Source organism: Artibeus jamaicensis, unplaced genomic scaffold, assembly GCF_021234435.1.
Source record: "Artibeus jamaicensis isolate MK-2021 breed Jamaican fruit bat unplaced genomic scaffold, CSHL_Jam_final contig_233, whole genome shotgun sequence".
NCBI classification, from domain to species: Eukaryota; Metazoa; Chordata; class Mammalia; order Chiroptera; family Phyllostomidae; genus Artibeus; species Artibeus jamaicensis.
Genome location: NW_026521486.1, coordinates 46,119,768 through 46,262,774, shown reverse-complemented (window position 1 = coordinate 46,262,774; position 143,007 = coordinate 46,119,768). Strand labels below are relative to the sequence as shown.

At 39.9% G+C, this 143,007-nt stretch overlaps 1 protein-coding gene and 1 long non-coding RNA gene across 4 annotated transcripts; both read left to right on the top strand.

Annotated features, from left to right (window-relative positions):
* The first annotated feature begins 76,536 nt into the window (after nt 1-76,536).
* Nucleotides 76,537-142,690, top strand: SCAF11 (SR-related CTD associated factor 11). 3 transcript variants are annotated; one of them, XM_037162311.2, is made up of 16 exons: nt 76,537-76,779; nt 98,940-98,993; nt 107,078-107,159; nt 109,421-109,578; nt 121,589-121,666; nt 124,606-124,706; nt 126,646-126,704; nt 132,215-132,270; nt 132,435-132,544; nt 133,468-133,569; nt 135,212-135,318; nt 135,947-138,874; nt 139,610-139,956; nt 140,973-141,143; nt 141,543-141,662; nt 141,909-142,690. In XM_037162311.2, exons 3-16 carry the CDS (start codon nt 107,099-107,101, stop codon nt 142,053-142,055), a joined length of 4,545 nt encoding a protein of 1,514 aa, XP_037018206.2. In that variant the 5' UTR covers nt 76,537-76,779; nt 98,940-98,993; nt 107,078-107,098; the 3' UTR covers nt 142,056-142,690. The 3 variants fall into 3 exon arrangements, with proteins under 3 accessions (XP_037018206.2, XP_037018205.2, XP_037018208.2); XM_037162310.2 differs by having other exon boundaries at nt 140,973-141,191; XM_037162313.2 differs by lacking the exon at nt 140,973-141,143.
* LOC119061687 (uncharacterized) lies at nt 109,585-119,187 on the top strand. The gene is made up of 3 exons (XR_005084835.2): nt 109,585-113,584; nt 115,459-115,605; nt 117,099-119,187. It is a non-coding gene; the product is annotated as an uncharacterized LOC119061687 (long non-coding RNA).
* Nucleotides 142,691-143,007: the final 317 nt, after the last annotated feature.

Below are 143,007 nucleotides of genomic sequence, written 5' to 3'. Positions count from 1 at the left end.
CTTTTCATTTCTCTTGCTAACCAGTTTTGTCTCTTAGGAAGCTCAGAAACTTGGACCAGCAAGGGACAGAATATATGCTACTAATATGGGCATAATTCACGAGCAACTGCTTTTAAAAAATTGGGCAAAAGTTATATTAAAACTTTAAGGATTGTCTGTCAAGACTTTATATAAATATATGTATATATTACAGCATCATTTATGTGATAATTCTACCAAAAATGCATTACCTGAATCTAATTACTAGGAAACATCAGACAAACCCCAACTGAGAAGTGTCCTACAAAACAACAGGCCTATAGACTTTACAAGTGTCAAGGTCAAGTGAATCAAGGGAAGATGAAGAATACTGTTCCAGATTGAAGGACACACCAAAATGTCACATGTGATCTTGAATTAGATCCTATAGCTATAAAGAACATTGTTGGGACATTGGGTGAATTTGAACAGAACAGTTTCTGTTCACATAAGGTAGTGGTAATGTATCAGTGCTAATTTCTTGATTTTCATGGATGTATTGTTGTTATGCAGGAGAATGTTTGTAGAAATCACACTCTGAAGTATGTGTAATGGGGCACCGTGTTAGCAACTTAAGCCCAAAGGGTGGTGGTGAGTTGTCTGTATTACTCTTGCCCACTTGGGCTTCTGCCTGGGGAACAATTTCCACTAGACAATCACATGCCTAAACTCACAGAATTGCTGCAGACCTTTCACAAAAAACACTTGGCTTTTATCTAATTTAAGTAAATATGTGGTGATTTTTTTTTCATGTAAGCATCCACAGGTATTCAGGGTGCCATATATAGAGATTCAGGCATTATTTCATATAGGAAATCTTATAGGAAAAAAAAGAAGTTTTCATCTATTGGGAAGTGATTTTTGAAAATAAAAATACGTTAAGTACTTACTTTTCTTGCTTTACGACTTTCACACCAAGGAGGCCAAACTGAAAAGGGAACAAACAATGACAAAACGTTACCTAATGTAAAAGCAGTAAAAAATAAAGTAAAGTAAAAGCAGTGCTGTTGGCAAGTATATATTGTGTGGCTTTCAGAGTCTGCTTCCTTGTTTGAATTTGAATAGCGTTGCCATTTTAATCACCTTAGAAATAGTTTTGTCTTGATTTTTGCACTGTTTTTTTTTTGACAGGTTTTTATATCTTCATAAATGCAGCACCGTGTCTAGCAAAGATAAGGACATTCTCTGGACATTTGGTTTTTCAAACACTACAAAAGATAATGCACATTTTTATGTTACTATCTACCATAAGTAAGCATTCAAGTACATACCACTATCTTTTTGCTAAGTACATTGCTGAGTAATCACTATTGGTTAAAATAATCCCAAACTGAAAAAAAATGGTAGTTTTTAAATACTAATAGAAATTGTATCCATGTTGCATAGTTGTTTTAACAGTTCAATTTGCAAATAAAAGAACAACATAATAATCTACCTCTTAACAATCAAAACAGATTTATAGAACGTTTTCCTTCATGAAAACAGCATCGCCATCTGGACCTTCTACAGTTTGTGCAACGAAAGAATCCAATTGCAAGGTTTCATTTTGTGTTGTGTTTGCTGGTAGAGAAGCCATTTGTCTCTTCCTCAGAGGTTTTACAGGTAAAAATAATGCAGAAACAGCATTTTCAAAGTCAAGTTAAAAATAGTGTATTCCTCCCTCCTCCTACCACTAGGGATTCAAGTAGTTTGTGTCCTCACAAAATCATCTAATTGTAATGGTATCAGGCTGCCACGAGATTTCTTTTACAGCTATTACAAAATTAACATTTTTAACAAGGATCAATTTTATATGCCCTTCTGACTATGCATTTTCTCCACAGCAAAAAAAATACTTTTTCCTTTAACCTGATATTAAATAAGTTTGATGTTTCAATTTCCTACTTTTTCTTTTTTTTTTTTGAGAGTTAGACATTAATCAGGACACATGACGGAAAAAAAAGGAACCAGTCCTCAAAAATTGAAAAGTTTGTTAAAAATTATGATCACTATACAAGTATACAAAATTATTCTTGTCATTATCATATAAATTCAAGGAACTGTTAATTGCATGGCATATATAAATATATATTATATGTTCACTATACTTGATCAATATATGTAGATCAAGTATAGCTCTATATAATAGTTTTACTCAATGGTATACAAAATTATGCAAACTTAAAGGTCTTAAAAATGGAAAACACTAAACAATGCTTGTTAAAATCTCTGCTACTCTCATGAATAGAACAAAGCAATTTATTCAAGAGTCAAAAACCATGTCTCACACACTAAACTCTCTTTTCTTTTCTTGTATTAGGATGTCTGAATGAATGATTTTATTGCCATTGTCTTTTCATAAATCAGCTGTAAAACCCAACAGTCCAGTGTCCCATTCAGCTGCTGGAATTGGCCTCATCCTGCATTGAGCCATGTGCTTCCTCTGGAGCTGGGCCAAGGACAATCATGTTTCCTGAGGAAACAAAGGCAGGGATTCTGCAGCTCTGTCGGATGAACACTATGGACGAACGTGGGTTTTCTATCTATTCCTAACGGCCGTTTTGTGTTTCAGTTCTCTAGTCTGTGAATCTGTTACCAATCAGCTCATCTGGTACTCTTTCCTCCTTCACCACCATCAGTCCATTGAGAATTAACTTGGTGGCTAACAGTTACCAGGCGCTTGCCTTGTGCCAACCGTGCTCTGAGTGTTTTACATGCACTCCTTTACCCATATGAAGTAGGCACTGTTACTTCCCCTCTTTGTAAAGGTGAGGAAGCTGAGGTCCACTGAAGTTAATTAAGTTTGCCCAAAGTGACACAACCAAGAAGAGGCACCCCACGGATTCCAGCGCCTTAATTTTAAACACTGCAATGCCTCTTCTCCACCAGGGAGAAGCTGTGCAGCAGCAGGGGCGTCAGTGGTCTTTGACTCTGGCCTCCACTTTCCATTTTATTAATTCAATCCAAGCTAATCTTACTTTGGAGTAAACATCAAGTCAATTTGTAAGCCTTTTTCCTTATTTATTAGCATTTGTTTTTGTCTACATAGGTTTAATTTGCTTACTCCAGAAGTCATTCAGTATTCAATAACTATTTATTGAATCTCAACTATGTAGTTTATAAAATATTATCTAACTTAAAAAAAATCTATGATTCTGCCATGCTAACAGAGGAGTAGCATTAAAGGAAGAAGGTAAAGGGAAATTTTCACTTCGTACCCTATTTACTGCTGGGTTTGTTTTTTTTTTGTTTTTTTTACATTGTAAAGCCTTGTATTACTTTTGTACTTAGGAGAAAAAAAGATAGTTTTAGTTAGTGTTGTAGGTATTAAACATGGTTGCCTCTTCCCATTCAAAATTGCATGGGCAATAAAACATGAAAACCCACTCAAAAGAATATCCTTACATAATAATGTGCATGATGATACCTTCGTAATTAGCAATTTTACAAAACATGTTCACATCCATTATCTTATTTAATTCATGGCATAGCTTTGTGAAGTAGGTGGTATTTTACCCATTTAAGAACCGAGAAATTAAATGCACAATAAATGCACACCATAGTTGTCTTTGAAAAGAAACTATGGTTCAATTTGGCATTGCCTATCAGAATTTATGACGCACCTACATTTTGAACTAGCAATTCCAGTGCTATAATTTTATCTTTCATATATATTCTCCCACATGTTCTTAAAGACTCACGTACAAGGATGTTCTTTTGGAAACGATCTAAATGTGCACTCAATCCTAGGGAACTGGTTAAATATTGTGGAATTGGTATGGAAAAACTGCCGCTGAAACCGCACAGGGCAGAGAAACGGGCTCAAAAAAGGCAGGAGGAAAGGGAGGAGCAGCAGCAGAGCAAGCGAACCAGGCAGTCAGAGGGCAGCGCTGTTCCCGGGGAAGGACGAGCCGCTGAGGAGACCACGGACGAGAAAGTCGCGTGCGTTCCAATGGAGACAGAGGAGACTCGCCTTGAAGGAACAACGGAAAGTCAACAGAACACTGAGGAAGGCGCTGTTCTGGCCTGCTCCTGAGGACACGGAGAGTGGACAGGAGGGGTGGACAGCGTGGCAGAGCAGGACCAGTGGCAGCAACATGGGCTCGGAGAGCAACCGTGCAGCAATGAAGAGGCCGCCAACAGATCCCGCAGCAGAAGATGAGAAGAAAGAATAAACGCTGTGTGGATTTATGTATTCTAAATGCTCTTTTAAGTGACAAAGGTGTCTTTGAGTTTAAAAAAATAGAAAAAAATGAAGACAAAATTTCTATGTATGTGAAGCACACTGTATACACATATACATTATATGTTGTATATAATAAGTTTAAAAAATTCTAGTAACTGCCTTTGGAAGGAGATTGTAGGAGCGACGTATTTCAGTGTTTACTCTGGCGTTACAGAAATGCTTACTATATTTACACGTTTTTTCAATTAAAACAGAAACTAATGACAGAGAAAAGAAAAATCTGTGCTTCTATGAGCAAGCACTGCATTTGGAGCGGATATACTTAATCCCCTGTCCCTGCAGCCAAGGAGATGGTGTTAGTTCTGGAAGAGGAGCCGTGTGCAGGACTGGGAGCGCGCACGTTTCCAATAAAAGCAGAAAAGCCTCGCCGCCTGGCGCAGGGACGTTGCAGCGGTGGGACAGAATGCAGTGCCACAGGTCCACCTGGAGGTGTTCTGCTGAGGCAGGTAGGGCTTAGGGGCGTGGAGTCTAGACCTGGGTTCCCTGCATCCCAACCTGGCTCCAGGGTAATTCGCCACGTGACCTTGGGCAAGTTCCCTCATGTCTCTGTCCTGGTTTCTTCATTAGTAAATGGGGATTAATATCATTTGTACCTCTTTCCTCATGTAGTGGCCAGGTTTAATGAGTTCATATACATAACACAGGTAGAACAGTGCATGGCATGCAAATTAAGTATTTAAATAATATTTAAATGTTATTTTATAAATATTTGCTATTATAGTTTAATTGAACAGAAAAGATACAGATTTTTTTAAATTTTATTTTTAGAGAGGGGAAGGGAGGGAGAAAGAGGGAGAGAAACATCACTGTGTGGTTGCCTCTCACGCATCCCCTACTGGGGACCTGGCTCCTAACCCAGGCATGTGCCCTGACTGGGAATTGAACCTGCGACCCTCTGTGTCACAGGCCCATGGTCTATCTACTGCACCACACCAGCCAGGTGCCACTTTTTTCTTTATAAATTTCTACATTGTATGCATTTAAAAAATATTAGGTATTACTTTTATAGCAATTAAAAATGATGTTTTTTCATTGAGGAAGTCAAAACAGAAGTAAACCTTGCAAAGTGAGTATGATACACCCCTTTCCTATGGCCATGTAGGTCTATCAGCAACGTTTGTATGTGTCTGATGGTCAGAAGAGGGAATGCAAACTAGGGAGAAAACTCACTTTCATTACAAATGTAAATACTTGATACAAGTGCTTACCCTCTCAAGGCTAATTTAAATATAACTATCCTAGGGATTTTTTTCCATTAAGGTTCAGCAGAAGAGCATTTATAATTTCCTTAATCATCAGATTTTTTTTAAAGGTTGCTGACTAGAAAAATGATATTTTTGAACAGTACCATAAATAGGCTCATGAACTACACCAGACAAGTTAAGTGTCTCCTTCAAAGACAGCCTCTCCACTCAAGAAACTTGAGTAAGCCCTACTGAGTCAGAGGTTGCTAAGTGGGGAACCCTAGTCCCTACCCTAAGAAGGTTTACTTTGTAGCAAAGGGCAGACAGAGAAGTAAACCTAAAACATAATTAACTCTGATAGTTGCTAAGCAACAGTAACAAACTGGGGTACAAAGAAAGTCCACATAGGCAGCAGTGAAAAAGACTTCATGATGGGGACACTCTTGAGCCTCATATGAAAATATTTTTCTTCTTCAGTGAGGAGGGGAAATGATGGCAGAACATCAGCATTCCAAGGCATAGTGGAAGACGAAAACTACAACCCTATTGGAGTGTTCAAAGACGAGGGTTTTATGAACCTTACAAAGTAGTATGACCTTGTAACAAATTAAACAATAGAAAACACCTAATTAAAAAGTCTGAAGCATTCATTACCTTCCCAGATACTCATTCCTCTATTCTTACTTCCCAAGGTAATAGAGTTAACAGCTGGTGGACAGGGATTCTGTCTACACTTTCTCCATCAACTACATAAACACACCTACAAAGGTTCTATTTGCTTTCTTTTGGGTTGCTTTACTTTGGTAAATATGGGGTCATGCTTCCCACATTATCCTTCAGTTTTCTTTTGAAAATTTATTTAACAAACCACCCAAGTATAGAGCTCTCTTGGTCAATGAGCATTGATCCGTTAAGTTTTTTAAGAAACTGCCTCACCTTGCAGACTGCAATCTTCAATCATTTCCCGATTGTTAGACATTCAGCTTGTTTTCATTTTGTTCTTTTTCCTTCCTTCCAGATACAAATGATGCTTTAATGACCACCCTTTGGTGTGCATCCTAAATTCCTTCTGTATTTATGTGTACGGGATGGGCTTCTGAGTATGGATTTGCTGAGTGAAAGGCGATGTGGACTTCAAATCTTAACAGAGACACGGACTTTCTTTCAGAGAGCTTCTAGTGATTTACATGTCAGCAACGCAGGCTGCAGTTTCAGCCAGCTTTTTCTGTTAGCTAGATCGGCCTCTCCTTAGATGATAAACTCCTTGAGAGCTTCTCTGCCACTAAATGCTATTACATTTTTGAAAAAGAATGCAGATATTATTTATTAATGTATCATGTTTGCTCTTAGGAATCCTTAAACAATGAAAAGTATATAGCAAAGTTCAGCACATCACGGTCATAAGATGTTTAAGAGTTCCAACTGGGAGAATTGAAGTTATTCAATGGAGTAAAGAAAACACATTACACTATAATTAGCTCTTGGATTTGCATCTGTTGATTTAGTTTACAAAATATCTGCTTATCTCTCTCTCTCTCCAAGTTGACTCTGCATTTAGTAAAGGCAGAAATTTTGTCTTGTTCACTTTTGTATAACTAACACCCAGTGCAATGCCTGACATATAAAAAAATTAGATAATTATTTTTTCCTAGAACATTTGCTTAGGCTTATTTATTTTTTAAGTTTTAGGTTTTGCCAGTCTGGTGAATGGAAAATGATACAATTTATTTAAATATCCCTGGTTATTTGGGAAACTGAAAAACTTCATATGTCTATTGGACATAAAGAGTTCCTATTCTGTGCATTTTCTGTTCATGTTCTTTATTTTCCTACTAGTTCTTTTTTTTTATTTGTCTTAAAATTTTGTAGAAGTCCTTTGGATCTTACATACAATGCAAATATTTTTTTCCACTCTATAATCTTTCTTTGGATTTTAATTCATTTCATGTAGTTAAATATGTCTGGGTTTTTTTTTCTTTAGGACACTTGAGTTTCTCTTGAATTTTTAAATTGTTAATGCTTTTCGATTTGAGGTTTTCAATTCATCTAGAATTTTTATATGATGAGGAACAGATCTGAATTTGAGTTAGTCTAAAGGCCTAGAACCTTATGCTGGCACCATTTATTAGCTACCCCACCCTTTCTCACTAAACTGGAATGTCACCTTTACCATGAACCTATTTCAGGACTTCCTGTTCTATTCCAGTGGCCTGTTTATCTATTCTATGTCAATATTAGCCTTTTTACTGGATAGCTTTAATGACTGTCTTCACGATCTTGAACAGGATAAAATTGTGCATAAGCATGTGGGTTCTTGAAACCAAATGTCTGGATTTTGATCAGAGTCCACCAACTTTGTCATCTTCAGCACATTGCCTCAATACCTGCACCTATAAAAGGGAGATAATAATAATACCTGACTCACAGGGCTGTTGTAAGGACTAGACAACATGCAGTGTTCACAACCATGCCTGGCACGGGGCAGTGGGCAGGAAGTACGAGCTACAGTTATGACAACTGATGGGGCGTGGCACTGGTGGGGTTCAGGACACACTACCCCAGAATACGGCACCATGGCATATTGGATATTTTAAGCTGTAGGATTCCAAGAAAACAGCAGAGGCAAGAAGGTCACTTTGACCTTCCCTCAGTCCTCCCCTGAAATAAGTCATAACACCCTCCTGTGAGAGGCGCCCTCCCTATATCACAGAAGAAAGGAGCGTCCTTATCTCGAAGACAGACGGATGCAGAGAAGAGTCCTGGAGTCTATATATATATATATATATATATATATAGACTCCATATAGACTCCAGAGTCTATATATATATATATATATATATATATATATATAGAGAGAGAGAGAGAGAGAGAGAGAGAGAGAGAGAGAGGTTATATATATATATATAATGTGTGTGCGTGTACATATACACACATATAGATATATATAGAGAGAGTGAGTTTACATCTGGAAGCGATTACAACAGACCCCTAACCAGTTTCCCCTGTGAAAGGGACTAAGTTGGGAATTCACACAACTGAATTTTTAACATGTGCATACATAATTAAAAAAATAAAAAGTTCTTCTGAGGTTTTCTTTTTTTATAAAACCTTAGCATTCTAACTTGAATTGCGCTCATATTCATTCTAGACTGGTTCTGCATCTGTAAATAAGAACCTGGGTGCTGTTGAGCACTTGAAAGGTGGTTAGTGTGGCTGAGCTCTGGAGAGTTCCGTGAGAAAGGAACGTGGTCTAGACCGTCAAAGATGAATGGGCGTCTTACTGACTGAGAAGAGTGGTGAGGACGTGCCAGAGTTTGGGAATGGCCTTGCAAAACGACCTGCAGGTATGAACAAGCAAAGGAGCAGCAGAGCCCCAGGTGCTGGGAATGGGGGCAGAAGGGAGAAGTATGGACCATGAGCAGAAGCCAGGGCCGAGCCTGTACCTGTAGGACAGAATGTGATGAGATGCAAAATGGGCTTCTTTTCGTCCCCCAGGGAATTTCAGAATGGGGTGGAGGGAGAGGCAGAGCCCAGAGAGCCAAGACAAGGCTGCACCGTCATCTCCGTGAACACCAGGGCCACGCCCACCTGCCCAGCGTTCTCCCCCAGTTCCTAGGACAGTGCACACAGGAGCTCTAAGAAATAGTTGCTGAGTGAATGGGCAAAAAGCACATGCAAAACAACAGTAAATATTCTGAGTAAGAAAAAGTAAACGGTGATGTTGAGTGTATGAAAAAGTAATTAACGATAGCATGACAAATAGAAAAAACATTAAGGAGCAATCTGTTGCAATATTAATTAATGATAAATATGTGATGACTACCTACTGAATCAGTGAATATATTTACTGTGTTTCTGAGATCATTGGGAAAAGTATTTATCTGAAGAAGGCCTTCCCCCTACCAAGTTCCTACTTGAAAGCTAATACTTGAAAATGAGTTGTTAAAATGATGTAGCCACAATAACTCACATGGGAGGGAAAAGCAAAACTGAGGGAAATGGTCAAAGATGCAAAGTGGCTAGAGGGAGACCCACAGAGCAGCTGCTTTGTGGTGCACTGTCACCGCTGCCAGGACAGAAACGACAGGAAGCCAGCGACACACGGGGGCTGCTCAGTTGGATGGAAGCCGTTCCAGTGTGGAGCAGGGGCTCCTGGGCTCCAGGCCCAGCTCCCGTGCTCACTCAGCAGCCCCTGTCCCAGTGCCTCAATCTGTAAATGGTCTCTAAGTTCCCAGCCAGCTCTGATACTCTGTGATTTTCAACCATGAAGACAAAGGAGCGAAGTTCCACAGGTTGGCAATGTATGGCTACCTCACCCATTGCCCATTACAGGCACTTTGGGAAAGAAGCATCCATTTAGTCAATGCTGATCTGTCTCACAAGGCAGCATGCTCTGTCCAATGACAGAAAGTTAATGCAGCATGACTCCCACGCTGGAGGAGCTTACAATTAAGTAGAAGAATATAAACATGTAGGAATGAGTAAAACTCAAGGCAGAGTGTGTGAAGCAGCACAAAAGAGATGTAAACAAAAGGTCACTGAGCATCCAAGGGCTGCCGGTGAGGCTCCCCGCTGACCTGGGGCAGAGTGTGGAGATGAGCGTGCTGGAGAAGGGGCTGAGGGGCTCGCCCTGTCGCCCTTCCTGTGGCTGGACCCACTCAGTGTGCACCCAGCACCGACCTGTGAAGCGGAGCTTATTCCCAGGGCTACAAGTGCCTTCAACAGAAACGGTGCCCATCAACACACAGGTGAACTCCAGAACATCATTCATTAGGTAGGTGTTGGGCACTCAGCACCGACGCAAGATTCCCCACCGATGATGAGGTCCCCAGACCAGCCAATACAAGCCAATTCAAGCCATAAGATAACTCATGTGCAGTACTAACAAGGCTGTTTTGGCATTGTTTAACCCCATGCATTCAACATTGTACAAAATGCAGTTCTGAACTTCAAAAACAAGAATGCGTCATTTCAGAGCACAACAGGCTTCCTAAACAGTGCCTCCAAGGGGGACTGTTCCGCTTACCTACTCTACAGCTGGGTAAGAAACTATCCCAAAATGCAGTGGCTCAGAACAATGGTCATTTTGTTCTATCATGATTTTATGGGTGTGAGGAGATTTGGAGAGAAAAACTTTCATTTATACAGTTCCTACTGGAAAACTTTTCATTAAAAATGAGGTTTTTAAAAATGAGCCATAATAACTGAAATAGCATAGAGAAACAGTATTTTTAAGAGACTTGGGGTGATTTGTCTGTTTCTTGTGGTGCTGCTGAAGTCCCTCAGTGGCCAGCTGGCAGGGGGTAGGTTTGGAGAATCTAAGATGCATTCACAGGTCAGGGGCAGGGACGTCAGGAAGGCTGGACTCAGCGGGGCTGTCCACCAGAGCACCCGCATGTCACCTCGCCAGCATGGCGGTCACAGGAAGTGAGACTTTTCCTGTGGCCTCCAGGAGGCAGTCCCACGGCACCATTTACACCCTACTCTGTTGGTTGGGGAGTCACAAATCTTCCCTGATTCAGGGAGGGGGACACAGGTGCCACCTCAAAGTGGGGCACGGATATGAGGCCGTGTTTGAAAACTGCCCGAGGGATGGAATCCATTGGAGGAGAGAGGTGCATGTGCCAATGCACAGAGTTTGCTCATTGCACGTGTCCCTTTTTTATTTTAAAAGAAATGTATATACTTAAATATACAGTAGCATGTTTATTTAAGCACCCCTGAAAATTTGAAAACACTCATACCTAATTTTCAATGAGGAGTGATTAAGTAATAATACAACAATTAATAGTTCACAATTCATGTCTTCTTTTTGTTTGATAAAACACAAGCTTGGGTGTGTGTATATCTATGCTTTCTTTCCTCTTGGTGCCCCTTTATTACCCTGAAAAATGTAAATATATATTATATAATTGTGGAGAAAATGTTTTTAAATTTGGAACCTTAGCTCTTTCTGTTTTGCTCCCACTGGTTTGTTAAATGATTTGTTTCTGACATTTGTTGGGAACCACTCTGCCCGGTCTCAGGACTTGTAACTGCCCTCATGGCTAAGGCTGAGTGAGCGCCCTATGCGAGCCACAAGGAGACAAAGCTTGTCTCTGCTTCCTCCCCTGCCCTGCCCTCAATGTATGGTCAGTTAGTCAGAGATGGGTATGGCCCCTCAGAGGGGGGCAACCTAAGTCAGATATGATCACTTGGGAGGCCATCATGGAAGGACTCGGGGGTGGGGGGGCTGCAACAAAGAGGGAGTGATGGACCCTCACCCCCAGCTATTCTGACATAGCCTGAGTCCCCACATCCTCTGGGAGAAGCACTTCCTGGCTCTAATCCACTTAAGCCTGAAAACCTATGATGGGGAAGGCGTGCAGCCCATTGCCAGCTAGGCTAGAGCAGGGGTCCGGAGTGATTAGGACTAAGAAAGAATATGTAAAATCCTGTGAACCCTGCTTTGTTTAGAATGCTCTCATTTAAATAAGGGTCCAAGCAAGAAGTTTGTTCCTCAAAGTTTTATGGCTCATTAGCTATCTGAACCTGACTGAGAATAAGGCCTCATGGTTCTTTGAATGCTATCTGTTTGATCCTCACCTGTATTCTTGTGCAAAACAAACCCAACAAAAGCCCCTTGAAGAAGGGGCTCTTGGCCCTTCTCCTTTGAGGGATCAGCTACCTTTCCTCCCCAAGCAGATCATGTCTTGGTAGTTTCACTTTCATCTGTGGCAGACGGGGGTACTTTGGGGACAAAGTTGCCCCCACAGACATTTATCACTGGAGTGAATTCCAGCACTCTTCCTGGACGTGGGGATCGTTTTGTGATCGACAATGTCGGATGGTGGCCAAGTGAAGCATCATTCAAGAGAGAAGCGCCTCCTGTGACTCACTGCTGAGGAGCTCTGGGCTTGCCTCGGAGGCCGGCTGAGGGTGGCCCTCTGTGGGAATGGTGCTGGCACCGGCGTCCTTGCTGTCTACAGACAGGAACGAGGAGCCTGTCAGAACCAGATGTGCTGGCCTTCTCTGACTAGGGTTCTAGTATGGGAGAGAACTGAAACAACAGAGCAACTAGTCTAGGCAGATGTGAAATAGGACTGGGAAAAGAAAGTAATAAAAACAAGGATTTGACTCAGGATTAAGAGTTCTTCCCAGAATCCTTCTATAGGATTCATTAATATTCAAGCCAAATCTTGACTGTGCTAAGCCCCCACTAGTTAGTTCATAAAGGAGCTTCCTTGTGAGGTCCTTTAAGAGCCTATGGGAGTTTCCAAGAAGGGGCTTGTGCCCACTTAAGAATCAGTCTGAGCCCTGGCTGGTGTGGCTCAGTGGATTGAACACCGGCCTGTGAACCAAAGGGTCCCTGGTTCGATTCCCAATCAGGGCATATGCCTGGGTTGCGGGCCAGATCCCCAGTAGGAAGCATGTGAGATGCAACCATACATTGATGTTTCTTTCCCTCTCTTTCTTCCACCCTTCCCCTCTGTCTAAAAAGAAAAAAGAAAAAGAAAAATCAATCTGGGCCACTATTTGCCACTGGTCTCTGTGACCATTTCATGCAGTACGTTTGAGGGATTTCAGCCAGTGTTCAAAGGTGCAAACTAGATACACTGCTGCTTCTGCTGGCTTCCAGCAATCCAAGCCATTCGAGAGCACTGGCCTCGGTCACTCCAAGTTCTGCAGGGTCCCTCCGGAGATGCAGGTCACTACTGCTCACTGCCTTTGCTGCTGATGCTAGACATCTTCATCGTGCTCTGGCTTCTCTGCAGTCTCTTGCAAAGTGAAGAGTATGCACTTTATTCTCTGTCGTTGATTATTTAGAGGGTCCCACCGCAGAGGGTGGCTTGAATTTCAGAACAAGAAGAATTTTAATTCATATAGAGATCTAGGGATTCTGGGAAAGATTAGATGAGTTCAGAGCCCACTGCCACATATGAAACAACAGCTTCCCTCCATCTATCAGTTAGCCCTTTGTTAAATTTGGCTCATCATACCGGAGTCCCCCTTCTTTCAAGATGGCTTCTATCGTGTCCCCTGACACACTTCAAATGTAATACACACACACACACCCAAATATCTCATTATGTCTACATTCAATTTTAAATACACTCCCAAGTTTTTTTCCACTCTTTTGTGAGGATAGATTCTTAAGGAAAGAAGTGTTGGCTTGTTTCATACTTCAAATATAATCAAGACTCAATATCAACCCAACTAGGATTTCTACTCTGCCCTGCTATTACCCTTGCAATTCAGCATCGTAAGTACTTCTTTACTCGTCTGTCTCCACATCTCGACTGTGAGATGCAATCAGGGAAGAGACTAAGGCAAGCCTCTTGGTGCACCAGTTCCAGCATACATTCCTGGTTCCTGGCACAGTCCTTGGAACATAGTGGGTGTCCATAAAATGTATACTGTATGACTGAGCAAAGAAGAATTCAAAATGATGCCACAGGTCTATAAAATAGCAAGAGTTTCAGTCATTTAAACAACTGTCAACAATCTTTCTTTAATAACAATTTCCATTTAAAAAATTCTTCACAAAATGACAGTGTATCTCATTTAATAAGCATAAAATAACAGAAAACAAATCAGCTGGAACTCCAAACATGACCTCACCAAAATGTGAGACTTCGATACTCTATCCATCTTTGACATCTGTGAAATGTCAATATTTTACTCATGTAATCAGAACCCTTCCCACAAATGATTTTTTCTTTGAAGTGAAGACAGAGAGTCTAAGGAGGATTAAGTTGAAAAGAAATGGCATCCAAGATGTCCAGGGGCAGGGGAGGAACGTGAGGCTGTGAAGAGGAATCTACGCAGACTTCAGGCAAGATGGGCACGCTACACCTCCTCACGCAACCACAAATACAACTCACCTCAAAACAAATAATGCCCAGAACTGCCAGAAGATCAAAATGTGTGGAAGTCTGACGACCAAGGATCTAAAGAGGCCATATTCATCCAGACAGGAAGGAGGGGCAGAGATGCAGAGTTGGGGTAGGAGATGTGATGTGGCAGAGAAGCAGTGGTGGGGGTGGAAGAGGTGATCCCACATTCACATGTGGTGGATAAAAATTGGGAGGGATAGCTTGGGAGCAAGTGATCCCAGCCCCAGGCCAGACCACACAGTCCAGGGTTCCAGCACCAGAAAGATAAACCCCTATTACTCCTGGCTGTAAAAACTGGTGGGGATTGGGGCACTGGAAGAAACTGATGGTTTCTCAAGAGGGTCTGTTTAAAGGGCCTGCATCGACTTAAAACATAAGCAAACCCACCACTAGAACACCAGTCACATACAGGAAGTAGGTGAAGTGACTGGAAACCAGGAGAGTGCCAGGGAAACTCCCAGAAGCCAGGGAGCAGCACTGTCCCATCTCTGAGCCCTCTGCCCCCACAGAGTCACAAAGCAGTGAAGTAAGTTGCCCCCCGCTCCATCCCATACAACTTAACAAGTGCGCTAAGACAGGGAGTCAAAGCAGCTCTACCTAATACACAGAAACAAACACAGGGAGGCTGCCAAATTGAGGAGACAATGGCCCAAAAGGAAGAACAAAACAAAACTCCAGACAAAGAACTAAACTAAACAGAGATAGGCAACTTATCACATGCAGAGTTTAAAACACTGGTGATCGGGATGCTCAGAGAGCTCACTGAGTACAGCAAAAGTGTAAGGGAAGCAGTGAAGGCTGCACTAAGTGAAATAAAGAAAAACCCAGAAGGAACTAACAGTGAAGGGAAGGAAACCAGGATTCAAATCAATGATTTAGAACATAAGGAAGAAATAAACATTCAACCAGAACAGAAAAAGAAACAAAAATTCAAACAAACAAACAAATAAAACAAGGAGAGCAAAAGACAACCCTGGGCCATCTCCAAAAGTGCCAGCTCTGAATCATAGGGGTGCCAGAAGGAGAAGAGGAAAAGCAAGAAATTAAAAACTTATTTGAAAAAAAAATAATGAAAGAAAACTTCTCTAATTTGATGATGGAACTAGACATACATGTCCAGGAAGCACAGAGAGTCCCAAACAAGTTGGACCCAAAGAGGACCACACCAAGACAAATCATAATTAAAATGCCAAAGGTTAAAGATAAAGACAGAATCTTAAAAGCAGCAAGAAAAGCAGAGAGTTTACCTACAAGGGAGTTTTCATACAGCTGCCAGCTGATTTCTCAAAAAAAAAAAAAATAAAACCAACAGCTTTGCAGGTGAAAAGACACTAGTAAGAAATATTCAAAGTGATGAAAAACAAGGGCCTACATCCAAGTTTACTCTATCCAGCAAAGCTATAATTTAGATGGAAGAGCAGATAAAGTGCTTCCCAGATAAGGTCGGGTTAAAGAAGCTCATTATCACCAAGACATTACATAAAATGTTAAAGGGACTTCTTTAAGAAAAAGAAGATCAAAACTATGAACATTAGGGTGGGTAGGACAGGGAAGAGTTATGGGAGGAAATGGGTACAACTGTATCTAAACAACAATAAAAAATAAACTATGAACATTAAAATGGCAACTCAGAACTGGATCTAAAACAAACTGAATCTAAAACAAACAAACTAAGCAAACGACCAAAACTGGAACAGAATCGTAGATGTGGATATCATGTAGAGGGTTTATCAGTTGGGAAGAGAAAGAGAAAGAATGAGGGGAAAGATGCAGGGATTAAGAATCTTAATTGGTAGGTATAAAATATACAAGGGGATGTTAAGAACAGTATAGGAAATGGAGAAGCCGAAGAACTTATATGCATGACCCGTGGACATGAACTAAGGAGGGGGACTGCTGGAACAATGGGGGATACTGGGTGGAGGAGGGACAAAGGGGGAAAAATTGAGACAAGTGTAGTAGCATAATTAATAAAATATACTTTTAAAAAAGAGGAATCTATGATTTTTAACTATAAATGAACATGTAAATTTAATGCAAGTTATATGCAAACCAAAGTCTATATTTCCGATACACATCCTATAAAAAACATCCTATATTTCCTATAAACATCCTTCCTATGATAGGACTGTTGTAGCAAAACAACAATAATCTTGATAATAATCTCTGCCAAAATTGTAATCAACACAATTAATTTTTTCAATGGGACTTGAGGAATGAGACACTCTCTAAAACAAAGCCAAACGAACAAAAGGCAAACTGCATTGATTTTCCTAAGTACTGTGTGGGCTTGAGTTTGTGAACAGGGCGAGCGGTTCACTCCAGAGCTGAGGGGCCCTGGTACTGTTCATCTGGGGGCCACATGCCCAGGACAAGGAGCCTCCTTACAATGGGGCACAGAGGTGGAGCCTAGTGACTGCCCTGTCCCTGGCCTTCTGCTGGGCCTGCCAACAATGGTGCCACTTGGTACCAGCTCTGCAGCCCTGCAGTGCAGAGAAGGGACCACCTCATTTCCCGTGGATGACTGTGCAGATGTCCCTGGTCAAATCGCAGCAGCCTAGGCTGGATTTTGACAAAACGTAGAGGTCTCTAGAGTCAGCCTTTCAGAGACCACGCTGCTTAGATAACAGCCATCCTTCAAAGAGCATGTCTGTTAAAGAAGTCCAATATAAAGATTTTCCCATTTGCAATTTTGCCTGATTTGACCTTAAGGAAAAGGCAGGAGACACACAAAAGCCTGAGGTTATTTTGCACCCCCCAAAGAAAATACAATGCTCAGTACAGGGATGACACATTGCATTTGTGATTTAAACAAAAAAAATTGGATTGTATATTCTTTTAAACATTTCCATGTGAAAGTAGAAATGTAGACAAAACTCGATTAGGTGTGGATGTGGCAGAGAAAGAGGCTGCTCCATGGCAGCCCCGACAGAATGGATGTCCACTCTTTCAAGCAGCTAGCCGAATCAGCTGAACGATACGTCGTTCCGATGAATGCTTGCTCTCACGTTCTCTTTTTCAATGAATTAACGGGTAGCTTGATGGAAACACTCTGGGGGGGGGGGGTTGATATTTTAACAATGGTAGACATAAATCAAAAGTCTTTGACAACTTTTAAAAATGAGAAAGAGAAATCACAACTGCCTAATACATACCTCAGGTGCCTCTGTAGGGAAAATACACCAGCACAGCCACCACCACCTCCCATAAAAATGTGGGGTTGACTCTGATTTTTAGCCACTGCAAAGAAAACTGCCATGAACATCCATGTGCAGGTGTTTGAGGGGACACGTTGTCATTTCAGGGGGTAAATGCCCAAGAGTGCAACTGCTGGGTTGAACAGTAATTGCACATTTAGTTTTTTAAAAACCACTAGCTGCTTTCCACAGCGACGGTCTCATTCCCCTTCCCACCAGCAATGCGTGTGTGACCCACGAGTTTCCTGTTAGATGTCCTTTCAGTCCTTGTTTAGCCAAGACGTGCTAACAGAAGGAGGATGGCTCTCTAGTGACCAGGTCAAACTCCAAAATCAGGAGGGTGAACGAAAGGAAACTGCTACTCTTCCTGGTGACAATAGCCGACATTGATTGAGTGCTTACTCTATGGCAGGCACAGTGCTTAAAGGCTTCCTATGTACAAATGCATGAATACTTACAAGAGCTCTCAGGGTAGGTTCTATTATCACCCCCAATCTGGGGCTTGGAAATCACATGCCTTGTTCAAGGTCACACACCAGTTCAGAGGAAGAGCTGGGACCTGAACGGAGCTCTAACCACCACATTACACTGCCCCCCTGCATGATAATGAAAGAAACGTTTCTGTGATTCCAGGTGCAGCTGTGCCGTTTACATCGTAATGAGGACAACATTCTTCTTCTTAAACATAAATGTTGATTGTACCATCTCTGGGCACTGAAGTACAACACTGCTGTGTGTGTGTGTGAGCTTCAGTAGGAACACACTGATTTTCCCTCACAGCTGCACTCAGGCCCAGCCGGCGTCTATTACCATCCCCTCCCTCACTGCATACACCTCTGGCAACTGCAAGTTCATAGATGTAGCGTCTTGGTCCTCATCTGCAGCTGTGAGGGAACAACACAGCCTATGTGGTATGGGCAGGAGATCAAGAAGAATTTACTCATAAATATCAAAGTAAGTAGAAAGTCTTGGCATAAGCAAGAGGGAAATAAATGATATGGTGGTTGTGCAAATATACTACGGCAATAAATAAATAAATAAATAAATAAATAAATAAATAAATAAATGGCAAGAACAAGCACATAAAAGACAGATGAAGGACCCAGTCTAAAAGAATATGATTCAAAAATTAGAAATAATTTTCTGCCAGTGTTTTACATTGTAGAAACACTTAATAGAATCTCAAAGACAAAATAATAAACAACAGGTGAAAAGGGGAACTGTGTGAAGGCTACAACCTGGGACGAAAACGTCACTGAGAGAACCAACGACTGAGGAAGATCCAAGACCAAACAGGCTGCGAGCAGAACTGCGGTGCCGCCAGTGATAGAACGGAGAGGGCCGCCGCTGCCACGGCACATGCAGAACAAAGGAGAAAGGGCCCGACAGCGGGGGAGGAAGTATTCGGTACATAAGACAGAGCCGTGATCCTGCACTAGGGTAACTGGCGTCTCGGAAGCGGAGAACCAGAAAAGTAAAACGAGAGTATTTTAAAAGGAAAATTTCCCTAAAATTAACAAAGAAGTAATTTTACATGTAAAACAGGCAGTTTGTGTTCTAGGAAAAACTGATATAGAATACTTAAAACTGAATCATAGCCTGGCTGGGTTAATTATCTCTGGAGACTAACAGGAAGAGTTAGAGGAATCAAGGTTAAAAGGAAATTTAAAAAGCAAGTTACCTACATGGGCAAGGTACCTACATGGGAGAACAAAGTTAGACCGGTAGACTGGCTTGGCACGCTCCATGACAGTCAGTGCCAGAAGGTAATGGTGCTTTGTCTACAAAGTTCCAGGGGAAGGAAAGTGTTTCTTAAAAACATCCAGACAGTTTTGTTGCTTGAGAACAAAGGCTACAGGTGTGCATTCTCAAACACAGAAGACCTTGGCAGGTAACAGCCCTTCTTGGGAGAAGCTACCAGGGACAAAATCTAGCTACAGAAGCACTGAGTGGATGCACTGAGGGGGGAAAGCACTGGTATTAGAGTCAGTATTAAAAGGACGCAGTATAGGTGGTGGGTAGTTTAGGATTTAAGTCGAAACGACTTCAGTTTCGATCTTGGTTCTGCCAATTCTCATTTTTGGCCTCAGACAATTAGTTACCCGACCTTAGTGTCCTTAAGAGTAAGATATGGACTAGTGCTGTGGGCAGGAAATGAAATAATCCACGTGAAGTTCTTAGCACAGTGCGCAGCATTAGATACTACCATTATTTTGAAAAAACATATTAACACATATAATTATAAAAACACAGTAGCTCCAAATTTGTAAGGCTTTATATAGTCCTTTGTAACATTTTCCCCCTTATTCTTAGACACTAATGCCTCCGTGGGAAAGAAGTCTTCAAAGCACTGAGCGCCCTGGGAAGGCAGGCAGGAATCTGGTACCAGGGACAACGGCTCTGGGCCAGCGCACCGGGTGGGCAGGAGGTGAGAGAGCGGGGAATCACCAGGGGCTTTTCACCATCCCCTAGGTTTTAAAATTTGTGCGATGTGAATATATTACCTATTTTTTTTTAAAAAGCAACTAAAATTAAACAAACATTTACCCAAGGATCTAGAATTCCTTTATTTCTTTTTTATCAGTTTCTTTTTCTTCTTTTAAAGTTCAAGTAGAATTAAATGAACACTTTAATGTCACATGAGCGTGAGCAGTGCCATCCCAGTTTTGCACAGGTATTCCTAGTGGGCCAGCCTCCACACGCACCTGCAAAGAAAGAGGTGTGAAGTGACACCTAATGTTAGCAATGATTATTTCTTAAATGGTGACATTTAGGGTGCTTTTTCATATTCATATTTCTCAGAATTGCTTGAATTTTAAAGTGTATGCTATTTTTAAAAAGTCAGAGTTCTAAATAAATCAAGAAAAATCGTTCCCAACTGTTAGCTTGGTTGACGAGGGAGAACGAGGGGCTTGTCCTCACCTCACAAGGGCCTGGGCTCTGAATGCCCAAGGCCACCTGGAAGGCCCTGGTAAAGCCCCGGGAGTGCGGGTCCACGCATGAACGGGCGAGCGGCAGACGCACTGCCACGGGGTGTCGCGTCCCACAGCGTGCCTCGCTAACGCTGTCCGTGGAAGGCTGATGCAGCAGCTACCCTCCTGCCGAACTGGACTACCTGTTACTTATTTCCCAGGATGCCTTTGTTCCTGGTGGTCCAAGCACCTGGAATACCTTCCACCTCCTGACCCCGTGGGCACGCCCGTCCTCCAAAGCCACGGCAGAAACCAACGGTTTCACGTGCTTTTTCCTAACCCGCCCACCCGACTCCCCGCTTTGAAGCCCCATAGCACATGTTAACAACTATTTATGGCAATTCATTCATTTAATGAATGTCAATTCATATACCAGGTGCCAGTATATTTGTTGAACATGTGTCTTATCCTCTGCCTTAGAACAATGACCCGACAGCAGGAAGCAGGTTGACGTCATTTGGTATTTGCACAGCATCTAGTGGAAGACCTTCTAAAGGACAAAGGTCAAAAATGTTTGCTGGATCATTAAATAAAGCACCTCTCAATGAGTACTTGTTGAACTGATTACTTATACATTTGTCCTTATACATTTTTTTTTAAGCTTTGAAGTCTTTTAAAAACCAAGTAGAATTATTTTGAATTTTTCTGAAGAGCAAATAAGCCCCCTTTCTCTAAAAATCCTTACACAGATATAAGATCCAAATAGGTAAATAATAGATCAGTGACTTTTATTTCTATCTGTTTCACCCCGAGGAGGTACAAAAACAATCCTGAAAACTGACACAGGCAAGGGGATTCTTGCCCAGGTCCCCAGTCACTACTGGTAGCCAACACTGGCTCAGAGAACACTTCCCAAAACAAACGAGTTCACATTACTCAGGGTTTTCATCTCTTAATGGGCCCTTAAACACAAAAAAGCTACATTTCCCAAAACTCAAATAAAGCTAATTTTGTATATATAATTGTGTGTTAGTAATGAGAAAATGAGAATATAATTTAAAATAAAGGCACTAAAAATACAAAATAATGTATTGAATTAAAGGAATACCTTTACGAGCTAATCAGAATTATCTATGCAACCCATTTGCCTTTGTTCTAGTCAGGACTGTCTTTCCAAAATAGTTCGTTGAAATCCTATTTCCCTTCTCTTGCCTTCAACAGTGAGCAACAAGGTAATGTGCTGCCACCTACTGACAACTGAGTAAAAGTGCAGATTAGAACACATTTAAGGCTTGTATTTATTTTTTTTAACTGTTAAATGAAAACTTCAGAATACATATTTATATTTTCTTACTTTAAACACTTTAATAGACACCTAAAAGATTCTTAACTTTATGGGCTATAATCATCATGCAACCTGGTATAACCGAAAAAGAAAACCAATGCATGTATGTGTGTGAGTTTAAAGATTAGAAACCTAAACTGCCTACTTCAGTGGGAGACTGAAGTAGCAGCCGAATCCTTCTATTAACACATGAACGAGAAAGAGACAAAGCGATGTGAACACCTCTACGCCAAGATACACTGCTGGTGCGGCCTGTCCGACTACCCCCTGTCAGTGGCCCTACACATACCTGTTAGATGAATCTAAACCCTGCTGGAAAGCGTGTGTCCACGGGGCCCGTTCTGTGGGTGAGCAGCTTCCCGACCGACACACTGTGAATAATGCAAACAGAGGGTAGAGGGCCTGCGCTTGCGTATTTACCAGCACGCTTCTGGCCGTGTGTGCGGTCCCCGCCATGTGACCGGGCACTTTGTCGATATTGTTTGCATGTAGAACAAGTGGGCAGAGCCTCTTTCTAGTTCTCTTCCATCTGCTGTGTTTGAGCTCCGAGCATCAGATTCTGCACCGTGCTATTTCTGTTTTGCCTTCATTATTTGGATACTTCTGGCGAAAAATTTGCTTGGGCCTGAATCACTAAGATAACTCCTCAATTTTCCACTTCAGTTAACATTATTTATCAATTAAGTTTTTAGTAAATTGTAAATTGAAGTGTAAAACTTGGCTCAGTGCTAAAAGTTAACTTAAAATTTGTCATCCAGGGGGCAAATCCAGGAAGAAAGTTGAAGAGCCTGTAATCAGAATTAGGAGTTTGAAAACAATTCCCTTAGTCTTCCCGGTGAAAAGAAAATCATTTAGTTTGGGAAGGCACTTCCTCTTTTTTTAGTCCGAGAAAACTAGACTCGTATAGCCTGAATGGGGAGGGGCTGAGTAATTTCACACTGAATTCATCCCCCACTAGTCACTGCTCACTTAACCCAGCTGACTGCGGTGTGGCTGCCACTCCGTTCGGGCCCTCAGCTCTTGAGAGCTGCATAAACATGGGCACAGAGTCTAACACCTGGAGCTGTGACAACGTTCCTGGGAATGTGGTATCAGTCCATCCAACCCAATGAACTTCACCACGTGTGAATAAGAGAAGAGCCCCTATTTTAGAAGGGGGGGCAATATAACCAGGGACCAAGATAAGCTGAACAAGTGATTATATAATACATGAAACCTCATATGATTCAAAGGTGGGCAAGAGCACAACTGGTTGGAGGGGCTGTGAGCAACGTCGCAAAGGAGCTAGAATTTGAACAGGGCTTTAAGAGTAAGTAGAGAAACAGTCCGCCAAGATGGAGACGTAGATGGAGGATCCACCTCGCCTCTGTGCACAACCAAATCTAAGAACAACTATTTTTAACAGCAGTCACAACCAAGCCACACGAAAAATCGACAATACGGAGTCCAAAGGACAACTAGATACTCGGCTGGACCGGTACGAGGAGCGAGGCCAGCAGCGGAGCAGGTTAGCAAGAAAAAATTCCCGGAGCGGTGCGCAGTGCACGCAGGCAACGGAGGGCGCTGATCCCAGCGAGCTGGCTGCCGGAGCGCACAGGGAAGAGGCGCAGTGGGTCGGTCGGTCGCGCGCATTTACGTGCGGAGAAACCAGTGAGAAGGGAAAACCACGCGGTGCAGCAGGCTCGCACAATTAGGATCGGATAAACAAGCCCGAGGCGTGTGAGTGACTGGATGCGCTGGGCTAGTGGAGAGGAATGCCATTGCTCCCTCTCTGATCCCACCCCCACACACAGCGTCACAAACCAGCGACCTGGGTCGCCCCGTCCTGGTAAACAACTAAGGCTTCGCTCCGCTCACTTAACAGCACGAATGGACCAAAAATGGCTCTAGGACAACTCAGAGCCCCAGAACCGATAGACCTAAGTGATGAAGAAATAGCCAGTCTTTCAGATGCACAGTTCAAAACACTGGTTATAAGGATCCTTACAGAACTGGTTGACTTTAGTCACAAATTAGAGAAACATATGGAAGCTAAATTAATTGAAATGAATGGGGATACAAAAGATACCAATAGTAATGGAAAGAAAATTGGGACTCAAATCAAGGGAGAGAACCAGAAGGAAGAAAAAAATGATCAAACAGAAAGGAATGAAGAAATAAGAATTCAGAAAAATGAGGAGAAGCTTAGGAACCTCTAGGACATCTTTAAATGTTCCAACATCCGAATTATAGGGGTACCAGAAGGGGGAAAGGCACAACCACCAGTGGAAAAATTATTTGAACAAATAATAAAGGAGAATTTCCCCAAGATGGCAAAGGAAATAGACTTCCGAGAAATCCAGGAAGCTCAGAGAGTCCCAAAGAAGTTGGACTCAAGAAGGAACACACCAAGGCACATCATCATTACATTAGCCAAGATTAAAATGAAGGAGAGAATCCTAGAAGCAGCAAGAGCTAAGGGGACAGTCACCTACAAAGGAGTTCCCATCAGACTGTCAGCTGATTTCTCAAAAGAGACCTTACAGGCAAGAAGGGGCTGGAAAGAGGTATTCCAAGTCATGAAAACCAAAGATCTACAACCAAGATTGCTCTACCCAGCAAAACTTTCATTTAGAATGGAAGGACAGATAAAGTGCTTCTCAGATAAGACCAAATTCAAGGAGTTCATCATCACCAAGCCCTTATTATATGAAATGTTAAAGGGACTTACCTAAGAAAAAGAAGATAAAAAAGATGAACAGTGAAAGGACAGCAAACTCACAGTTATTAATAACCACACCTAAAACAAAAGCAAACTAAGAGGATAGCTAGATCAGGAGCAGAACCATAGAAATGAAGATCTCAGGGAGGGTTAGCAACAGGGGAGTGGGAGGAGGGGAAGGGGGGGAGAAGGTACAGAAAATAAGTAGCATAGACAGTAGATAGAAAATACATAGGGGGAGGGTAAGAATAGTAGGGGAAATACAGAATCTAAAGAATTTGAGACACATGTTCATGAACTAAAGGGGGAAATGGTGGGGGAGGGGTATGCAGGGTGGAGGGGAAGGGAGGGGAGAATAGAGCAAATGTAATGGCATAATCAATAAAAAAAATAAATTAAAAAAAAAGAGTAAGTAAAATTGTGTAGTTTGGGATTTGAGTGAGGAGAAAGAGTTCACAGACATTTAGGAGGTACCGATCATGTTTATGAAAAGGATGTGTTCACATTGGCTACTGTGAGCATAAACTTTACTGCCAAAAAGCAGCAACTAAGTTGGAATGGCCGCATATAAAGTACAGACTCCAAAATCAGGCACCTGGGTCAATCCAGGCCCCATCGCTTGTTTGCCCTGTGACCTCGAGCAAGTTATTTGCACTTCTTGTCCACAGTTGCCTTTCCCGTCAAATGAGGGCAATCACAGGGCTTAACTCATAGAGTTGTTTTCAGAACTAAGTCAAAGAACTCATGTCCTACAGTCAGTGCCTGGAATAGAGTAAATGCTCAATAAATATTACCTATTATTCAGCAAGTTTGTGCTTGATTTGCTAAGCAACAATGAGCTATCAAAGGTTTCTGAGCAGAATTTGAGCTGGATATATGAAACTGAAACATCAGAGTGATGAATTTATCCTTGAAGCTTAGAAAGTTAAAGGAAGATAAAGAAGCTGTGATTAAGGATACCAGATAGGGAGATTTTACAACTGTCTAGGAGAGAGGTAATGAGAATAAAAATTATATGTAAGGTGGCAGAAGACAGGAGGAAGAGTGGGAAAGAAGGGACAATTTTGAAAAACTAAGAGAAATAATTGATGACACCGAGCGTGATGAGGAAGGGAGGGAGGGAGAGGAGTCGAACATGTTTTCCAGCTGTGGAAACTGGGTGCTAGAAAAGCATCCGTGGGGACAAACAGGGAGATGAGAAAGAGACTTGGGGAAAAGTGAGCCAGTTAAAGGTTGCAATAAACAGTCACCGCTGCACATATGGACCTCAGAGGAGAAGTAAACCTTAGATTAATTATCTTCACTCTAGAGGTAAAAGCTTTTTCGCCTTGGATGGAAATAAAATCAGTGAGGATACGAAGGTTACCAAGGTCAAACCACTAGACTCAAAGGTCCTCGTTTTGACTCCCTGTGGGTATCACATGAGCTCATATCCACTGGTGAAAAGAGAAACAGGCTTGCTTATTTTTAAAGTAAGGTTCGACTCCTGAATTTTCCATCTACTAGCCACATGGCATTTTATGAATCAGCTGCTCATCTGCAGAATAAAAACAATTCCAATACTTTCCTAACAGTTATTCTGAATATCGAAGAGGTCCCGGTCTCTTCCTGACGGGTTCAGCGTGATCACCCATAGGTGGGAGATGACATTTCTCTTCCTGAAGGTCCCTGGTGCCCCGGGGCTTCTTCCTCCCTGCTCCCATGCCCACAGTGAACAGTCGGACTCACCTCCCCCAGACCTCCCAGCCTCAGTCACACTCCATGGGCTGCTGTGCTAGCCTCTCCTGACTAGTCCCACACGCTCCGTCGGTGGACCTTGCCTCACCACCTCACCAACTGCAAATGGTTGTTCTTCACTTCCTCACTCATTCTCTCCTTTTTCATACTGGTTTTTCATTTCATTACTAAATTCTTCATCCCAGTCATATCTAATCTTAGCTTATCGGCCCCATAATGACTTAGTTGCCTGTTAACCCTAATGCCCATTCAAAGTTAGCATTCCCCACACCATTATATGTACCACACACACTCACACACATACACATAACAAAGTTATTTTGTCCATTAAAAAAAAAAAGAACAGCTGTGACCAACTCCTCGGCTATGGGAGAAGGAGATGCCAAAGATCCCAGTGTGAGTCGGTTGATCCATTGGTCCATCATCCTCTTCCCTCTTAGACACCAAAATCTGTGCAAGTAGATTTTGAATCTGCTTAATTTCACCTTGAGTGTGCCCCAGGACCTCCATAAATGATATTATTTCTACTTATAAGACAGCTCAATACGGCACCTTTATATTTACTGTAAATTGCTTCAGATTCAAAGTGTCTTTCGGTTTCCAGGAAAGCCAGAATGCTTCTTTTTGTACGGTCTCAGTACGATGACCTATAACTTCAGAATCCTCCGCAGCCTATATTTTGGTTTTCCTGCCCATTCATTAGTCTGACAAAGGTCTGTTATCACCTGCAACATTTATAGTCCAAGCCTAAAATCAGTCTTCTATGCAGCATCTCTTTGCTCTCTGGAAAGCATCTGTCCTACCACTGGATTTTCAAGATTAAGCACAAGTTACATCTAGTCCAGTAGAGGCCTGGATTCCCACCCCAGACTGCAACACCAGCATCAGATATAGCCTTGATGGGTATCTTGGTTCATATCACAACCAATAGCATGTGTGATTAGGTGCCTGCTATGGGTTCTGCACTGCTTTAGGGGATGTGGGAAATTAAGTAGAAATAAGGACATCTTTTTAAAACATGACTTATACCCAGCCTTTGGTATAGGGTCTGGCACATAAGACACAATAAAAAATATTAATTGGACGAGTGAATAGGAGCTCTGAGAAAACTAACACATGAGAAGCTGTAAAGGACCACACAAGTCACAGCTAAGGGCACCTGCATGTCAGGTGGAAGAGGACAATTGTAAGTGAAGGCCAAATGGTAAAAATAAAGAATTGAGTCAGTGAAGTAACTGGTTTACTAGACCAGGGGGACTAGTTAACATCTTTAATCAAGTGAAGTTAAACTACAAAGACTGTCCTGGATTATCCAGTTGAGCCCATTGTAATCACAAGGGTCCTTACAGGTGGCAAAGGGAGGCTGAGAAGAGAGTTGGAGTCGTCACTGGTTTGGAGAATGGAAAAATTGGGGGACAGGAGCCAAGGAATGCAGGTGAATCCTAGAAAATGGAAAAGGTGAGGAAATGGATTTTTGCCTAGGGCTCCAAAAGGGAACCCAGCCCTGCCAACACCTTGATTTTAGCCTAGTGAGATTCACGTTAGATTTCTAACCCACAGGACTTTAAATAATAAAGTCATATTGTTTCGAGTCACGGAGCCTGTGGTACAGTAGCAACAGGGAAAGAATCCACCATCACCACCCTAACTCTGTGCCCTTACATATATTTGTTTTGTTTTGGTGAGTAATGCTTTTATTGATCATGTTAATTTTTCTCTCAGAAGATTGTAAAATGTTTCTAAGTTCATAGACTGTCGAAGTAAACTACCTTTATTTTGTTAAAATTCCAAGGTAAAAAGATGAAAATAGCATTCTTAACTTTAAAGAGGAGGGGTACAGAAACTTGGCACTATTTCTTCAGAACATTCAAAATAACACTTCAATATACCTACTTTAAAAAAAATTATGCATCTGAAGGGAGAAAGAAATTTTCCTTTACCCTTCTAGGTTCTTCTGGCTCGTCTAAGAATTAATGGAGATATAATCTCAAAACAAAAATTCATGGAAAAGCAGACAGTAAAGCTGACAAACTGTAATCCAAAAAAAGTAGCACTACAATATTAAAACCTCATCAAAATGGACCTTAAAAATCACTATTAGGAAAATGGTCAATAAGCATATAAGAAGTTCTTAATTTCACCAGTAATCAGGGAAATGCTAATGAAAACAATGCTTAGACACCATTTTTCGTGCCTTATCACACAGGCAGGAGGTGTGGTCTGGAAACCCTACTCAGAGGAAGAAGCGCACTGGGGCCACTGCTGGGGAGAACAGTTCCACGCTATCTAGGAAAGCTGGAGCTGAAAGCCCTCTGAGAACATCTGTCCAGTAGAAATATAATGTGAGCCACATATACACTTTTAAATGTTCTAACAGCCACACTAAAAAGAAAATTAATTTTAATAATATGTTTCATTAACCCAATATATCAAAACATCATGTCAATATGTAATCAATATTTTAAAGTATTGAGGCATTTTATATGTTTTTGTACTAAATCTTCAAAATCTGATGTGTATTTTATAATTAAAAGATACTATTTTTTTTTTATTTTGCCAAGAGCACACTTAAAAATTTGGATTTTAAGTCTCAGTAGCCACATATAGCTAATGGCTCCCACATTGGACAGAAAAGTCCTAACAAAATTCTTAGACTTAGCCCTGGCTGGTGTAGCTCAGTGGATTGAGTGCAGGCCTGTGAACCAGAGAATCGTGGTTTGACTCCCAGTCAGGGCACATGCCTGGGTCGCAGGTCAGTTCCCAGCAGGGGATGCATGAGAGGCAACCACACATTGATATTTCTCTCCTTCTCTCCTTCCCTTCCCCTCTAAAGATAAATAAAAAAAATCTCTAAAAAAATTCTTAGACTTATACTTAAGTAGATGTATGTACAACAAGTTTGCAGCAACGTTTAAAAAAATGCTTTTAATCCTCACCTGAGAAGATATTTATTGATTTTAGAGAGAGAGGAAAGAAGAGAAAGAGAGAGAGAAACATGGATGTGAGAGAGGAACATTGATCCATTGCCTCCTGTATGTGTCCCAACCAGGGATAGAACCCGCAACCTAGGTAAGTGCCCTGACTGGGGATTGAACCCATAATCTACACAGGATGATGCTCCATCCAATTGAGCCACATGGCTGGGGCTGTAGCTACATTTTTTTTTAATAAAGAGAGATTGTGTGTGTATGAGAAATATATAAGTGATGGTTTAGTCATACAAAGTAATATTATTTGACAGTTAAAACACATGTACAAATACAGGTACATCTGAAAATATAATGATTAGTGAAAAGAAAGTTTCAAGTAAATTTCAGCTGTAAAGCACATATTTAAATATAAATTTAAAGCACAAAACTTTAGTATATATCATTTGTATCTAGATAAAGTTACAGTATCAACATATGGAATTGATTTATAATCAGAATATGATTACTGGGATTGATGGGGTGGGGAAATAGAACTTTTTCTCTGTCGCTTTTTATTTTTCTAGGAAAAAGATCAAAAGAAAATGAAGGCAAGATGTTAACATCTATTCATTCCCCACAGTAGTTACACAGAGTGGAGTGAAATGGCCGTGGATTCTTTGACGTGCCTCCCTTTGAGAGACAGGGGTCTCTACCCCGTCTTAACTCTGAGAGGTAGGCTCTGTGACTGCTTTGACCACGAGAATCCAGTGGGCACAGCATCGTATCTATTTCCAGGGAATGGCCTTAAGAGTCGGATAGTTTCTACTTTTGTCCTTTGGAATACTCCCTTTGGGGAAAAACCAGAAGTTTGACTACTTTGAGATCAACATACTGGGGGGGGAGCCCTAAGCCAGTCACTTGGAGACAATGTGGATAAACACAAAAATTGAAAGAGATGTCTAACCAGTTCCCAACCACCGAGCTCAGGCACCAGGTGAGTTAGTGACAATATCAGATAAAATGAAGGCCCCAGCTAAACAATTCCAGCCTTCCGAAGCAGTTGGAGCCTCCATCAAATGAGCCAAAGCTCGTCAAACAAGCCAAACTTATGCTTTTAACCTGTGACACTTGAGCTCTGAGCAAGAGACTATAAGGATTGTATTTTTATAACCTTATTTCCCAGGAAAGCAAGTCAAAAAGAAAGCCTACAAGGAAACAACAGGAGCAGCTTCCAGCTAACCGTCTGCAGTGTCTCCGTTTTATTAGACGTACATTTTAAAAAAAGATAGAGGTATCATTCTAGGGGTTCCTACCGCCAATTTTATTCATTGTCTTACCATTTCTTATGTTATGGTGATCAACTAAATATACAACTAAGTAATTATAAACCGGGCTGTTAGAGACTGTCTTATATTTCAAAGTTATTCATCTTTGTAATAAATAAGTGAGATTTCATTGATATTTACAGCTAACATCACCATCCAGATTTTTAAAGTTTGTTACAAAATGTTTGAAACAAAAATCTCTGTTAAAACACAGAACAGCTAAGCCATAGTGTATCTGTCTACCTGTTACCTAGTCACTGACGGGACACTCTCGTTTCCCTGGGCCTTGATGCATTTCAAAAGAGTAACCCACTGGACGCCTTCACTTCTGGTCTATGGGGGAAGGAAAACACCAGCGAGGGGCATTGAATTTTTGGATAGAATGTACTTAGCCACGAGTGCTTCGGGCAAAAGTAGTCCATTAAAGCCCATTATATCTGCTGTGAATAGAGGGGTGGAGTCCAAAACACTGGATGATAGCTTCGCAGAAGTTATACATTCATATTAGTCAATAAAATCGAATTGCAACCTCTGGCCAGGAAGCTCAGTTGGTTGGAACATTGTCCTGATACACTGAGGTTGCAGCTGGATCCCTGGTCAGGGCACATGACAAGCATTAACCAATGAATGTATAAATAAGTGGAACAACAAATGGATGTCTCTCTCTCTCTCTCCCTGAAAATAAATCATAAATAAATAAGTATTTAAAGTTGAATTTCAAGCCTAGAGTCAGCAGCTACAAGAATCACTCCAGGTTCCATAAAGATCTACCAAGCAATGCCACCAGAGCTTCAGGGTGGACAGTATACACCAGACTGACCGCATGCTGGCGGAGGGCCAGAGGGAACCATTGCCACTCCAAAACCACTCTTTGTTTACTTGAAAGAGGTTTAAAAGACCTAAGTAGCCGAGACATGTCCCATTTTATGGAAATAATAAAGACAGACGTGGATTCTGGCCCCCAATGCAAACTTGATGGAAAGGAGAGCAGGGCTGTTTGCATTTTATCCTGGCTCTTCTCCCCTCTTGCTCTGCCAGAATTCTCTCACACCAGGTTTGCCTTCGGGGCTCTGGGCCGCAGCATCTCTGTGGTCTGGCCTATGCAGATGAATAAAAGTCAGTTTGCCATTTGCTAAATTATGTATGAGCTCAGCTGCTGTTTGGATTTTTATTGAATAATTTTTAAAATAAATATTTTATAAGCTGCCAGAGGCTACTGGTATTTGATGCATTTCAGAAGACTAAAGAATAACATTTAAGTTGTAATGTAAAAAGACAAAAGGTTCCGCATATCTCTCGGTCGGGCACTCCCACCACACAGCCCGCGAAGGGGCTCAGGTATCATCTCACTACACTACTTATCAAACCGCATTTCTGAAGTTAGCTAAATTTTCCTTTAATAGACGGATCAAAACATTATGGCACTTTAATTTCTTCTTTGATATTCAGTGCTAGGTTGGATTTTGATGTTCTTGGTGCTTTCAGAATTAGATGTAGGTTCTGGGCTGCATTCTGTAATTTGCTTGATTACATTGCTTTCAAGCTATTGCTCTAGTTGTGACTTTTATCAATAATAAGTTGCCTACTATTTCCCAAATCAATATTTCACCCAAAACTTAAAGTTTGGGTTTTTTTTTCAAACATAATGAGTGAGTATAAGCTGTGGTGTGGAATAAAAAGGATGAAGAAATTAAGTGTTTTGGAAACTGATGGAACGAGGACGAGAGAGAAGTCGGATGAAACACTGAGGCCTCAAGACTGTGCGCAGGAGAATGAAGGCGCAGGCGCGGAAACAGACGTCAGAGGAGGGTTTCACTGGCGGGAGAGATGATGAGTTTGCCATCGGGCATGTTGAAGAACATTAGGTGAGGTGCTGGCAGAGTGCCCAGGTCATGTCCGTCAGATGCCTGATGATGTGAGGCTCTGAATCATGGAATAAACGGATGAACAAAGCAGTCGGGTCAAGCACGTATTCATGTTATCCACAAATAATGTGGCCGTTACTACTGCATTCTTGTGCCTGGACTGTTAATACCAGGATCACTCTGTGTATCACAAATACTTTATTTCACCCTAAAAATTAGCTAATTAGCTTGTATTCACTCTTGACTCTGCAGAGCCGAGCATGTAAAAATCTTTCAGTACAAATTGTGATGAAGAATTCTAAGATGTAATTAAGCAAATGCCTTGGATTGCATAGCATAACACCTCTCGCGATGTTCAGTTTATAGGACACTTTAAGCAAAATAGCCAATGTCTAACCTTTAAACTGACCGTTAACTAAAAGGCTACTCTCTTCATGTACAATAGATTTCCTCACGTAGATTTCTCTTAGTGTTTACATCAAATGTATTGTGTTTGTGTTTATACAAAGTAGGGATACAGAATGCTTTGTATTCAGATAGCCTTTTAACTAAGGAACTAAAATATCCTATAAATGTTTATTATTTCCTTGGTCACATTCCATGTTAAAAATTGAGGTCCAGGATTGCAGACCTTTACAGAAATTTATTTTGTGCATTTTCCCCTATAAATTTCTTTGCTTCTCTAGGCTCTGCCTGTGCTCTTACTATGCTCTCTTATCTCCATATCCTCAGCCTTAGCCAATTTTAGGCCCCAGTTCTCTTCTCTTCGCTTCACTTCACTTGACTTTTCTTCTCTCTTTCCCAACTCTTGCAGATTAATTGAACCCAAGGAGAGAGTCATGGAAGCTTTTTAAAATTTATGTATTGATTTTAGAAAGAGAGAGGAAGGAAGAGAGAGAGAAAAACATTGATTTTGTTGTTCAACTTATTTATGCATTCTTTGGTTGCTTCTTGTGTACGCCCTGACTAGAGATCAAACCCACAATCTTGGCACATGGGGAGGGTGCTCTAACCAACTGAGCTACCAGAACCTCTGATTTATAGCTAGTCGGTCAGAAGCACAGGTAACAATCTGGACTTGCAGTTAACATCTGAGGTGGAGGGTAGTCTTGTGGGACTGAGCCCTCCTCAATCTGTGGAATTTGGTGCCATCTCTGGGTACCCAGTGTCAGAATTGACTTAATTGGTAGGATGGCCATCTGGTGTCCAGAACTGCTTGGTGATGTCGGCAGGAAATCCCCCCACAATGGAATTGGGTGCGAAGTCAGAGGTCTCACCTATCTCGTGCAATTATTATGAGGCTCAAATAAGACCATGTACGTGAAAATAATCTACAAATATTCAAAGCATAAAACAAATATAAAATTATATTATTGCTAATGTCAAGAGTTTGTAGGCATCTATATTTCTGAAACTACTCCCTAGATAGGAAATTAAATAGCAATTGACTTCTGAAATAAAGTATCTTCCTCTTTTCAGTTCATGTACAAAGTCTCTACAAAAGGAAACTGCAGCCACCACATTGGGAACCTCCTCACAGAAGCTGGGTTAGGGATTTTCACAGAAGAGCTAGTGGGTCCACACGAGTCCTGCCATGGTTACCGCACACCTGCAGATATGCATCAGGAGACCGAAACGGAATATATAAGTTGGTAACAGGGTAATTTTCACTAAATTCTCTTAATTAGCTCACACCAGGGCGGTGCATCTGTATAATCCACTTTCCTCATTTCCAGAGGCTTCCAAAGAGACAGAAAGCTTGCTATTTTTATTCCATGAGTTGCTTTGCAAATAAGCTCAGTGTGAAGCATCAGTGCTTTGTAAAAACTGCATTAATGCACCAGCTTGTTTAGAAGCCAAGAAGAGAATAAGAGCACAGCCTAGAGAGGAGTTAATGTGCGCAGCTTGAACTTTCTCCCAGCCCACACCATCGAACACCTGTTAACAATCATGAAGAAGTTACAGAGAAGACTGAAGCATCTAAGCACACTGCGCCAAACTTTCCTCTCCTGCAGTGTTGGTTTATCTTTTTCCTGAGATTTTCACAGCTAACACTTGCTGACTAAAGGGTTAACCATGAAAAAACCATATCTTTCCCTAAAAGAGTTTCAGACACATTTAAAATGAGCTAAAACTGAAAAGTAACCAGGCTCAATACATTGGGCTATGAATGGAGGAGGATTTCATTACATAATAATAAAAACCTTTTGTTTGGAAAGAGACACTATAAGCAAAGTAAAAGAAAATGACAAGTTGGGAGAAAATTGTTGCAACATATATCACAGAAAAAACATGTCATGGCCCTATTATATAAAGAAACTTTTCTTTTATTGCTGTTCAAGTACAGTTTTCTGCCTTTTCCCCCAGCCCTCCCCACCACCCCAGCCTTCCCCACCTCCTTCCCGTTTCAGCTCCCCTTGTTATTGTCCACGTGTCCTTTATAGTTGTTCCTGCAAACCCTTCACCCTTTCCCCCCATTATCACCTGCCCTTGCCCCTCTGCTCTCTGTCCGTCTGTTCTCAATTTCAATGTCTTTATTTGTATTTTGCTTGCTTGTTTGTTTTGTTGATCAGGTTCCAGTTAAAGGTGAGAGCATATGGTATTTGTGTTTAACCACCTGGCTTATTTCACTTAGCACGATGCTCTCCAGTTCCATCCATGCTGTTGCAAAGGGTAGGAGCTCCTTCTTTCTTTCTGCTGCATAGAATTCCATTGTGTAAATGTACCATAGTTTTTTGATCCACTCATTTACCGATGGGCACCTAGGTTGCTTCCAACACTTGGCTATTGTAAATTGTGCTGCTATGAACATTGGGGTTCACATGTTCTTCTGGATTGGTGTTTCAGGGCTCTTAGGATATAATCCTAACAGTAAAATTCCTAGGTCAAAAGGCCGTTCCATTTTTAGTTTTCTGAGGAAATTCCATACTGTTTTCCACATTGGCTGTACCAGTCTGCATTCCCACAAACAGTGCAGTAGGATTTCCTTTTCCCCACAACCTCTACAACACTTGTTTCTTGATTTGTTTATGATGGCTATTCTGGTGAGAAGTGGTATCTCATTGTGGTTTTAATTTGCATCTCTCTGATGGCTAATAATGTTCAGCATCCTTTCATATGTTTCTGGGCCCTCTGTATGTCTTCCTTGAAGAAGTGCCTGTTCAATTTGCCCATTTTTTAATTGGGTTGCTTGTCTTCTTAGAGAGGAGTTGTATGGCTTCTTTATATATTTTGAAGATCAAACCCTTGTCTGAGGTATCATTGGCAAATATGTTTTCCCATACCGTTGGTTCTCTTTTCATTTTAATGCTGTTTGTCTTTAGCCATGCAGAAGCTTTTTTATTTTGATGGGATCCCATTTGTTTATTCTTTCTTTTATGTCCCTTGCTCTAGGGGACACATCAGTGAAAATATTGCTGCATGGAATATCTGAGATCTTCCTGCCTATGTTCTCCTCTAGGACTTTTGTGGTGTCATAACTTATATTTAAGTCTTTTATCCCCCTTGAATTTATTTTGGTGTATGGTGTAAGTTGGTGCTCAAGTTTCATTTTTTGCATGTAGCTGTCCAGTCCCAACACAATTTGTTGAAGAGGCTATTTTTGCTCCATTTTATGCTGCTGTCCCCTTTGTCAAATATTAATTGACCATAGAAACTTCTAAAATTACAGAACAAAAGCTCCATTAACCCTAGGAAAAAAATAGTCTAGAAAAAATTCAGATGGCTCTCAACCATAACAAAAACGCAAATAAAATATTTTAAAAAGCTTTACTGAGATATCATTTCTTAAATATCCCAAACTTTAATTCCATTTCCCACAAAAAGGAAATAGTGCTCCTTGGAAAAATGGCTGATTTCAGGTCAGATTCTGGGGAAGGTACCAGATTTCAAGGAAACCCTCAAACACAACTGGGGCCATGAAAAGGAGGGCTCAGAAGGACGGCAAGGAAGGAAAACTAAAAAGAAGGCAAGGAAGGAAGGAAGGAAGAGAAGGAAAGAAGAAGGGCAGAATCAGTCACCATGGTAATGACAACACTGTAGGGACAGAGGGAGGGAGGGGCTGTGGGGCGGGGGAGGGCAGTGGGGGGAAACTGGGACACCTGTCATCGAACAACAATAAAAAAAAAGACATGCCAGTGAACCAGCTCATTATTTGAAAAACTGTTAGATAAAGAAGGATTCAAATACTTATTCTGCTTTTTTAAAAGATTTTATTTATTTATCTTTAGAGGGGAAGGGAAGGAGAGAGGGAGAGAAATATCAGTGTATTGTGGCCTCTCATGAGTCCCCTGCTGGGAACTGGCCTGCAACCCAGGCATGTGCCCTGACTGGGAATCGAACAGCGATCCTCTGGCTCGCAGTTATTCCACCTTTTTTTAAATACAAACTGTGCTACTGGGTTACCGAGTAAAAGATGAAGGGCAATCTCTGTTCCTAGAAGTATTTTGTAATAAATGAGAATCAGAAAACCACCATTTGCAACTCCTAATGAAATAACGGGTTTGCCCATCACCATCATCACCAGCAGACTACCATCACTAAGCTAGAGACGACCAATATTACCTGCCTCCTAACGAAGCAAGACATCACCTTATGAAGTGAGTCTGGCCGAAAAGAAATTAAACCGGAGTCTGATTAAAACTCTGAATCCAGCAACCAATTCACAGGACATCAAAGGACAAAGGAGCATGTCACGTAACAACACGGCAGAAAGGCAATCAGCAAAACCCACACTGTAGGGAACCACCCGAGAAACAGGTTCCTCAACAAATGCCAAGGTAAAAAGGATAGAGATGAGATCTGTATGTTAAAAGAGATTTAAGAGACATATCTACCAATTATTGTACAATGAGAGGACCTTATTTGAATCCTAATTCAAACCAACAAACTTTAATTAAAAGAGATCATGGGAAATCAGATCACTGATTGGCAACTTGATATTAAAGAACTATTATTTTTATATAGTATGATTATGTTTAAAGTAAAAGAATCCTTTTTCAGGATGAAGTATTTATAAGTAAAATAATGTTGTGTCTGGAATTTGTCTCAAAATAACACTGGAGGGGAAAGTGAGAGGGATAGTGGTGTGGGGTGAACGCCTAGCAACCAGCCCAGCAGCCGGGGGTGGGGGTGGGGAAGCCCACCTGTCCCATTTGTGTCCCCTGCAGACTCGCCATGGCGTAAATACGCACAGCATGGCCGACTGCAAGCTATCCAGGTGCGTGACCCAACTTGGACTTGTGAAGAGGTGCGCACAGTCCACCTGAAGGCGGTGTGAGCTGGTTCTGCCCACCACTGGAGAAGGCAGACAGGTTAAGCCAGGCTGGCCAAGAGTCAGTAAGATTTTTACTTCAGAGGTGGATACAAGCAACTTCATTACCTTATCTTGAATGTTTGAAATTTATTTTGTTCTCCATAATAAAACATTTTATAATGAAATTATTAGTTTTCCTTCCTTCAGAAAATAGACCACATTACATTCTTAAGGCAAAAAAAAAAGTAGCATTTTTTTTAGTTCTTAAGTGTTGCTTTGTTCTGAAGTCTGTTCTTAATCATCTGTGTAAGTATCTTGACTCTTGCTTTTTCCTAAACGACAGGGATAACAGTGAAATAACATTTTAAATATGTGTGTGTATATATATGTATGTGTCATTGTGTGTATACACACACCCACACACACGTATAAACCTCTGATCTTCCATGTGGCTTTGTAGACCTGACTTTAGTATGTATCTGATTTACGCAGTAGTGATTACAGACTATTTTCACAGGCATTTCACTGCAAACTATGAAGAAAATTTATGCAAAGTTTCCCAGATGAAAATAGCCTTGGGGATATCACTTTATGATATTCCCCCAAATAAAATAATGTGGAAAAACATATAAAAGTAGAGGCTCCTATTACATTTAAGACATACTAAATGACAGCTTTATTAAGAAATAAATTGTTCTTTTTTTCCATAAATTCCAAAAACATTTCTCAAAAAACTCCACGACAGTTTAAATTAATTTAGCAACATAAAAATCTAGACTTTTGCCCTGGCTGGTATAGCTCAGTGGATTGAGCGCAGGCCTGTGAACCAGAGGATCGCGGTTCGATCCCCAGTCAGGGCACATGCCTGGGTTGCAGGCTGGTTCCCAGCAGGGACGCACCAGAGGCAACCATACATTGATATTTCTCTCCCACTCTCCTTCCCTTCCCCTCTAAAGATAAATAAATAGAATCTTTTAAGAAATCTAGACTTTTTAAATTAAAATTATAATCACATTGAGATTGGTTTATATTCACCATGTGCTAGAAGACTGTTGCAGGCGTTCTACACTTTCAGCAATGCTAGGGGGCGAGTCTACCGTTACCACCCCCATTGCACTGACTGGGAGACAGAGACAGAGGCTGAGGCCATACTGCTAGTAAAAGATCCGAACCCCAGAAGCCTGGCTCACAGAGCTAAGCTCTGGATCTGGCCGCCACGTCCGCATTGCCCCGCCCCGCGGCCACTAGCGGAGCGGAAGAGCCTCCGAACGGAGCGTGGGCTCCGCCTCCAGTGGCCAGTCAGTGCGAGCAAGTCAGGAATCACCGTGACTTTCGACCTCTCATCTATGAAATGCAGATCTCTAAGATGTTTTCCAGGTTAAAAAAAACACCTAATCAATAATAATTTTGATGAGTGATATTATTAGTATACATTTAATCAATTTCTAAGATTCAAGCATATTTTCCCAGCTTTGTCTATAATGAAATAGGTCTAAAGTCTATAGAACCAAATATCTCAGAGGCTCTTTGGCAAAATCTAGACCCGGCATTTATTGGACTTTGTTCTCCTACCGTTTTGCTCCAAAATGTTGCTGTGCTCATTTGTTTTCTGTACTTAATTTCAATCCAGTATTTCTGATGCTTATTTTTAATTGCTATCCAAACAAATAAATAGAAACAGGTCTAATGATGTTGCTATTCAGCTACTATTGTAACTTCTAGTTCCTAGTTCTTCCTGTTTTGTACAGTAGATAGGCATCAGCTTGAACACCTTTGGATGAGGGGGTTAGGAAGCAGAGACACTCTCGTCACGAACTTATGTCGAATTGTTGCCTGCCACGATCCAACTGCCTCTTAGGCATCACCAGGTACTCCTAATAAACCCTGGGTGTCAGAATACTTGACATCGCGAAAGTTACCTGGAATTTTACAACCTGCAAGTCAGCTTTTTATTTTCCACTGCGATTTTTAATTCTCAGACCTCTGTTCCTATTGTTCTGTGTTCTTCATATTCAGACACCCTCCTGAAAAGTGCCTAATGCAACATTTTGTTGCTACTCCAACCCCCTCTCTATTAATCAAGATATTAAACACGGAGAGAGCGTGAGCCCCTCAAACCCGCTGGGAGCCTCGCATATTGTTATTGCTGCCACCTCTTTATCTGCAGGCTCCAGCCAGTTTTCACTGCATTGTTCCAGTGTGCGATTGCACATGTTTAAGGCTAATCTGAATTATTTAAAATTACAGGAGGAATTGGCAAATGATTTGATAATGTTCAAACATAACTGTCATCCCATAAGGAAATGATTCCATAATTCTATCAAAACTGCAGTGGGTTTTTGTCAGAAGCAATTTGTTTTATAGAACGCGTTGCTTCGTCCAAATTATAATTCCCTTAGCCTTTAGATATTTGCATTTTCTTTTAATGTCTCTGCCATTATGTGATGGCACTACAGTTAAATTAAACAGATTTATTGCTGTCCTTCACATTTAAATTTGATGGTTCCCTAGTCTACATGTAAAAGCAGCTGCAAAGGCCGAAGATGATCAGCAAGGGCCGTCGAAATGCTGTCGCCCCGAAGGGAGCAGTGTCTCCGCTGTGGCGTTTGTCTGGGACCGGAGCCGCCCACGTCTCCAGCTGCAGGACCTCAGTTCAATCTGCCTGCTCCTGCCAGTCCTAGTGGTACTCTGGGCTCCATCACCCACACTGGTCTAGTTCCTAGGTGGCTTACTTTCAGTTGTTTCATTCCTGGGGTACCTCATTGGTCATCATTACTGCTGCTGGTACCATTTCATTGTCAGTATAATCGCCGCCGCCAGGCAGCAGATCCCGAACTTCTACAGGTGCTAGGTGGGCACAGAGCACAGAGAAGGCTCGCATTCTGCTCTTGAAAGATGCAACGGCTCTATAACTTTCTCTTATCACTGCCCTTATTGTACTGATAACTACCATTTATTATGATCTTCCAGATGCCAACGTAAGTGATTTATAAGAATTATTTGAATTAATCCTGAAGAAATTTTAGCTACACTTATCAAATAACACATTGAACTTCAGTGAGGGTAGGTAAATTGTTCAAGGTCACACAGAGCTGCCTTGTTGGAGCCACCCATTAATTCTTGTGGGTGAGTGATATGTAGGAACAGGGGGACTTCTGGCCACAAGAGGAAGGAAGAAGGGGGCTGAAGCCATGTCCTGTTTATAGAAAGTACAGTGTGATGCAGACCAGAGGCTCAGCGGGGAGAGAGAAAGGAGAGTCTCGTACGCGTACTGATGGAAAAGAGCAAGGAGGGACCCAGGGAAGAGCCTTCATTTCATTAATGTAAAATATCCTCCTTAGTTCATGTAATACTTTTCGCCTTGTACTCTAACTCATCTTATTTTAATGCAACAGTTATATTGAATGAGCTGAGATTAATAGTGTTATAAATTAACTTATTAAGGTGTTATAAAACACATTTATTCTTTCCTGCTGCTCTTTACTAAACTTGCCTCATCAAGCAATCTGTTTTCTGTCCATGGACAAAACCTTGGACAGGGCCTGCAGTTCTTTGTGTTTTGATGTGTAGAGGGTCAACCCAGTGTGACAATGAGAACTCCCGGCTCCCGTTCCCCCGTTTGCCCCTTCTGAAGGCTTGCATCTGCTCCGGCTGTGGAAGTCAACAACAGGCCAGACGGATGCAAGCGACTTCTCTCACCTTTGCTCACCTCCTTCCTCCAGGGCTGGGCCGGGGGGAAAGTGACAAAGTATTATCTACTGGTACTGTTGGGACCTGCATGTTCCAAGCTGACCCTTTTTACTTATGGAGCAATTTTGTGGGTTTAGCAGACAGTTCCCCCAATGGAAACATTCCACTGTTGACCCCTTGTTACCAGGGGGCTGCTTTCCACTCCTCCCATGGCCCCAGGCTCCAATGGATTACCATGGATCTGGTGGCCCTCAGCTCTCTCAGCAGTACTTTGTGACCTCAGACCGGCTTGCCCGCCCCACTCCCAAACCATATGGTCCATTTTTGGCCTGCAGGGAACATAAACATTGCCCCAGCTGTCATGCCACCACCACCAACTATGGCTTGTTCCCTAAGCAGCCTTGCCTCTCTCTCTCTCTCCTCTGCTTCTTCAAGCCACTCTAACCACAGATTATTGTACAGCCCACACGCACCCCTAACTCCAAGGGACTTGCACCCCCACCCTTCCGCACAGCAGTGGAAGAAGCACACAGCAGCCAACAACTCTCTCCGAAGCATGCCTCTCACTTCTCCACTCTTCTGGGAGCTAGGGTTGCAGTCTTACCATTTCTTAGCATGTCTGGTATGGAGAATCTGGGACGCACTCATACTGTTTCAGCATCGGGCCTTCGACCGAAACTGAGACACAGAAGCCTTTCAACATCCTCTTGTATTTGTACCGCTGCTCCTGCCTTCCTGTAGTTAGTGTATCTTTTCCCAATCTTTATTTTCAGCTTCCTGTGCCATTTTGGTTTAGATGCATCTCTTACAGACAGTTGATGTTTTTAAATCTAGCACATAAGTGTTTATACTTTAATCAGGTATATTTAACGTATTCATTATGGCATCTAGTTTATTTCTGCCCTCTTATCTTTTTCTATTTCCCAAGCTTTCTGGTTATTTCTTCCCTTTTTCCTTTCTTCCTCTTCTTCTTCTTCTGGCTTTGGATAAATTGAGTTTTCTTTGTTCATTTTTATCTCAAATGGTTTCAAAATTGTATAGTTTCTCTTTTAATGATTTCCCTTAACATACATATTAACATTTTTTTCTGGCAATGGCAGGCATTAATCAGAATCTACATCCCCTAAACAATAGGAAAACCATAACAAGATCGTACGTACTGCCTTCTGCACTCAGCCAACTCTCCCTCCCACCACCCGTGTTGTTTTAAATCTTAGATTTTAATTACAGATTGTTATTAATTTTATATGACCTGTGCCAGTTTCCAGGTTATAAGGCCAATTTTACAATGCCATTTTCTATACAGATTTTTGAGCAAATAGTCATCTTCCTCTGGATCCACCTACTGGGCTTGAGAATTCCTATAGCAAACCGTGACAGTGTCACTGGGGGACCAGAGGCAGGTGGACGGACCTCTGCCCCTGCTCTCCGCTGCATCCTGGGAAGGGGCACGTTTTACCTCCCCTCCTTTCCCGACCTGCTCTCATCCGACCGTGATCCCGACCACCCTCCCTCCAAGCCCCTATACCTCTCACCAGTTCTTGGTCTTTATTTTAATTCCTAGTATTTTTAAAAAGTACTTAACGATTTCAACATAGGATCCCTGCAGGCAGATTTCCTGTTTCATTGCAGCCATGAAGCAGTTCTCATCCCAGCCCGGTTTCATGAGATACCAGCCTCAGTCACTGCCCCAAAGTCAGAAATCACTTGGTCTGTTGTACTTTGAGGCTCTGGATGTTTTGAGACCCTGGTGGTCTTGCTGCACATGGTCGGACCCAGCAGTGTCCTATGTCCGTTACCTTTGCTTCTTGGCTAGCTAGTAATTCTCCAGATCATAAGGACGGGACGCTTCAACTCCCCAACCGCAGGCTCTGGCACCCTCTAGTGGCCGTTGACAGACTTGCCATGTCAGTGCTGAGTTCTAGACTTGTTTCCCAGCTCATCTCCCAAAAGGCATCGCCTCTAGTGGCAGCAATCCAACTACCAGAGCAAGGATAAGAATTAAAAAGAACTCAGCACACTCTCCTACCATCACCTCCAACACTGTCCCCTCTGCTGCTCCCAATCCTCCTGAAGACATGCACATACAGCTCGGAGCCTGCCCTCCCTTTGTTCCTCTCTTAGAAGTGCTTACCTACGGTGTTCAGATGAGGCAAGGAGGTTTGTCTTATGGATTTCGAAGTGCAGGGGTGTCTGAAGGCCGGCAGTGGCTCTCTGTGGCAGTAGACACCCAGAAAGCCCCTCTGGCTGTTTTGCAGCATTAAGCTACAGGTTAAACATCCCTATCTAGGGTATGACCACTGACAATACCAGCAGACTTTGCCAGGCATCTGTCAGTGAACTCTGCCCACAGGAAAGCCACCTCAGCTGAAACTCAGAAGCGAACAATCCAGTCATGAGGTTTGAGCTCCTAGAGGAGCTGCAGGGGCACTGAGCGAGAGGAGGTGATATACACCCCTGCTAGTCCGGACTTGCCTTCCCTCGGAAGGGCCCACTCTGGCCCTTGCCCACTGCTCCAGCCACACGCAGTGGTTTTCCACCTTCTCGTGCCAGTGAGTCAGTGGGGGGCCTTCTTCTCAGCAGGTCAGGAGAGACTTAGAAGTGTTGGGCGGGCGGCACCTCACGTGATGCGAGGCCACACTGCTATAGGTGAACACTAACAGTGGGTGACAAAGGGTGTCACGGGGAGAAGAGGAGATGTTCTTATCACCCCGTGGTCCTTGGCCTTGACGATGAGCCCGTGATCCGCGATTTCCTAGGACAGGAGTTGGCAAAGTATGGCCCATGGATTCAATCCGGCCTGCCACCAGTTTTTCTACAGCCTACAAGCAAAGAATGCCATTTCTATTTTTCAATGGCTTAGGAGAAAATCAAGAGAATAATAATATTTCATGGCACACAGCAGTGACATGAAATTCAAACTTCCGTGTCCGTGAATAAGGGTTTATTGGAACATGGCCGTACTCATTTGCCTGTTTGCTGCTTATGGTCACTCTCATGTCACCATGGCTGCCTTAGGACAGAGACTGTAAGGCCCACAAAGCTGAACATGTTTACTACACAGCCCTTCGCAGAAAAAGCTTGCTGAGTTCTCTCCTAGAAGATCCACGCCTTCAGTTCATCTCAGACTTCAGGAGCCCAGCTGGGTGAGGTAAAGAATATGCAACAGAGCCTTGCAGAGAATGAAGGTGAATTCGCATTGTGAAGGCCCCGACTGAATGGAAGTTTTGGGTTTAAGCCATTAGGCCATAGGGAGCCTTTAAAGTCGGTGCCAGGATCAGAGCAGGCTGTGCTGGGACTTCACAGGGCGTCAGTGGGTGGGGGGCCTGAATGAGAGGAGACTTGTGAGTCAGGGAGACCAGTGGTGAGGAGTGACAGTCGAGGGCTTGAAGTAAGGAATGCCTAAGAAGAGGAAGAAGTGTTCACTGGTGGCATGGTGAGGACAGTGGCAGAGGGCCGCAGGCAGGCTGCGATCAAAGAGGCGGAGGCCACAGCAGCACATAGTCATGAGACACCAGGAGTCTGTGTCCACAGGACACAGGGACATTACTGAGGGTGGTCTGGTCCTGCCAGCTTCACCAGACTCACTTTTGCTTTCCACTGGCATCTTTAAAATGCAACTTAGTACCTGATAGATTATGGAATGCCGCAAAAAGGGCTGGAGAAGGGAGGTAAACAGTTTGAGATTAATATGCATCATTGTATAAATTCATGAGTAGAAATGTCTGGGGAACTCTTCAAGCTAATGAGTCTTGCTCCTAATCCCCTTAAATAATACTATTTCTGCCCAGACACCTCCAGGCTCCTTGCCATACATTTCCATTAGGTTGAAGTTAACTGGTTGGATCGGAACTATTAAGGAAAAGAAATCATCATAATTTCCAAAGAAAAGAAGGTTACATAATTGTTCCTCTATAATTCTATCAGAAGGTAAGCTATGATTCCTGCCCTGAAAAGTTTTCTAAACACATCTGTTTACTACAGGAAATGGGAAAACCACAAAGTTAACACTTCTTCCAAGGAAGCACATTGAAAAATGAAAATTATTTTATTACTTGAACTTGAGACACAGCTCTGTTGACACGACTCAGAACCCGTCCTCAGTGTGTGAATGTACTAGCAGTTACAGGGTCCAAACTCAAGTCCGAGGCTAAGGCTTCGGTGAACTGCCATGGAAGGACGAGCTGGTTTTATCTTTTCTGTTTCCATCGTAGGGTGGATAAGATTCTGGACAAGAATGGTTTAATAGCAGCATATGGTTTTGCGATCGACATGGGGAGGATCTTTTAAATGACAATTCTTTGTTGTAAGATAGTGGCATAGCAGAAATTTGTGGGTCTGTTCCTAAAATTTTTGTGTATGTTTCATTTTCTCTTATCACTCTCAGATTTCTTATACTACTCTTGGTTCACCAAATTCCTGTTACAGAACTTACTCTCTCAAAATATTTTTAAAAAACAATGTTACATCTAAGAGTCCATAAGATGAGAAGATTTTCTGAGATCTTTTTCCCCACGAAAAGCCAATGATTCCCACAGCATACTCAACGCTCTACTAGAAGCAGTAACTAGGATCAGTTAAGGCTTTCAGAACAACCAAACTACAAAGATATGAAAGACCCCAAATGAGTTAAATGTCATTGTTTCAGAAGCAATTCTTAACATAAAAACATAAACGCCTTCAGATGTGTATATACAGAAATATCATAGTGAAAGGGGAAAAGAGGGGGAGGAAATTTAAAAATAGGGAAGCTCTAGGAATAAAAGGCAAAACCAGCTAACACCAGCCCACTCTTGATGTCCCTTCTGGCCTGACCTCTGCCAGTGCTGAATCGATTCTCCTTCCTCACAAATGGCCATTGGTGATGCTCCCGGCCTCCAGTCCAGTTGGCCATTGCTCTCATTTAGCCAGTGCTTCAGACACAGTTGGGTGGGGAGTGGAGGGAAGGCAGGCAGTCAAGTAAGGAAAGTATATACCAAGCGCCAAGATAATCTGTGGGACTCTGGGAGTATTTAGAAGAAATTTTGCCCAGGCTATTGTTTAGAACAATATAACACATCTATGTAGAACAAATTCACTGTCACAGGAGTTAGGTGCTCATACTTTGGGGTCAGAGGGTTTCATTCTGAATTCCACCACTTCCTGGTTCACTTGAATGAATGAGTTAACCTCCCCAAGCCCCAGACTCACAATCTATGATATAGGGGGATATGACAATGTCACATGAAAATATATTATGTATTTTATTACCTGCCTTATAGAATTGTTTAGAGGAATAACTGAAGTGGTAACATTTACCATTGTGATTTGTACACAACAAATGTAAACTATGATTAACTTAGCTTTTCTTACAACCTCATCTTTAGAGGATAACGATGCAGCAACCTTTTACTTTTTCATGATAACAGGGTTTTGTCTCTAATTCTAATAATAGGCCCTACGACTTATTAAGTGCACGTTATATGCTGCATCTCATTTCATCCTCAGAAGCCCCCACTGAATATGTATTGTCCTTGTCATTGTGTAAGTCAGGGTCCTGAACTAGCGAAGGTAAGTGACGCTCCCAGAGTCACACAAATTGTCACAACTTAACCTAGAATTCAATCTGGATGCGTCTGATTTCACAGCCTATGTTCTAGGGCAGAGCCGGCAAATAGGTTTTCCTTCTTACTTCAGATTAAAAACATAGGGAATCAAAGAACTACCAGCTCACGTCAAAAGGCCTCAGAATTCCATGGAGAGGCTCCCACCAGCCAAACATGAGACAACCTGAGCGTCAGAAACCGTGGTGACTGTCATGGGTTCGAACACACAAAATGTATTTAAGAATCATGAGCTCATTTTCATTCTCTTGTTTTGAAATAAGTTCATCTGATGTATTTTTAGGTGACTAGGACACCAGCTCATTTTTCTGGAAACTGGAAAATTGAGGGGAAGAACCAAGCCTTGTCTTGCTTTTCCGGGATCAGCTATCTGGGTTAGATCTGCTGGTACCTGGAGGAAAGCATTCGAGGCAAGTTCAAAGGCTGAAAAGGCACGTGCCTGCCTTATGCAAGAACCAGCAGAGGGGCCCTGGGAAGGGACCTGCATAAGAAAAAAGGAATGTGAGATGACCTCGGAAAAAAAATCGGGTGGGAGGTAACGTGTAGAGTTTTCTAGGCCATTGTAAGGACTTTGGCTTTTTCTGTGAGAGGAACCGGGAGCCAGGGCAGGATTTTGAACAAAGAATTGACATAATCTGACTTTTCGTCCTAACCATCAGTCTGACCACTGCGCTGACACTGCACTGAAGGAGAAACAAGAGTACAGTCGTGGAGATCGATTGGAAAGTTACTCTAATAACCCTGACGTTTGAAGTACAATGTAAAACTGTTTTGCCATCTAGCTCTAGAACGTGGGTTGTAAGATGATAATGGCTTAAACCAAGATGGTAGCAGGGAAGAAGTCGAGAAATAGTTGGATTCTAGATTAGTCTTGAAGGTAGACCTGCCAGGAGTTGCTGATGGACGGGATTCAGGGAACATGAGAAAAAAGAAAGACGAAGATGGCTCTGGGGCTTTAGCTGTGAGGAAATAGAAGTCTGTTGTGCCTTCAGCCAAGAAGGAGAAGACCACAGAAGGAGCAGGCTGGGCAGAAGGTGCGGTGGGGAAGAACAGGAGCTCAATTTGCAAGCGTTACCTTTGCGAAGCTTATTGTACATCCAAGTGAAATAAGTAAACACCTGGATTTATAGGGTCTGGAGATGTTTGGGTTGGAGATATATCGTCAAGAAATTGTTTCAATAAAAGGTTGAAGTTAGATTTAGAAATTGTTTCTAATTCTAAATCTATCTTGCTGATAGATTAAGAAAGATGAGGACTGAGAACAGACCATTGGATTAAGCAACATGGAAGCCACTGATGATGCTGATAAGAGCAGTGTCATTAGGGGCCTGAGCTGCTGCCCACACTCAGACGCTGGACACTGACGGTTATTGGGCAGGTAATGCACAGGGCAACGGTGTTAACCCACCTGGGGCCCTGAGATGTGTTCACATTGCTTTTATGACAAGACCCTTTTCTAGCTTCTCACCCTTTCCTGTCCCATTTCCCAAACCACAGGTTGTCATGAGATAAGGACGACGCACCTGACAGGTTCCCACAAACCCCCTGGTGCTGCGTGGAAGCGGCGGGCAGCTCTGTCCCTCCTGCCGTCGCCCTGGCTGCCACTGCTGCACAGGGCACGGCTCCTGCTGGGCCAGCACGCAGCGGTGAGCAGTTAATCCTAGAGATCACGGTAGTGATCTGTGCAAATGTGCATGAGATCGGAATCCAGATGTCAAATAAAAATATTTAGTTAAAAAAAAGAGCAGCTTCACTGGCATGGTGAAGGCAAAACACTGATTGGAGAGAGGAAAGGGGTGCTGGTGACCATCAGGGCCTGGCTTTTTCGAAAGTGAAGGAAAGATACGGGGCTGTAGCGGGAGGGGAGGGGAGGGGAGGGGAGGGGAGGGAGGGGAGGGAGGGGAGGGAGGGGAGGGGAGGGGGGGAGGGGAGGGAGGGGGAGGGGAGGGGAGGGGAGGGGAGGGGAGGGGAGGGGAGGATCCAGAGAAGGTTTGTTCATTTGGTTGTTTGGTTGTTGGTTTGGCTTAGCTTGGATTTTGTTTATAAGATTGGAAAAATAATAGGGGTCTAGATGCACAAAAGCAAAATGTTAAAAGCAAACAGAGGCCTTCTAGAACTTCAAATGACTGCAAGTTTTGCTAGAGCAGTATTGCTGTTCTGAAAGGCAGCTCCATCCTGGAGCTAGAAATCTGTGCACAGCCTTAGGCTCACTCTGGCCTTGGAGTCCATGGGCAACGAGAGATGGACATGTGAAGTCCACGCCCACTGCACTCTTCCACCCCAGACCACCCTCCAGGTACTTGAGACTTCAGGACTCTCTCAACCTACACAAGCCGGACTCCGGAGTCTGTTTATGCCTCTTCCCCGCGTCTTCTGGCTTCTCCCACACACCCCCTCTTCCTTAGGGCAGGTACCCTTAGGCCCAAAGGGTGGCCCTGGGTGACTGCAGGGCAGCAGGGAGGGAAGGAGCTCAGACAAGGGAACCGGGGGCCCACACACATGTGTCAGCTGTTGAGTTACAGAGCACAGCCACGGGGCCTCCGTCTGTGCACTTCGCAGAGAGGGGTCAGCTGAAGGGAGTAGCTGGGGACCCCTGATCAAGGAGATGATAAAATCTAGTGGCTTCCGCCATCCATGGGGACAAAGGGGGGCAATCCCACACAAGCTGCAACAAAGAATCGCAGTGAAGCAGAAGGAGCCGCCGGGCCATTTCCAACACCTAAACCGGAGCCCCCTTGCGCCCCCCACTGACGTGCAGCAGCAGGAAGGAGAAAGGCCGTTGGAGCCTTTGCCGTGAGGCCCATCCGTCTCTGGAAAGCCAGGCACCGAGGTGAGACGGGCCCCCAGGGAAAAGGAAAAATCAGATTTAGAGAGAAGGTGCCGGCCAGATAAAATATAGTAGGCAATATTCATGATAATCTTATACTAAGAAATTATTCCTTGTTTATCTGAAACTCGAATTTAACTGGGCGTCCTGTGTTTTTATTGGCTACATCCATCAGTCCGGATCAGGAGAGGCGGCAGGTCTGCCCGCCTTGTCCCTCTGCATCCGCCCCGCCCCCACCGCCTCCCCGTGTGGTCCGCAGACAGGAGTCACGGTCAGAAAGGCAGACACGGAGAAAGGAAGGGTGAGAGGGAGGGGAGGAGAGGGGAAAGGGGGAGCCAAGGAAGGAGAGGCGCAGAAAGAAACTCAGCATATATCTAAAAAAAAAATCAAGGGAAACAGATTTTTAAAGTTAAAGAACGAATTTCAAAGTAATTACAGACATAACTTTCCATTAGGAAGAGCTGAAAAAAGTAAAATAATTCGAAGAAGAGCTTATAAAGCAATAGAAGGAGATTAAAAAGTGAGCCAGCAAAGCTTAGAAAAGAAATGAGAAAAATTAAAATGTCACAGAGATAAAAAGCCACATTAGAAGCAATGAAAACAGAATGAACAAAATTTAAACACAGTTCTGGTGGAGAGTGTGCATAAGGAAATGAAATAAAATCGAACAAATGACAGGGATAGTTCCTGTGAGGACATTATGAATGGCAGAAACAGCAGATACAAAGTAGTAATTATTTATGTTTCTGAAGAAGGATGCAAAACAAATGGAAAAAACAAATCTAATAACCTTAAAGACAACAATGATAATTATAATAAGAGCAACTATTTATTTGAGCACTTACTATGTAAGAGGCACCAAAAAAGTTCTGAGGACTAGCTCGTTCAATCCTCATAGCAGTCACACCAGGTGCTGCTATTCTCCCCATTTTGCAGGTGCGGACAGTGAAGCAGAGAGAAGCTAAGTAACCACTGTGGAGTCACACACGTGAGTGGTGGAGCCAGGATTTAAAACTGCGAGGCTGATTTCACACTCCTAGCTCTTAAACAATGGAAGCACTTCTGGAATCAGCCAAGTCCTGAAACTGCAGATCCATAAAGCACATCTTATCCCCAAAATGTCTGCTTCCAAATAAGTAACACCTGCTCGCCTCCTGGCACAGTGACTAAAATGAAAGAATAAAGAGGGTGGGAGCTCCCGAGTGGGGAAAGCAGGTCACAGGCCAGAGAAGACACTGCGCTGGTCTCAAACTTCACAATCATAAAACATCATGGTAGCTGATTCGCTTCAGTGAGGAGCACAGGAAGTGGAATATGAAAAAGTCACAATAAGCCAGTTGTCCTGTAAGTATAAAGGTAATGAGAAATGTATTCAGTATGTAAGATTTCAGGAAATTCAGTACCTGGTAGCCTGCATCATTTCCCTGCATTAGACTATTCAGGACTGCGGGTTGAAGTCTAAACTCTGTGGAGTTGCGAATTCTTCCATACCCTCTCTTCTACCTGCCTTTTCAATCTTCTCTGGGGCCGCTCATTCCAAAGCTCTAACTCTGTGGAAGACCGTGTTCATTTCTGAACCTCCCTCCATTGTTTTCGACTCCAGAGTACTGAGCAAACACCTCTGATGGGGCAGGCCTGCACTAGGTGGTTCATCACCTGGTGGGGAAGTCCGACTGCATACGCGGTTACAAGCAGGATGTGTGCCACAGGTGGACAGGTAGAGTGGAGTCCAGGCCACCATGAAAGGCCTACCTGAAAAAACTAAAAAGGCATTTCGACTAAAGGAAGAAGTAAAATTAACTGGGTGGAGTTCGGGACTTGGAGAGAATGGCAAGTAGAAGGAAAAGACCCAGAGGTGAGAGAAGGTATGATATCGATGAACTAAAAAAACTGTAGTCATGACTTTCAATGTATTTGTGCTTTCAGATGTACAGCGAGTCTCTCATGGCCAGCACCTAGTTAGATCATGTTTAAATTCAGTCTGTCCTCTCTTCCTTCTCACTGGAGAGCCGTCTCAGGACAACTGTGACAGCGTAATCAATGATGTGTAATACATTTTTTAAAAATCAGGTAGATTTTCTCATATGTTGTCTCCTCTAAATGTTAGTTTTGCATTTTACACTTGGGTCTATGATCCACTTTGAGTTAACGTTTGTGAAGGGTGTAAGGTCTGTGTCTACATTCATTTTTTGCATAGAGATGTACATTATTCTAGCAATATTTGTGGGAAAGACTATTCTTTTCACATTGAATTGCCTCTGTACCTTTGTCAAAAGTTATTTGAGCCCTAGCTGGTGTAGCTTGGTGGATTGAGCACAGGCCTGTGAACTAAAGGATCGAGGTTCGATTCCCTGTCAGGGCACATGCCTGGGTTGCAGGCCAGGTCCCTAGTAGGGGACATATGAGAGACAACCACACATTGATGTTTCTCTCCCTCTCTCCTTCCCTTCCCCTCTAAAGATAAATAAATAAAATCTTTTAAAAAAGTTATTTGACTATGTCTGTGCTGGTCTATTCCTCGGTTCTGTATTCTGTCTCATTAGTTTATGTGTCCATCATTTGCCAATACCATAATACTTGATTCTCATAGCTTCACAGTAAGTCTTGAAATAGGATAGTGGGAGTCCTCCGATTTTGTTATTCTCTTTCAGTTTTGTGTTGGCTCTTCTGTGTTCAGACCCGCATCTTTGACTTTAATTATATTATTCAAACACACCGTAACAACAACGGCCAAGCATGGTGATCTTTAAAGTGTGTAATATTAGGTAAATGTGTTTCAGAAAGAGGATTAGAGTTGTTTTGAGGATCTCTGGCTACACAGTCATGGAAAACAATGGGAAGATTTGTTGAAAAGCCATAAGAAAGGGCAAACAATTTGTGACGCTTCCTATTCTAAACCACTGCAGAAAATGTGGGGCTATCACCCTAGGTAGTCCCGTGTAGGTTCTGCACGTGCTCATCTGTCAAAGGACTGAGTCAGGTCAGTGTTGGAACTTGTGACTCTACTCACTACCACTGATGGTGTTACCACTTATAACACCTTAATCATGACAAAGATTTAACTCGACTAGAATACAAAATCTTCCAAGTAAGCCTATTCTTTAAAATTGGGATAACTGAAAGGGTTAGAATTTTGATTTACGAGTAATGCCTGTGACCAGAATCTCATAAGAGATAGTATGTCACATTCCATACTAGTTTTTTTCAATGAAAAAAATTTAAAAGTGAATTTGTGGCTGTGATGAACAAGTGCCCTGTACTTATTCCTGATGTCGCTGGTAAACTTGAGTAAATCTGAGAGCCACTGTGACATTAATGCTTCTGAGGAGCCCCACATGTATCCTCAGCTTAAGGGGTGGGATAATTCAAGGCTGCTGCAGAATTAATGTTACTGCTGAAAAATTAGTTGATGTACTCAGAAAGACAGATTTTCAAACAAGCGAGAAAGCTCAAGAAATTCTATTTTTATCACCATTTAGAAGAAACTCAATGCTCATTTCTTCCCTTGAGTAATATAAATTTTAGTGTCTTCACTTTAGTATTGTTTCAGCATCTTCCGGAAATGTTAAATGTTAACACTAAAACAATGTGATATTAAATAAAATAATCACTGGGGATGCCACTTGAAATAACTTGGTCTCTACTTAAGGGTAACCATCTATCCATCTCTTTCTCAGGAGACAATATGGCAAAAGAGCGCTTGACATTCAATTATTTAGCATCTCATTTCCTGTTCCTCTTTATTAAAGGTTCTATAATGTGAGAACTTCTGTCAGATGCTGTTAAAATTACTTTTGTGTCTTCAGTTTGGAGGAACAGTGTTAATGGTGGTGGTCTCTAAGTAAGGACTGCATTTATTTCAAAATATGTTTGGGAATGGAGTGAGTCATTCTTCAATTTCCTTAAAAGAAATTAGATTTAATATGGATTAATACAAACACTCACATTGAAAATGGCATATTGTGACTTGAGGATAATAAATATTGGCTTGCTTTACCCATTGTGACATTATCTGTAAGCCAACAAGCATTTGACTTTATTCTCTTAGCAGCCGAGTAGATGTCAGTTTAGCAGAGGTTCTCTTACTTATTTGCCTCCTTCACTCATTGGTAGCAACTTTACACCAATGGGAAAAAAATCTGCTGCTGATGACTGATAGTGACAAAGGTAGAAAGGGCACAGATGTCAATGGATATTAGTATAATGTAACCAAATTTCACTGGGCATCACAAATCATGTCACATTTGTATTAAGGCCCCAATTTTACTTCCCTGTTACTTCCAAGTGATGATGACCCCTTGCAGACTACCCTCTAGGATATCCTGGGACGTCTCACTTGTCCTGGACTCCCACTGTGTTTGTTCCATGGGACAACACAAAAAGTAAATCTCTTCTACTATTGCAGCCAGCAAAGCACTCCTGTGCTGAGGACTGAGGCCGCCTCACTGAGCCCTGGTGGGGACCCGCCGGCACCACATGCCATTTGTTCCTCCACAGTCCGTTGCCCCTCCCGCAGCAGCTCGGCCAGGTGCAGCCGTTTTCTAGGAACAGCCACGTGTCACTCGGAAGGTGCCTGAGCTATAATGTCCGTAGCAGCCTTGGGCAAATGGCTCTCTCGGAATTCTAACTTACTCTGTGAGGGTGCACCAGAGACATTTGGGATCCAGTGGGTTAAAGATTATAGTGAAACAGCTCTTCTGGTTTTTAGTTCAAGCCATTTAGTTTTCACTCCCTGGGACCCAGAAATGTGTCCAGAGAACTAGACCCAAGGCACATTGGGTAATAATCACTGAGCTGTATTCAGAATCCTTATTCCACTAGCAGGAAATACAGCCAGATTCCAGGCTGAGGATCTTCTAAATTCAATTAGAGAGAAGCATGAACAAATTTTCTTTTTACTAAATATACAGAGGGATAACATTTGAATCGAATATTGATCATATTTGAATGGAAGTGTACAGAAGGATAATATTTGAATTTTAAGTTATTTTTTGATGCAATGATTTTTCTTCCTCCTTCAGGTTTTTCATCATTAAAATGATATCACTATACTTCTAGTTTCCAGTTTAGCATAGGAGTTTCGAAGTCCCCACTTCATTCTGATAAGTAAAAAGCTAAACAGATTGAAATATTGAAAACTCTTCTTAGATCTGTCAGAGAAGTAAGGTCACAGGGGAAACCGCTATTCCCCAAATTGGAGCGACACACAGACAAATACTATACCAAGAACCACAACTTACTGGAGTAGGAACCCACAGTGGGAACCAGGGCCAGGGTAGGAAAACCTGGCCTGTCCCTGACAAATTTCTGGAAGCTCAGGGTGGACAATTCCAACAGTGAAAAACACCAGGGGGACCCAGTCATAGATGGGCCCCTGTACTTCAGTGAGGTTTGACTCTAGGAACTCGACCCGGTCCTCATTGGAGGGAAACACTCTGGTGCTCCCAGTAGAGGGAGAGGAAAAGGAGTCATTTTGAAATATTCCAGAGCATTCTATTTTAACAATGCCTGCCCTCAAGAGAAAGTAGTTTAGCAGAGCATAAACTGTTGGGACTTTATCACAGCCTAACTCACTTGGGGAAAAAGAAATACCCAACTCAGCTCACACCGGCCATAATGTCCCAATTAAGGAGGAAGTGGGGGTATTGAGAAGCACTTGTGAAGTCCTCGGCCAGAGGCACAGGTTCACTAAAAGGTTGAGACCTAATCATAGCACTGTAAAATATTTCCCGTCTTTCTAGAATGTACCACCCAGTCACTAAAGGCCTATTTAAAACAGCTACTGTCACCCAATGCATCTTATGCCATCCAGGCCACTATAACATAAACACCACGAAGAGGGTCCAGGCCATCGCACTAACTTACCTAGACCAGCAGGGGGCGAGGGGAATCTAGAATCAGTGGCAGAGGAAGGATAGAATCAGTTTTAATTACAGTCCCAAGAGCATCTTCAAGGGCTATAGTTAATTTTCTGGTAAATTTCTCCAGGTAAGGAGGCCAAAAAGGATTTTAAGAGAGCTGCAGAGACCTTCCCATGCAAGACTGAGGCAGTCACCTGTCTGCCGGAAGTGTTTCAATTGAGTCCTTCTCCAGAACTTACTGTTGGCTCAAGCGGGCCACCTTACCTTTCTGAGTTCAGCCAAATTGCCTGGTCATTGAAGAGCATAGAGTCTTTGGAGCTCCTCTGGGAACAGCTGGGCCTCTGTGGGACTGTATCACAGCTCAGCTTCTTCCTCCGCCCAGTCCCGCTTCCTTTACTCTTTCCACGGGAGGATCCCAAACGCACTCCCTGAGCAGATTTCTGCATCTTCATCGCAAAGTGCATTTCTCCGGCAACTCAGTCTGTCATAGGTTCCCTTCCCTGTGTTTCTTATAACTGTTAGGACATTTTATATTTTAAGTTTTAAAATGTCCAAAATTGCTACAAACAAGTGTTTGTGAGGATGTGGACAAAGAGCAATTCTAGTGCTCTGTTGATGGGGAAGCAGATGGGGGCGGACACTGTGGAAAGCAGTATGGAGTTACCTCAAAAAATTAAAAATGGAACTGCCTATGACCCAGTGACTGCACTTCTGGGAATTTATCTGAAGAATCCCAAAACGCTAATTTTCAAGAATACACTCACCCCTATGTTCATTGCAGTGTTATTTATAATAGTCAAGACTGGAAGCAGTCCAAGTGTCCATCAATAGATGAGTGGATAAAAGAGCTATGGTACATTTATACAATGGAATATTACTTAGCAATAAAAAAGAAGCCACGTTTACCCTTTGCAACACCTGGGGAATATTATGCTAAGTGAAACAAGCCAGTCAGAGAACGATAATAACCATATGATTTTACTCATATGTAGAATCTAATGAACAAATTGAACTGACAAGTGAAATAGAGACAGACTCGTGGACAGCAGGCTGACAGCTCAGAGTACAGGGAAGGTTGGAGGAATGGAGGAATCAAGCAAAAAAGAGAACTCATGGACATGGACAACAGTGTGGTACTTGCTGGGGCAGGGGTAGAGGTAGAAGAGAGTATGAGGGGGTAAATGTTAATGGAAAAATATTTTTTAATTGCTTAAATTAGGAAGGAGATTTATTGGCTCACATAAGTAGCCAAGTATCAGGACTGACTTGATTCCATGGCTTCATGATGACAAGGACCCAATTTTGCTCCATTTCTCTGCCCCACCTTCCCCATGAGCAGCATTTTTCTAAAGCTAACTTCATTCACGACCGTAGCTGCAATAATTCCATAGTTTACAGTCTCAATGTTTACCACCCAGGTGGAAAGAGAGCAGGCTTTTAGTAGCTTTCTTTGAAGAACAAGAATAAATCTTTCTCAGAGTTACTGGCTCTTCAAGTTTCTCTGACACAAACTAGCCAAAATCTGGGTTTCCTAAACCACTCGCTGTGGCAAGGGCTACGGGGTTACCTTGAGTGGTTTAAAATAACCAGAGTTGATTGATTGGCTGTTTGTTTGAATCCTTGACTTTCACAGTGATGCGGATGCAGCACACGGGGGAGGGATGGGAGAGACGTGGAGACGAGCTGTATTCATTTGCTCAGGCTGCCGTAACACAGCACCGTGAGCTGTGTCCCATGCATGTGGGGACTTATTTTTTTCCTAATAATCTTTTGACTTTGATTACAGTGGGTTTTTGTCATAATAAAGTTTTCATTTTAGCCCTGGCTGGTGTAGCTCAGTGGATTGAGCACAGGCCTGCGAACCAGAGGATCGCGGTTCAATTCCCAGTCAGGGCACATGCCTGGGTTGCAAGCCAGTTCCCTGCAGGCCAGTTCCCAGCAGGGGACGCACTAGACGCAACCATACATTGATGTTTCTCTCCCTCTCTCCTTCCCCTCTACAGATAAATAAATAAATAAATATATATTTTTAAAGTTTTAATTTTTATACTGTAAAATCTAAACTATATCTAACCTATACTGACCACCAGGTGCTGAAACAAGAGGAACTTTATTATGACAAAACCCACTGTGATCAAAGTCAAAAGATTATTAGGAAAAAAATAAGTACCCACATACATGGGACACTAAGAGTTAAGAGTTCTAACATAAAAGGGACCCTATAAAAATATCAGAAAAAGATGAAGACAAACAACTTAATGTAAAAAGGTGAGGTAGCAATACTTACATCAGATAAAATAGATTTCAAAACAAAGGCCATAAAACGAGACATTGGAGGGACATTTCATAACACTCGAGGGAGGAATCCATCAAGAAGACGTAAATATTGTAAACATATATGCACCCAACATAGGAGCACCCAAGTGCAGAAGGAAAATCTTGGAGGACTTCAAGAAAGATATAAACAGCAACACAATTATAGTAGAGGATTTTAAAACCCCACTGTCAACAACGGAGAGGTCTGCCAAACAAAATATCAACAAGGGTACTGTGAAACTGAATGATGCATTAGACCAAATAGACATAACTGATATATACAGAACCTTGCATCCCAAAGAATCAAAATACACATTCTTTTCAAAGGCACAAGGAACATTTTCAAAGGTAGACCATATAGTAGGTCACAATACAAGCCACAATGAATTCAAGAAAATTGAAATCATACCAAGCCTTTTCTCAGACCATGAGAGCTTGAAACTAGAAACCAACCCCAAGGAAAAAAACTCAAAAACATTCAAACTCATGGAGACTGAATAGCATGCTATTAAACAATAAATGGGTAAGTAATGAGATTGAGGAAAAAAATAAAAAGTTTCTGGAAACAATGAAAATGAACGCACAGCAGTCCAAAACCTATGGGACACAGCGAAGGCAGTCCTGAGAGGGAAGTTCATTAGTGATACAAGCCTACCTAAAGAAGACAGAAACATTTCAAACAAACATCCTAACCCCACACCTACAAGAACTCGAGGAACAACAACAAACACAGCCCAGTGTAAGTAGAAGGAAGGAAATGATTAAGATCAGAGCGAAACTAAATGACACAGAAACTAAAAAAACAATTCAAAAGATCAATAAATCCAGGAGCTGGTTCTTTGCAAAGTAAAACAAAATTGAAAATCTTTTAACCAGACCCATGAAGAAAAAAAAAAAAGGGAGAGGACCCAAATAAATAAAATCAGAAATGATAAAGGAGAGATTACAACTGATACCACAGAAATACAAAGGATTGTAAGAAATTACTATGAACAACTATATGCTAAGAAATTCGAAAACCTGGGTGAAATGGACAAATTTCTAGAAAAATATAATCTTCCAAAACTGAATGAAGAAGCAGCAGAAAGCCTAAACAGACTGATAGCAGCTAGTGAGATTGAAGCAGTAATCAAAAAACTCTCAGCTCACAAAAGCTCTGGACCAGACAGTTTCACAGGAGAATTTTACAAAATATTTAAGGAACAGCTAACTCCTATCCTTCTCAAACTATCCCAAAAAACCCAAGAAGAGGGAAGACTCCCAAACTCTTAATATAAGGTCAGCATTCTCCTAATCCCCAAATCAGATAAAGACACAACAAAGAAAGAAAACTAGAAAAATATCACCCATGAACACAGTGAACACTGATGAATGCTGTTAGAAGCACAGGAGAAATAGAGGTGGGAGGAACCAGATGGTCTGATCCAAGTGCTTTTATTTGATGGGGCACTTACAGGGGCTGCATCTACTGACTATAGCCCCAGGGGGGAGGCAAGAATGGGGTTTTAAAAAGAAAAAGCGCAGGGTTTGTAGGGTGTAGGGGAAAGGTTAGTCTCTTGCTCTTCTGGGCAGGTGCCTCAGGGTTTCAGGGTGTGAGTCAGGACAGCGGGTTAAATAAAGGGCCGGGCTCTTCCCAGGTGCAGGAAGGTCAGTCTGACCACTGACCACTGTAGCTGGCCCCAGATGTCCATTGTGCACGGTGGGAGGTAGTTTTGATGGAGCCTCGGGCTATCAAGCGAGTCAGGATAACTGAGTCATGGGCAGTCCAGCGGGTTGGAAAACTGTCCTGATTCTTTCATCCCAGTCTGCTTTTCATTATTTTTGTGAGGCTGTCTTCTGGATGAAGGTCTGTCTTCTGGAACTGTTTCCGGCTGGGAAGGGTCATAGAGCTGTCCCTAAGCCATACCCATGAACTGTGCTTGCACTCGTGCTGGTTGATGATGTTGCAGGACAAGTACCGCCCTGATTTGCTTTTTGAACTGCTCCTGCCTGGGAGGTATAAACGTTACAACGTTACAAGCAGGTGAAAGATACATGGTCTGAACATAAGGAGCAGGAGTATTGAGAGGAGGGGTCCCCGGAAAGGCAGTAGGCGGGTTATGTCAGAGAGCCCGGAACTAGAATTTATTGAGGGACTCAGATTTTTTATTTTAGAAGCAGACTCCAGTAGACCCTGAATGTTTCGTTGGACCTGGCCTAATTTCTTAACATTGAGAAGCAGCACTCTTGTGTGAGATACAGACTCATCGATGCTGTGGGGAGGTCTAGGCCTCTTCAGTTCTGAAGGGCGACCCCTGCTAGGGAGTCTAACTGTTCCTGGACTGCAGCTAGGGTCTCCCCTGTCTCTGTCAGTGCCTCTGCTCTTTCTAGGGATAATCGGTAGTAAATACCTAGGGAAGTGTCACCCACCATGGCCCCGGCCAGGGAGAGAACTCTTAGCAATGCTATTATGGGGACAACGGGCCACCCCTTTTGAGTAAGTGTCCCTGCCCCTAAGGGGAAAGGGGAGTGAGGCGTTTTCCCATGTGACTGATATGTGGGCAAGAATGTTTCCCAGGGAGCAGATCCCTGTCCATTTGGGAAGCAGGGGCCGGTAGGCCCATGATCCACAAATCCAATATACCCCTGAAGAGTGGTGGATTTCTGCAAAAAGTCCGTATTCTGTAGGCAGGATGGGCTGGGTTTCTACTATGGTACATCTTGCCACTGTTACGTGAGGAACTTACAGTAAAGTGAGGAAAATTTGCTGAAGTGGGGTGGGTGGAGGAATTTTCCTGCCTGATGGGATACTAGATCAGAAATCACACGTGGAGAATATAGGTACTGGTTGGGAGGAGGCCAACTTTGTGCCTTGAGGGTGAGGTCAGCTGCTGCGGCTCTGAGGCAAGTAGGCCACCCTCGCACGGTGGAGTCTAGTTGTTTGCAGAAATAGGCTATTATCTTCGGTCTGGGCCTGACTTCTGTCCTAAGAGCCCTAGAGCAATAAATGCCCTGGCTTTCCCAAGGTTCTGTCCTGGGAACACCTCCCTGAGGGGCAAGACAGGCTGAAACCTGGTGGACCTGGTCCTGTGAGGGGAGGGGGTGGGGGACCTGAGGCGGAGTCAGGAGAGGTAGGGGATTCAGAGTCCGCGGTCCCGCCCCGTCCTGCCCAGGTGGAGAAGAAGGGGATGCACAGGGAGGGGGAAGGGAGTCCTCAGAGGGATCAAAAGATGTTTCTGCTGGGGCACTGGGAATAGGCAGATGCTGCTAAGGGAAGGATTTGGTGGGTAGAACAGGTCTGGCATAGGGAGGGGCACCTGCGCGGCTCAAACAAGGCCTGAACATATGGGACCTCACTCCACTTGCCGAGACACCAACAGAAATTGTCAAGGTCTACGAGGATTTGAGGGTCAAGTGTCCCATTTCTTGGCCAGATGGACCCATTATTCAGCTTTTATTGTGGCCAGGCAGTGTTACAGAAGAAAATAAGTCTCTTGGGTTTTAGGTCCATTTTTAAGCCCATATCTTTTAGACTTCTGTGCAGACACCCCAAAAGGGTGTTGCAGGGAGGCAGTGATTGGACCTGCTTATTATGAGGAATAGGATTGAGAAGGGGAAAGGAGCAAGCCCAGTCTTTCCACCTCAGGACAAACAAGGAGGCGTCCCACCCTCAAGTGTCTTAGGGTCTTGACAGAAAAAGAGAAGGGTCCCACCTTCCTTTTCATGACCAAGGGCGCAGGACCCAGCAGGCAGTGCTGGGGTTTTCGAGACGTTGTCCATGACAACAGCAGACCAGAGGAGAGTGCTGAGTTGAGGGACAGGGATATACTCCTTACGACTCACGGACATGAACTAAGCAGGGGCAGGGGGAATGCTGGAGGGAATGGGGGCACTGGGAAGGGGGAATAAAGGGGAGAAAAAAGAGAATGGGGACCTCCAGCCAAGATGGAGGCGTAGGTAGAAACACTGTACCTCCTCGCACAACCAAGTTTAAAGACAACAAAGTTTTAGTAACAAAAACGCAGCAAAACACAGAAAATTGAACTGTACGGATGTCTGACAATAACAAATTATTCGTCCAGCTCGGTAAGAGGGGCGGAGTCAGCGGCCGAGCAGGGCCAGGCAGGAAAGATCAGCCAGACGACCCAGGAGCTCAGGAGTGCAGGCGCGAAGGCTGCGGCTGGCAGATCCCAGGCATGGGGTGGCAACAGGCAGACCCAGTGAGGGAGCAAAGCAGTCACATATTCGTGGGCAGATAAACCAAGAAAAGGAGCGAGCAGTGAGACAGACCAGGCAGGCCAGGGCCCCAGCAATGGGAATTAGAGCCTGAAAGCACCAATTGGAAAGACTTTCGGGGTTGAAGTGCCAGGAGAAGCTCCCAGGCTCACACAGAGTTTGTTGGAGAGACCCACAGGGTCCTGGTGGGTGCACAGGCCAACGCACCTGGAAGCCAGCACCAGGGGAGCCGGTTTGCTTGTGGGAAGCAGCAGAGGGGACAGAAATCTGAGAGAGAGCGGAACAAATGCCATTGCCCCTCTCTGACTCTACCCCCACATATAGCGTCACAAGCCAGAGACCTGGGTGGCCCCGCCCTGGTGAACACCTAAGGCTACACCCCTCATACATAACAGGTGCGAGCAGACCAAAACATTATGGCTCAAGAATAGCTCAAAGCCCCAGAGCCAATAAATCTAAGTGACCAAGAGATAGCTAATCTTTCAGATGCACAGTTCAAAACAATGGTGATCAGGATGCTCACAGAATTGGCTGATTTTAGTCACAAATTAGAGGAACAAATGAAGGCTAAACTAACTGAATGAAGGGAAATGCACAGGAAACCAATAGTAATGGAAAGGAAACTGGGACTCAAATCAAGGGAGTGGACCAGAAGGAAGAAGAAAAAAGACCAAACAGAAAAGAATGAAGAAACAAGAATTCAAAAAAATGAGAAGCTTAGGAACCTCCAGAACATCTTTAAATGTTTCAACATCCAAATTATAGGGGTACCAGAAGGGGAAGAGGAACAGCCACCAGTGGAAAACTTATTGGAACAAATAATAAAGAAGAACTTCCCCAATCTGGCAAAGGCAATAGACTTCCAGGAAATCCAGGAAGCTCAGAGAGTCCCAAAGAAGTTGGACCCAAGAAGGAACACACCAAGGCACATCATAATTACATTAGCCAAGATGAAAATGAAGGAGAGAATCCTAGAAGCAGCAAGAGATAAGGAGACTGTCACCTACAAAGGAGTTCCCATCAGACTGTCAGATGATTTCTCAAGAGATCTTATAGGCAAGAAGGGACTGGAAAGAAGTATTCCAAGTCATGAAATCCAAAGACCTACAACCAAGATTGCTCTATCCAGCAAAGCTTTCATTTAGAATGGAAGGGCAGATAAAGTGCTTCTCAGATAGGGTCAAGTTCAAAGAGTTTATTATCACCAAGCCCTTATTATATGAAATGTTAAAGGGACTTATCTAAGAAAAAGAAGATAAAAATATGAACAGTGAAAGGACAGCAAACTCACAGTTATTAACAACCACACCTAAAACAAAAGCAAATTAAGAAGACAGCTAGATCAGGAGCAGAACCATAGAAATGGAGATCACATGGAGGGTTAGCAACAGGGGAGTGGGAGGAGGAGAAGGGGGGGAGAAGGTACAGAAAATAAGTAGCATAGATGGTAGGTAGAAAATAGACAGGGGGAGGGCAAGAATAGTATGGGAAATATAGAATCTAAAGAACTTGTGACACATGGACATAAACAAAAGGGGGGAATGGTGGGGGAGGGGTGTGCAAAGTGGAGGGGAATGAAGGGGGGAATAGGACAACTGTAATGGCATAATCAATAAAATATATTTAAAAAAAGAATGGGACAACTGGAATAGCATAATCAGTAAAGTATACTTTAATAAAGAAAATACTGAAAGTAGCATAACCCATGGACCACATTCTGAGGGGATTGAGATCTGTTTCAGAGCAGAGTTAGTTCCAAATGTCCGAGGGCTGTGATAGCTTCACTTTTTCACAGGGGGATGCAAATAAACAGACTAGTTCATCAAACTTAGTTTTTGATGTTACAAATGCATTTCTTTTAAGAAATCATAGAGATAGGAGATGGGAGGACTGTAAAAATGTTCACTCATACTTGTCTAGATTAGAAAGCTAGCAGCTCAGCTCCCAAGCTATTAGAAATGTTAATGCTTTGTAAATCACAAAGTCTGGAAAAAGCAGATTTACAGCACAAGTAGAAAGCTAAGCATTATCGAGAGAAGAGTTAGTTCTTCCTGCGTGACAGAGGAAAACAAATATGTGTGGGTGTAGACAGTTATAGACAGACTTTGCAGGTATGGGGAAAGAAGTTGAGAAGTTCTTTCCTATAAAATCTGTGTGGTAAAGTCTGGTTTCATGGCTGAAGGGCTCAGCAAGTGTGTGTGAGGTTGGGACTTGAGAAAAGTGGTAAAAATGTGGAAGAGGTGCTGTGGGGAATGGGAGACCAATCTGAGAGAAACTAGAATCTTCAAACATGGAATAATACCTGACTATGAAGTTGACTCTTGAACAAGGGCAGGCAGGTGTTAGAGGTACCATCCTCCCCCTCCCCCACCCCTGGAAACTGAAAAGCTGTAAGTTTTGACTTCCCCCAAATTTAACTAATAGCCTACTGTTGACCAGAAGCCTTACTGATACTGATACCGTAAACAGCCAATTAACGCATACTTTATGTGTCATGTGTATTATATACTGTCTTCTTACAATAAAACTAGAGAAAAGAAAATATTAAGAAAATCATAAGGAAAATACATTTATAGTACTGTATGTATTTGTTGGAAAAATCTGCATATAAATGGATCCTTGCAGTTCAAATCTGTGTTGTTCAAGAGTCAACTGTATTTTGGTCAGATTTGTCCTTTCATGAACCTGTTCTTGGTCCTTTTCATAGTCTCTCCCTCATTTGACATCCCCTATGCCATCCAACAAATTATTTTTATTACTTTGATAACATTTATATTATCCTTAGTTTGTTTTGGTACTTGACTTACCTATACCCACTGAACTTTTTGAGACAATGTTCATTCATCTATTATCACCTCCCAGAACCTCCTAGATAGTAGATACCCAACTGATTGTTGCTGAGATAAATTTAATTCCACATAGAAAACAACTGGATAATAATCAGTATCTTCTTGATTAAAATTCTTTGCAGTTGTGAAAATAGAAACCATTAGCTTTTTTAAATTCCTGTAAATTAGCTTTTCCTAAATTTCAATAGCGTGAACTTTTTATTCCTTACAAAGATATTATCTATTTGGTTATGTTTTGCTTGTAGAAGACTTAAACCACCCTTTGAATTTATACACTTCTGCTATAAAAATGCCACAGAGATCACTGTAATAGATATGCAAACTGAGGATCAGGCAAATAAGGTGATGTTTTAAAACTGCAAAGACCTTACAAACAATCCAATTAAAAAATGGGCAAAGGACCTGAACAGACACATGTCCTCCCGGGAGGACATACAGATGTCCCAGAGACACATGAAAAATGCTCAACATCACTAGCCATTAGAGAAATGCAAATTAAAACCACAATGAGCTACCACCTCACACCTGTCAGAATAGCTATCATTAACAAATCAACAAACAAGTGTTGGTGAGGATGTGGAGAAAAGGGAACCCTAGTGCACTGTTGGTGGGAATGCAGACTGGTGCAGCCACTGTGGAAAACAGTATGGAATTTCCTCAAAAAACTAAACATGGAATTGCCTTTTGACCCAGTGACTCCACTGCTGGGATTACACCCTAAGAATCCTGAAACACCAATCCAAAAGAACCTATGGACCCCAATGTTCATAATGGTGTTATTTACAATAGCCAAATGCTAGAACCAGTCTAAGTGCCCATCAGTAAATGAATGGATCGAGAAACTGTGGTACATTTACACAATGAAATACTATGCAGCAGAAAGAAGGAAGGAGCTCCTACCCTTCATGACAGCATGGATGGAACTGGAGAGCATTATGCTAAGTGAAATAAGCCAGGAGGTGAAAGACAAATACCATGTGATCTCACCTATAAGTGGGACCTAATCAACAAAACAAACAAGTGAGCAAAACAGAACCACAGACATGGAAATAAAGAACAAACTGACAATGACCACAGGGGCGGGGGAGGAGATAATGGGAAAAGAAGGGAAAGGGGCAAGTCAAGGAACATAAATAGAGGACTCAAGGGCAGAAACAATGGGGTGGGGATTGACTGTGGGAGCAGGGAGGGGCAGGACAGGGGAGAGCAAAGGAGGAAAAGGGTGGGACAACTGTAACTGAACAACAATAAAAAAATATCTGCAAAGGTCTTGAATGACAGAGTCCATATTACAGCCAAGATTCCCACTTATTCCAATGTCTTTATGCTGTGATTCCCCCCTTAATTTGAATTATTTTGTATTTAATTCATAATGATAAAGTAATAATAGTAGTTAGCTCTGGTAGAGCTCTGTCAAAACAACACACTGATTATCCTTCATTTTTAAAAATGCCACTACAGGTTTCTGTTGCTCTATGATGGGTTTGATATTTTAAGTGTCAGTGAAAGTGTAACACACCAGTGAGACATTCAGCTGAATGTTGTTTTATGATGTATATCTTGTATTTTTTAATAGGTATGTATAATCAAATCTAAAATGTTGATGGTGATAATTGGTATATCAATCCTCACTCCTGCATTTTATAGTTCATATTTTATTTATTTAAAAGTCTAGCTCTTTATTATAAATAAAACATATTGAAACAACAGTGACAATAATAAATCTTCATCATGCAGACATAATTAGGAGGATGCTGCATGTACAGAAATATACACGGCCTTTTCCCTGGGGAGGCAAGAGGTGGTCGTTATAAACCAACTCCCTCTTCTATTTACACATGAAAGTAGAAACCATTAGCACATTAGCGTTAAGAGCATTTTTTTTCTTAAAACATGCTCACTAAAACCTAGGCCAACTGTAAAAAGTGAAAAGCGCATGCTCTGCCAAGTGATTAAATATACAAAAAGATTCATGTTGTTCAATTTTGTTGGAATGGTATACTATTATTGTCGATTTACAAATTATAGTTTTCTATTTGGCCAATGTCATCATTGGACCTTTAACTAAATTTTAAGAGAGAACGTCGACCCCAAAATAGACTTGGATATAAAATACACAGAGAAGAATGCTGCAACAGAAGTCTCTGTCTGAAGTGACACTCCTGAAGGTCTGCTTCCTCAGGGTAAAGGTGTGCCTGTGTCCAGAACAAAGCCACACCCTCCTTGTGTTACGTAGCTCATAACAGTGTTTTTTTCTAATCTAGTTATATTATATAACTCTTTTTAAAATTTATTTATTTATTTATCTTTAGAGGGGAAGGGAAGGAGAGAGGGAGAGAAACATCAATGTATGGTTGCCTTTCATGCGTCCCCTGCTGGGAACTGGCCTGCAGGGAACCAGCCTGCAACCCAGGCATGTGCCCTGACTGGGAATCGAACCACGATTGCCTGGTTCGCAGGCCCGCGCTCAATCCACTGAGCGGGAGAAAAAGAGAAGGGGAGACAGAGAAACACCAATTTGTTGTTCTACTTATTTATGCATTCATTGGTTGATTCTTGTCCATGCCCTGACTGGGGATCAAACCCGTGAGGACATGCTTACTGATTTTAGCCAGAGGGGAAGGGAGGGAGACAGAGCGTGGCAGAAACATTGCCTGGTCACCTCTTGTATGCACCCCAACCACAGACCAAACCTACAACCCAAGCTTGTGCCCTGACCAGGAATCGAACCTGTAACCTTTCAGTTTGCTGGTGATGCTCCAGCCAACTGAGCCATTACTGGCCAGGGCTATCGTAACTCTTCAAACAAAGTTTTCAGTGATTGTACTAATCATCCTTGAAAACATTTTGTATAATGTACTGCTTGCTCTGATAGTGACGGGGAAAGGCCCTGCGTAAGAATTTCCTTCTTCCACCAGAAGAAAGCATTTTAATTACTCTAGACCTTGTTCCTTCAAATACCCCAAACATACTAAAGCACTTATCAAAAACTATACATTGTAAAACTCCAAGGACTTTGAAATACAGACAAACAAGGCTGCCATTCGTATATTCCTTCAACAATTATTTACGAAGACTTAGTGAGTGACAGGCAGTGCGCCAGGTGCTGTTGTGACACAAGTGATAAGACATTGTCCCAGTGCTCACAATTCGAGACACACACTGAGAAGACCGAACACCAGGCATTGGATGAGAGTGCCAGAGAAGCCACCTCGCAGTTCAGGGAGCAGGGAACCGGGCAACCGGCCCAGTCTGGGTGAGTGTGGCAAAGAGGAGGCCACTCAGCGGGGTCTTGAGAAAGTGGAAGGAAAGTCATCCTGGGCAGGACTCAGTGAGGATAGGAGAGAGCAGCACACACAGAAAGAGAGGAAGAGGTCAAATGGATGAGCAGCAAGGCAGGCTGTGACTGAGACTTGAGTAAGCCAAGTCCCTGGGGCAGCCCCAGGGGCTGAACTCGTCCTGCAGGAGCTATTAGCTGAACAATGGTGTGGGCTGGGGCTGCTAACGGGACCAGGCAGAAATGTGGTAGGCAGTTAGACGAGCAAAGCCAGGACAATGGGCCAGACACAGGAGGCCACCAGGGAGGAAAGCCCGGGGTGTTTACTGGGAAAACAAGGACGTCACCCCCATGGTAACTTTTCCTCCCCTAGTATACCCTTGGTCATGCAGTTTAAACTCCTTACCTTTCATATTGCTGGTCATGGAGTTCGGGCCCTCCCCCAACCTTTCTCTTGTTAACACGTTGCTAGTCATGCAGGTTAGTTACGCACCCCTCCGTAGCGGGGTAACAAACAAAGGGATCAGAGAGTAGCCCTTATGTTACTCCTCCCTGGACAAGGAGGCCCTGATGTGCACCAAATACTTCTAGGCCTCGGTTGTTCCAGCTCCAGGCCCAGAAAAGCAGCAAAACCAAACCAGTGACACCATGGCTAACTAACCTCAGAAATCAGCTGCACTGACTAATGACCCCCTGCCCTGGAGCGGACCAATCAATGGAGACCAGAACCTTGAAAGGACACACCTGGGAAGCTGATAAATACTCTATTGATGTCCTCCCCTGAGACTCCCCTAAAAGCTCCACCCTTAAAAGCCCTCGGGATTGAGTACAAGATTCTCTCTCCTTCCAGAGCACATGTGCCCACACCTTTCCCTTTCCCCTCCTCCCTCCCACCAGGTGTGTTACCTTTACCCTTCTCTTTTCTAAGTTCCAAGGGCCCTTCTTTTGCCTCTGCAACTTGTTTTCTGAGCCTATTTCTTCTAAAGCTCACTTCTTCTACCTCTGTGACTTTCTAAATAAACTTTCTCTTATAGTTCGAGTCTTGACTCTGAATTCTTTCTTAGCCAGAACTCAAGTACAGAAGTTGCTGAACCAAGATCCAATCTGACTCCACCAGTCTAACACTTGGTGCTGTTCTTGCCAACAGAAGGGGTGGACACTGAAGGCAGAAGAGTAGTCAGGAGGTTGAAGAAATCGCCCAGAAAAGAAAACATGAGGTTAAAGAGCCAGTGGCTTTGAACAAGTCTGTAGAGGTATTTTTGAGGTAAGACAAAGGATTTGACAGCCCTGTTAGGGTGGTCAGTGATGTGGGCTGTAAAAGGATTCACAAAGAGAAGAAAGTGTAGAGAATATAGTTTTTATTCATTCTGCAAGAAAAAGGAGAGGGGCACGGTGTGGAGAGATGCACCGGCATTGAGGGCCGGGGGCTTTGAGCCTTTATCGGATTATAATGTGAATGAAAAAGGGTGTGGGTGGCTGTGTGGCCCTGGGCCGTTGGGGGCGCTGTAAGGCCAGGCTGCAGTTTGTTTCCGTGTTATCTTCCACCTGTGGTGTAGAGAGCAGTTAGCTCTGTTCTTGCTTCCACTAACTTCCGGTCCTGGGGACAAGCTCAGAAGAGTAACATTTAACAAGGTCATAGGCCTGCTCAGCAAATGGTGCTACAAGAGCAAATGGGGCTGAATTTTTCTTCCATTTCCCCCTCTGGTTTTAAAATGCATTTATTCTTAATGACCTGGTCCAGTTCTAGTTCTGGGGAGTAGGGATGAAGTTCTCTTCTTCTGGTTACTACTTCCTGTGGATTTATGGACATAAAGTTGTCCCTGCCTGTGGATCTGGGTATGGGTCATTAAGAGGGAGAGGGTGGAATTGGACAGTGTGAAAGGTGAGAGCTGTAGCCAGGGGTTGTTTGCAAGAGGAGTCTCCTAGAGCTCGTACGCTTTGTTGAATGAAAGACATAAGATATCTTAGGAGACAATAGCCCGAGAGCAATAATAAAGAGAAGAGCTGTGATAGGACCTAGGACAGGAGTCAGCCAAGAAAAGCAGGACCAGACGTTGGTTTTGAAATCCCAGCAGTCAAATCCTCCTCTAGCCCCTTCTTTATAGAATTTGTTGGTTTGGTCAATTATGTTTCTTAGATTATTTTGTAGTTTTCCAGATTGGTTAACAGAAAAATAACAATCCTTATTACGCATCGCACAGGCCCCTCTCTGCTTAGCTGTTGGTAAGTGTAGGGCTCGCCTATTCTGTAGGACTACTCCTGTAAAGGGAAGTGATTTGTTCTTGTAGGGTATTAATTTGGTTGGCTATGTCAATTCTCTGTTGAGTTATGTCTAAGGTTAGTTGCTGGGCTCTAAAAATGGAGTTTAAAAGGCTTCCGATGCCAGTTCCTACTCCAACTAGAATGCCAATTGTGATGATTATAGCTAAGGCCCCCCTTTTGACTCCTGTGGGTTGGGAGTATGAGGGGAGAGATATGATGATGTTGACAAGGGTGAGTTTGAAAATAATATAAGCAAGAGTACAAGTGCCCATCCAATTAGCAGCTAAACAGAGATAGGTCTTATCCCTGCAGAAGTAAGTGCGAGTTTCTGGATTTAGACAAATATCAATTGTGATATTAAAGTAGGGCTTGGATAATCCTTTCCCGGATGCCTCAGTGTCCTCATAGGTGATAGCTAGAGCCATTCCCACCAGTGGGGGAGGCAGGCAGCATGAGCTGGGATAGAAGGGAAATTGAAGGCCCGATATGAAGGAAGGAATACTGGAGTCCCAGCCAATAGCATAGTTTTGGGGAGTAAACAACTTTTTACAGTTATCAGTTCACCCTTTGTCATGTGGCTGGAACCAGAAGTTATGGTATTTGTAGAGGCAGATATTCCAGGGGCTCGGGCAAACAGAAGTCCCAAAATAACTAGCTTGTCTCCATGTGGTAGTTATACTTGTGGGGGGGGGGTGGATGGTGTTAGGGTATAGATTCTGTAAAAGGGAGAGGCAGCGGAGTAGTAGTTAGGGCTAGTTGAGGAAGTAGAGACCCATGTCCGAGAAGAAAATAGGGTCAAGGAGTGACCGCAACTCTTAAATATGTTAGAAAATCTCTGACTGATGGTCCCGGTCTAGTCTCAGTTGTTAGACAGAGGGGCACTTGGCTAAAGAGATCTATGGAGAATACTAGTCCTCGGAGATTACAATGAGCCGTTTGGTGTAGGTGACTGTGGTCTACTGTGGGCTTGACCTTTTCATCAACAGTCCATCCGGGTGACTGAAATAGGTGGGGGCTGGATAGGTCTCTAACTGGCTCCATTCTGAAGGAGGGATAGGAGTTGCTACTAGTCCTGCTTTAGGAAAGGTGTTGGGCCACATCCAACAATTCTTGTAGGGCTGAGTAGTCTAATTGTTTAAAAAAAACTAAGGGCTTCCTGGACTGTAGGTAGGTAAGGGTGTTGCAAGAGAGAGCATTTTCCAAAGGAAAAATAATTAGGAGGAGTAAAACTAGGGTTCCCGGCAAGGACAGAGGAGATCTCTTAGCAGGACTGGTGTGGAGTTGTCAAAGAAGGGGAGTTACCCAGTAGTACCAGATCATGTCACATACTTTCTGGGGCTCACGTGTCCACCAGCGGGACTTTGGTCAGTTGGAGCCTGGTATCTGAAACTGGCTGGCAGGCATAGGAGACAAGAGTAGATAGAGTCCAAGGGCAGTTCCTCCAATGGAGAGTTAGTTCTTAGGCAGGTCAGTGGGTTTGAGTCGGGAGAGATGTATTCATGATGGAAGTCCTGAGAGCTTTGCTGCTGTGGGAGTGGTGAGAATTCCTTGAAAGGGGCCCTTCCAGGGAGGTGGGAGGGGTTTAGTTTGTCCAGGGAGGTCCTTTAATAAAACCCAATCTCTGGGCTGTACGTGTTGATTCTGGAGTACTTTGGTTGCTTGTGGTGAATAGGTGTCTGCGTACTGGCAGAGGAGATGTCTGACTAATTCCAGTGCTGGAAGATTGTTGCCTAGGCCTGGAGGTGAAATGGATGGAAAGAGGGATAAAAGTGCAGGACAGCTACACATGAGCTCAAAGGGACTCATAAAGAGGAGCTTTGGGGGTGATACAGAGCCTGAGAAGCGCATAAGGTAAGAGTTCCTTCCAGTTTTAATGAGCTCTAGTGAGAGTTTGGTGAGTTGCTGTTTAAGGAAGGCTCTTTTCAATCTGTCCAGAGGACTTGGGGTGCCAGGCCACATGTGGCTTATAAGAGATGTTCAGAACTTGGGAGATTTGTTGTGTGATTTGGGAAGTGAAGGCTGGATCACTATCATTTTGGAGTGAGGTTGGCAGTCCAAGCCTGGGAATTATACCCTGGAGAAGACTCTAGTGACTTCTGAGTCCTGTTTACTGGTGACGGGGAAGACTTTTATCCATCCTGAGAAAGTGTCAGTGACAGTGAGAAGGTGTTCGTGATGGGGAGGCATGTGGGTGAAATCTACTTGCCAGAACTGCCTAAGCAAATGTCCCCACAGTTGGTGCCTGGGTAAAGAGGGAGGAGGCCTGAGGTGGCCCTGTGGACTGACTTGATGACAGATGAAACCGTCCCTAGTGATGTCTGTTAGCTTGCTTTCTAATTGTTTTGAATGTAAGAGGGGAGACTGAAGTACCTGTAGGAGCCTACTGACAATATAAAGGGAGTTGTGCAGAACTTGTAACATGGAAGTTTCCTCAAGTTGGGGAAGAGTACACTGTCCCCCATGTAGAAGCCAAGGTCCCTCCCTGGTAGCCCCTAATTTGGTATATTGTGAGCACTCCGGAGAGTGCCTGGGTGTCTGGTCTGGTAGTGAGGGTAGGGATAGCGCTTTTGTTGCTGGGAATGGTAAAGAGGTGGCCAGTTTTGCCTCCTAATCAGCCCTGTGGTTTCCTAAGGCCTCAGCTAATTGGGTTTGCTGGTGGGCCTAACAGTGAAAAATGGCCCCTCGGGTAGGCAATTGTGCTGCTTATATTAGTTCTAAGATTAGACTGGCATACTTAATAGAGGATCCTCGAGTGGTAAGGAGGCCTCGTTCTTTCCAGGTAGCTGTGTGTGAATGGAGAGTGCAATATGCATATTTAGAGTCAGTGTAAATGTTGACTTTTAGGCCTTTTCTTAGTTGGAGAGCCCTTATAAGGGTGATTAGTGCAGCTTTTTGAGCTGAAGTGTTGGGTGAAAGTGAAGGGAGAGCTCTCAGCCCTGTGAGTAGTAGTGACTATTGCCTATCCTGCTCTCCTCTGTCCATCAGGAATGTAGCTGCTCCTGTCTATGAACCAACTATGATCTAGTGACGACAGAGGAGTATCCAAAAGGTCAGCACAGATTGCTATGGAATGTTCAAGGACACCTGTGCAGGGATGCTCAAGAGAAGAATGCTGAGGGCCTGGAAGCAAAGTGGCTGGGTTTAGGACCATGCAGGTTGACCATGAGAGAGAGAGATTGTTTCTGAGTAAGGTCTAGTGTTGAGTGTTGTGGTTATTGGTGAGGAAGTGACAGGCTTTGTTGTTAAGGTCTCTGAGGGCCTAGAGAGGAAAATAGCAGAATTCTTTCTCGCCCTTGAGTGATTTCTTTAACCTTGTCATAGTTAACAGGGTTGGTAGTGGTTTGCTTCATTCCCTCTATGAGGCAGGAGAGCATGTGATCCTGTTTACTGAGGTCAGGGGACTTAGTTTGGTAGTCCCAGTTGAGGTCCTGGTCAGGGATAATGGTAGCACCAGGGGCCTAAGAATTAGCCTGTCTCTAATTTAGGTCATCCCCATACTTCTGTGCCTCAGTCTAAATATGGCCCCTCTCTCCTGAATTCATACACATAGAAAAGATAATATGAATATCTCCCAGGAGAAGTCATACGAGAGAGTGAGATATTCAAACTCCTTTGTAAACTTAGCTGGGTTTGCCGAAAAACTGCCAAGTCCGACCTCAATTTGGGGGATGTCTGATATTGAAAAGGGAGCCTGGACAGGAATAATGCCCTCCGACGCTGCAACCTCATGGAGAGGGACTGGGTCTCAGGCTTCAGAGGTCCCTGAGATAGCCTGAATGGGTATGGCCCAGAGTGACCCAATCTTAAGTGGGGTGGTGGGCAGGAAGATAGGTCTGAGAAGTAGGTAAAGGAGCCGAAAGGGCTGCTGAAGAGTCACATGACAGGGGATATGAAGGAGGAGGTACAGAGAGGGGGAGATTTTCCAAATCTTGGGAAGATGAAGGAGGAAGGGAAGTAGGTATACATAATGTACATAAGAACACACAAGAGGAGGCACAGAGATCAGGATGGTGAGAGAATTTGAAAAGAGCCCAAATGTAAGGAACCTCAGGCCATTGTTCAGAGTGACAATGGTACAGCTCAAGTTGGAGGATAGTATTATAGTTAAGAGATCTATTCATGGGCCAGACTTTCTGGCTACCCAGTTTGTACTGAGGCTAGGCTATATTACAATAGAAAACCAAGTGCTTGGGCTTGAGGTTGGTAAGTCCCAGAGCCTTCAAGTTCTTAAGCAGACATCCCAGTGGGGAGTCCTTGGGTGGGGTTGATTGAGTATTGCCCATGGCAAGAACTACAAAAAGAAAAGCCAAGGCTATCTCAGAGACAAGAACAAGCAAAGGGGGAGAAGTTTGAGAAGGGCATCCCCAACTCAAATGACCTAGAGGTCTGCAGCCAGAGCTGAGCGTAGCATCCCTGAATCTGAGGGCAGACTGATCACAAGGTCCTGCCTTAGAGCCAGGCACCCCTGGGCCCCAAGAGCAGACCAAACCAGCAGAGAGACGGTTGCAGGGGTGTTTCCCAGCCAAAACCTTGTGAAAGTGATAGACCCTGTACTGGGGTTTATGATGATGAGACAAGGGGATAAGCATCCACCTTTGATAGGATGTTTTTGTCCTGAGATTCAGAGACTTACTGATTGCTGGCTGTGACGATGGGTGAAAAGGAGGCTGTCTGCAGAGTCTGGGGAGACAGAAGATTAGAATTTTCTCTCCAAACCTCACAGACACAGGGTTAGGGAGTTAGCCTGGGTAAAGCTTCCGTTGCCCACTGCTACCCTAGTCCCAAGTCTCAGGAGGCTGAAGGAAGAGAAAGAAATAGAGAATGTCTCTGTATAGGTCACCAAAATGTTAGCATGGTTGGTGATGGAGGCTGTGAAAGAATTCGCAAAGAGAAGAAAGTGTAGAGAATAAAGTTTTTATTCACTCTCCAAGAAAGGAGAAAGGCATGGTGTGGAGGAATACCCCGGCATTGAGGGCTGGGGGATATGAGCTTTTACTGGGTTATAATTCTATTAAAAAACGGCGGGGGATTGCTGTTGTGCGGCCCCTGGGCAGCTGGGGCATTGTAACAGAACCCCACTGTTTGTTCCAGTGTTATCTTCCACCTGTGGCTATAGGGGAGTGGTTAGACCTGTTCTTATTTTCTAGTAATTTCCAGTCCTGGGGACATAAGTTCAGAATAAAATGGCAGTCAGGTTTAACAAGGTTATGACCTTGTTATAGGCCTGTTAGGCAAATGGTGCCACAATAGCAAGTGGGTCTGGCTTTGTCCTTTTCAGCCCCCTGTGAGGGTGTGTGTGTGTGTGTGGCGGAGAGCAACTTATAAGGGTATACATGTTCCACATCACAGGCTGTGACAAATTACTGAATGAATAATCATATGTCATTATCTACCCTCCCCTTGGGAATATTTTAAATGCCCACCAGGAAGGAAGATTGATGTAGGCTCACAAGTTAGGGACGCTTCAAACTCTCAGCCTGATGTATTCTGGATGGGCAACGCTGCTGGGTGAAAACTGTATATATTGACAACCTATTAATACTCTTTTAATAACAAATTAGGATAAAAATAGGATAGCAAATGCCGCACAAACTCCTTCACATCTAGGTCCAAGAGCCTCCTGCAATATCTCCAACTACTATTCCGGACCTCCAAAGCAGCACCTACGTCCGCACTCCACGCCAAGCTGCAGGAGCACATCCCGCAGTTTGCAGGAGGAGGGCTGAACGAAGAGGGCTGGACCAGGAGAATGTTTCCCAGAAGTCCTCGCCACTGGCTGCCTTTCTCCCTCCGGCTCCTCCCGCCCCCGCCCACAGGCACTACGTGACCCCACCCACCACGTTCCTCTGTCGCAAATGGTGGTGGTTTGCCTGCGCCCCCCAGCGGTCAGGTCTAGCTCTGCAGTGGTACACTCTGGACCATAACAAGCGAGTACGGGGAGTGCGGAGGGTGCTGCAACCACCGCTACCGTGGCTGTTTGGCTGCCTCTAGTGTGTAAGCTAGAGGCTGCACCGCTGAGGGAAGGAGGGAGGGAGGGGGAGAGAGAACGCGAGGGGAGGAGGAGGCCCAAGGGGAGGGAGGAGACCAGACAAGGCGGGGGGAGGGGTATCAGCGGTGGCGCAAGCAGCGCGCGGAGCAGCAGAGCCTGGGTCCGCTCCCTACACTGCCGCCGCCTTCCCACCCGGCGGCAGATCTGGCGCCCCGGCAGCCCCAGAACACCTCCAGACGGACGAAGGACTCCATGTTGGGGAACTTGGTGGTGGCGTGACGGGGACCTAGGGACTTACGGTGCGGCTGCTGGCGGAGCAAGAGCCTCGACCTCGGCCTTAGGTAAACACGGCCGAGCTGGGGGTGGATGGGCTCGCGCAGCTGTCGGGGCGAGGTGGGGCTTCCAGGTTGGCGACAAGAGGGCGGACAAAGTTTCAGAATTGTGCGGCCCAGGCAGCGTCCTGCGCTTGGAGGAAAGTTGGAGCTGCTTCTGGAGGCGGGGGAAGAGCAGCGGCGGGAAGGGCTCTTCTACCCGGCCAGGGAGGCCCGGCTCAGGCCGCCGCGGCCTCACTTTCGGCACCCTGTCCCATTTCCTCCTTGTGGCCTACCCGCCTGTGCCGGCGAAGCCTGTCGCCGCCGGGGTGCGGGATGGGGGGTGGGGGGGCTGCTCAGGAAGGAGACTCCACCGAGTGCCCACACATACAGCCCCTCCCTGCAGTGGAAACGTGACCTGCTGGGTTTCCGGGAGCTCCCCAACCCTTGTGTCCGCTTTAGTGGGGAGACTGCTTTTGTCAATTGCGTCCGAGCCCGCCCGTGAAACCAAACTTTACTACGTCGTGACCTCTCGTAGCGCAGGAATGGGGCGCTTGCTGGCTTGCTGCTAAACATCAGCGTTGACCCCATGCCTTGGATTTCAAACTACTCTCACTCCCAAAGTTTAAACCCGTTTCCTGGGTTGACAACAAAAGGGCCAGTAGATGTAAACTTAGCTTAATCAGCCTCCCCTTCTCAGACAGGGATTTTGAACCATTGGAGACATTCAGATTGCTGGCGGGCTTGTCACCTACATACATGCATTTTGAAAACTTGTTTTAAAAGTAAACACCTGATTTAGAGTGTTCGCTTAAACCATTCACAGATTGAAATTTTTCACTTTAAAATACCCCCCAGTGTATTTCTGTACCGGATCACATACAATATCTATGAGTTGAGCATTTTTCATTCATTTTGGATTGCATTTTACCTAACATCTTTATCATACTATCAGTAAGCTGAGGTATTTAAGCAAAAATGATCAAAAAGTTTTTAATATAATGGTTTGGCTAGTAGATGCTTATCTTAATTTTCTCAGGTTGGGAATTTTCGCTGAATTTTGGAAAAAGCATATTAAAATGTATTTTTAAAAAGTTAATTGATGCAAAAGACTATTTAGGTCGGTAGCAGAATAATGAGGGCAAAAGATTTTTTTTTAAGGTATTTACTTTTTAGAGAGGGGGAAGGGAGGGAGAAAGCGGGAGAAACATCAATGCGTGGTTGCCCCTCCCTCACCCCTACTGGGGACCTGGCCCACAACCCAGGCTTGTGCCCTGACTTGGGATCGATCTGGCGGTCCTTTGGTTGAGAAGCCGGCGCTCTATTCACTGAACCACACCAGTCAGAGTGAGCGCAAAACATCCTTGAATAACAGGTGTTTTTGTATTTTACTGGTAATTGTACTAAAATTGTGATGTGTAATCGAGTTTCTTTCCAGACCATTGCTTTCTCTTTTTTGTTTCTTTGGCATTTGGCGGCATCATTTCACTTTTTTGCTATTGGTTTAGAGCTGGAGCAGAAAGTTTGTGGGACTTTTGTTTTTATTGTTTTAACCTGTTGGGTGGAAGAAATGAAATTTTGAAATTGTTTTTGGATTTTTTGTTTTATACTGCCATACCAAATATAATCTGAGTTTACTTTGTATTGTTTTTATACACTGAGTTTTTTTTAAAAAATTAGCAATTCTTGCTGTTGCTGTGCTTTTTCACTGTATTTTTTTTGGTGCTTGCAAGTATATTAATCACTATTTTACATTCAAATAGTGACCTTTTTGCCTGGGAATTTGAGTACATTTTGAGATTTAGTCGGGCAAGATTTGGGTGTCTACTTAACTCTTCGTGTACTCATGCTGTGAAGGTATTCTTCAGTATGTTGAGGAGGAAGAAAACTAGAATAAGAAAATACTCGTAAATATGCTGCCTGAAATGTGTGGGGAAAAATTTTTGAGGGGAATTTTTTTGTATGTCTTTTGGTGGTCCATGGGTTAAAAGTGAATGAACCTCTTCAGGGGGTCACTGACTTCCCCATCAACCAGTTTAGGCAATTTTCTTAAAAAGTTCTATTGGTAATTAGCAGAGAAAGGATGAATCAGTGCCATTATATGATATTGTTGATTCATCATCTATAGCATCTTTTGGTAATAAGAATGTGTAATGTTACCGTACTCATCAACTTAATACTGAACTTTTTAGCTATCAGTGATAGTTTTTAAACCTAACTAAAGAGAGTGGCAGGCATAAAAGTGATAAAAAGTCATCCATCCCTAGAATATTCATTGTAACTTTTTCTTTTAGCAAGCTCTGCCATTCTCACCTTGTCTTTCAGTGATGTAAATTGGATCTTGACTTGTGAAATAAGCTTAAAGCCTGAATTCTTAATTTTGTCCTGTGTCCCAAAGAATACATTACTAGCCTTGTACCTTATCTTGCATCTGAATGGTGATACTGTTAGTAGCACAGAGTAGAGCCCAGAGTTAAAATAACCAGTATCTCTGTTGCTGTGCCCAAGAACTCATCCTTGCATTGTCCTCATAGTATTTTCTTTTCTTTCTTTCTTTTTCTTTTTTTTTTTAAGTTGTGGCTTTATGTGCCTAGCAGTTAGGCACATAAAGTTTTAACATAAAATGTGAAAACACCATCAGCATCTCTCACTTGCAAAATGGCTCCCTAAAAAATTTCACTGACCTTTGTTCACTTACAGTCTCAATAGCCAGAGTGATCCTGTTAAAATTTATCAGATCATGTCACTTCTCAAATGGCTTCCCTGGTAAAATTCATGGTCTTTATTATGGTCTACCAGGCTCTGGATATTTTGAACCTTTTCTTCCTCTCTGACTTCATTATCTCACTCTTTCTCCAACCACACTTCTCTGCTACTGAGGTTTTCTCTGACTACTATGTATAAAATAGCAAGCAGTCTTCCCACATTTCCTAACCCTTTTAAATCTAGGTATTTCTCCATAGCATCTATCACTTTCTAACACACTGTATAATTTACTAACTTAAGTTTATTGTATTTCTTCTTTAATCTAATGCAAGTTCTGTGAGGGTAGGGTTTGTTAATTTTGGTTACTGTTTTGTCCTGAGTAGTACCAGACACATAGTAGGTATATATGTATTTAATGGTTTAACATGCTTTCAGCTGGAAACATTTTAAAAACATTAAAAATCATAATTATGGTTTGAAACTTTAGAATATGCAAATCTGTTTTTGTATAAACTGCTAAGTTACTTCTATCCACACATTAGTGGAAGAGCCCACATTTTTAGAGGAGAATATGAGAGAATGTGACCCTGAAACAGATTTGTCAGAGTGTAAAAGGAACTAAGAACATTTAGCTTAGAGTGGTCTAACTATTTTACTGTTTACAATGTTGTCATTCAGAGGCCCAACTAGAGTGAATTTTGATAGCCCCAGGAGGCAGGACTAGTATTGCGATGATGTGTATTAAAAGGGAGGAGAGGCAGTAAGAGTGGATGTGGGAAAATTAGTGAAGGCTTTGCTGTAGTAGTCCAGAAGAGATGAGGATAGATCGAATTAGGGTGAGAAACGTGGAGATGGGCGACAGTGAATGGGATTTGTGATCATTAGGCCTCAGTTCACAGATTGAAAGTGAAGGAGAAAAAACTTTCAGAGATGACTTCTCAGTTAAACAACAGGGTTGATGGTGGTACCTTATAAGAACCATGGTTCTTTTGATTCTGACATTGGGTTTGATCATACCTTTGGAACTTTCAGGTGGAAATGTCTGTAGGCAATTAGTTGTATTGTTCTAAAATCCAGAAGAGAGGTATGTTATGGGAATGGAAAATTAGAGTCATTTACATAGGTAATTGAAACTATAGATTGAATTGCATAGGGAAGGTAATATAACTTAGAAAAAATGCTAGAATGGAATCATAATGGTCTCTAGCATTAAAAAAAAAGTTTGCTGGAGGAATATGAGCTCCTAAAGAATACTGGGAAAGTCAGAAGTAGGGGATGAGTGTGGCATTAACAGAAACCAAGGGATAGAGTTGAGACATACCTCATTTTATTGTGCTTTGCTTCATTGTGCTTCACAGTTGTTTCTTAAAAATTGAAGGAAAGACCCTACACCAGCAAAAAGGTTACGACTTGCTTTATGGGTTTGGTCCGGAACCACACCCATAGTATTTCTGAGTTATGTTTGTATTTCAAGTGGAGAGTAGTCATTAGGGTCAGTGTTGATGAGAATTGATTAAAGTAAGAGCTGAAAGATTTTTCATTGAATTTAACAACATGGAACTCATTGGCCTTTTGAATAAGTAGGATAGTAAGATCAATACATTATCCACCCATGTTACAGAAGAGAGCTGATGTTTATCAGATATTTACTGTGCCCCAAACCCTCTGTTCTAGACATTTTACATACATTTTTGTTTGATCTTTTTCAGCAACCTTGACTTCCTAAGAATCAATACTGAAGTCTGTATGACTCTTTGGCATTTAGTTATTCATCATATAATTTGGCCTCCCAAATTCCTTACCAGTGTAGCAGACCTTTCTGTGATGTTGGAAGTGTTCTGTATCTGTACTGCCTAGTACAGTAGCTGACAGCAACAGGTGGCTATTGAGCACTTGAAATATGTCCAGTGCAACCAGAAAAGTGGTTGCTGTTTTGGAGAGTGCAGATGTAGATCAAAAGTCATTAAGAATCCAATATATAATGAAGTAGTCTTTTCTTACACAGTAGTACCCCCTTATCTGCAGTTTACCTTTCTTCAGTTTAAGTTACCTATAGTCAACTGTGGTCCAGAAATATTAAGTGGAAAATTCCAGAAGTAAACAGTTCATGAGTTTTAAATCTCATGTCATCCCTCTCTGTCCCACCTAGGACATGAATCACCCTAGCGTATTCACACTGTATGTACTACCAGCGGTTAGTCACGTAGTAGCCACCTTAATTATAAGAGCAAACACAGTACCAAAGTGCTTATGTTCAGGTAACCCTTATTTTACTTAATAATGGCCCCAGAAAACGAGTAGTGATGCTGGCAATTCAGATATCACAAAGAGAAATCATAAAGTGCTTTCTTTAAGTGAAAATGTGAAAGTTCTTGACTATGGTGAGAAAAAATATACAGTAAGGAAAGAAAAAATGAATACTTAGGTTGCTGTAGTCTACAGTAAGAACAAATCTATCTTTGAAATTGTGAAGGAAAAAGAAATTCATGCTATTTTGCCGAGAGAGACCACATAACATTTATTACAGTATATTGTTTTAATTTATTTCCAGTTACTGTTATTCTCCAACTGTGCCTAATGTATAAATTAAGTTTTATCATAGGTATGTGTGTATAGGAAAAAACAGTGTATGAAGTCTATCTGGAAAAAGTCCAGTCCTATAATGAGAATGGTTTGCGTGACATAGATGTAACCTGGCAGCCAAGGAAAGTGGGCTGGACTGTGCCTGCTAGAAGAAGGACAACTTCACTGTACTAGGCAGTGGGGGCAGTAGATGCTGTTGATTGGAGCATGTGTACTGTGTGACCATTGCATTCGGAATGACTGAGTGAGTGGAGCAATGAATCTGCATCAAATTTTGCATTAAGCTTGAACATTCCTCTTCGGAAACTATTTGAAGGATTCAGAAGGCCGTAGCTATTGGGCAACTGGTGATTGGCAGCTTCATCATGACAATGTGCCTGCTCATGCATCACATCTCAAGTGAAGTTTTTGGTAAAAAAATCAAATCACCCGGGTCAGTTGGCCCCCTTATAGGTCAGATTTGGTGCCCTGTGACTTCTGGCTCCTCCTAAAACTAAAACTACATTTGCAAGGGAAGAGATTTCAGACTGTCAGTGAGGTTCAGGAAAATATCACACATGGGGCAGCTGATGGCAATTGGGAGAACTGTGTGATGTGCCAAGGTGCCTACTTTGAAGGCCTGAGGTGTCATTGTCCTATGTACAATGTTTCTTGTATCTGGTATCTTCTTCAATAAATGTCTCTTATTTTTCACATTACGTGGCTGAGTGCCTTCTGGATAGACCTCATATATAGGGTTCTGTATTAATCATGGTCTCAGGCATCCACTGCTGATCTTGGAACATATCCTCTGTGGAAAGTGGGGAACTACTATAAAACACGAAGAGGTGGAAATACATACTCTTCATTCGAAAGGAGTACTGTTTTGCTTATATGCTAGTTTCAGGTGCTGTAAGAGAATATCACAGGTAATCGTTTTCTCTTGAATGTTATAGAGAATACTTTTCCTTTTTAAAAATAATCTCAAACTTTAAGAAAAGTTCCAGGTAGAATACAAAGAAGTTTTTCCCCTGAATCATTTGAGAGTAAATTACAGACACCATCCTGCTGAAGTCCCAAGTATAAGTACAGAGAACTCCCCCTTCCAACCTTTTGAGAGTGAGTAGTAGATACATTTGGACAAGGACTTTCTGTTGCATAAATTATACCAAAATCAGGAAATTAACAATGCTGTATTTTTACCATCTAACCCTCAGGCTTTGTTAAAGTTTTGCCAGTTTCCACAGTAATTTCTTTTGTATCAAAAGGATCTAGTTCAGAATTTTGTATTGCTTTTAATTGTAATGTCTTTTTATACTCCTTCAACGTAGGACAGTCCCTAAATGTTTTCTTGGTTTTCCTTACCTTGAAACTTTAGAATATTAGAGGTTGGTTTTGTTGTGAAATGTCTCTCAATTTGGATTTGCCTGATATTTCCTTATGGTTGGATTCAGATTGTGCATCTTGACAGGAGTATCACAGTAACAGTGTTGTGTTCTCATTGCATCCTATCAGGGAGCATACAATTTCGTTTTGTCTCATTGCAAATATACACTTTGACCATCGGTTAAGGTGAAGTCGCCCAAGCTTCCTCACTATAAAATTTTTTTACCTCTTAGTAATTAATAAATGTGGGGAACTATTTTGAGACTTTAATCCATTCCTTATCAAGCTTGCTATTTATTCATTCTTAAATTGTCTCACCTTTCACCAGTGAAAGCCCTTTCAAGGTAGTTTCTGTGCTCTTTTGGTTTGTTTTCAGCACTTCCTTTTTTTACTCTGCCCTAGAATCAACCATTTCTCCAAGGAGATGGGTTTTTTCCTCCCCTCCCCTCTTCTTTTCTCTTCTCGAGAAAGTTATTTAGGAATCAAAATTTGGGTGCTATATTCACTTGTATATCTGTGTATAGAAAACTGTGAGTTGGTACCAGTTTCAGTCCACAGGGTTTATAGTTTCTCCAGTTCCAGTTTTCCAACTTTCTTTTACAAGGAGAAACCTGATTCCCGTTATCCTTCATTTACCAATATTTATTTACATGATCAATCCTCAGTATGTAGCTATTTTCTAGTGCCACTGCTGCTCCCTCCCCCTGTTGCATGATTTTCACTCTGCTGAGGCTCTGACACTTGTGTCAGGATGAGGGTCTCACTCCACACTTCCCAGACCTCATGCTAAGATCTCACCTTTCTGCTTCAGTGCCAGTAGCTCACTTAGGCTCCCTCACCATCCTTATGACATTTGCCCATCAACTTGAGCTTCAGTACTTCCAGGCAGAATAGCAGCATATAGAGACTTTTTGAAAGATTATACTAACTTGTTTCTTATATAAGGGATTACACCAAAATTTTTAGTGAAAATTGGTGATAAAATGTCAGCTTTTTAAATTTAAACCTTCTTGAGGCTCAGATCTCTATTAGTGATAAGACTAATCTTCCTCCTTAGGCTCTCTTTTATCCTTAGAGTTCTCAATGTACTTCTGGGGGAGTCTTTTTAATGTAATTTTGACAATAAAATAAAAGTTGACTTTTTGTGTGTAGGCTTTGGAATCAGTCAGACCTGGCTTTGAATTTTGGTTGTCCCATATACTAATTATCACCTTGTATAAGTGGTTTAAAGTCCATGTTCAAATTTTTTCAACTATTTTAACTAAGTCCAAGGTAATTTCAGCTAACTGTATCCCTGGGTTTCATGTCCTTCAGTCAGTTCCATTTCTGAGTGATTTTCAAGCCATTTTAATGTAGTGTTCTAGTGTTCAATGTTGGTGTGTTACAGTTTGTGATATATACTATGGTATGGTATTTTGAGGATTAAATGTGTGAAGACAGCCAGACTATTTAGTCATTGCCTGATAAAATGCAGGCACTTTCCCTACCCATAATCCAGTGCTTCAGGTTTGTTGATTATTTGTGTCTGTTAGGTCTGGGGATGAAACATGACCTTTGCTCCCAAGTGCTCTTTCCATTTTTCCCTAACTCGTTTTCTGTACTTTCCTCTCTTCCCCCATATTGTGTTTCTGCATTATCTTAAAAATTCCTAATTTAAACAACTTGAGAACCATTCTCAAGTAGATAAATGGGGGAGAGAGAGACTATTCCTTGGAGATTCTGCCTTTTGCAAAACAGAATTTAAGTTCTACCTTGGACTAAAAGTTTCATTATATCTGGGCTCTTAATTATGTCTTTGGCCTTACCTTCCATTACTGTCCTAAATGAGTTCATTCTGACTAAATTCATCCTGAAAAATGCTTGTACCTCTTATTTGGCGCCAAGCTTATGCTGCCTTACTGTTCATCTTGTGTATCCTATTTCTCCAACTCTACTTTTTGCACCAGGAAGGGCTACAGTATCTTAGTATGTGTTTCTATTCCAATGCCAGGCTCAATATCCTGACCACAGTAGTATTTCAGCAGCTTAAAGTAAACAAAAACAGAAATGTGAACATTAAAGAGAGCAGCCACAGCAGTACTGCTTTGAAAGATGTTTTCAGTGAGACAGCTTATAAATGATATATGATCTGTTAACGTAAATATAATTGTGACACTGTTTTGTGTGCCTAGATGGCCTGTCAAGAAAATTGTTTTTTTAACTACTGTTCTAATGGGGAACAGTAATGACTGTTATATTTAACTTTAAGTTAAAATATAACTTAAAGATTTTTAAGCTATCATTCATTTCAGAACTTTGTCATAGAAAGCCTTCAGATAGGACAGCTTTAATGCATAAGGCTGTATTTCTTTAGAAACTATGGTACATATCCAGTTACCTACCTACCGATATATGAGGAATATGAGGGAGATGCATGAAACAAAATAATTTTAATTTTCAAAATTGCTACAGAACTAGATAAAACTAAAATTGAAGGCAGAGAAGCAAATACAGTCAAACCCTTAAGAGATGCTTAAAATATATTTTATGTTAATGTAACCACTCTAGCTTTGTTTATTATTTGCATGGTATACATATCTTTTCCATACTTTTATTTTAACCTATCTATTCCTGTATATTTAAAGTGAGTTTCTGCCCTGGCTGATGTAGCTCAGTGGATTGAGCATGGGCTGCAAACTAAAGGGTTGCCAGTTTGATTCCCAGTCAGGGCACATGTCTGGGTTACAGGCCAGGTCCCCAGTGGGGGGTGCATGAAAGGCAACCACACACTGATGTTTCTCTCCCTCTCTTTTCCCCTCTTTTCTCCTCTGTCTAAAAATAAATAAATAAAATCTTTAAAAAAATTAGAGTGAGTTTCTTGTAGAAAGCGTGTAATTCAGTCTTTTTAAAAATCTAGTCTGGCAATCTCTTTTAATTGCTGCTATAGGGATTATAATATAGGGAATAGAATTAGGTAAACATTCAGTCTACCTAATATTTACTACTTGAAGTAAAGGTAGAGGCCCTACAACTCCCTCCAGTATAGTTGTTACATGTAGTACATATACTTGCAATGAAAACCTCTTCTACAGTTATGTAATTTTTGCTTTTGGTAATCATATATTTTTAAAAGAACTGAAGAGGAGAAAAATAGTCTCATATATACATAGCTGTTTATTATTTTTCTTGAGATTTCAGGTTTCTCTCTTCAGGTATGGTTTCTCTTCAGCCTGAAGAAATTCCTTTAGCGCGTATCTTTTGAAGTAGCCCCAGTAATAAATTCTGTGTTTTTTCTTAACTGGAAATGTCTTTTCCACTTTTATTTCTGATGGATTGCTTCACTGGATGTAGAATTCTGAATTAACAGTTATTTAACACTAACGGTGTCCTGCTGTGTTTTTAGATTCCATTGTTACGATGAGAAGTTTTTAGTAATTTGAATCATTAATTTCCTGTGTGTTGTGTTTCTCGGTCTACATTAAAGACATTTTTCTTTGTTTTTCTGCAATTGACTATGATTTGGTATGTGCTGAATGTTGTCAATTTTTTATTTTGTGCCTTGTACCAAGTTTGGAGATTCTGGGGTCTTATTTCTTCAAAAAATGTTTTGTACTAGTCTCTTTCCCTTTTTCTGAAACTCACATGACATGACTAGAACTTTGGATGTTGTCCACTGGACCCTGAGACTTTTCCTTTTTTTTTTTCAGTCATTTATTTGTCCATTTTTCAAATTAGATCACTTCTATTGATGTATACTCACATTTACCAACTCTTTCCTTTGTATTTGCATTCTGTTACTGAGGCCTTATTTTAGACATGGTATTTTTCAGTTCTAAAATTTTCATTTGTTTCTTTTTTTATAGTCACTGTTTTCTGCAGAGGACCTCTGTCTTTCCATTCATTGCAGAAGTGTTAATTTTTTCTCCATGGAGCATGTGTTTGTGTGTGTGTAGTATAGAACCATGCCTAACAAATAAAATGTGCTGAATAAATGTTGTTATGCATAAATCGTTCATGCAGAACTGTTTGTTATGCACTCATTTGAAGACATTAGTGCTGGATCCTGGCAATATAGTGACCAAGACAGATAACAGTTTAATAACTTCGCAGTCATTTGAATCATGAAGAGTCTTACCACTTGTGATTTGTTAGAATACTTTTAGTATCTAGTGGCTTGAATTAGTTTTATTTTCTGGCACAAGGCTGCTAACCACTGGCTTTGTGACTTTGAACAAGTTACTTAGTTTCATTGTATGTAAAATGGAAATAATCTCACAAAATACCGTGAGATTTTATGAGAGCTAAGTTAGAGAACATATTACATGTCAGAAGTAATAGTTAAAGTAGTATGAAAAACATAACCAAAATCTATCTCTTGGGATGTTCAAAGCATTTGTAATAAGATTACATTTAGGAGAGAACCCCAGTATTTGTCCATGCCTGATGCTAATGTGGAAGAATTTTTTAAAAATACGTTTTCATACTATGTAATAACAGATTTCCAGGTTAGAGTATGTAGTAGTGTTTCATAGGAGTAAAATTGTGAAACACCTTTTTAAATTGTGAACTATCCATTTGAGAACACATTGATTACATACTTAACTAACAAAATTGTATTTATCTCTAGCTGAGATAACTACCTGAGTTTAAGAGATTCAGAAAATAGACATAGCTAGAATAAACAGTAGAAGCCATGTTTACTGTACAATGCAGTTGCTTTTTATTTTTAATATTAGTTTTGCTATAGCTACTTGTACCAATTTAGAAGGGATTAGTACCAAGAAAGTGACATTTTTTGAGGTACTAGTCAGAGTGACTTTTTAATGTCTGTGTAAGAAGATTGATTTCTGGAGTTGAAACTCTGTAATGTACGGTTTTTAAAATCTTGTTTAAACAGAACTGCAGTATTTCAGAAGGACTGTTTTGAAAATTGTTCTTTGTCTCTATTGACACAGATGAAATCTGTCTCCATTTCTCTGTAACAAGCATTTTCAGGTGGTCATTTATTGTCATTAATTCCTCTCCTTTAATTCTTAGAATTTGTTTGTTTATTTGCAAGTGTTTCCCGTGCCTTGCCTAATTCCCCCGTCTCCTTTTTAGGGGTGTTGGTAGACAAGCATTGCCATTTCAGTTCATGAGTCTTGCCAAGGTAGACCAGGGTGAAATTAAAGATAAAGTTGATATAGTTGACAGTTTTTCTGTTTGGGGTTAGAAGAAAAGGATAGAAATATTACCCGTTCTTTCTCTACTTCCCTGCTTCCATCCAGGATGCCTTTCTTCTCTTGGAATTCTTCCCAGATATGAGAGTACAGTGCTGTTGATCCCAAGGTAAGATGAGTCTGTTAACACCTCACCGTTCTTTTGCCTTTTGTGTCTAATAGGCCTAAGCATAATCTTCTAAATGTCAACTTTATCTTTCCACATTTGTAACCTGTCTCTTTCAAGTGACCTGTAATAGGCATTGAAGAATTGCTGATGGATGGAAAGCAAAAAAAATGTAAGAGCTGTAGGTTCCCCTTTACCATTTAAATTAGATATGTCGTAGTGCTTTAGTAAATGGAGATAGAGAATTTCAACGACAAATGAAGATGATGTAACCAGCTCTTCCTAGTCCCTTCTCCATCCATACCTTAAGCAGGAGTGGGGTTATTAGAGAAGAATTGCATGAATGTATTGAAATTATTAGAGGACATATAGCATGCTGATATGTAATGGTTTTTCATTTGGAGGAATAGTGGAACCCTGTCATATATTAAGATTTATCAAATTCTTTATGGTAATGTTCAGGAACATAAAAGGCACTTATTTCTCTTTTTAAAAATAAAGTATTTCCTTGTGGGTATGTTCTCTTCATAGAATGGACAACTGTTATATAAGAGTGTAACCCAAATTGGAGCCAACGTTAGTGCCTGGCTTCCCCCAAACAAATAAAAACTAGCCAGCTCCATACCATTACTATAGTGTTGGAACTGATCTATCTCTGCAACTCTGGCTCAGAATTTAGTGGGGATGTAACACTGTGCCTGTTGTTTTCAATCTCTGTCTCCACAAGCTATTGATATGTGTTGTCTGTCAGACCTTTTAGTGCTATAGAAATTCGGGAACCAGAGATAGAAATTTCAAATATCTCCTCTCAATCTCATCTGTGTGATGTAATTTGGGTGGCCTCTTTGTGTTGGCTATGACCATTGTGTTGGTATACAACCATTTCAAAGACTGAGGTGGTGAAATTGTCAGTCAAAAAGTACCTTTGTTTGCCTGGCCTATGTGACTCAGTTGGTTGGAGCATCAACACTTAAACCCTTTAAAGGGTCATGGATTCAGTTCCCAGTCATGGCACATACCCAGTTTGCGCAGGTTAGATCCCTGGTCGTGGGGGTGGGTGGCACGGTAGGAAAAGGCAACCAGTTGATGTTTCTCTCTCACATTTATGTCTCTTTCCTTCCCTCTCCCTCTTTCTCTTCCTCTCTCCCTCCCTCCCTAAAAACAGTGAAAAAATGTCCTTGCGTGAGGATTAAAAAAAAATACCTTTGTTGAAAGCATTATATTCTTGCCTCTACTTGCTCTCATATTAGTCTTTACTTTTAAAAACATTAAAAAATTTTATTAACATACAGTAAAATTCACCTTTCTGGGGTGAATTTTATGTAGTTCTGTGAATTTTAACATTATAAACTTTTATTACCACCACCAGAGTTAGGACTTAGAGTGGTTCCATCGTCCTCCCCCAAAGACTCTCTCGTGCTGTCCTTGTACTCAGACTTTCTCTTGTCCCAGGCAACCACTGATGATAGTTCTTTATCAATACAGTTTTAACCTTTTGAGAATGTCATATAAATGGCAATTGTGTAGTCTGAAACCTTTTGAAGCTGGCTTCTTTCACTTAAAATGTTGCCTTTATTTTATTTTATTTTAGTACTTAATACATGTGGTTTTTTAATTGAATTACATTTCATTGGTTTGGAGTTTCTGGTTGAGGGATTGATCCATTGGTTCTCTTTGTAGAAAGTGGGGGATTTTTCTGGTAATATACATGCATAAATATGATCACCTTGATTTAATTCTACAGAGGTCCAGAGTCTTATGTGTATAGTTTGTCAAGTCTAGATCACTGATACAGTGTAAAAGGGTATAACTCTGAACAGCCAGATGGAAGAGAGGCACAGGGCAGCATAGGTGGGAAGGATTTCGGAGCTTCCATACCCTCTCCTGTTGTGCACCAACCACTCTTCCCATGTCTCCACATGTTCACCAGCTCAGAAGATCTCAGTATATTGTTTTTAAAAATTCATCGAAGTTGTTGAGTAAAACATGAATCCATTCCTTTTTATGGCTGAGTGGTATTCCACTGTATGGATGAATGTACCATAGGTAAAAACATTTTTTGTTGTTGTTACAGTTGACACACAATAGTACATTTGTTTCAGGTGTACAACATAGTGCTTAGACATTTATATACTTTATGTTGTGATCACATGCTAAGTCTAGTAAGTGTTTGTCACCATGCAAAGTTCTTATGATGTTATTGACTATAACCCCCTGTGCTGTACTTCAAAACCCTGTGACTTAATTCTATAGCTGCCTGTTTGCACACCATAGTTTGTTTATTTTTAGGAAACACAGTATATCAAATTTTTTTGTATTATCTTTGGTTTTGGTGTCAGGATAATGGTGGACTCATAAAATGAGTTGGGAAGTATTATCTTTCATTTTCTGGAAGAGATTGTATTGAACAAATATTATTTCTTCTTTAAATGTTTAGTAAAATTCATTAGGGAAATTATCTTGGCCTGAAAATTTCCTTTTTGAAAGATTTTTAACTATAACTTCAATTTCTTTAGTGTGGGGGCTGTTCAGTGCTGTTATTTTTAATCAGTCTTGCGAGAGGTTTACATTTTATTGATCTGGTGAAAGAGCTTTTAGTTTCATTGATTTTTCTCTGTGTTTCTATTTTCAATTTTATTGACTTCTGCTGTGTTTCCTTCCTTCTGCCTGCTTTGTGTATATTTTGTTTTTCAGTTTCTGAAGGTAGAAGTTCAGATTATTGATTTGAGAACCTTTCTGATATAAGCTCTATCTATAATGCTAATACTTTCACTGCATTTCACATATTTTAACTATTGATACATTAGGGTTTAGGTTTACCATTTTATTTTCTGTTCCTTCTGGTTGTGTTCTATAACACTTTCTTTGGGTTATGGAACACAATTTTTTTAGTGTTCTGTTTTAATCTATTGTGTTTGGCCTCTACATAACTTTTTAGGGATTGCTCTAGGGATTATAATATATTTCATCTTCTTAGAATCAGTATTTTAGTACTTAAGGTAAAATACAGAAATCTTTCCACCATATAGGTCCCATTCTCCTTCCCCTTTATGTTATAATTGTCTTGTGTTACATCTGCATGTATCAGAAGCCTTATGTTTGCTTTTAGTTTCCAATCATTTTAAAGAATTCAAGATCAGAATAATTATATTTACCTAAATATTTACAACTTCTGTTGCTCTTCCATTATTCCTTGTGTTCCATTTCCTCTTACTGAAGGACATTTAGCAGTTCCTTTAGAGCTGGCAACTTAATCTGACAGTTTTCCTTCAGAATATGAATGAGAATAAGAATAAGAATGTCTCATATTTCACATTTATTCCTCAAGAATAATTTCACTATATTAAGGATTGTAGGTTATAATTCCACTTCCTTCTGGTCTACATAGTTTATGATGAGAAATCAGTAGTTATTTAAATAATTTACCCACCTTCCCCTCATAAATATAATACATTGTTTTTTCAGTCTGCTTGCAAGTTTTTTTCTTTGTAATTTTCAGTAGTTTGATTGTGATGTGTCTGAGCACCCATTTCATTAGAAGTACCCTGTTTGGGGTTTGTGAGCTTCTTAAATCTAGAGGTTTATGCCTTTCACCAAATTTGGGACATTTCTAGCCATTATTATTGTTGTTGCTGCTGTGTCATCCTCCTCCAGTGCACTCATTTTCCTTTCCTTGTCGAGCTCTTCACATGAATGTGAAGGTTTTGGTATCTTTGGGGCAGTAATTTTTCAATATTTCTTCTCTACCCTGGCTGGTGTGGCTCAGTGGATTGAGTGCTGGCCTGTGAACCAAAGGGTCGCTGGTTCGATTCCCAGTCAGGGCACATGCCTGGGTTGTGGGGCAGGTTCCCAGTAGGGGGCGTGCAAGAGGCAACCACACATTGATGTTTCTCTCCTTCTCTTTCTCCCTTGCCTCTCCTCTCTAAAAATAAATAAATAAAATCTTTTTTTAAAAAAACCTGAATCAGTAGGTTGAGTGCCAGCCTCCAAACCAGTATTTCTTCTCTTTACTGTTCAGATTGGGTAATTTCTGTTAATTTGTCTTCAAGTTCACTGTCTTCCCATTCTGCTGTTGAGTCTGTTAGTATGTTTTCTATTTCAGGTTTTACATTTTTCACTTCTAAAATTTTCATTTGAGAATTATTTGTATCTTCTACTTCTTTATTGTGATTTTCTAGCTTTCCACTTGTTTCAAGAGTATATGCTCTTTTTGGAGCTTTTATACCTGCTTAAAATCTTTGTCTGATAATTTTACCCAATGCTCTAATGTCTGTGTCATCTTGGTGTTCATTTCTGTTGGTTGGATTTTCTCACATGACTGATATTTTCTTTGTTCTCTCTGTACCAAACAACTTTTTATTGTGTTTTGGGCATTTTGAACATTTTGTTTTGAAACTTAGTGTCTTGTTTAAATGCTGTGGAATGATATTTTTGTTTTGGCAGGCAGTTTGGTTGAAGCTGCAAGTTCCAACCACCTTTCTTTCGGTTGTAGTTTTAATCTCTGTTCTATTGTCCAAACTTTTGTAGTGAATTCTGTTTGATTTTTTACCTATGTCCATAGTAGCCGTTGGGGGGTTTATTCCCATTTTTTAGTATTCAGAATCTGTGGTATGCTGCTTATGATTGGTTAAATCTACATATATGTGCAGTTCAGGGGCAACCTGGGAGTTTATAAATAATTATAGGTTACTTTCTTAAGCTCTTTCCTCTTTGTTATATCCATGTTTTTTTTTCTAAATTTCTGGCGCCCTTTTTTCTGTCTTCTATCTAGAAAGCTTGATGTTCATTTATTCCAGTGTGGCGTGTGCTTTCCACAGTTGCATCTGGAATCAGGTGACAGGAAGACAGGAGAGAAAAATCAATGAGATTAGGCCAGAGTTGCTTCAGGCAGTGAGCGTGATCCCTCTTCCTCAGAATTTTAGGCTCCTGCTACCCTGCTGCTGCCACCCTTGTAGCCAGCAGCACCCTAGGATTGAACTGGGACCTGAAGGATGAAGAAGAGAGGAAAAAGAGAAAGATTTATTTTACTTTTTCTGAGTGTTGAGTCCCTTTCCCCACTCCTTGGACAGAGCTAGAGGGCTTTTTCTAGAGTTCCCTTTGTTATCAGTGGCCATGTTCTAGGTTTAAGGCTCCATTAAGCCCAGGCTTGGGCAAAACTGGATGTGGAAAAAAACTAGAAACTCACTGCCAGTTTGGTAATATAACAGGTTCTAGCCTCTTTGGGAAGAGGCTGATTATAACAATGATCAACCTGCTATTGTTAACTTCTGAACTTTCAATTAGCTACTCCATTTATCCAGTCCAGGTTTTTTAGTTTCATCCTTGAGATTAACAAGGTGGAATGTGCTTACTCCATTTTGCCCAGAACTAGAATCTCACTTCTCTATTTTACAATGTAATGGCAACTTGAATCTCCTTGTGTCATAGTTAAATCTGGCTTGTCAATTATATTTTATTGTTTTTTCAGTATACAGATTGGGGCAAAAGTAGATTTACAGTTGTGAGAATGAGAAACACAGTTTATTCTTTATTTATTAATTAATGTATTATTTTCTATAGAAATAACTGTAAACTACTTTTGCCCACACTGTATCTGTGAACCTGCTGTGTATAACAGCATAAGCTTTGTTGAGATGATGCTACATTACATGTAGAAGAAAATAGGAAAATTAATTTCTCTTTACAACACAGTTTTCATGAACTCTAGTTTTCCATAATTATATTACATTTGAAAAACTTTTTTAATTTTTATTTTGATTTGTTTTCTGCCTGAGAATTTCTGGCTTGTCTTTCATTTTAAGATTTTTATAAATTCTTTGTAAACATTTAAAAATGATTTATTTCAATAATTAGGTTATTGGTCATCAGAGCAATAGTATGAGGTGACATCCTTTTGTACTCTTGGTACTCATTCACTGTTGCAGATACTATGTGCAAGAATTTTAGAGAACTTCTGAAGCATGAGGTTGATTTTATTACAAGACCTACAAGTGTGGGTGACTTCATCATCTTTGTTTTCAGTTTGTATAAACAGCAAGTAGAGGATTATTTGTTCATCAGAGAATGATGTTTGGAAAATAAGCCTTTTTCTGGGTAGGTCTGGAGTGAAGGAATTGAATATAAAAGAATCCTAGAAATTGCTGCTATTGATCAGTAGCTGACAGGTAACCAGATCACTAATAATCTTTTTTTAAAACTGAGCTGGAAAGTATAATGAGGGGCTGACATGCAGTAGTAACTGAAAACAGGGCATTTGTCTTAGATTGTTTTGGCTGTTATAAGTACTGCAAAGTGGGTGGCTTATAAACAACAGAAATCGATTTCTTGTAGTTGCAGAGGCTAGAAGTCCAAGATCAGGGTGCCAGAAGAGGGTGAGGGTTCTCTTCTGGGGTGCAGACTTCCCCTTGTGTGTTCACGTGGTGGAAGAGGCTAGGGATCTCTCTGGACTTTTCTTTTATAAGACATGAATCCCATTCATGCGGGTTCCACCCACAAGACTTTAAGCACTTCTCCAAGGCCCCACTTACTAAATCATACCATTGCCATTAGGGGTTAGGTTTTCAGCATATGACTTGGGTGGGTAGAGGAACACAAATATTTGGACATTAGCAGCTTATAAATGATTCTGTGAAAACAAAAATTGATACTCTGAGTTTCATATCTATTTCTCTTTTATTATTGGTTGGTAGTTGTAAAGTAGGGTGTAATGAAGCTATTGATAGAAGTAAAAATTTTGTTGCTGTTTTTATAAATAGACATCCTAATTTATTGGTTCTTCATTTTATTTCCTGATTCAGATTTTTTTAAAAAAAATTTTATTTCTTTTTATTTTTAGAGAGCATGGGAGGGAGGGAGAAAGAGAGGGAGTGAAATATCAGTGTATGGTTGCCTCTTGTGTTTCTCCTATTGGGGACCTGGTCCGAAACCCAGGCATGTGCCCTGACTGGGAATCAAACTGGTGACTTTGGTTTATAGGCCTGTGCTCAATCCACTGAACTATACCAGCAAGTGGTATACCAGCAGGAATTTTATTTTTAACTGAAATGATATGATGTTGAAAAAATATGTAACTATCATGATCGTGAATAGAAAGAAATTGGGAGTCTTCCAGCCAAGATGGAGGCATGGGTAGACACACTGTACCTCCTCACACAACCAAAAGAAGGACAACAACAATTAAAAAACAACCAGAATTGACAGAAAATCGAACTGTATGGAAGTCCGACAACAAAGGAGTTACAGAAGACACACTCATCCAGACCAACAGGAGGGGTAGGAGCAGGCAGCCAGGAGGAGAGGACTCACAGAAAGGCAGTGGCTGGAGGACCCAGTGAGATGGTGGATTGAGGAGTGGGGTGCGCAAGCCTGCAGCTGGCTGATAAGGCAGCTGGTGCAGCAAGCGGTCCCACATTCGTGTGCAGATAAACCAGGAGAAATGACTGGGGGGCAGGATGGACTGCAAAAGTCAGGGCCCCAGTGCAGGGAAATAAAGCCTCAAACCACTGATTGAAAACACCTGTGGTGGTTGAGGTGGCAGGAGAAACTCCCAGATTCACAGGAGAGTTTGTTGGTGAGACCCACAGGGTCCCAGAAGGTATACAAACCCACCCACACAGGAATCAGCAGTAGAAGGGCCCAATTTGCTTGTGTGACGTGGGAGAAGTGACTGAAATTCCACTCAGAGAGTGGAGCAAGCACCATTGTGCCCTCTCAGACCCCTGCCCCACATACAGCATCACAACACAGTGACCTGGGTTACCCTGCCTGGGTGAACACCTAAGGCTCCACCCCTCACTATGTAACAGGCTTGTCAAGAGAAAAAAAAAATGGCCCAAAAGAAAGAACAGATCAAAGCTCCAGAAAAAATACAACTAAGTGACAAAGAGATAGCCAACCTATCAAGATGCACAGTTCAAAACACTGGTAATCAGGATGCTCACAGAATTGGTTGAATTTGGTCACAAATTAGATTTAAAAAATGAAGGTTATGATAAGTGAAACAAAGGAAAATGCACAGGGAACCAACAGTGATGGGAAGGAAACTGGGACTCAAATCAATGGTGTGGACCAGAAGGAAGAAAACATCCAACCAGAAAAGAATGAAGAAACAATAATTCAAAAAATGAGGAGAGGCTTAGGAACCTTTAGGACATCTTTAAACATTCCAACATCTGAATTATAGGGATACCAGAAGGGGAAGAAGAAGAGCGACAAGTGGAAAACTTATTTGAACAAATAATAAAATAGAACTTCCTGGATCTGGCAAAGGAAATAGACTTCTAGGAAGTCCAGGAAGCTCAGAGAGTCCCAAAGAAGGTGGACCCAAGGAGGAACACACCAAGGCACATCATAATTACATTACTCAAGATTAAAATTAGAGAATCCTAGAAGCAGCCAGAGAAAAGGAGACAGTTACCTACAAAGAAGTTCCCATCAGACTGTCAGATGATTTCTCAAAAGACACCTTACAGGCAAGAAGGGGCTGGAAAGAAGTATTCCAAGTCATGAAATCCGAAGACCTACATCCAAGATTGCTCTATCCAGCAAAGCTTTCATTTAGAATGGAAGGGCAGATAAAGTGCTTCTCAGATAGGGTCAGGTTCAAGGAGTTCATCATCACCAAGCCCTTATTATATGAAATGTTAAAGGGACTTACCTAAGAAAAAGAAGATAAAAAATATGGACAGTACAGTGACTCACAATTATTAACAACCACACCTAAAACAAAAACGAGCAAACTAAGCAAACAACTAGAACGGAAACAGAACCACAGAAATGGGGATCATCACATGGAGGGTTAGCAACAGGGGAGTGGGAGGGGGAGAGAGGGGGAAAAGGTACAGAGAATAAGTAGCATAGATGGTAGGTAGAAAACAGGGGGAGGGTAAGAATAGTATAGGGAATGTAGAAGCCAAAGAACTTATATGTACGACCCATAGGCATGAACTAAAGTGGGGGAATGTAGGTGGGAAGCGGTGTGCAGGGCAGAGGGGAGTGAAGGGGGAAATTGGGACAACTGTAATATTATAATCATCAAAATATATTAAAAAATAAATTGGGGTGTCGAAGGGACATTTTGTTTATTAAAGCCTATGCTATTTTTTTAAATTCATGTTGGGTTAGATAATATACTCAGATAATTTATAAAACTGTACTAGTTTATAAAATTTGAAGAAACTGGTATTTCTCTCCACCAGTAGATACATTAATTAGTCTGAAAAGCCCCTTCTGGCCATAAGCCTTTATGATGTGGGGTCAGGCACAATGTATCTTTTATTGTCCACTGGTCATTTCTTTAGAGGAGGTCTACAATGGCCACAACAGCACCTGACATGTGCTCTTAATTGCATGTATCCTTCCTTTTTAAAAAAGTTAAAATCCCCACTATCATGTTAAAAAAGACAATTTCAATTCTGAGTTCATAAAGATGGAAATGCTATAATGGTGGGTAGGTGGAAAAATACAATTTTAATGCATTTGGTCTCAGTTGGGAAGCCTTTTTTGTAAACACATACATCTTGAAAAGATTTGATTCTCATTGTATGCTTGTATAGTGTACTTACCCCATTACTGTACCTGCTACATTGCAATGTAATTGTTGGTTTCTGGTTTTGTTAGGTATATCAGTGCTTAAGGCCTAGTAGTGCCTAGAAAATAGGGAAACTGACTAAATATTTATTAAGTAAACAAATTAGAAGCAGGCTGTGGAAATGTGGAATGTCTAGTATAGGGTCTGTTTGGAAAAAGAAAAGTGATGATTGGTTGAGGATACTTTTACGATCTGTAGTTCAGGAAATAATTTAAATTCTAGTAGTTGTTGAAGTGCTGGGATGTTTAAGTATCTTTTTTGTGTATTTTTTTCCACATTGCCTTCTAAGGTGATGTGACCCATCTATTTGTTGGGATAGATTTTCCCCTAATTCTCCATTACTTTGTTTTCAGTTGACTTTTTCCTGTATGCTGAAAGTGACTTGTGCTTCTGCCTCACTGAATAAAATGTTTTTATTATTGTTGGCCTTCAGCACCTACATGAGTCTTCACATTTGAAGGCATATAGTTACTCTGTCAAAATGTCTTACATTCTAAATAAATTGTTTTCACATCCAGGGGCCCTCTGGGATAAATTGTTCCTTATACTTTCCAATATATTTTCTTCTGAACTCAAGTTAAATGCAGGAGCAGTTGAGTGAAAGTGAGTAAAATGGGACTAATTTTTATAATTCCCTCCCCAGGACTCTTTGATGGAAAACTGATTACCTGACTGTTTGACCTGAAGAATCTTACAGGTAAGAAGGCTTATGAATGTTTGTATACTTATTAAACACTTTAAATGACACTCTTAGAAAACAAATAAGAGAGTGACACCACTTAGGTACTGCTATTGTGGTTATAGCTTTACCATTACCTTTTTTTTTTTTTTTTTTTTGCTAGAGTTGCCATATGTTACAGCTATTTATCATTTTTATGTAAAGTAGAAAATAGGAAACAAAAAATTTAGGGTTCTTTGCTTTTTACCCTAGAATTTGTGTCTTGGTTCAACAGTTTTATTTCAAGGTAACCAGAATCTTGATAAATATCACCAGTGTAGAATAAAGAACTTACTTATGTTTGTGTTATAAGATGTGTGAAAAAATATTTGACAGTTTAAATTTTGTGAACTTTTTACTCCTGCCGTTTTTTTTTAATATGTGGATATTTGAAATGCAGGAGTTTTCTCCTTTCAGTAATGAAAATCTGTTTGACCCCTACAGATTTATCACGCTCTACCTAAAATCCATTTGGGGTGGAGAGGTTTTCATGTGTTTGGGCCTGTGTGCTTGTTGAGTACTTCTTTTGTGTTAAGTATTTTACATGGATTATGTGATTGTATAGTTTAACCCATTAAAATGACTCAAGTGGTTGTGACTATATCTCTCTTTTACTGATTAGAAAACGGGCCTTAAAGAAAGTAAGGTCAAACAACCAGTGAGCTTGGAACCCAGGGAGTTTTTCTAAGACCTATGCTAAAGAAACCTTCTTGCCTGTATATGAAGAGTACTAGTATTAAAGCTTCAGCGCCAAATGTGCACGTGAAGGATATTCTGAACAAAAATATGTCGGAATAACCTAGCCTACCTACAAAGGTTGACAAAATTGTTATAAGATTTAGGTAAGAAAAATAATACTTATGGGATTTAGGTAAGAAAAATAATACTTGTGGAGCATTCTGCAAGGGATTAAAAAATTAACAGTGACACATCAGAAGCAGGAGTCAGTTGATTTATGTAGCAAAGAAGCTGGAAAGGAATTAATTATCAAGCTGAAGGAGTTAATTGCCTTAACCTTACTCTGATGTGAATAAATTGAAGGTAGTAGGGTGGCGTATATTTGTGATAGTTTAAGCCAGAATGGTAAAATAAAGGTAGATAAATCAACAAGATTACATAGCCTTCAGGGGAATTTTAAAGGAAATCAAAGATGACATTGTAGAACCATTGACCCAAATGTATAATAAGTAGGTTGTGCCAGAGTACAGGTAAGTACAAATGTAGATAGAGTCCTCATCTTAAGAAAGCTTGAATAGCCCTCTGTAATGAGAGACTGAAGCAACCTCCAAGGTAGGCAATCTTCTATAGTCTTTAATAGGATTGGCAAGCTTTTTATAAAACAGGCCAGAGTGTAATTATTTTAGGCTTAGCAGATTATATGGTTTCTGTTGTAATTACTTAACTTTGTCATTATAATGCAAAAGCAGCCATGGGGAATATGTAAAGAATAAGCATGGCTGTGCTTCAGCCAAATTTTATTTATAAAAAACACTGAGTTGGCCCCAGCTGGTGTGGCTGAGTTGGTTGGAGCATAGCATCGTCCTGTACACTGGAAAGTTGTGGGTTCAGTTGTGGTCAGGGCACATGCGTAGGTGTAGGATTGGTCTTGGTCAGTCAGGGAACCAATTAGTGTTTCTCTATTATATCAGTGTTTCTCTCTCTCTGTGTTTTTCTTTCTTTCCCCCCCCCTTCTTCTCTCTCTCAAAGCAATGAAAAAAATGTCCTTGAGTGAGGATTAAAAACAGTAATAATAAATAAAAACACAGCCAATTTTTTTGTCCACTAGACTACAATAATGGATAGACTCCCTCTTTAGACATCATTAAAAAACAGCCTTGCTCATGGTTTCTCTGAGGGAAAATAACATACAAATAGAATCAAATTTTTGAGTAGATAATTGGGAGGCACTTTATTTTAAGACTGGAAGATGCTGCATTAATAGTAATGGTTAACATTTAGATGTGTATTATTGGTGGACAATAAATATCATTAGCACAAGTTTGCCTAACACCAGTGCCCAAGTCATTAATCACTGAAATATATCTCTCAGAGTACCTTACTGAATGCCCCCTCTTTTTTCATTGAAGTTCTTTAGACAGAGGGTTGAATTTGGGCACTGGTTTATCTTGGATATAAGATTAGAAATAAAGAATAAATAGGAATAGCCTATCTATGAGAAGTTCAGAGAGTCACTGTGGGTTCTCTGAATACCTAAGCCATACAAATCAATACAGTATTTAGCATCTTCATGAAGTGTTCTTTGGAACACTTGGCTTAAGTGTGCCCAACATAGCGACAGCCCATACTTTCCCCCAGTGTCTTTATCATGCAACCCTGGCTCCCATTTGTATAGTAGAGTCTGTAATGGCCAGAGTGGGTTTAGAAATGGGGTGGGAAACAATTAAACTTCCTCACTGCCATTCATATACCTTTTTTTTTTCTTTGTAACCTGAGGATCTCATTGTACCTTTCTGACAAAATATTTTGTTAGATTTGATGATTAGTTTGTTAGAGATGTTTATTTGTCTTTTTTTTTTTCAGTCTTGTGTTGGCCTTTGTCCTTCACTTTTGTCTAGGGAAAACAAAGAAATTGGGCAAACAACAATTTTATTACCGTTTCCTATTTTTCTGTTCTTACTAGCAGTGATGGTAATAACAACAGCTATTAATTACATCGTAGTGCAGTTGAGATTTGAATTTAGATCTGTCGGACTCTTAACATTATAGTTATAACTAGAATGTTGATTTCTTTTGATGCTGTGGGTCTGCTTGAAGAATAGGAGGAGGAAGCAGGAACAGGGAGTCCTGAGTGAACTGGAGTAGAAAGGAGTTCTGTTTTGTCGTTGATGGAAGGAAGCACACTGGAGGAGGACGTGATGGGAAGAAGGGTAGAAATTTAAAATGGAGCCAGCCAAACCTAAAAAACTTTAGTTTCTGTTACCAAAGACCTCTGGTCCTTTTTGGTTCCTTGAAGCGCTTCAGCAACTGCTGTAGTAGAAAATACATTGTTAGCATTGCTTATATAATGTGAAGCAATTTTCTGTTGTAGAGGATGGTGGTTATATCCTAGAGCTGTGCTATCCAACCAAGTTGCCAATAGCCACATTGGGCTAAGTAGATTAATTAAAACTTAAATAAAATTTAAAATTTAGTTTTTCACTTGCCACATTTCAAGTGCTTTATAGAACAGTTCCCTGTTGGGCAGCACCATTTCGGGGAACTGAACATTCTTATATACAAGAGTGCTACTGTTCACTGTAAGGGTTGGCTTGGGACTCGCACATCCATCTGTGCCGTCATTTGTATGGGGAAGTGTGTGTTAAGTTCCTGGAAACTGTTTCATGTCAATGGAACATTTTTTTTTCATTCCACATTCTAAAAGTTGATAGCTTTGATGATAAATAAAATTTTAAGGGTAGGCCATTTATTCTTCCCAAACTGTTTTATGAACATATTTGGATTAGTATTTTCAATACATAACAGAGACAGTAATAGAAAATGGCAACCCAGAAGGTAGAAGTACCTTAAAATCATTATATTAGGGATAATTGACTTAAAAGGTATTTTAGCTTGGAAAGGTACAACCTGGGAAGAGATGTTAAAGATTGAAATTTGCAAATTAAAATCATCTGAAAAGTAAGGCGTTTACCTAAAATCTAGAGTGAACATCCATTCTTAGAAATTTATTTGAGGTAAACTAAAATTAAAAGAAAATTAATTTTGATTTATAGATAATTAACTTACAGATCTTGGTGATAGGCAGTCTAGATAGAATGTGACTGCCCTGGGTGGTGTGGCTCAGTTGGGCATTGCCCTGCAAACTGAAATGTCACCAGTTTAATCCCCGGTCAGGGCACATGCTTGGTTGCGAGCCCCGTGGTCTGCCCCCATTGGGGTGACGGCAGAAGGCAACAGCATTGATGTTTTCTCTCCCTCTCTTTCTCCCTCCCTACCCCTCTTTCCAAAATAAAAAAAAATTTAAATTTAAAAAGAATGATTTCCTTCTCCCCAGATCTCTACTTACCATAATTTAAAAAAATGTGTATTACTTATGGTTATAGAGTCATAAATAGTTAACTATGAAGTTGGGTTATATCTAACTTTTCTGGAAACCACAAGGAAGGATAGTCCTGGCCACCTATAGCTTATTTCTTAGGTCCTTTATTAATCACGAATTACTGGCTAAGACCATGAATCTACTGTATTCCTATGCTCCTGTTACTGGAAGTTCAAAGCAAAACTGGTACTAAAAACCCTGGATTGTTAGATTAAGAAGTAGAGTCTAGGCAGATAGAACAGATAAACATAGGTTGCAAGTTGTTGAACTGAAATTTGAGACTTTTATCTAGTGGAAATGCTAAGACCCTATAATTTTGAATAATAAACTGGCAGTGTAGCATTATTGTTTTTTAGGTATGGAAATCATTAATGAATGAAATGTTCCAGAAGAAGCACACAACTTCTCAAAATTTGTAACACTCAGCTTTTAAAGCAGATTTCTAACATACAAGGAAAAGCAGTCTGTGATATGACTGAGGTCTCTTAGCTTCTCAGTGTTAAGCTGTTAGGTATTTTATCACATGAGTTAAAACAGAGAGACACTACTTATTGTAAAGTATAAATTATAATGATATATTAATATAAATAATATAAACTTAATGTTCTTAAGGGAGGAAATGTGAAAATAGTGTGAACTAGTCAGTGGGACATAAATTATTTAGCTACATAAAAGGATGGTATTTTACATCTTCTGAAGATTTTCTAGGTTTTAAAAATATTGTTGACTTTCCAATTAACATTTTACCACATTGAATTAACTCCAGCTTAAATATATTTTTTAAATATTGAAGATAACGGGGGAGAGGTTATAGTATGACTTCCCCCAAATAAAGAATTACACTCAATTATAGATCATACAGGAGCACAATATGACTCTAAAATCAATTAAATCGGGAAGTCGTCTAGAGCACTGTTTCCTAGGCGTTAATGAATACATATGAATTATGTACAGATCTTGATAAAAATGCAGATTCATATTCACTAGATATGGGACTGTGCCTGATGTGTCTTGCATTTGCAACAAGTTCCCTAGGTGATACTGATACTATCTTTATTTTTTATGTTAATTTATTGATTAGAGAGAAACATTGATTTGTTGTTTTCGCTTATTTATGCATTTATTGGTTGCTTTTTGTATGTGTCCTGACCAGGGATCGAACTTGCAACCTTGGTTTATTAGGATGGCACTCTGACCAACTGAACTGCCCAGCTAGGGTGATACTGTCTTGCCGAGTGAATATCAAGTAGAAAAACCTATGACTACCTGAATACTTTAATATTTTTAAATTGTATTTTTTAAAAGATTTTATTTATTTCTTTTTAGAGAGAGGGGAGGGAGGAGAAAAACATCAAACAAACGTTTGATGTGAGAGAAACATCAAACATTGACTGATTGCCTCCCCCCCAACTGGGGACCTGGCCTGCATCCTTTCTGTTCATAGACCCACACTCAGTCCACTGAACCACACCAGCTAGGGCTACCTGAATATTTTTAAAGTAATCTTCTGTCTCAGCAAGTCCATCATTTCTAGTTGCTCAGTTCAAAATACTTTGGAATTATCCTGGACTCTTTCTATTCTTTAACATATACTCTGCATTCGATCTTGTCTGCAAATTTTTATGGCTGTAGTTTGAAAACACAGCTGGAATCTGAGCACTTTCCATCATACTTGCTACTACTCTGGTACAAGCCAGTGCTTTGTGCCTCTAGATAATTCCGGTAGTCGCCGTGATGGCCTCTGCTTTTTGCTTTGCCACCTCTTCTGTTTAAAATCCCCTGTAGGCCTGTCTCACTCAAAGAAGCGAGTACCTTAGTCTTTAATATGTTGCATGATTTTAAATGTTCTGTTACCTCTGTGTCCTCATCTGCTTTTCCTTTCTTGCACTGTACTCCAGCATTAATCTGGTTTTGTTCCTTGAACACACCAGACATACTCCTCTCCTCTGCCTTTGGACTTTCATACTTGCTGTTCTTTTGCCTAGATAGAATTCAGATCTTCAGATACCTACATAACACTCTCGCTTCTTTCAGATTGCTAGGTCAGCAAGTCACTTTGTGAGAAAGGTTTTTTCTAAACACTCTGTATGAAACAGCAGCTTCTCCACTTTCTCACTTACTAACCATACTAATTGTATGGCTTTTAAAAATAATTGTATTGTTTTATTTTTCTCTACAGCACTTCTCAACATTTAACGCACTAGATATTTTACTTTGTCTCCCTTTATAGAATGTAAAGGCAGGACTTTGTGTCTTAATCAGTTCTGTACTTGGGCCATTGCCTAACAGTATGCCTGTAGCACTCACTAAACCTTTGAATAAAAGAGGTCCCACAATATATTGTTGAGCCTCTCTTTGAATACCTTCACTAATAGATTATTCTACCTCCCTGCGGAGCATCCCATTTCATTTGAAAATAACTGCTAACCTTCTCCTTAATCTTTACGTTCTTCCAGGCTAAACACTCTTATTTACTACCTTACCTTTCGGCGTATGGTGGTATGGTTTCCAGGGCTGTTACCATTCTAGTCATCTTCCCTGGACATTCATCATTTTGTTTGTCCCTAAAGAACAGCACGGGCACTAAAACAGGGGTTGTACGTGTAGGCTGAGTGAGAAGTTTTCCTCTCCTGTTTGACGTTCTACTCTTACTAAGGTAGACTGTGATTGAATTGACTCTTTTTAAGTAACTCTATTCCTGACTCATTTCTACTCTTAATCCACTAAAACCTTTAAATTATTATTATATACAATATTCTACTAAATTTGTTATCGTCTGCTTTACAGTTGGTTTTTGAACCAAAGTCATGCCTCTGCATTTCTTTTTATTTACCTAATAAAGAATATTCCCGGGCAGTGTATTCTTTTAATGTAGAAACTAGCATGCGTAAATTATTTAGGAAAACTTATTTTTAGAAGTACTTAATATACATGTGGGAAAGTGATAACAGATGAAATTAGTGATTTCTTGTGTCTAGATATTCCATAAAGTATTTGAATCGTTCATCGAGATCATGTCTTGCATCAATTCAAGAAAGAATTCTAAGAGTTGATTTAAAGAACTTTTACCTCATACCTTTGTTCCTCTTTACTAGCAAATTAATTCCCTTTCCCACATTTCTCATTTGCCTCTTGTAACCACTATTTTTCTAATTCTCTAGGCCAGAATAATCTCTGATTTCTTCCATGTATTGTTATTTTTTTTATTTAGTTATCATATCTCAGAGATTCTTGAACTCTTTAATTTCTTGCTTTTCTGTGCACTTCACTGCCAGTTATTCTAGCTATGCAAATCTCTCGGCTTCTAATGTCTCCCCACTGAAACCCATTCTGTGCTTTGCTGGCAGGTCACTCTTTTAAAAGAATCACTTACCTCACTTTTATCACGTCAGTCTTCTTCAGGGGAATCTGTAAGATCAAATTTAAACTTCTCATCAACCCTTAGAGATACCTCTATAATCTAACCTTACTTGATTTACATTGCTCTGCTTATTTGCTCTCCTTACCCCTCACTGTAATCTTTCAGATGAACCTCTTGGCATACACGCTCATCCTTCCTCAGGACAGACACATGTACTCTTACACTTTTCACTCACTCAGTCTTGTTCTTGTCAGATTGGCCTAGCTAAATGATGTTTTTTTTCCCTTTATACTTTGTTTCTCCTTTATTGCCTTGGATTCCTCCACTCATATAACCTATCACTTTTGTTGCAAAATTTAGTCCAAATTGATTTCCTTTTTTCTAAGCTCCAATTATATGTATATGTCTGACCACACAATTTATCATTTAGTCTTTGTTGCTTTAATACTTTTTAAAGGTTTTTACCTTTCAGTAAGACTGTGTGCTTGATGGCAAGGACGGTAAGAGTATACTGGATTATCCACAAAATGTACTGGCTTGTACCGTTTTCTTTCATGTGTAAATAATTTCTCACAGTTTGGGGTCTTTTATGTATTATTGGGAGAAGACATACATTAAAATTCTCTATCATAATTCACCCTATAGGAAACCTGTTTTCAAGGAGAAATGAAGAAGAGAACTGTATATACCTTAAATGTGGGAGATCAGGAGTATGAAGATATGGAAGGTAATTTTTCATTTTTATAAAGTTCTTATGTTGAAAGCAAAACTTAGTGTATCCAACTGTTTACTTGTATACATTTCAAAATATGCAAGGATTTTTATTTTTATTTATTTTTGTCCTTAAATTCTGAAATAAGCTGCCCGAATAGGAAGTGCATACATTCCACCACCACCCCCCCATGTCTTATTTTTTACTTATCAAGGTTTTTGGTTTCTTGAGCTCTTTTTCTTGTTGAATTTTTGCTTCCTACTTTTGGATGAATTACATACTTTCTCTGTTATTGTTGTCTTTTGTTTTGTTTGTAAAATAGTGGTGGTATTTTCCTGTGCTCTTAAAGTTAATTTTAATCTTTATGGCCAATAGTAGAAGAACCTTTGAACACTTTAACTCTGACCATACTGTTCTAGTTTTATAGGTTGTGGTTGTCCATCATCTTGTTTATTTTCCTAGACACCCCAAATGCTGTTTGATACAGATAGAATATTTGAGGGGGTCGTTTTTCTCCATTCCTTTTCTTCTGAAACAAAACTGTAAGTTCCTTTACTAGAAAGTCTATTGGTGATAAAGTCTAAGTTTTTGCATTTATATTTTTCTTCTCAAAACTATTCAAAGATAGATATACAATTCTGGATTGCTAGTTCCCCCCCCCCCCTTTGCACTTAATTTAGTCATTTCTTGCTATCAAGAACTCTTTTAAGCCTTGCCATACTGTTTCAGATGACCCATCTTTTCTCTCTTTTGCTCTTAATATTGTTTTCTTTATGAATGTACAGCTTTGCTGCATTGCTCTGGGCACAGGTTACTTTCATTTCTCCTGTTTGGCATATCATTTTTTATTTGTTTATTTCATCATTTCCCAGTAATTACTGCTTTAACCATTGCCTCTCCTTTATTTTTCATTTCTGGACTTCAGTTGTGTTAGACTTGGGTCTGACCTCATTTTCCAGCCTCTCTTTCATGGGTGATATCTCCTTGTGTGTCTCTTACAGTATGAGTAGTTTTCTTTCTCTTCCAGTTCACAGTTATTTTTTTTCATCTGGGTCTGGTCTGCTGTTCAGTCCTTCTATGTAGTAGTTGAAAATTCCGATATTTGAAGTCAGTGAGTATCTAAATAAATTTATAATAAATAAACATAACATGTAAATGTAAAAATAAATCTAAACAAATTCATGTTTCTGCTAATTCTTACTCAGGGCAGTTTATTTTCTCAGGTGTGGTAATGTTTGATTATGAGCTCATAAATTTAATGTGTGGAATCCTGGGGGGCCAAATGAAGGATGCTTTCCTGCAGAGGATTTGTATCTGTTTTTCCTTGAATCTGTGCTGGAACTACTGTAGCACCACTGAGGGTCTTGGCTTAACTTGGGAATCTCTCGGAAAGTTTCCTGCGGAGGTTGGTCCTAAGGATAGTCTTCAGATCTGAACACCAGTGTGGATGTTTGCTCCCAGGAAGATCCCAGATTTTCCATTTGCTTGGTGTATACTGTTCACATTTGAACTGACCATTTCTTTATTTTCGTTTCATTTTATGTTGAATTTTGGAGTTGCCTTTATTTACTTTTGAGTCAGCAATGCATAATTTTGTATGTTGGTTACATTGCTGGTGGGTGTTTAAATTAGTGCAAACCCTTAGAGGTATAACTTGGTATATCCAAATTAAAAATGTACATATGTATTGAGCTGACGTATTCATTTTAGGAATTTAATCCTATAAAAACTATTAAAATAGGAAATTACAAAGTTGTTCATTGCAGTATTGTTATAATAGCTAAAGGTTGAAAACAGGTGAATGTTCATCAGTAGGTTCAACAATACAAAAAAAAGCAAACTGGTGTGTATAGTGTTCTAGTGTTTGTGTGAAGGAGATTTGAAAGAACTTGTGTTAGGATTTGCTTGTCTATGCATTAAAACAAATCTTGGGAAGAATGGAGAGGAAACTTAACTGAAATGTTGGGTGGAACTGGATGGATGGGGGTAGATATAAGTGGGAAATTTGTCATTGTGACTTTTGTTTACTTCTAAATTTTCAAGCCATGTGATAATTTTTAAAATAAATTCATGAAAAATTCTTTTCATTCCCCTATTAAAAATATAAATTAATATTGAGAGTATTGTGCTCAAGCAATGTTTGTTATAATGTATCTAGATATAATTACTTCATAGTAGAAAGGTCCTTTATCATTATCTAGCCTATGGTATTGCCACAAACATAAGTCATTTGGCCTGGGGAACTTAAAAGGATATATGGCTGCTTTCCTTTACAGGAGAAGAAAACAAAGATAATACTGCTACCACTGTTCTGTTGTACAGTGAAGCTGACAGATGTCCTATATGTCTTAATTGCCTGTTAGAGAAGGAAGTTGGTTTTCCAGAAAGCTGTAATCATGTCTTCTGTATGACCTGTATTCTTAAATGGGCAGAGGTGAGTCTTAAATAAATTTTAAATATTACATATTTTAGTTTCTTGTCATGATTTCATTCTCCCTAGTCTAAAGATTTGATGCTCCTTTTCATAAATTATTTCACGGTAATATGTGTTCCCCCTACTTTGGAAGAATTTCCCTGAATTATTCAAATTCTGTCAGTATATTCAGGTATTGTTCTTTTATAAAAAATTTAAATATATGCCTTAAAAATTTTTAATAACTTTATAGGTATAACAGATTAAGTATTCTTTTCTGGTAGAAATATAGTTACTCATCTTCAGTGTATTTGATCATCTTGGGATAATATCTCTTTACTACTAATATGTTCTGTCTGCTTCGTGTTTTATATTTTCCAGAGAATTTTTACATAGATTATTTGATTTCTTGTTTATAGCAGCCTTGTGGGATAACCAGTGCAGATGTAATAATGCCCTTCCATTTTGCAGATGAGGAAATTTGGATTTTTGCGTTCTGTAACTTGGCCAAGGTTTCAAAGCTTAAAAAGCAGAAATGAATTTAGAACTGCACTTTCTAATTTAGTCTGAATTAATTTCAGAGTCTGAGTTATAGAGATATTACTGAATTTCTTCATAGATTGTAAATTATTAAAAAACAACACTTGCAGACTTTAATGTATTTATTGTGTTGATTCAATTTGGGCCTACATAATACTGGTACTGGTCATAGTACTGGTACACTGAATATTCATTATAAGGCCCATTGTTATGGGTTATGAAATAATTCATTGTCATATTGATGCTGTATGTTCAGAATTAGTACTTTGTCAGTGTATAAGTATTGGTAAAGGAGGCAAATGTCAAATATTATTAACATTAATTACATTCAAGTTGTTTGACATCGCTAAACACATTGGAATTACTGTATTTTTCAGACTATAAGATGGACTCCCCCCAGTTTGGGAGGAAAGGGGGGTGCATCGTATATTCTGAATATAGTTTACCTGACTGTGGGGGCGGGGTACAGCAGCCTATGTTATTTATGTTGTTAAATATTTTACCACATTTTTTGCTTCAAAAAATTATTTTTCTATTTTCCTCCTCTAAAACCTAGGTGTGTCTTATGGTCTGGTGTGTCTTATAGTCCTAAAATACGGTATTCACTGATTATGTAATTGGGGCCTCAGAGTTCTACTCATATTTTTATAAGTAGCATGGAGAGGAGAACATAACTACACTGACTATAACTGAGGTTTGGGGGAAGGAGAACAAGATTTCTACCAGTTGAATTTGTAGTCCTATACTTGGAAACAGTTCTGTTTAGATTAAAACCTAAACTGGTCTTTGGTGGAAAGGGACTAAGGATAGGTGAAAATGTATTTAGGGGGAAAGTATTTTGAGTTTAATTTAATTACTTGATATAATTATAGATCTCTGTGTTTGCAGGAGCATTGACTAATGAAATAAGAATGCTTATTCTCAAAGGTGACTTTTTTTTTTTACTCTTCTGGTCCCAAGATTATGGCCAGAGGGATAGCACTGTCACCAAGAATAATTTGGAGGTTGCCAAGGACTTGTTTTAAAGTGTTTTCAAGTCTGACCGAGAACTCTGACATTTAGAAAACAAACAAAGAAGAAGAATGCCTGTTCTCCACCACCCAACTAAAGATTTCATCTGTGATGAGTTTAGTGCATCTGGGTTTGCTTTGTGATGAAATGTTTCTAAACAGAGATCTGCTTCCAGTAGAGAAGCAGTGTTACCGGATGGGCAGAAGGCTCCAATTTAGTGCTTTTCATGAGATTGTATTTGGTGACTGCATAATTGTGAAGTTTAGCAATACAATCTGAGTATGCTTTTTTCTCTAAAAATTAGAATTTGTAAAAGAAAGACGATTCTCCATCCTTCCTTATACTCTACATCAAGGGTGTCCAACTCATTTTCACCAGGGGCCTTCTAATGTAATTTCAACTCCTTAACAGTTAAGGGGTAGTTACATTTATACAGTCCTAAAATTATTTTGGCCCTTTGAAGGCAACCGTGAGGCTGATGTGGCCCCCGGTGTAAATGAGTTGGATACCCCTACTCTACTTTCATACAACCATAAACTTGACTGTGGTGTACATGTTCCTGGTTTCTCTGGAGTATATATCTAGAAGTGGAACTACTGGGTTATACACTATGTATATATTTAACCCTACTAGACAGAGCTAAACTTACCTCTGCTTTTAACTCTTGTTGAATATTTTTAAGTTGAAAAACTTGATAACATACATAATGTTGCAGTCGACACCTTTCTTGCATGTAATACTTCTTTTATGTTACTCTTGCATATAAACATTTTGTTGAAGCTACATTGGTTTTAAAAGAGTACTTATCTGCTCTACTACCATTGTGACTAAATTGTGATGGGGTAGGGTGTTGTGGTAAACAAAAGTAATTAACCTTGAAAGTGGAGAGTAAACAGAATATTCTGAATTATTTTATTGTCCTTAATGGGGATAGCAGCCATCAGATCAGTTAAATAAACCATTATTAAAGTGGTAAGAAGAGTACAATCTACTAATAAATTGCTTAAGTAAAAAATGAATACTGTTTAACAAAATCATTTAGTCTCTGAACTAAATTTTTAGTTTGACTCTTTTATTAGTATGATAAAAATTAGATGTGTTTTGAAGTATGTATATATATATATATATACACACACACACACTTTAAAAATATTTTATTTATTTTTAGAGAGAGGGGAAGGGAAGGAGGAAGAGTGGGAGAGACACATCAGTGTGTGGTTGCCCCCCATGCGTCCCTACTGGGGACCTGGCCTGCAACCCAGGCATGCGCCCTGACTGGGAACGGAACAGGTCCATGCTCAGTCTACTGAGCCACACCACCCAGGGCTACACACACACACACACACACACACACACACACACACACACACACACATACTTTGACAAATAGAATCAGATTTTAGATTCACTAGTGTTTTTTTCCATGGCTGTTAGTTATTAATCTCTTTCTTCTCAATTTCCTCAAACCTGTCCTGTTTTTGTTTGTTTCTTTGTTTTTTATCCTCACCCAAGGACATGCTCATTGATTTTAGAGAGAGGGGAAGAAAGGGGGAGAAAGAGGGAGAGAAAGGGAGAGTAACATCAACCAGCTGCCTCTCTTGTGTGCCCTAACCTGGGACTGAACCCATAACCCAGGTATGTGCCCTGACTGGGAACCGAACCTGTGACCTCTTGGTTTATGGGACAACAATGTTCCAACCAACTGAGCCACACCAGACAGGACTCAAACCCCTCCTGCTTTTAAAGAGAAGGCATGCAGTTTACTTTGGAATTCAGGATTAGGAAGTAAATGTCTATATTCACAGTCTACTAATTGTCCAGGCCCTATGCTAATATTCTTTGATTTAAATCATTGTCAGTGTTTATTTGATATTCAAGGCAAGGATTCTGAATGCTAATTTGTTTCTAAGTACCTCAAGGGATAGCCTGAAATTAAAATAATTTTAAGAAATTGATCTGTAATTTAAATTTTTACTAATGTTCATTTCTAGTAGGAAGGTAGAAAATGAAGTGAAATTTCTTTTAAGAGTTTATTTATTTATTTTTAGAGAGAAGGGAAGGAAGAGACAGAGAGGGAGAGAAAGAAACATCAGTGTGTGGTTGCCTCTTATGTGTCCCCCACTGGGGACCTGGCCTGCAACCCAGGCATGTGCCCTGACCAGGAATCAAACCAGCAACCCTTTGGTTCACAGGCCGGCATTCAGTCCACTGAGCCACACCAGGTAGGGCCAAAGTGAGATTTATAGTGGTTGGATATATACATAGTAAGAAAACTACAAAATATATGCAGGGTCATTTTTCTAGTCTTACGTGTCTTTCAGAAATGTATCTGTTCTGTCTGAAAACTTGTGCTTAAGGTTCATTGAAATATGATTCAGAGTAGATATCAAGAACCAGAAAGAAGGACTCATTTATCTTCCCTTTAATATTTTAGGCATGAAGAAATTCTGCTTTGTAAGGAACAAGTAAAGTTAAGGTATATAAAAATCTAATGTATTTGTTTTGGACACATTCCTGAAAGTCTTGTGTTTTTGAAGTCTCTATATCCAAAGTTAATTTCAGTCTTATCATGCTCTAAAATTTTGGTTTGTGGTTATTTAAAACAAAAGCCAGGTAAGGACTTTAAAGTGATTAAATAACTGAACTTAGTCTTTAGGTATTTCATAGAATCCACTTTAGAGCAAAAAGATTCAGAATAATGGAACCTGTGGTGGCCTAAATGTCCCATGGCCTAATTGCCTGCCTTTAAGGACACTAGAGCAAATTCAGGTTAAGCATGTCCACTATAACTATGTTTAATTTCAAGGAACTCATAATAAGCCTTTTGGTTTATGAAATTATAGAAATAGAATATTGAACTAAACAAAGACACAGTAGTCAACCCTTAAAGAGAGTTGAAATTTTTGTTAAAGGATCAATATTACAGCCTAGAATCTGAAGTTAAACAAAAGAAAGCCTTTAAACTGATGAAATATGTATAGAGCCAATATACTAAGTTTATCAGCCACTCAGAGTTGTTACCCACACTGTGAGCAAAAACACAATCTAAACATATGGTAAACTTGCACATAAGTTTGTCTGAACTTGCACATTTTAAAGTACAGTCATACACTGCATGATGTCATTTTGGTCAATTACGGACTGCATTCACAACAGTGGTCCAGTAAGACTCTACTGGAGTGGGAAAATTCTCTTGCTTTAAAGTCATAGCCATCACAGTGTTGTAGCACAACGCATTTCTCACATGTTTGTGGTGGTGCTAGTGTAAACAAACCCTCTGCACGCCAGTCATATAAAAGAACAGCAATACAGTTATGTACTGTACATAATACTTGATGATACAACAAGCAACTGTGTTACTGGTTTATGATTTACTATACTGTACTTTTTTTTTTTAAGAGAGGGGGGAAGGGAAGGAGAGAGAAACATCAACCAGTTGCCTCTCGCGAGTGCTCCAACTGGGGACTGAATCTACAACCCAGACAATGTGTCCTGACCAGGAATCAAACCTGTGGCTTTTTGGTTTATGGGATGACACTCCAGCCAACTGAGCCACATTGGCCAGGGCTGTGCTATACTTTTTATTGTTATTTTAGAATGTACTCTATTAAAAAAAGTTTGCTATAAAACAGTATGCTGTGTTAAACTGGCAGAAGTCTCATACATTTTGTGAGTACATTCTCTTAAGTGCATCAGTTTTTCTTGTGCTTAATTTAGTCTCTGTTTTGTACTGTGACGTGCTTTGCTATATGGGCTTATAGCCTAGGAGCAAGAGGCTGCACCATAGATTGTAGGTGTGTAGTAGGCTAGACCATGTAGGTTTGTGTAACAGTCACAGAATGACGCATTTTTCAGAATGTGTCCCCACTGTTAACATGTGACTGTCAGTAATCAGAAAGGGGAAGGCTAGAGAAGTCTGACACATGGCTGTAGTGGTGACAGCTCATCATAATGAAGAGTCTTCACAGATCGGAAAATACCCTGTTCTCTCTCTCTCTCTCTCTCTCTCTCTCTCTCACACACACACACACACACACACACACACAGGTTCAGAAGATAAAATTTATGACTTGGCAGGTTGCCAAGAAGTGGTTAAACTTTTGGCCCTGAAACAGTTAATGTTTGAGGACTTGGAAATGGTTCATACTTGTTCAAGAGTTTTTACTTTATTTAAAGGGACATGTGATAATATATGTGATTTTGAGGTTCTTGAGTTCTTTTATCTTTTAAATAATACAAAACATTTTTCTTGAAATAATTTTTAAATGTCATTACCTTTCTTACTATAAATAAATTATCCTTTCTCAGATTATTTACCTCAGTCTTCTATTTCATATCGAATTCTGACAGCTTCAGTTTGAGAAAGTGAGGTTAATGAAATCAGAATTGGACAGTTGGCAAAGGTATGTTTTCTCATGAGACTAGAAATGAAGAGAGTCTTACTATGGTGATGTACAGTTCTTGAAGAAGTCAAACAACAGTGTTCAATACAGACAGGTGAGGAGTACATTTTTTAATTAGTAATATATCAAAAATCAAAATATGACTGACAGTCTTAACTACTGATGTATTTTACATACAGATATTCCTTTATACTGTGAATATAAATCTATACATTATCCTGGTGATTATGTAATTTTTTAATTATATAATTCCAAGTTTTATTGTCTGGATTTTTTCAATCAGTTCTTCCTATAATTTTAATTTTTCTTTATTCCTGAACTAAAGCAAACCTCTCTGTTATCTAGTTCTCTGTGAATAGTAATAATTTAAATACCTGTGGAATGTTACTATTAGTACTTACCTTTATAATTTGTAAAGCATTGTCAAATACATTATTTGATTTAATTATTACAACCTGTGCAATAGGTGATTCAGGGTTGTTTCTCTTTATCCTTAAAGTGGATTAAAGAGGTTGGTAGTTCTGATTTCTCCAGAAATTAAATTTGTGACTTAATTTTTTTCAAATCCCCCATTGTTTTCACCTTGTAGATTAATCCTCTGGTAAAACCCTTAATAGAACAAAGAAAATTTTTACATTTTGAACACTCATTACCTACAGCATACATGTAATAGACTTTCATTTCATAGTTGGTTTTTACCAGTTGGATAAATTAATGTATATTTCTATGTAGCCTTATTTTAAATAGCAGATTTTGTGAAATGATTTATACAGGTATTTTACAGAATTTTCTGTTTTTATATTAGAAAAAGAAAGTCTTAACTATTAAATATCAAAATAAGTTAAAATTAAAAGCAGTTCTACCCAACTGTTGTGTATGTAAGAACCTGAAAGATTTCCTTTATTTTTATTTATTTTTTAATATTTTATTTATTTTTAGAGAGAAGGGAAGGGAAGGAGAAAGAGTGGGAGAGAAACATCAATGTGTGGTTGTCTCTCATGTGTCCCCTACTAGGGACCTGGTCTGCAACCCAGGCATGTGCCCTGACTGGGAATCAAACCAGAGACCCTTTGCTTCACAGGCCTGTGCTCAGTCCACTGAGCTACACCAGCCAGGGCAAGATTTCCTTTAAGTAATTAGAGAAAATGCCTTCTCAGTGTTAATTTTGTCACTGATACCCATTTGACTTTTAAGTATACATTCCTGAAATCTGTGATGAAGACTCACAGTTTCACTAATATGGATTGACAAGGGCTGTCTTGAAAGAACTAGTTAAATGTGGTAGGGAACATGTAGGCTGACTACAGGTTGAACACTTTCTTTGGAGGTCCAGGCTAGGTATCTTGGAACCATCAACTTAAAAAGGATGTCCTGGTAAATAAATAGCTTTAAAATAAGCACCGACCTCTAATAGTGTGCATTTCTAAATCATCTTGATTGATTTTGAACCGCAGTTTTATATAATGTGCTATGTTTATTAGTAGCAGAGATAGATGTAGAGATTCCCATGAACATACAAACCTTGCTGTAAGCATAGGTACTGAGATTTAGTCTTTAAGCACTTAACACTTGCTCTTCTCTCTCTAGGAGGGGCTATCTGTAGGCAGCCTTTGTGATTGAGGATAGAGCAGCAGCAGGAAGCAAGAAATATTAGAAATCAAGAATCCTGAATTCCCAAATAAGGAAGGTTTCCTCTTCTTACATTTAAATATGGGTTTGTCTGAGCTGGGAATTTACAACGCTTCAGAATACTAGGGTATGTTTTAATTGAAATCATTAGGAAGATTTTTGTTCTATCAAAATTGCCTCCTTAGCTGATACAATCTTAGTACAGAGCATTCACAGTAAAATGTGAGCTTTGTTTTAAAATACACATTACACTGTAAAGCAATGATCAAATTCTGTTATATTTTGTAGCTGTATCACAAAGTTGAATGTGATATTGGACTACTTTCATTATGACAGTAAGCAAATTAGATAATTTAAAAATTACTGAAATGAAAGCCATGTTGATTTAAATACATGACTAATTAAGGATATTTTTGTTGTATATAAGGAATCAAATGGTAAATGATCAAGGGGTATTTATTTTGTTGTTTATAAGTAAAAAAGAAAATTTGGGACAATTTTCTCCTCAGCTAAAATTATGTTTAGTAGAATAGGTATGTGTATTAGTTAAAAAATTTTGACACTAGTTTTAAATGTGAATTTTTAAAACCACACAACTCAAAAACAAAATTAGTAGAAAAAAACTCTGAAAACTAAGATTAAAATGTCTGGATTTTTTAAATGGGTATCTGCTGGATCTACGGGTGAAGTACCTTTGGAACTGCCTTAGAATTAGGGCAGTGTGAACAATTTTTAAAATATTTATTTGTAAAACTTTTTCGTCTCGTTTTGTATAATTTTATGCCTTTGTATCTATTGATGGTGTCCTTGAACTTGTATCGAAGCAGTTCTGTACTTTCCTTACAGTAGACATTTAACAAAGAAAATTAAGGATCTACTTAAATTTTTTAAATCTGTTTTTAATTGATTGAAGTATGCTATAAAGACTTAATTTAGAATAACTGAATTTCTTTTCTGTTACCTCTTTGAAATGCTTTGCTAAACTGTTCTGTGGTCAGAAATGGATATCATCATTTCTCAGTAGCCAATAGCAAAGGTATTTTGACTATGCTAGGTAGCTTGTTTTCCAACCTGTGCTTTTGTTAACTTGGAGGGGATAACTTGGTTTTAAGAAATTTTTCTCATGGCTGAGACGGAGTCAGAGAAAATCTATTAACTTATTTTGTAGTGTGAACTAGATTATTTTTAGGAAATATAAGTATATGCATGCAGGTTGTAATAATAGCAGTGATTTTCCAACTACTTTTTTTTTCTTTTTATAATAACAGTGGAAACCTTCAGATGAAGCCTTAGACAAATCTATGCTAATTATGCTTAAGTAAAAAAGAATAAAAACAAAATCTTACTCAAAGATTTGTTTGAATCTTTGAGTAAGATTTGTTTGAATCTTACCCCATTGTTTGAAATAGACTGGAATGGAATAGTTAAGGTTAAAGCTGTCAGTTTGAACATTGTAAAGGAAAAAGTGTCATTTAGCTGAGGTCAACAGAGGAAATTTAATAAAGAAGAAAGTGGGATTGTGGAATTTTAGAGTTTTTGAAAGATTCAGTGCATCTGATACAGAATAAATTTTTTGAACACAGAGTGGCTTTCTTTGTATCTTAGTAAGTATTACATATTGTAATAGATACAATAAAATGACAGACTTTACTTTTTACATGTCATGAACTTCTGCAAGTCCAACAAAAAGTCATGAGGAACTCATGTCTCTCACATGTGTATGTAACGCATACATCACAGTGAGGGCTGTCTTTCTGTTAATGGGCTAGGCTTTTTTATTGTTGGTCCAGTAAACCTAGTTGGCGGAGTTTATACAATACTTAGTATATATTACACACTCTTCTAAGAATTTCAATTCCTTTTTTCCCATAAATGCTTTAGAAATAAGTTATATTATTAACCCCATTTTCACTAGTATGGTAACTGAGACACGGGGGCTATGTGACTTGCACAGGGTTACATCCAAGGACAAATACGAAAGTACAATGTAAATCCAGAGCCTCTACACATTGTCTTAATAGCTTTTAGCAAATGTTTTTACATTGAAGGAAACACATTTTCATTTATTATTTTATCTTTTTAGGAATGTTTATCAAAATTTACCTTTAATAGAAATTAAATATATTTTGAAACTTTATAAAAATGAGTACTTGAAAGTTTGTACTTATTCTTTTGAATTATAAATGTATTAACATAACCTCTAGACTAAGAATTACATACAGTAAATGCTAATGTGGTAAATACAACCACATAATTCTGATGTTGAGTTCTTTGAACTAGAATTGCTCTTGGCAGTGCATTATTAAAAAGATGTGGACACCTTTATCACTACTTGTAGTAAAGCTTAAGGTCAAGTTTTCTGTGGGGAAAGTAGCATCGCCTTAAATCCATAGTACTTAAAAGTAAGCAGAGCTGGATTCTATCATCTGAACCAATTTAATATATAGTAAGGTCATATTTCCTAATTCAGATGTGGTTAAATCATTTTATCAAGGCTTACTTACTTAACTTTAACAGAGTAATAAAAAGAACTCAATTTATATTTTGGCTGCTCCAAAATGAGTTGCAAGCTTTGTGAAAATATATAGTCACTGGCCTCACATAGTCTGACCTACCTGCACTTATACAAGTATATCTTGATATGAACCAAAGTCCAGAATGGTAAAAATCACAACAGTTTTTCACTAGGGAATATAAGATTTTATCAAAATTCCATCACGATCTGTGGTCTTTCAGACTATTGCTATTAAGTTGTTACAGTCCTGTTTGGATTTTGAGTTAGTATATTGAACCATAGATATTAATAATATCACCTTTTAGTATTTTCATTATAGATTGTAGATCTATTCTTCTATTCTGGTAGACAGCTCTATCTTAAATTGTTCAGATAATACAAACCCATTCCTGTGCAAATGTTTAATAGTATTATCAGAGAAATTCTTTAAAAAATGATTTTAGAGAAACAGAGAAACATCAGTTTGTTGTTCCTTTTATTTATGCATTCATTGTTGGTTCTTGTATGTGTCCCGATGGAGGATCAAAGCCACAGTCTTGGTGTATCAGGAAAATGCTCTAACCAACTGAATTACCTGGGCAGAACTTAGAGAAACTCTTTAATTATAGTTGGTTCACATCAGTTTTTAAGGTATAGGAAATATATTTAGATGAAAATAAAGTTGGGTTAGATTCACGGAATGATTAAGGGACAATTTTTTTTAGTCTATGAAGAATGCTTGCAATTCCATGTGAAAAGGACCAGCAACCTAATAAAAAAAAAGCTAGGCAAAGGGCATGAATAGACAGGTTTTTTTTAAAGCAATTTGAAAGCTTATAAAAATATGAAAATATGTTCAACCTAACTCAAAGAAGGAAATGTAAAATTAAAACTAATGTGGCGTACTACACTGTTAGGAATGAGGCAGCTCCGAAGTGGTGGTATAAACTAAGATACATAACTAAGAGACAAAATTCAATTCAGCATAGGGATTATATATTTTATATTCAAAATACATACACATATATACTCATTGGTTATCTCTGAAAGGATATATAAGGAACTACCATATTTTCCCGTGTATAATGAGCTCCCATGTATAATGCACACCCACATTTTTGGCCTAAAGTTTCAGGGGGAAAATACTACATTTTAATTAATTAATATTAAAAAAGACTGATTATCATATGTCAGGGTATTATTTTGCATTCAGATATCATTATTGCTTTCTAGGGTTATACTTTTAACACATAAGCATAAGTAAAAGAATTAAAAACATTTATATAGATGAGGAATTAGCACTACCCATTTGTAGTGCGCATCCTTGTTTTTCTCTCAAAATGTGGGCAAAAAGTGCACATTATACATGGCAAAATGTACTTCTGGAGAGGGCATCTAGGAGGCTGGGGGGAGGGAGTGGGGGAATTCTTTATTTTCTTCATATCTTTAAAAAAACTTTATTGCCGGTTTAACCGCCTATTTAAAATAATTAATTTGGGGAGACATTATTGTCATAGAATGTTAAAATCTGTAAGGGACCTGTACAGGCCATTTTACAGCTATTAGCAAGTTGCCCGAGAGCTTTGGATCACAGACTTCCTGATTGCAGCCCCGCTCTCTTTTCTTGGTCCCAGTAGTTCTCAGCTGGACGGGCAGGTCTCAGAAGGTATTATTTTGGTAACAGAGATCTTTTCTCTCTTCGTCATTATCTTCCACTTGCCTAGAATGCAGTAGATGCTCAATAAGTATTTGAATGAATTAAATTTGAGATATTTATTACTCTGTGGCAGGATACAGGTGGATAGTTTTTCATCTTTACTCCTTAAAAGAAGAAAAAATATTTTTCTGTTTCCTTTTCCAGTGGAAAGCTTATCATAAATATGTTTGTTATAGAGTAATTTTCACTTATTCCAAGGAAACGTTTCTCAGGTTTTATTTTGTTAATCAATTTCAGACACTAGCTTCATGCCCTATTGACCGAAAACCTTTCCAGGCAGTGTTTAAAGTCAGCGCATTGGAAGGCTGTGTTAAGGTAAGGCTTTTATTTTACTTTGCAACACGAACAGTATCAACTTAATTCAATTTGTTTTAAAAATTTTCCAGTTTGAGTAAATTTGTGACTTGTTCAACTTTAGGTTCAATATGTGATTATCATTCTTCTGCAGCATGAAAAGCTCAGACTTTTCTACAATGATTTAGAAATTCCAACTCTTTGTTTACTTTGCCCCCTAAAGAGGACATATTCATTGTAGTCATACTGTGTTTTTTACAAAATGTATCAAATCCCTAAAAGCAGTTTCACATTAAGTCTTAGTTACAGAATATTTCAGTTTTTAGAATATTGTTAGTGTGAGGATGTCTATGTCTATTGATTATTGGATAGTGCCTTGAATATATTTTTTAATTAAAAAAAATTTTGAGATGGATTGTTAGATTCAAAGACCAACCCCATAAGAAATTTAAGTCCAAGATATCTGAAAGGTATGTGTTCATAAAAGAAAACATAATGTTGAAGAGATGAAGCTGGTGAAATTAAATATAAAATGGTGTCTTTATTCTTTTTTTTTTAAATTTATTTATCTTTAGAAGGGAAGGGAAGGAGAGAAGGAGAGAAATATCAGTGTATGGTTGCTTCTGGTGCATCCCCTGCTGGGAAATGGCCCCTGCTGGGTACTGGCCTGCAACACAGGCATGTGCCCTGACAGGGAATCGAACCGCTATCTTTTGGTTTGCAGGCCCATGTGGTGTCTTTATTCTTAAATTCTGGTGCTTCCTTGAAGGAAAATGAGTTTAATTGGAGGAAGATAAGGAGGTTTATGGAAATCTTGAGAGGGACTTCTCAGAGTTTCAAGGTTGGCATAGGCAGATGACTTCATTTTTTATGAAGTGTAATTTTATTGTAATGCTTAATGTTAATCACATCTTTGAGATGCATGCACTCTACATACCTCATTGGTATTAATTATTAGGAACCATGATTGTAATTTGTATGCACATTTTGGGCTTACAAATAAAAGAAAAAAGAAATTGGAACATATTCTCAAGTTAATGAGTAAAAGGTTAAAAGAGAAAAGGACAGTAAATGGTAAGTAAGCTGTCTAAAAATGAGATTTTTAAAAATAACTTATATAGTTTAACCAGATGCTGTTATTTGTTCCAACAGTGTCCCTTATAGCAAAAGAAAGTCTTTGCTCATGTGTTGCAGTCATTTATCATGTCTCATTTCTTTCAGTCTGGAACATTTTCTCAGGCTTTTTTCCCCCCCCATGACCTTGATAGTTTTTAAGAGTAAGTTAATTAATTAGTTAATAATTAAAATTTTATTGAAGCCCTGGCTGGTGTAGCTCAGTGGATTGAGCGCAGGTCTGCAAACCCAAGGATCACAGTTTGATTCCCAGTCAGGGCACATGCCTGGGTTGCAGGCCAGTTCCCTGCAGGCCAGTTCCCAGCAGGGGACGCACTAGAGGCAACCATACATTGGTGTTTCTCTCCCTCTCTCCTTCCCCTCTAAAAATAAATACGATCTTCTTTCAATTCTCTAGGTATACTTTCTCCTTAAGTCTTCTTTAAAGTTCTGTCATTAGCCTAGATCTTTTTCCATAGAAACTAGACTTGTAATTTCAACCACTTGTTAGATATCTCCATCTATAATACAAAAGGAATCTAAGATTAACAAATCCAAAAATCATCAGGGTGTTTTTCATTTTTTTTCTCTCTGCCCCATCTTTACCTGTTCTTCTGCTCAATGTCTTAAATTCGTTCCTTTTCCATGCCTCTGCTATTAACTCTTTGTAGGCTCTCATGCTACCATCTGGACCAGTTCTGCCAATAGAAACATACAAGCCACTGTGTAATTTAAAAATTTTAATGGCCATGCTATGACCAGTGTGGCTCAGTTGGTTGGGTGTTGTCCCACAATCTGAAAGGTTGCCAGTTGGATTCCTGGTCAGGGCATGTGCCTGGCTTGCAAGTTCGGTCCCTGGTTAGGGTGCACACAAGAGGCAACCCATTGATGTCTCTCTGTCACATCGAAGTCTCTTACAGTCTCTTCCTCCTCCCCTCTCTAAAAACAAATAAGTAAAACCTTTTTAAAAACTTTTAATAGCCATATTAAAAGAGTAAAAAACAAAATTTGTAATATAATTTATCTAATTCAACATATCTACTGTATTATTTCAACATGTAATATTTAAAATAATTATTGAGAGAGTTTTCCATTTTATTGTTCTAAGTCTTTGAAGTCCTGTGGATATTTTTCACTTACAGTACATCTTAATTCAGACTAGCCACGTTGCAAGTGCTCAGGAGCCACCTGTGGCTGGTTACTATTTTCTCAGTGTAAATCTTGACCATGTATTCTAAGAGCTTTCTTTGAGTTTCCTGGCTTTTATAGTCTTTCCTTAACTGCTTCATTCTTCACATCACTGCCACAATTAATCCTAAAAAACAAATTTGATCATCTCTTTCACTTGCTTTAAAAACCTCACTTATTCTCATTCCTGTGGAATTATTTCATTATTCATGTCCCTTTATAATCTGGTCCCACTACTAATCTTCCCATAGCCTACTAATCTTCCCATCTGCATTGGTTTCTGTGGTTTTTTCTTAATTTAGAGTAATTTTATACACATTTTACTCATTCTCTAAGACCAACTCAAATAATTTACTCATTAAAGTCTTTTCTAGAGTTAATTTTCAGTCAGTGCATATGATGATCTGTGCTTGTCTCTCTGCTATGAGCACTTACTCTGTTTATATGCATATCTCCCACTCTTGTTTTCCCAGAGCTTAACACAAGTATTAAGTTTATGGTTTTAGCATGCTTGAATGAAGAAGCATATGTACTTGGGCTAAAGTTTCATTCAGACAATTTTGTTTCTTTACTTTTTTTTATCTTAAGGGCAAATTGATAGGTTATCATTTGTGGTGCTAGATTATCACTCTAAATAGGTGATTCTCCTTTTCTCATAGGTTCAAGTACAGAGACAGTCGAGAGAAACAAAAGACAAGATAAATGAAAACTCTTTTAAGAAACAGCTCTTCAGTCATGAAAATTCTAAAACCTGTACAAGGTTAGTAATGAACTTAAGAAGTGGAGTCAAGATGTGTAGAACCAGAAAAGTAGCTAGTAAAGAAAAAAACGAGTACTTTAAAAAATGATGTGTGGTTTAAATGTATTTAATTGCTTCTTTTAACATATATACTTGATAATTTAAGGAAGGACCAGCCGAAATCTGAGAATATAATTTGAGCACAATCTTTGATAAATTGGTTTTCTTAGTTTTTATCCTAATCTGCTTTTAGATTGCTATTTTAATAAAATAAAATGTTATAACAGTATAAAGTTTTTGTTAAGTTTTATGAATGCTCACTCATTTTTGTATATATCACAACCAACAGTGGATAAGCAGTGGTACTCAGACCATTTTTTGGGTAGCACTGCTTTAGTCTTTATGGACAAAAAGTAGAAAGTAACCAATGTTGTAACTCACTCTTCACGAGACAGTTTAAGTACTTATTATCTTTCTCATTTTGCTTCTTTGTAGCAGGCACTTGCTATCTACTGTAACAAATGTTTACATTTTTAAAAGATGTAATATGTTTGGATTTGTTTGTTTAATTCCTATTGTTGAAGCATAATTGCCTAGAAATACAGTGCTTTGTACTCGAGTTTAATAGATATCTACCATATCTTTTACCTAAGTCAAGTTAGTAATGTACTGGAAATTAATTTATTATTAAGACATAAAATAACTTACTGTGGTACTTACAAAATCGAAGTCCATTTTGATCTGAAATATATTTAGAGCTATTCAAAAGTTGTATGGTTAAGTCAGTATACTGTCAAATTCATGATTAAATCTATAATTCATTAGTTCATTTCATCAGAATACTAATTTCTTAAGAGAATAAATTTATTTAGTTACCAAACTAGTTGACAGTAGTCTCTGAGATTTATTGAATCATGCCACTAATTTATAATACTATAGCTTTCTAGATCTTAATTTTGGGGAAGTTATGGACTTCTTTAAGAATCTGAAGAAAACTGTAGATACCTTCTTCCAGAAAATCATGTTATAAGACATAGTTACAGACAAAACTTTGTATATGATTTTAAGGGATTTATGAAACACCCAGTACAAGAGCCCACCTAATAAGCCCATGTTAACTGCATTAGAGCAGATTTTATTTACATTTCCTTTTAACTGTATCTGAGTCAGTTTTGATTCATGCATATGTTTACATGACAGGTAGTAGCACATTTTTCCCAGGCATAATTAAGAATACATTTGCCAACTTCATTCTTAATACAGCTCCTAACACTGGTTGTGACAGTGTCATGGATATGTATTTTTGCACTTTCTCAGAAAAACCCCAGTTCTCTTGGCTCTTGCTGAGAGTGTTGTGCTCATCACTATATGACCTGTAATAGGGTCATACAGTGGGTCCGTGTAACACGGCTGAGGTAGTCTCCATGCTGAACTGCTATTTCTCAGGGATTTACTGTAGGGGGTGCTGTGCAGAAATAACATACAAATAGGTAATTTGCTTTGCCCATCAAGTCCTGACCCTTAAATGATTTCTTCCAAGGTGGAAAATCAGTTATTGGGTATTTACAGTATATTATTTTAAGAGTCTTTTGGAAATATTTTTAGCATTCCTCCCATTCAGTCTTATGTTTACTGTCTATGCCTAATCTCTTCAGCACTTCAACAGTGTCCATTCAGCGTTACTTGTCCTTCTGAAGCAGTAAAACCCTGACAGACACCCTTTCTTTCTGATCATTTCTGCCAGTTCTAGAGAAAGGGATTGCAATGGTATTTTGTTTCTTGGTAGTAAACCTCCATGGTCAGTCACTGCAATGGGGAATGGCAACTAGCTATTCTTTCTTTGCTACAATTTAAAACTCCGTGCTTAATAAATTTCATTCTAGTAGGCAGGAAGTTGAAAATAAATGAGCAAAATGGCAGTTTCCTCTTAATTATTTCACCTCTTTTTTGATGTTTACAGAAAAAAAATCATAGGAGAAGATCTATTAAGTGCAAAGTTTTATGACTTGAAGATGCATAGTAAGTGGCTTTTTACTTTTGTTTCCTACTTTTTTTTTGTTTCTCACTTTAGTGCTTTTGTCAGAGTTCTAACTAGTAACATTTTGGTTTGGAAAACAGTCATGCACAGAACTCTGTTGAGCTCTGTACATTCTGTTAAATCCTATGCAAACTGCTTTGGTGGAATCATGCTTTTCCCTGCCCATTTTGATTTTATGCTAAGCCTGGAGAAAGGGAAGGGGGGAGTGGGTGAGTGAGAGAAAGAAAGGCAAAGAAAAGGATATTTTTAAATTACTTGGTGCCTAGCAACCTACATACATTATGGTCTTACTTCACTCATTAGTGCAGAAGAACTTAGGGGAGAGGGGATAAACTAACCTAGTGGACCAGTAACCGTAGTAGCAAGGGAAGTTTGTGACAGCGCGAAGTTCATTCACACTGCCAGAGGAAGTGCTTTGGTCTGTAGCCAGACTTCTAATTTGAAAGTTTGTTTCGGAATAAAGCACCGTTTACATGTATCTGTATGAGCAGTTAAATATTCAGTATACTGACTTTTGTTCTTATCTAGTACATAGTTAGTTTTTCAATACAGGAATCATTTCGGGCAGATCCTGAGAAAAATGGCACAATAATGACTTATGACTCCTCCTTGGAGCTCAGCCTGTTTGTTCTGTTTGAAAGAACAACTTATTATGAACTGTTTGTTAGCAAGGAGGTGAGCATTTAATTTCCAGGTTAGGTTACCATGAATTTATTTATAGATATAAAGAATTAATGAATTCATTGTTCTTAAAAGTAGATGATAATCAACTTTTTTAAAATTATGAATATACCAGGTTTGATGATGTTAATTGTGATTTCTGAATTTAATTAACATGATCTCAGAGGTTTATAGATTCCAGATTTACACATTAATAACTGTTCTGCCTTTGATAATTTACTGTTAAAGTGAAATTGTATTAAAAGGACTTAATGATTAGATGAGCATTTTTCTTTTGTTAAAGAATCTTAGATATCAAATTTCTTTGTTTTTCTTTGACATTACTGTAGATTAGAATCCTTTCTTAATGGATAGACTTTGCTTGGTAACTGTAGGATTTGATATAAAATTTACTTGGTAACAGATCTGATATAAAATTTAATCTTTCTCAAGATTAAATGATATTATACATTTTTATAGATAATTTGGCCTGCTCTCACTATGTTGATCTTAGTTTTAAGACTAATAAAATTTTCTCTTTATGTATATATCTGTTGCCTGGACTTTTTTTTTAGAGAGAAACCTAGGCAAATCTTACCTAAAGTGCTTCAGTGTAGTAAAAACCACAAGAACCCATGATTCATTGCATTTGAGATTTTTTTACAATTCAGAATTGAAATACTAAAGTTTTTAGTGGGTATCCTAAGCTAATTTAACATTGAGTGGCTAATTTTATAGTTCTTAAAGAAATTTATTAATGCCAGAAGGTTAACATTGTCCAAGGCCTATAACCTAATGTCATGTCTACTTAAGTGAAGTCATTTGTCAAATACTCATTTTACTATAAGTGGGTGTTGATGTCAGAAAGAACAGTAGGATGGAGGCAGAAAGGGAGATAGGTATAAGAGAAAAGTCTTTATCTTCTAAAGCAGTGATTTTCAACTGTTTTGCCGCAAGAATTTTTAAGACATGCAATACCTGACTAAATAGTCAGGGAACTGACCTTTTCCCCTTAGACTGTCAAATAAAAAAAATGGCAGTGATCAGTACAATAGTTGTCTGGTGTGAGTGAATCAAAATTATACCTACTTTTTGTAAGGTTGACAAAAAATGTAATTTGTGGTGTGCCACAAAATTTTAGTAGTTTATGTGTGCCATGAGCTGAAAAGGGTTGAATATCTGTTCTATAGTAAAAACAAACAAACAAAAAAACAGGATATAACTGAACTTGAAAAAAATCAAGGTAGAATAGTATAAGCATATTATTTAGAAATAAAGAGCAAATATTAGAAGAAACAGCTAAAGGATTTGATGAGTGTTTGGGAACAAAATCAAGAGTGGGATTCCTGTGGTTTTCTTTATAAGCCTAGAAGCGCTGTTTGACTTCTTAAAGTATGTGCATGCTTTATTTGATAAATATTAAATGAAAATATATATCACTGCTGTCCAAAGGCAGCTTTATGAGTAGGGTAGATTTACGCAATAGTCTCCAGGAAACCACAATTCAGACAAATCAACCAGTACTGAACACTTTTGAGATTGTTATTGGAGCTGCTCAATTATTACCTCAGAATCACACAGAAACTTTTGAAACAGCTTTTAGACTAGATTTTCACTCTTAGTGTTGGTCAGAGAACTGACAGTTGTTCCCATAGAGAGCATTTTGTCTAATGCTGGCTTCCCAAGGTAGGCTTTCAGGTGAAGAAATGCTATGTAAACAGTACACACTCATTAAGTCTTGAGTGAAGGACACCTGAATGAAAACAGTTCAGTACCTTTAGGGAGTAAGTACACTGTGTGGTTGCCATACAGCAGTTCTCTGTCTAGCTAAGGAAATAGTTAATTCTAAGAAAGTGGCAGGGTACCTATCACATTTTTATTTCTGGCTGCTTTAAGCAATTTTAAAAGTCTTTTAAATACACATCAAAGGGTAGGAAGATAAGTTCCTGGGACTCAGCCAGCACTGCACTCCCCAGTGTTGAAATTGTATTTGTTACAACAGTTCTGGGTGGGACATGTGTGAAGGATGGATAATAGCACGGAAGCAAACAGCTGTGCATAGTAACGTAAAAGGAAATAAGTAAAAAACAGGCTGTAACCAACTGGACTGACAGAAGAAACCCCAGGTTCACATGGTCATCTAGTAGCATGAAACAGGCCACCTAATTAGGGTGATCTCTTTTGAACAGTCAGTAAGCCCCCATGGCAAGCAGGGACAAAGAGTGAAAGACCAGTTGTCATTTACATTGTAGACTTTTTCCAGAGTTCAGAGGAGAAAGTGACAACAGTACCAGTGTAACTCACTGCAGACAGCCAGTGTATTGACTGGCATCTGAAGAAAACCAAGAGCAGTAAACTGTCAAGATGCTAACACAATTTTTGTGGTTAGCAGAAACTATTCTTTATACTCCTTAACCTGGAAGTATGTATTCATAGAAATTCCCAGATGGGACAGATAATGCTAAAAAATAAGCCATGAGCAGTGCAGCCAGAATCATTTCTGTAACAGAAAGCATTTTAAATCCACACTTCTGCTTTTCCTAATTGTAATTATATGAAGTGTGAGGAGGAAGGAGGGCCCTTACTGGAAGACGGTGCCGGTGGTTAAATGGTCCCGGTTCCCCCGGTCAGCTCTTGCTTGAGGTGAGTTAACAGGACCTGTTTCTTAGCTCATAGCTGGAAAAGGACATAAGAAATGCACTATTGATATGAAGTAATTTGACTTCTTACCTATACGTTTTTTGTTACAAGATGGTTTAAATTTGCATAGGGTACCAGAAAATGTTGAGTAGAATTTTAATACTCATGCTCTAAGCATAGCAGTATTACATGCTTTCCCAGTCATATCTGTTGTGGCCTCGTACATTTTTATATCTGTGGCTTAATAAGATAAGATAAAATTAGCATTTGGAAAAATTTATTTTGTTGAATATATTTTATTGATTATGCCATTACAGTTGTTCTATTTCCCCCCTTCATTCCCCTCTACCCTGCACACCCCTCCCCCACCATTCCCCCCTTTAGTTTATGACCATGCGTCTCATGTTCTTTAGATTCTACATTTCCCATACTATTCTTGCCCTCCCCCTATCTATTTTCTATCTATGGTCTATGCTACTTATTTTTTGTACTTTCTCCCCCTTCTCCTTCTCCCACTCCCCTGTTGCTAACCCTCCATGTGATCTTCATTTCTGTGGTTCTGCTCCTGATCTAGCTGTCCTCTTAGTTTGCTTTTGTTTTAGGTGTGGTTCTTAATAACTGTGAGTTTGCTGTCCTTTCACTGTTCATCTTTTTTATCTTCTTTTTCTTAGGTAAGTCCCTTTGACATCTCATATAATAAGGTCTTGGTGATGATGAACTTCTTGAATTTGATCTTATCTGAGAAGCACTTTATCTGCCCTTCCATTCTAAATGAAAGCTTTGCTGGAGAGATCAATCTTGGATGTAGGTCTTTGGATTTCATGACTTGGAATACTTCTTTCCAGCCCCTTCTTGCCTGTAAGGTCTCTTTTGAGAAATCCACTGACAGTCTGATGGGAACTTTTTTGTAGGTGACTGTTCCCTTCTCTTGCTGCTTCTAGGATTCTCTCCTTCATTTTAATCTTGGGTAATGTAATTATGATGTGCCTTGGTGTGTTCCTTCTTGGGTCCAACTTCTTTGGGACTCTCTGAACTTCCTGGATTTCCTGGAAGTGTATTTCCTTTGCCAGATTGGGGAAATTCTCCTTTATTATTTGTTCAAATGAGTTTTCCACTGGTGGCTGTTCCTCTTTCCCTTCTGGTACCCCTATAATTCGGATGCTGGAACTTTAAAGATGTCCTGAAGGTTCCTAAGCCTCTCTTCATTTTTTTTGAATTCTTGTTTCTTCATCCTTTTCTGTTTGGTCATTTTTTTCCTCTTTCTGGTCCACTCCTTTGATTTGAGTCTCAGTTTCCTTTCCATCACTATTGGTTTCCTGTGTATTTCCCTTCATTTCAATTAGTTTAGCTTCCATATGTTCCTCTAATTTGTGACTAAAATCAACCAGTTCTGTGAGCATCCTGATCACCAGTGTTTTGAACCATGCATCTGAAAGGTTGGCAATTTCTTGTTTGCTTAGATTTATCAGCTTTGGGACTCTGAGTTCTTCTTGAGCCATGTTTTGATCTGTTTGTGCCTGTTACGTATGAGGAGCGGAGCCTTAGTTGCTCACCAGGGCAGGGCCACCCCGGTTGCTGTTTTGTGATGCTGTATGTGGGGGCAGGGTCAGAGAGGGATAATGGCGGTTCTCTCTGCTGCTTTCACCGGTTTATCTGCACGTGAATGTGTGACCAAGGTCCGCCCTCAGTGAGTCTGCCCACTTCTCCACACCTGGGATCCGCCCACAGCTGCTGGTGCACCTGGGTCACGCACCAGGATGAGTCCAGTGGATCTTTCCTGCCTGATCCCCCTCTACTGCTGGCTCTGTCCCTCTTACTGGTTTGGCTGAAGGGTTTGTTGTTGTCAGACTTCCATGTAGTTCAATTTTCTGTGGTTTGGCTGCATTTTTGTTGCTAAAACTTTGTTGTTTTTAAACTCGGTTGTGTGAGAAGGTGAAGTGCTTCCACCTACGCCTCCATCTTGGCGGAAGTCTCAAGAGAAGATCTTTAAAGGAGAAACATTACCTGCTCTCTCTACTACATCTCTAGCATTTGGAAAAATTATGTAGATATAAGTAATGTTATTTTAAATCCAACTTTTCTACATATTTTAACTTTATTTTGTCAATATGAAGGTATCAGTACTGGTTTTACAACCTTTTAAAATAAAAATTAGGACAAGGTAACCAAGTCTTTTTGTGTTTTTGTACAGGAAAAACTAAATACAGTGAAATGGGAGGAAAGAAAAATACAACAATAAAGATAAAGGTTTGTTGAAAAATCTTTTTCTTAGATAATAATGATTGTTTAGTAGAGAACATTAATGTGTCAGGTATAAATACATATGATACCTGATATTTAAGAACAGCTGCTATGTACTTTTATGGAGGTTTTTTGTTTGATGTTTCAGTAACCTCTTTTTACTTTTTTAGCCTCGAAGATCAAATCAGTGTACAAGTCAGCACTTCAGAAGTTTTCTCTCCAATATATTTTCTTCTAGCAGTCCCACTGGAGAATCTGCTTTTACCTGTAGAGCTTACTGGTTAGTATTTTCTACTATTAATTTATGCTTTTTGTACTTCATGCTTCATTTGTAATTAACTTTGGTAGAAATTGAAACTCAGGCTAAACAAACATGAAAGCCCACCTTGTTTCTGTTTTTATTTCTTTCTGAAAATAAACTAGTTTTAGCAAAGAAAAAAACCTATCATTTTGTGGTGTTCTCTATCATGCAGTGACTGCCTCTGCTGGTGGGGCTTTGTTTCCATTAATAATAAATTAAGTTGTTCTACTGAGGCTTTTTGTGTGATGGTAGAAATGTAGGCTACTTGTTACATTGTGGCAGTAGTACCTGAAAAGCCAGAGCCCTTTCGAAGTAGATCCAGTCATCTTCAATCCATAGTGACTGGAAGTCGATACTAAGTAGATGTATGTGGACTTTGATAACTAAATTGGAGTTTTAAAATCACAGAGTTGGTTGAACTAACAAGACACATTATGATTTAATTTATGAGTTTAGCAAGGCATCAAAGAAAGCAATTACATCTGAATGGCCTTTGAAAAGCTGAACTGTACCCATTTTTTTGTTACAGAAACCATACCTTCTTTGATTTTCTTTTGTTCTTTGCTTAAGTTTCAGATGGGAACTATTGCACCTTCGTTTCTGCTGGAACTGCTTGCTGTAGCTTTGGTTCATGGGCTAGAACCAGTGTTGGTTGTTTTTCTCTCAGTAATGATATTAGTCTGATTTTTTAAAAATGCTATCATTTAAATAGAAATTCAAGCATTTGACTAACTGTAGGAATGAGTTCATTTTTAAAGTGTTTCAATAGAAAAAGGTTCTGATTTTTTTAGGTGTGATTTATAATGCTAGGTATGAAAATAACTGTATGTATCATGAACCCATTTGTTACTCCAAACTTAAATTTTTGGAATTCTGACAAAGGTGTAAAATTTATCTTTTAGTACAGAATTTATAGAAGCCAATGAAATCAGTGCATTAATTAGGCAGAAGAGACAGGAACTGGAATTGTCATGGTTTCCTGATGCATTACCTGGAATTGGAAGGTAAAAAAGAAATTGTTTACTGAAGTGTTCGAATGCTAACGTGAGCATATCGTAATACTTAAGTACAAATTATCTTATTTAGTAATTATGTTGCTAAGACAGTTTTGTGGAAACTATACTTTGGTGTTTCAGATGTTTAACAAAGCTTGCTATTTAAAGAGCCTCTTAAAGGGTTTTTCACTTGTTTAAAATGTAGATACTTGATTCATTTAAAAGGGAGAGGTACCTAAATGATAAGATTCATTGTTAGTATAGTATTCAGATCTGTCCTCCCTCCATTTTTCCCCATTCCAATCTTACCTGTGTGCCATTAGCTGAATCACTGCTTTTATTGTGGTGTCTTTCTTCCACAGTGTTCTTTTAAATAATAATTTGATCAAGTCCCTACTGTGCCTTGGCATTTATGACTTTATATGATGTAGCTTTTTCTTAATTTAAGTCCTGAGTCTACTAGCACTTTGCTAGGTACATGACATATACTTAATCAAGCTTGTACCTAAAGATCAACATTGTCGCCTATAACTTGTAATTTTATTTTATATATCACTACAGGGTAGTTCTGCATAGGGTCCTATACATTCGGAATGACTGTGGAACAAACAAAAGTAAAATTAGGAAGTCCAGATATGTATAATATGAAACCTTTTCTTGGAGTTATGTATTTGTGTACATGTACACGTTACACATTTTTTTTCAAGCTTCTCTGCCTTTACTGTAGAATCTGACCTTGTATTGGATAAGATAGTCTTTTTAGGAGACTCGAACTGATGAACAAGTATGAGTCAGAAAAGAAGCTGAGAGTGGATTAATTTTGGATGCAGAAGCTTTGGGGTCTTAGCAGGTCCTTAGGGACACAAGGAACTTTGAAGAGCCATCATTGTTAAATGGAGGAATTTGAAAATGTAGTATAGCAACAGAAACCAGGTTTTTTAAAAATATACATATTTTGATGTTCGGGGCCTTGATCACACTGTAAAATGAAGACATGTAACAAAAACTGTGATGTCATCTATGAAATGCTTCAAAATTCAAGTAATGTAGTTTGAGGTCCAGTATTTAGGTTTTTATTTATTTGTGGACAGATTTCCCTTTGAACTTGCTAATTTCTTTAAAACCTTGATTTGATTAATTTGACAGAAATCTTTGGTTTCCTCGGAAAGAAGTGGTGTGCAAGGGGCATAACAGTGCTTTCTGGAGTGGTGGGAAGAACCTGTTTCCGTACGGAGTTAGTGGTTATGCAGGGGTGTACAGTGGTCGAAAGTCATCAGACTGTACAAGTAAAATCTGTGCGTTTTATTGTTCAAGTGACTTTTTTAGAATAGCAAAGAAAATAACAGCTAAAAAATCTTGACAAAATATTGAATTATTGTAAATAGAAACAACTATTATATATTTAAATTAACCTTGATCTCCATTTTCCATTAATTTATCTAAAAAACGTGCATTTAAAGGTTTGTTTTTTTTTCTTTGCAGCCAATTGGTAGCCATCCTTGAACAATGAATTTACTTTTACATATTTGGGCACAAAATAATTTAGGCACAATGTATTTTAAGACCCCTAACCCGATCTGGAAAATTCGATGGTTTAATTTTTTAAACCATTTGAACAAAAATGTCTTTATTTTTTGTTTTGAATTTTCAGAATTGGTTTTATACCCTGGAACATTGAAACAGAAGTCCTTCCTCTCATCTCTTCTGTGATGCCAAGAGCTATTTTTCCAACAAGTACCATGTCATTAGAGAACTTTGGTAAAGTTTGTGAAGTTTTTTCCTACTGTTTAAATGAGCTTCTTTTTAGTCTCTTAAAAGTGAGTGTTGATGGCTTACAAAGGCTATTATAAGTTTTAAATGGTAAGTCCTAAAGATTTGGACAGTGACTTGACTTTTAATTTGTTCAGACTAGAAAATCCCTCTTAAGAAATTACAGGTTAATGTTTTCGAGGACTGATTAGAAGTCTCCCTTCTGTTTAGGGTTTCAAGATCCAAACTATAGATCTTTAGAAGTACCATCTCCTATTTCCTGTTAATTATCGACAAATAATTTGAGTCTTTATACGTGAATAACCTGTTGTTTCTTGTGTTTTGCCTAGGTAATAATCAATTCGTAAAGCAAATGGCAGTTATTAGACTAAACATATTTTCTTGTTTTTCTTCTATAAAATTACCCACATGGATAATTTTGTGATAACTTATTTCAGTAGCATTAAAGAGAAGCTGATAAATACCTGATATTATTCAGATATTAGTAGCTATACATTTATTGATAAGTATATTTTTAGTCTATTATAGATGTCTATTTTTATGTAAATAAGCTAAAGCCAAACTTATCATTTATTAAAACATATACTTTTATTTTTTGAAAAATGTGTATTATTAGGTACTTCTTACAAGGGATATGCATTAGCACACACTCAAGAAGGAGAAGAGAAGAAGCAAACTTCTGGCACATCAACCACCAGAGGATCAAGACGAAAACCTGCAGCAACAACTCCCACTAGGAGATCTACGCGTAACACGAGAGCTGAAACAGTCACTCAGCCTCAGAGATCCCCAGTATCAAATAATTCTGGGTGTGATGCCCCAGATAACAATAATCCACCTGTAAGTGTTTCTTCTTCAGCTGAGTCTGAAAAGCAAACAAGACAGGCTCCAAAACGGAAGCCTCTAAGAAGAGGAAGAAAGCCACCTTTGCTGAAAAAGAAACTTCGGAGCTCTGTACCTACCCCTGAAAAATCATCTTCCAGTGATTCAGCAGATGAAACAGCAGAATCTGACACACCACCTGTTTTAGAGAAAGAGCACCAGTCAGATGAAGAAAATAGTAACACTTGTACTGTGCAGACAAATGTAGAAGATAAGTCTGCTAATGGCTTGAAAAGTCACAGTGAGCAAATAGAAGAGAGTGAGGAACATACTGAGAATCACGATACAGAGAAAAAAGTAGAAACTTCACATTCTGAGTCTTGTACTCAAGAAGATCCTGTGCTAGTTGGAGAGGAGGATCCTGTGCTAGTTGGAGAGGAGAGTCCTGTGCCAGTTGGAGAGGAGGGTCCTGTGCTAGTTGGAGAGGAGGGTCCTGTGCTAGTTGGAGAGGAGGGTCCTGTGCTAGTTGGAGAGGAAGATCCTGTGCTAGTTGGAGAGGAGGGTCCTGTGCTAGTTGGAGAGGAGGAGGAAGTTCAAAAAGTTGAGAATACAGATATCAAGGCTAATGTTTTATGTTTAGAAAGTGAGATATCTAAAAATATTTCTGAAAAAGGAGGTGATCCATTAGAAAATCAAGACCCAATATCTGGACCTTCAGAATCAGAGTTAAAAACAGATATATATACAGATCATCCTCCAAATGATTTTCTTACACGTTCAGCATCTGAAATTGAAGTGCACCAACCTATACCAAGCCTGGGTGACTTACCTGAGGATGCAGAGCTAATGGTTAGTAAGGAAAATGTTGTAGAGGTTAATGAAGAAAAAATAATAGATGTTAATGATGAAAAGGTTATAGTGAGTCCTATAGAAGAAATTATTGATCATAAAGATACTTCAGTAAAAGCAGAACAGCTTGTAGACAGCCAAAAATCAGAGTCTTCTGAGGGTGGAACTATACAAACAGTGGACAAAACATCTGTTGAGAGCTCAGAGATTCAGCTGCCTGGGCACATTGAAATTGAAGATGCAGAAATAACTGCAACGCTTGATACTTCAGGGAATGAAAATTTCAGTAGTATTCAAGACTCTGAAAATAATTTATTAAAAAATGATCTTAATACCAAATTGGATGAATCTTTAGAAGAAAAGACTGAGTCTCTGGTTGAACATCCCAGATCTACAGAGTTGCCTAACACACACATTGAACAGACTCAGCAGCATTCTGGTGAAGACAATAATGAGATGATACCTATGGAATGTGATTCATTTTGCAGTGACCAGAATGAATCTGGAATTGAACTGGCTGTAAATGCTGATGCTAAACAATTGAATAAAAGTTCGGCAGAGGGCAGTTCTCAAAATAATGTGCCATCTTCTGATCCAGTAAGTGAAAAGGTTGAAACTGTATCTCAAACATTTGAAAGCCCAGTAGACGTGATAGATAAAGCCAAAAAGCCTCGTACTCGAAGATCTAGATTTCATTCCCCATCTACAACTTGGTCCCCTAACAAAGACGCTGCACGGGAAAGGAAGCAGTCTCAGTCTCCATCTCCCAAAAGAGACACTGGGAAAGAAAGGAAGTCTCAGTCACCATCTCCCAAGAAAGAATCTGCAAGAGGACGGAGGAAATCACGTTCTCAGTCTCCAAAAAAGGATATTGCAAGAGAAAAAAGGCGATCACAGTCTCGATCTCCAAAAAGAGATAGCACTAAAGAAGGCAAAAGATCAGAATCACTCTCCCCAAAGAGAGAGACTTCTAGAGAGAACAGAAGGTCTCAGTCAAGAGTGAAAGATTCCTCCCCAAGAGAAAAATCCAGGTCCCGGAGCAGAGAAAGGGAAAGTGATAGAGACGGGGCTAGGAGAGACCGAGAGAGAGAGAGAGAAAGGAGAACCAGAAGGTGGTCTAGATCCAGATCTCGTTCTAGGTCACCATCAAGATCTAGAACAAAAAGTAAGAGTTCATCATTTGCTAGAAATGACAGAGACAGTTACTCTCCTCGGTGGAAGGAAAGATGGGCAAATGATGGATGGAGATGTCCACGAGGAAATGATAGGTACAGAAAGAATGACCCAGAGAAACAGAATGAAAATACAAGAAAAGAAAAAGATGACCTCAGTTCAGATGCTGACTATCCAAATTCTGCAGACAAACATAGAAATGACTGTCCCAGTTGGGTAACAGAAAAAATAAATTCTGGGCCTGATCCAAGGACCAGGAATCCAGAAAAGTTAAAAAATTCCCACTGGGAAGAAAATAGAAATGAAAATTCAGGGAATTCTTGGAATAAAAACTTTGGTTCAGGTTGGATGTCTAACCGTGGTAGAGGTAACCGTGGCAGAGGCACTTACAGAGGTAGTTTTGCCTATACGGATCAAAATGAAAATCGGTGGCAAAACCGAAAACCGCTCTCAGGGAATTCAAATGATTCAGGGAATGAGTCTTTCAAGTTTGCGGAACAGCAACCATATAAACGGAAAAATGAGCAAGAGTTCTCATTTGATACACCAGCAGATAGATCCGGGTGGACATCTGCATCTAGTTGGGCCGTGAGAAAGACTCTACCAGCAGATGTTCAGAACTATTACTCACGACGAGGGAGGAATCCTTCAGGTTCACAGTCTGGGTGGATGAGACAAGAAGAGGAGGCCGTTGAACAGGGTAACATGTTCTGTTTATTAATGAACACTTTTATTGGAGGAAAGGAATTATAAGTTAGTGCCTTATTTGTATGAATTGAAATGACCCCTCTTTATAATTTTATAATGTTAAACTGAATCCCAGTTTTTTACCAGTCACTTTACATTATGTAAGTGTACATACACATTAATACTCTTTTATCCCACTTGTGCCCCAAACCTCGCCAAAAACTTTAATATTTTAAGTACAATTTGCTACAGTAGAAGAATTTGGGGTATTTCTCTGCAGGATTTAACTTTATTTCATATGTGTGGACTTAAATTATTTTGATCATTGTTCTTATATAAATAAGTAATTCTTCTAATAAAGATTTATTTTTCTTGGCTTTTTTTTGGGGTTAACATTGCAAGAAAAAAGCTGTTGAAGATTAAAAGTTGATTAACTTCTAATTTAGTAGTCTAAATAGATTTTGTATTTATTTCTTTAGTAAGTTTCTTGAGATACCGATTTTTTGCTAATATTGATGGATGTTATCATCTAGCCTTATTAAAAATTATTTTAGTTAAATGTTTTCATTTGGAAAACCAGCCCACATTATTTAGAAATGATGGAATTAAATCAAATAATTGCAGATTGGATTAGGTGGTCTGAGTCTCTTAATTGCTATTTAATTTGACTATAATCAGTGGTTCTTTGCTTCTCTGTCTAAAGAAATATGTAACGTAATTTTTTTACAAGCCTTTTTTCTTTCAATAGATTCTAACCTAAAAGACCAAACAAACCAACAAGGTGATGGTTCTCAGCTATCTATAAATATGATGCAGCCACAAATGAATGTAATGCAGCAACAAATGAATGCACAACACCAGCCTATGAATATCTTCCCATACCCAGTGGGTGTTCATGCTCCTTTGATGAACATCCAACGTGGTCCATTTAATATTCATCCTCAGCTACCCTTGCATCTGCACACAGGAGTACCTCTCATGCAGGTAGCTGCTCCTACCAGTGTATCTCAGGGACTACCACCACCACCACCCCCTCCCCCACCATCCCAGCAAGTCAACTACATGGCTTCACAGACAGATGGAAAGCAGTTGCAGGTACGTTTTTGGCAACTCAGGTTCAATCAACATAGCCATTGTAAACATTCAGCTATTAGGGACCGATGTTCAAGAAGGGGGCTTCCTGGCATCCAGAACAATTATTCAATTAGATTTATGGTAAATCTTCATAACCCCTCTTTCACGATTTTTCCCCAAACCACCCATCCCCCAACCCCCTATGTAAGAAAATTATATTATCAAGTCTGGGCTACATAATGCAGTCAATGACATCCAAACACTTTTTTTCAGATTAAGAAGACCAGGTCACGAGCCAAACTAGAATCAAGTTGTGGGTGCTTTGAAATTCTTCCCTAGTTTATTGGACTCTTTAGGGGGTGGAAACTCGTGAAAGAGTGTTGTGATGAGGCTTGTATTGTCTTGTTTGAAAGATGCCAGTTAAAGCTGTGCATGATCGGTCACTACCTGTGTTTCATTTTCACAAGTTTACCCTGCTGAAGAGGAGGAGGTGCTTCTGACGCATGTAGACGATTTGAGTAATAATTTATGAACATTGTGTTGCTTATAGTTTTATGCTACATTTCAGAAATTCTAGAATCCTGACAGCAAGATACAGTTGGAGGAACAGGGGAAGGGGATTCCAGAATACGGGGTCTGAAATCTTCTTCTGCTGTCAGCTCACTGCAAGCTGTTTGACTTCACTGCCTCGTTTTCTCCCATCTCTAAAGGGGGGGCACTTATTTTAGTTAATTCTCGTAAGAGCTTTGCAGGAAAGATACTATTCTTCAAATGTTCCTGTTTTTAGTGTTGATAGCAGAACATTACAATACACATGTAATTTAAAAGTCACATTGACATATTTAAATAGGGCTCTGTTGAAGAATGGTACCCATTTTTCTTCAGAGTCCTTTAGATAGGAATGACCCGAAATACACATTTCTCTTAAGTACTAAGGTTGAATTGCTTTCAGTTTTTAATGTTATTTCTAATATGTGACAAAAAGTCTCCTAGTGAGTACAAATAATTCATTAACTGATTATAACTCTTTAAAACAGGGTACTCCCGGTGCTTCTCATGTAAGTAATAACATGAGCACACCAGTCTTGCCTGCTCCAGCAGCAGCCCCGGGAAATTCGGAAACAGTTCAGGGACCAAGTTCTGGTAATACTTCGTCATCGAGTCACAGCAAAGCCTCTGATGCTGCTGTAAAATTGGCAGAAAGCAAAGTAAGTGTTACAGTGGAAGCCAGCGCAGATAGCTCGAAGACAGACAAGGCAAGTTCAAGGTTGAGAGCAACCTACATAATTTTGTATCTGATAAAGTTGAAAAATAACTTTCTATTGTATAAGTGGTAAAGGGAATTTATTGCTAGTCTTAAATTCTAATATTATTTGAAGGGTTCTGTCTAGATATGTTGATGCTCAATAAGTTACTAGTAATATTTCGAAATTATTTTTAGAAATTTTTGAGATGTTAGTAAATAACTTTTGTGTTCACAGCACTAATATTTGATGAGCTCCTTCTAATAATAGAAATGCACGGTGTTTTTAATTTTGTATCTTCAAAGAAATTTTTTGAAAGTATGTGATTGGACAAATAATAATTATACATTTTCCTCTTACCAGAAATTGCAAATTCAAGAGAAAGCAGCACAGGAGGTAAAACTGGCCATTAAGCCATTTTACCAAAACAAAGACATCACCAAGGAAGAATATAAAGAGATTGTACGAAAAGCAGTGGATAAAGTAAGTCCCAGCCACAGTGGAGTTGTGCGTGCGCTGTTTTCAGCCTTCTCCAGTTCCGTAAGGGGTGCTGGATGGAGTGTGTGCACAGTAACAAGGGCGTGCTTCTAATGCTGGCCTGCTTTTTACCTTCTGAATAATTTTATATGAGAGGTGCAAAAATGTCTGGTTTGGGCTTAGTTGTTTTTCACCAAGCTTCCCATTTTATTCCCTTTAACTATGAAAAAAATTCCCCTCATTTTTTCATAGGTTTGTCATAGTAAGAGTGGAGAAGTGAATTCTACTAAAGTGGCAAATTTGGTTAAAGCCTATGTAGACAAATACAAATATTCACGGAAGGGAAGCCAAAAGAAAACTCTGGAAGAACCTGTGTCTACTGAAAAAAACATAGGCTGAAGTGGAGAGCGCTGTAGAGGACACTGTCAAGATGTCTGCAAAGTGCAATTTCAACCAGTACCTTTAACTGAAAATCGTACACAACTGTGATTGAAATTTGGTTTTGATAAAATTATTTTTTTTAACATAGGATATAATGTTTTGTTCAAAATAAATACTAGTTCTGCACTGCAACTTCTATATCCTTTCCTTCCCCCTTCCCAATACAAGCAATTTCAAGGGAAAGGAAAGGGGTTAAAGGAATGTGCATTTTCACCAGGACTGTGGCAGTGTTGATGCTGAGAGTGTACAGCATTTTATTTGAACAGTGGAGTGCATAAACTAGAAATTCCTAAGTGCACTGGTTTTGGAAGAGATGTATATATAATACATTTATTCTGCTAGGCTAAAAATAAAGTATGAACTATATGATTTCCCCTTCTAATTATAGAAAGTTAAGTAATGTATTACCATGAAAAATATTTCTAATAACAGAACATACCAACTGCAGGGTTCCTAATCTGTATTTTTAAAGCACACATCTGAATAAATTGCTTAGATAAAAAACAAATGATCACCTAAGTAAAATCCAGTGTTCAAAACTTTGGGACACTGTTGACCCATTGTATCACCAAATAAAGGGTATGCTGCTTGTTTTTCTTGGTGCCTTTTTTCCCCCTATTGAGAGGAAGTGGTTTGATTTGCTAGGTTGGCAACTTTGGCAGTCTAACTTCTTTGCCGAATTTAGAAGACCAGTTTGGAGGAAGTGTTGACTTTGTAAACATTCTTATTTCCTATTTCCTACCTATTGGAGATGATGAATCAACTGTGCCAACTGGAGAACTGCTGTTAAGTGGCGGCGACCCTCCCTTGGGACTACAGTCGAATTATGTGTCTCACTTCAGTGGTTTTCAGGTTGTTGTTCATCTGTCTAATCACTAATGAAATTCTTTTCACACCTGAAAAATCTCCA

Excerpts from the sequence above, each read along its gene's own strand:
- SCAF11 (XM_037162310.2), top strand. The coding sequence starts at position 107,099 with ATGAAGAAGAGAACTGTATATACCTTAAATGTGGGAGATCAGGAGTAT. Across the intron at positions 133,570-135,211 it reads GCATTACCTGGAATTGGAAG|AATTGGTTTTATACCCTGGA; the intron begins GTAAAAAAGAAA and ends TTGAATTTTCAG. Across the intron at positions 135,319-135,946 it reads CATGTCATTAGAGAACTTTG|GTACTTCTTACAAGGGATAT; the intron begins GTAAAGTTTGTG and ends GTGTATTATTAG.